This window comes from Neolamprologus brichardi, chromosome 1 (genome assembly GCF_056152115.1).
Source record: "Neolamprologus brichardi isolate AB-2024 chromosome 1, ASM5615211v1, whole genome shotgun sequence".
In the NCBI taxonomy this organism is placed as follows: domain Eukaryota; kingdom Metazoa; phylum Chordata; class Actinopteri; order Cichliformes; family Cichlidae; genus Neolamprologus; species Neolamprologus brichardi.
This window is the reverse complement of record NC_142104.1, coordinates 4714426-4858604: the sequence shown is the minus strand read 5'-3', so window position 1 is coordinate 4858604 and position 144179 is coordinate 4714426. Positions and strand designations below refer to the sequence as shown.

The 144179-nt window shown below is 38.3% G+C and overlaps 8 protein-coding genes across 13 annotated transcripts in view; 1 reads left to right on the top strand and 7 right to left on the bottom strand.

Moving 5' to 3' along the window:
* The window catches only part of LOC102784955 (adhesion G protein-coupled receptor G1-like), a 21274-nt gene extending 9314 nt beyond the window's left edge, over positions 1-11960 (bottom strand). The window contains exons 1-9 of one of the 5 annotated variants that reach the window (XM_087842741.1): positions 11852-11960; positions 11635-11769; positions 11501-11547; positions 11192-11313; positions 10704-10751; positions 2928-5055; positions 2558-2609; positions 834-921; positions 562-690 (exon numbers count right to left, since the gene is read on the bottom strand). In XM_087842741.1, the coding sequence (XP_087698867.1) occupies positions 562-690; positions 834-921; positions 2558-2609; positions 2928-2985 (327 nt within the window). In that variant the 5' untranslated portion in view covers positions 2986-5055; positions 10704-10751; positions 11192-11313; ... (1 more) ...; positions 11635-11769; positions 11852-11960. Of the gene's footprint in view, positions 1-561; positions 691-833; positions 922-2557; positions 2610-2927; positions 5056-5139; positions 5197-10703; positions 10752-11191; positions 11314-11444; positions 11548-11634; positions 11770-11851 lie in introns of those variants that run through there. The other 4 variants (XM_087842805.1, XM_087842933.1, XM_087842706.1 and 1 more) reach the window with 4 other exon arrangements.
* Positions 11961-21219: 9259 nt separating this feature from the next.
* On the bottom strand, positions 21220-35055 carry LOC102784673 (adhesion G protein-coupled receptor G1-like). 2 transcript variants are annotated; one of them, XM_087842618.1, is made up of 12 exons: positions 34362-35055; positions 34004-34058; positions 32853-32937; positions 32582-32710; positions 31848-31997; positions 31716-31770; positions 31545-31636; positions 30280-30398; positions 27315-27607; positions 22916-23009; positions 22492-22820; positions 21220-22405 (listed from the first exon to the last, which is right to left on the bottom strand). In XM_087842618.1, exons 1-12 carry the CDS (start codon positions 34417-34419, stop codon positions 22281-22283), a joined length of 1584 nt encoding a protein of 527 aa, XP_087698744.1. In that variant the 5' UTR covers positions 34420-35055; the 3' UTR covers positions 21220-22280. The 2 variants fall into 2 exon arrangements, with proteins under 2 accessions (XP_087698744.1, XP_087698790.1); XM_087842664.1 differs by having other exon boundaries at positions 27330-27607.
* Positions 35056-38221: 3166 nt separating this feature from the next.
* Positions 38222-51687, bottom strand: LOC118453690 (adhesion G protein-coupled receptor G2). The gene is made up of 12 exons (XM_087843827.1): positions 51636-51687; positions 49753-49971; positions 49476-49635; positions 48996-49146; positions 48374-48496; positions 48079-48204; positions 47611-47659; positions 44807-44913; positions 44518-44633; positions 44160-44428; positions 40371-40476; positions 38222-38696 (listed from the first exon to the last, which is right to left on the bottom strand). The coding sequence occupies exons 1-12, from the start codon at positions 51685-51687 to the stop codon at positions 38222-38224; spliced, it is 1953 nt and encodes a 650-aa protein (XP_087699953.1).
* A 5724-nt stretch (positions 51688-57411) lies between these two features.
* Positions 57412-76385, bottom strand: LOC148106276 (adhesion G protein-coupled receptor G1-like). Its single transcript, XM_087843834.1, has 14 exons — positions 76376-76385; positions 76096-76181; positions 74178-74253; positions 73850-73991; positions 73476-73592; positions 71753-71878; positions 71357-71402; positions 71147-71241; positions 61057-61178; positions 60469-60737; positions 58921-59017; positions 58483-58612; positions 58159-58315; positions 57412-57715 (listed from the first exon to the last, which is right to left on the bottom strand). Exons 2-14 carry the CDS (start codon positions 76178-76180, stop codon positions 57591-57593), a joined length of 1587 nt encoding a protein of 528 aa, XP_087699960.1. The 5' UTR covers position 76181; positions 76376-76385; the 3' UTR covers positions 57412-57590.
* Positions 76386-83668: 7283 nt separating this feature from the next.
* Positions 83669-100714, bottom strand: LOC102781107 (adhesion G protein-coupled receptor G2-like). Its single transcript, XM_087843830.1, has 16 exons — positions 100699-100714; positions 99808-99847; positions 93089-93210; positions 92120-92183; positions 91764-91905; positions 91251-91367; positions 90346-90465; positions 90120-90165; positions 89844-89938; positions 88015-88136; positions 87652-87920; positions 87485-87581; positions 86197-86326; positions 85669-85816; positions 84305-84376; positions 83669-83712 (listed from the first exon to the last, which is right to left on the bottom strand). The coding sequence occupies exons 1-16, from the start codon at positions 100712-100714 to the stop codon at positions 83669-83671; spliced, it is 1644 nt and encodes a 547-aa protein (XP_087699956.1).
* LOC148106275 (sterile alpha motif domain-containing protein 3-like) lies at positions 95050-98050 on the top strand. Its single transcript, XM_087843821.1, has 5 exons — positions 95050-95090; positions 96242-96334; positions 96425-96589; positions 96881-97087; positions 97321-98050. Exons 1-5 carry the CDS (start codon positions 95058-95060, stop codon positions 97513-97515), a joined length of 693 nt encoding a protein of 230 aa, XP_087699947.1. The 5' UTR covers positions 95050-95057; the 3' UTR covers positions 97516-98050.
* An 8391-nt stretch (positions 100715-109105) lies between the features above and the next one.
* Positions 109106-119748, bottom strand: LOC148106274 (adhesion G protein-coupled receptor G5-like). Its single transcript, XM_087843829.1, has 14 exons — positions 119675-119748; positions 118977-119110; positions 116116-116173; positions 115747-115891; positions 115450-115566; positions 113283-113408; positions 113089-113134; positions 112825-112919; positions 111825-111940; positions 111257-111522; positions 111080-111176; positions 110694-110823; positions 109359-109515; positions 109106-109234 (listed from the first exon to the last, which is right to left on the bottom strand). The coding sequence occupies exons 1-14, from the start codon at positions 119680-119682 to the stop codon at positions 109140-109142; spliced, it is 1590 nt and encodes a 529-aa protein (XP_087699955.1). The 5' UTR covers positions 119683-119748; the 3' UTR covers positions 109106-109139.
* An 8915-nt stretch (positions 119749-128663) lies between these two features.
* Positions 128664-141852, bottom strand: LOC118453689 (adhesion G protein-coupled receptor G2-like). Its single transcript, XM_087843814.1, has 14 exons — positions 141809-141852; positions 141264-141382; positions 135705-135780; positions 135393-135534; positions 134999-135124; positions 134326-134448; positions 134159-134204; positions 133725-133819; positions 131386-131504; positions 130781-131049; positions 130608-130704; positions 130206-130332; positions 129873-130029; positions 128664-129075 (listed from the first exon to the last, which is right to left on the bottom strand). The coding sequence occupies exons 1-14, from the start codon at positions 141814-141816 to the stop codon at positions 128981-128983; spliced, it is 1599 nt and encodes a 532-aa protein (XP_087699940.1). The 5' UTR covers positions 141817-141852; the 3' UTR covers positions 128664-128980.
* Between the last annotated feature and the right edge of the window lie 2327 nt (positions 141853-144179).

Sequence of the window (144179 nt, the reverse complement as noted above, 5' to 3'; positions counted from 1 at the left end):
GACCCCTGTGAAACATTCATAGTAGAGAGCTGAGCCATTAATGAAAATACAACCCAGAACACTTCTTCAGGTTCAATCTCAAAGAGATAGAGCTGTAAAGACAAATTTCATTGTTATGTTCAGGCCTGTGAAACAGGCTCTGTAAGATTTGTAGAATTATGTGTATGGACAAAACTAAATGCTCCAGAAGCTTTCGGATTCATGCTTGTGAAGCATGTTGTTGTGAGTTGGCTGTATGGCAGGCTTTTTATAGAACTGTAGTCAGAATGCATTACTGAAATAAAGGTTAACTTTGTTTGTAGACTGGTTGAGGAATTTGTAAGAAACTTTAATTTCAAATTAAATTAAAGCAAACACTTCTAATTGTGGCCCTCAGTGAAACGTAATTGGACATCTTATTAAAGGAGCAACTTTTAATCAGTTTTCATAATAAGCAACAGCTGAGTGTGAAGAGACTCTGCTGGAGGAATGCAAGACGCATCAGCATTAGAAAATGTTGAACCTCCTGTGGATAAATAATAATAATAAGGTTTGTTTTCTGTTGCCTTTAGCATTACCAACCTTAAAATAACTGCTGTTAATTACAGAGGCCACCACCAGGACATCCACCTTAGACACATGTCCTATGCTTTCTTGTAGAGCTGATGATGGGATGTGAACTCTATGTTCAAATGTAGGACTCACATCAACCTAAAAAGCATACAGGAAAACATAACTTTAAAAAAATGTGTTGGTTGTCAGTAATTAGAGTTCATTAATACAAAAATACAGAAATTCAGATCAAATGTAACTTTTTCACTTCTAAAAAGCACTTCAGCTCCAAATGACCTCACCTCTTGAAGCGAGTCTACTTTGAGTTGTTTGATGCCTCTCATGAAGCGGCCTCTTGGCTTGCAGGTCATAATTTTGTCCTCATAACAACTACCAACAGAAATGTAATATAGTTCAGATATATAAACATGCAAACAGGGATATAACTGAGGATAAAAAAGACAAACTAATGCAAACAGATGAGAAGTAAGATCAATTATTTCATAGTGGACCTTTCTCTGTTATTTGGTTACTTCATTTGTTTATGGCTATACATGTAAAGGAGAAAAAATGAAACTGCAAGAACTTGAGTTGAACAAAAATAAATTCTCTTGTACTGCTTTAATTTAAATTTCTGACAATAATTTAATAATAATGTTCATATTATTAAGTCTTTTGGCTTTTCAAAATGTGACACTGCTACCTTTGGCATCAACGATTATAAACTCCTGTTTTACATAAACATTTAGCCTTGAGCCCTCAGCGTAACATTTGAATGCACTGTCTAACCGGTTAGTTTTCAAAGTAAACAGGCTTATTTTAACCCAAACTAGTGACTAAACTACATTTTTTACCAACTAATCTTGATTCGTACATCTAAACATTACTAATACATAAGAACCTCACAGTTTGATAAACATAAATATATTTAAATGCCAAAAAAGCTATGTTAATTACATTTTGAAGACATTGGTACATAGAACATTTTTAAATACTATGATGTTGTCTTTCACAGGAAAACAACGTGAGACATTCAGACAAAGCTGCTGCCATGCCAGAGACCGCAGTGTTACTGCACTTGGTTCTTTGATGCATGAGCTGCAGAAATGATAAGACAAGGCACAAGTTGTGGTATTTTAACCCAGTCCACATTTCTTACTAAACCTAACTGAAAACTTTTAAGCTGCCTAAATCTATCCAAGCAGCTAACACAAGGCAAAAATAAAAATAAAAAACAATATAAAAAGTACAGTAAAAAAGACAAGTAGAGACAAAAGTCAACAGTGAGAGAAAGAGGACACAGAGGTTCGCAGTCTTATGATTTACGCCATCTCCAGCACTTCTGCCTACATCTGAGCTCTTTAAATCAAGAAATATGAGCATCAGCTAAAATGTTAGAATTGTCATCCAAATAATGTTTCATAATGAATCACGTCTGTATTAAGTTTAACAAACACCAGCTTACACAATACACTTAATAATACAAAATATGTTTACTCCAAAGTGTTACACTGTGTTCCTCTAGTTCAGGGGTGGGCAACTCCAGGCCTCAAGGGCCGGTGTCCTGCAGGTTTTAGATCTCACCTTGGGTCAACACACCTGAATCACATGATTAGTTCGTTACCAGCCTCTGGAGAACTTCAGGACACGTTGAGGAGCTAATTTAGCCATTTAAATCAGCTGTGTTGGTTCAAGGACACATCTAAAACCTGCAGGACGCCGGCCCTCGAGGCCTGGAGTTGCCCACCCCTGCTCTAGTTGATAGATCTGTGACTCATTTCTCCACTGTCCTCTCAGATAAGACTGGTCTTGCTCTCAGCATCAGTATCAGTGTGTGATTTATATGTTAAAGGGTGTATACTAACACTCTAACAAGTACTATTTGATGATGAAGCCATGTAAAAACACTGAAAAGCAGCCACTGTAGAGATGAAAACATTTTAGCCAGTATTGACAGCATTTATCTAACATTTAACTATATAATTTTCAAAAACAGGAATGTGATATGTACAGTAAGTTGAATTACCCTATCCATGATTCACTTTTTCGGCATTCATCAAGAACATTTTCACAGAAGTCTGTCAAAGTAAAACACACAGGAATGGAAAGATCAAAATTAGCATAATGAATATATTTAAACAAAACTGGAAGCTGATTAAACGTCTAAGTGGCATCTAACACCAGAGACACATGAGAGACAAGATGTTATTTTACAAGTATTTGATCAGCACTTGTGAAACTGGTTGACTTAAAGTCCTTACTAGCTATTGGTAACAAAGAAGCTGGGGTAATTTTACTTTTTCAAGGATTCATAACTTTGAGATATTTAGTGTGCTATTCACTTCACAAGTATACTTCTTTCAACATAAGAGTGATAACATGGTAGGTTTACTCACCACCAGCTCGGGACATAGAAAAACAGAGGGTTGTTGTGATAAAAAGTATAATCCACATTGCGTCTCACTCATCAACAGATATAGATTTGCTGTAAGAGGTCCACAGGGTGTTTTTCTGTCTGGTTGTGTTTGCTGAATGAGATCAAATGGGAGTTTCACATCTACATGTATCACATGCTTTAACAGACCTGTGGTTCACAGCTCAGATGAGGAAATGACTCACATCAGGCAGTTCACAATGATCAAATACTTTTAAGCTTCTGCTCTAAATTTTCACAGAAATATTAACTGAGAAGAGAGACTGGTACACTGTGTAGAAAAACAGTAGAGCCATTTAAGAGTCTGTCTGTGAAGACAGTTCTAATAATTTATGTATTTTAAAAAAATAATAACTTAGAAACAAATACAAATATTTGTGCTGTAACTGAATGGCTGACATTAGATGACGTGTAGAGGAGGACATTTCTAAATCATACAGTTTTCCTGTGTAGAAAACAAAAGGTCAAGTGACCATGGTCAAGAAATACTGATACTTACAGCTTGCTGAGGAAGTGAAACAGGAGCTTGCGCCACACCAGTTCTACAGGTTGCAGCACACAAAATAAGATGCAAATCTTTGAATATTAAATCTTTGAAGGTTACGGGTCTGCACTGCATATTATTTCTCTATTCTTACTGACGTATTTCTCTTTACATAGTATTTCATTTCTATTCAGAATAGTTAATGTTTTATTCTAAAAATGCAGTTAGTAGTGTTTTTTTAGGCTTACCTAAGTTTTGGATGCAAGAGATTTGTGTTATTCCAGGTTTATCATTTGAAGTAATGGTAGGAAAGAAAGTATTCTCTGCTTCTCTTTTTTGTGGGTTAACTGGTCCACGAGAAAATAAAGACATTCATAGTTTGTTCAAAATTGATGAACAATTTGTGATGAAAAATCAAAATATGATGACAACAATCCAGCCAAACCCAAGACACCTCATAGAAAAGATTAAAAAAATAGAAATAAAGATTTAAACGTGTAGAAGTTAAGAAAGTTGACAAATGTAAAACTGAGAACAGATTACTTTTGCAAGCTCCATTTCAAGTCTTAAATAAATGATGCATAAAATTCTGTAATATTAAAAACTGCATCACCGAGGAGCACACCAGGAAAGTTACATGTGCAGGATGATTTCATTACAACAGAGCTATTATGCTAGTTTCCATATCTATATTAATATTCTTTGAATGTTCAAGCTTAGCTTTGCAAAATTCACAGTTCAGTAAATTGTTTATCACATATGTGGTGAATAAATTACTCACATTGATGAGTTATCACTATGTGGTCGTATAAACATTCTTATCTATTTGACAGGGGTCACTGGACTGCAACTAAAGTACTTTTTGAATGTACATGTGGTACTTTTTCACTATATTTTGGCTGTTAATATCATGCTTTGTACTTCATAATAATAATGTTCATTATGTTCTTGGCAAAGGGAGGAATGACACCTCATTGGAGAAGGTGATTCATGACAACGTTTACTTTTTCCAAAATATCTCAAAGATCACGTAACAAGTTGTGGTTCTGAGTCATGATAGAAATATTCACACAGGCAGCATATAACCACATATTAAACAAATATGTAAGACTGCGTTCTTCCATTTGCGCAACATCTCTAAAGTTAGAAATATCCTGTCTCAGAGTGACGCTGAAAAACTAGTTCATGCATTTATTACTTCCAGGCTGGACTACTGCAATTCATTATTATCAGGATGTCCAAAAAACTCACTGAAAAGCCTTCAGCTAATCCAAAATGCTGCAGCAAGAGTACTGACAGGGACTAGAAAGAGAGAGCATGGACTAATTCTCTCAAAACACTTCTGCAGCAATACGCAACACCTTTGCTTTTTTTAAAAATATATATAATAGTTCTAAATCTTTTGAACTGTTTTTATATATTTTAAAATGGTTAATGGGAACAATAGGCTCACTCTCTAAACATTTGTAGTTTTTGGGTGGCTGTAGTTCAGGGGGTAGAGCAGGTCATCTGCCAATCAGAAGGGTGGAGATTTAATCCCTGGCTCCGACAGTCACCAAAGTGTCCTCCGGCATGATACTCAAGCCCAAGTTGCTCTTTGATGATGCTAGATAGAAAAAAAAAGTGTTTGTATGAATATGAATCTTAAAAATATGGTATTTAATCAGATTCTTACTCTGGGTGGCATTACCTTGGCCTCCAGTAACACTGTGAGGAACCTTGCAGTCATTTTTGACCAGCACATGTCCTTCAATACACATAATAACAAATATGTAAGACTGCTTTCTCCATTTGCGCAACATCTCTAAAATTAGAAATATCCTGTCTCAGAGTGAAAATCTAGTTCATGCATTTATTACTTCTAGGCTGGACTACTGTAATTCATTATTAGGACTCCCCTTTTCATGGAGTCCTAAAAACTCCCTGAAAAGCCTTCAGTTAATCCAAAATGCTGCAGCAAGAGTCCTGACAGGCATTTCCCTGAGGTGTCTTATCACTTCTATGCTGATGATATTCAGCTCTATTGCTCTTTTAAGCCGATGGAAGTCCATAAACTGTCCTCTTTAATTAAATGTTTAGCTTCCATTGAACAGTGGCTTGGTGACAACTACTTACAGTTGAACTCTGAGAAGTCAGAAACATTAATTATTGCCCCCGACAACCAGATATCTCTAATCAAACGGCATCTTGGTTCTCTTGGTTCATCTGTTCACCTGAGCCTCAGGTACCTTGGTGTGATCTTTAATTCTGCCATGTCCCTAGAACAACACTCTCGCCAGTTAATTAGGAACTGCCCTTTTCAGCTAAGAAACATCTCCAAACTGCGAACTTTGCTGTCTAAATCTGAGTTAGAAATGGTTATTCATGCTTTTATTTCATCTCACTTAGATTATTGTAACAGCCTTTTTCTTTGTTTGAGCAAAAGGAATCTTGACCGTCTCCAGTTAGTCCAGAGTGCTGCTGCAAGGCTTTTAACTAAGACATGAAAAAGAGAGCACATTACACCAGTGTTGCATTCATTACACTGGCTTCCAGTACTTTTCAGAATTCATTTTAAAATCTTGGTACTGACTTTTAAAGCTTTGAATTGTGATGCCCCTGCTTACATTTCTGATCTTTTAGAACCCCACGCTCCCTCTCGCAGCCTGAGATCTTCTAATCAAAGGCTGTTGGTAGTCCCATGAACACGTTTTAAGACTAGAGGTGATAGATCTTTTAGAGCGGTGGCCCCCAGGTTGTGGAATGCTCTCCCTCCATCATTACGTTGCCTTGATTGTATTTATTCTTTTAAAAAGCAGCTTAAGACTCATTTATTTAGATTGGCTTTTAATTAGATTTGTGCTGTGTGTTTTATTATTAATGTATTTTATGTATTTCTGTTTTATATTGCTGTGAAGCACTTTGTGGTTTTTATCCTGTGAAAAGTGCTATATAAATAAATTGATTTGATTTGATTTGACTTGACAGGGACTAGAAAGAGAGAGCATATTTCTCCTGTATTGGCTTCCCTTCATTGGCTTCCTGTTAAATCCAGAACTGAATTCAAAACCCTGCTCCTCACATACAAGGTCTTAAATAATTAGTCCCCATCTTATCTTAATGAGATCACTTTGCCTCCCATTCTACTTTTAAATACTCCAGGAACAACAAATAAGCCTGGAGTGTGAGAGAGCAGAGCCTTTCAGGCCCCTCTTCTATGGAACCAGCTTCCAGTTTGGATTCGGGAGACAGACACTATCTCTACTTTTAAGATTAGGCTTAAAACTTTCCTTTTTGCTAAAGCATATAGTTAGGTCTGGACCAGGTGACCCTGAATCCTCCCTTAGTTATGCTGCAATAGATGTAGGCTGCCGGGGGATTCCCATGATGCATTGAGTTTTTCCTTTCCAGTCACCTTTCTCACTCACTATGTGTTAACAGACCTCTCTGTATTGAATCGTATCTGTTATTAATCTCTGTCTCTCTTCCACAGCATGTCTTTATCCTGTCTTCCTTCTCTCACCCCAACCGGTCACAGCAGATGGCCCCGCCCCTCCCTGAGCCTGGTTCTGCCGGAGGTTTCTTCCTGTTAAAAGGGAGTTTTTCCTTCCCACTGTCGCCAAAGTGCTTGCTCATAGGGGGTCATATGATTGTTGGGTTTTTCTCTGTATCTATGAAGCGCCTTGAGGCGACTTTTGTTGTGATTTGGCGCTATATAAATAAAATTGAATTGAATTGAATTTAACCACGTGACATGACAGGCATTGAATCAGTTTGAGAGTTGTCCGCTGGAGACTGTGCTGCTATGGTTACATAAAAGAAAATGATCAGTTGTTGTTTTATTCAGGCCATCCGGGAGAATGGTGCGTCTGGCCCATTTTTACAGACCATTCGGTCCTTGTACAAATATAAAAATATAAATAATAGAGCTCAGTTCGTATCACTGGAAGTAAGTTAGACCTGTTTCCGGTGGGTGTTGGACTCCGCCAGGGTTGCCCTTTGTCATGATTCTGTTCATAGTTTTCACAGTTTTTTTATGAACAGAAAATCTTTTTATGAACAGGATATCTGCAGCGCCGCGAGCGGTAAGCAGAAACGAGGGGGTTTGCCATTCTTGTTAACAACAACAACCCTGCCCACATCTCAGTCAAAGAACGCATTTCCTGTCCTCACTTTGAACTGTGCACTGCTGGACTCAGGCTGTATTACTTGCCCAGGGAATTTACCCATGTAATGTTGGTGGCTGTTTACGTTCCTCCCTCTGCTAACTCCACAGCTGCATGCGACACTAAAAGGTGCTTTATAAATAAAATTTATTATTATGATTATGATGATGATGATGATGTTTATTATTGTTACTATCCACTCTATTATTACTACCCACTCTGATATAGTACCGGGCTGTGGTCGACTCCTTTGTCACGTAGTGTGAGCAGAATCATCCGCAGCTCAATGTGGCAAAGACCAAGGAATTGATTGTGGACTTTAGGAAAACCAGGAAAACCTTGACCCCTGTTTCAATCCAGGGGGTCAATATGGCCATTGTGGAGGGCTATGAATACCTCAGAGTATACATAGACAATAAATTGCACTTTAAAAAACACCACTCCACTTTATAGGAAGGACCAGAGTTGTCTCTATTTTCTGAGGTCCTTCAACATCTGTCTGACGATGCTCAGGATTTTCTATGAGTCTTTTGTGGTCAGTGCTATCCTCTATGCTGTTGCATGCTGGGGCAGCAGGTCAAGGGTTGCTGATGCCAACAGACTAAATAAACTGATCCGCAAAACCAGTAATGTTGCGGGGATGGAGCTGGACTCATTTAGGGTGGTGTCTGAGAGGTAGATATTGTCCAAGATAAGGACAAAGCTGGACATTACCTCCCACTCGCTCCATGATGTGCTGGCTAGTCACAGAGCACATTCAGTGAGAGACCGAGATTACCAAAAAGCACCACTGAACGGCACAGGACATCTTTCCTGGCCATGGCCATCTCCCTGTACCCCTCCTCCATCTAATACACTGTAAACACTGCAATAGTTACAACCTTTTGCACACGCTTTTTTCTACTTCAATTTGATATGCATGCATAAATATGATATTTATTTATAATCACCTCTGTTAAATGTTGATATTTTTAATCGAGTGATTTGTATATATTAGTGCTATTTCTTAAAGTTGTTAAATCTGTAACATTTTGTATTGTTTAAATAGTTTAATCTGTCACTGTTACTGCCTTGAAGCAAGTGTAACCAACATAATTTCCTTAGGGATTAATAAAGTACTCTGATTCTATTCTGATTGGTGGCCCAATGATTTTATCCTTGCTCTTTGCAGATGATGTGATTCTGTTGGCTTCATCATGTGACCTTCAGCTTGCACTGGAGCAGTTTGTGTTGTGTGTGAAAGTGGCAGAAATGAGAATTAGCACTTCCAATTCCAAGACCTACTGGGAGGACCACCAGGGCAGAGTTAAAGAGTTTTAGTAATCCTTCTATTAATAACTGAACTAAAAGAGACGGTTAAGCCGTTATCACCATTTAAAGAGACTCAGGTGTTGGTCAGTAAATGAAAAGTAAGTAAAAAAAGGATTAATCACCAAACACTCCTCCCCATCGAGCAGGAGCAACCAGTCACCACACACAGCTCAGTAGCTGCAAACACCAGCATGGCTCTCTGGAACTAGAGCTCACCTTTTTCTGGCCTTAAGCACTTCTAATTGCTGATGGGAGTCAGCTGAATAAAAAAGGTGGCAGGAGATATGGCCGGACACACGCACACAAGGGAAACTTCAGGAGGAGTTGCCCTTGTGTGGGTGTGGGCAGAAAATGGTAGATATGTTTGGTTACTTATTACTTAATATTATTATTACAGATTATTACAGATTAAATTATTATATTACATATTAAAAAAATAACAATCTATAACTACTTTTTCAATCTAGAATCACATTTTGAAAAATATTTTATTCATATAGATAAAGCTACACAGCAGCAGCTAAAATAATTATAAAGCCCTATGAAGCTACCATGTCCGTTGAGCAGAGGACGGCACTGCTGAAAATATAAGTATAAGTATAGTAGAGTATAAAAGAGTGTAGAGCTACCCCCGAATTTCCTGTGCTAGGGGACTTCCCATGATGCACAGAGCAATTCGGCGCTACTGCGTGCCACAAAATGTTGCCTTCTTCTCATAGTTTGTGCCCTCCTTATCTCTATGTGCTCTTCTTTTTTATCTTCTATTTCCCCTCACTTGGAACCACAAAAGCAGATGGCTTCTGTTGAAGATCTGTTCCTGTCTGTTTTCTTTATGCTGAGGTGCTGCTTACAGAGGGCCGCCATATTTTGGTTTTCCCTCCAAGGGTCTTTGCCTTACAATATAAGGTGTCGTGAAGCTTAATTGAATTGAAATCTGTCATATTACGTACTGTTCTGAATCAACGAGCCTAAAGTGAAAATGTGAAGTGGGGTAAAAAGCTCTATATTCCGTATTGGAAAGAAAGCCTTTTCATTTCATTTGATCACTTGAAGTTAGTATTTCAAATGCATAAAGACTAGGGAGTCTAAATTGAATCTAAGAATCTAACAATCAGCCATTAGAGGCACGAGCAAAACCAAAAGCACACAGAAAATATTGTGCACAAGGGATCACTCCAGAGAAACTCTGTTGTGGAGTTTCATAGAAGTTTATAAAAGTTTCACTTCCTCTCAGATACCATCAGATGACGTCTGCAGGCCCGTTTTACTAAAAAGTCAGTTCAGTCCAAACCAGTCAGAGTATTGGTTTTCATGTGTACAAACCATGAAAACTGATGTTTCCACTTAGCTGTCACGCAACATTCATGTTTCACAATCACCTGTAAAGTCATGATGTGTCATTACGGCCTCCTCAATCTTAGGGTGGCAATTTTTTTAAGCTGCTAGTGAGGTGCCTAATACTCATTGAGACAGCTGCTGAGAGGGTGTGTGGGCTCTGTGAAGCTGATTTGTGTTTCACTCTTAATTAGAACAGTGGGACCGACAACAATCACTGCACCCAAACCACTGAAGCAAGAGGTTACATTTGGTTTTAGTTCATGAAACCAACAAGAAACCTCAAACCTTATGACAGTTCCCAGAGCTGATCATTAAAGTGTCATTTTTAAGTGTGAAGGCTTAATAGTGTGAATTTCAATATTGTGATCAAAATGTTTCTGCTTGAGTCATCCTGGACTTAATGAAAAAGTAAAAGCCAGAAGAAAATACCTGAAAGTGTACACCTCACTGAGAAACTGACCTGCAGTGAAGCCGAATGGGATCTGACATGGCATTGGAAGTAAATGCTCTAAATGAGAAACGAGTGCAGGACATCTATAATTTCCATCTACAGCAACGTATCTAAGCCATAATACAACAACACATTAATAATTTGTTGTTAAATTGCTGAAAATCTTTGCCTTCTCGTATCTGAAAATAATGCAACCATAAGAATCATAGCTGTATTTTTTCAAAATTGATATAATATTAATAAGATTTCATTTAAAAGAAGAAATAAAACATCAAAAAATAAAATAATTGTTCATCAGTCAACAGTCAACACCTAATATAGGTCATGGATAATACATTTCTGCTGCAGTTGTTTAAACTGGTGTTCATCATTTTCTGAAGAGTCTTTGACTAATGAAACATTGCTTTCTGAGCCAAAGCCACACATTATTAAAGATTAATAATTCTTCTAGCATATTTCATCCTGTGCACACTTCATATAAGGATTTACCTACTAACCTTAAGGTGAGTTTAACACAGTGAATACGTAGATCCCAGGGAGTGAAACGTATGAAGTGCCGGCCAACCCCCAAGTTAACCCCAGCACACACCTTTGTTCAGACTCAATGCTGATCCAGCATCTGCTCATTATTAAAGACATAAAAAAATAAAGTGAGTTTCTTTAACGTAACAGCATGTATTTGTGCATAGTCAAACCACCATATTTAACCATATTGCATATTTAAAATCAAAACCACTGATAATTTTTTACATCTGTGCTTTTGAACTTGCCATTTTTGACATCCCCTAGTTTTAGAGTGTACTTGCCATAAACACCTGAGATCCTGCAAATTGTTGCAACCTATGTGGGAAAACTTGGACAAGGGAAAGAATTACCAGTTGAATCATTAGCTACCACAACCAAGATAAGATAAAATGTTAAAAAATGTTAGTGTAATAACCTTTATCACTTCTACCTCTTCTTAAAGTCAATAAAGAGTTCTTTTACTGATGGCATGAAGTTGGCTTTAATGTTAGTTGTAAGGTCTTGGGGTTGTTACAGCTTCACCTTGATCACATACTACGCCACCGTCGAACTAAAACATAACATAAAATTCAATGAAATAGTAAGACGAGTGAAATAAAGACATAAAATGATCTATATAACATACAACATACCTCGCTGGCTGATCCATGCTTTGAGGCAGAAATGAGCACTTTACAGATACTCTTAAGAAACAACTTTCTCTGAATTAAATTGGCTTCTCTTGCTTCAACTTGCCATGGGCGTGCATCTCCCTCAGGTGCACCAGTGGAACCAACATGCAGTACAATAGTTCCTACATGAGAATTTTCACAATAAATGACCTAATGGCATATAAAATATGCATAGTGCAAAACAAAATACATTAACTGAAAGTAAGGCAGTAAAAACCTTGCCAGTGTTTGTGTGTGTGTGTCTGTGTGCGTATAAAAGGTAAATGCTGGAATGTGGCTTGACTGCATTCCATTTATTTAAAAAGATATTGCTCTGAATGAAAAAAAAATACGAGCAAATAAAAAACAAACAAACAAACAAACAAACAAATATGAGTCTGCACCAGTAACCAATCTTGAGAATCTATACTTTTAACCCAGCGATGCTGGATTACCACAATTCTTTGTGTAATGGGCTGGTTAAGGACTGTTATAATGACTACAGCTGGTACAAAATGCTGATGCTCGATCTCTAAACTGTCAGACTTTGTCAAATTCTCACCAGACACTGGTTATACAGTTCAGTTGACTAGAAGCTGCATAGAGAAGGGAGAAGAAGTGATTTGCAGCAAAGTAGGACCAAAGAGGGCAAAAAATTGATAACATTCATTCATTCGTTACATTTCTGAACTTCAGGTTGACCAATTCAAAAAACAACCAATGAGAGCAGAGGATACTCTGGCTGCTGCAATTTTTTGTTAATTTTGCTTGTTTTTAAGGTATTTATACATAGTTATTCATCAGTTTTCATGGTTGCTTGATTCTTAGTTGTTCTTTATTGTCAAATGTTCTCTAATATTCTTTGGTTTCAGTTCCTGTTCTATGTATTAGGTGTTAGTTTTCTTGGATTTATTTGATTAGATGAGATAACTTAAACCTTTATTAATCCCTCGGGTGAGTTCCTCCAGGAAATCCAGTTTCCAGTAGCACAGCACCAACAGAAGTTGCATGTTACAGAGTTGGAATACCAAATAAAGGAAAATGAGCATAAATATATATAAACATATATAAATAAAATTATTTAATAGGAATGAATAGGATAAATAGTGTACTGGCAGATTTCTTTATTCATGTATTAATCACATATTTTAACCATATTACTTTAGTAATAGTAATGGTAATATCACTGCCAGAAGCAGTGACTGCAACACTGCATGTCATGGCACCTGAAGTTCTAATCCTCACACCACATTTTTACATAAGGAAACAATTTTTTGTGTGTCTGATTTATCAGGCTTTTGTGTTTTGGGTTTTTTTGTGTGTGTGAAGGAAACTGTGGTTTTACTGGCGGCTTGTTCGTTATGCAATCACATTGTATTGTTGAAAAATATGTATACAATGTGAAACATATACGGTGTTAAAATCAGTATCACTCTTTTCAAAGACAAGGAGAGTTGATCACATCATTTACAGCAGCACCTCTTGCATCTGTTGATCCAGGATGGACCTCCAGGATGGACCTCTAGTAACTTACACGGCACGCTTCCTTTCATGAAAGTTTACTTCTGCCTTCGAAAAATATAACATTGCAGGGCCTAAAATACAGATTTTGAAGCTTCAAAAAGAAGCATCCAAAATTCAGAATCAGGATTGTGATGAACATGTTTTGTCTGTTTGCGCTAAAACCAAGTTAAAAACATGAAGTTCTCTAAGCACACAAACCACATTTTCCTGCATGACTGTCTGGTGATTTAATTAATCTGTTGATTTTTAATAACTCAGTTAAACATGATTTGAAGCTGATACAATTTTGAAGTCTGAATTCAGAGACAAATGCACAGCAAGATGTTTGGTTGCTTGGTCACCACCAGTGTTGGTCAAGTTACTTGAAAAAAGTAATCAGTAATTAATTACTGATTACTACCCCAAAAAAGTAATCCCGTTACTTTACTGATTACTTATGTTCAAAAGTAATTAATTACTTAGTTACTTAGTTACTTTTTAAAAACATGATTTACAACCTGAATAGGCGATAAAGCGATAGATCTTTCAGCCCAATTCTACTTTTTCTACATAATCCATCATACAAAATGTAATCAAATGGAAAAGTCTCTTTTTAAAACTTGTTTTGTTAGTTTTAATCTTTTAACTTTATGCATGAAGCAAAATTTTAATTATATGCACCATTCTCTGACTGGAAGAAATTAGTTTAACATTTAAACCTATTTTCTGCACATTCCAGCACATAAGATATATATATATATATATATATATATATATATACACTCACTCTTTCAGATGCAAGTAAAACACAGCAGAAAATAAATAAAGTCAAAGACTAGCGGTCCTTTTGCTCTATTTTCACCTGTAAAGCAGGAGTAGGGTAGGCGGAGGGTTATCCTGGTGCAGGTGTGCAGCGGTCAGTGGAAGGATACGGCAGTTTCTCTGTGAGTTTCCCATTACGTCGTTGCGCACTCGGTGCTTGCTTGGAAGTTTAGGGGGTTTTTTTCGCTGTAAAAAGAAGTTTTCTTCCCACGCAGTGAACAGTGGACACTAATGTTTTTGTCACTTTTTACGGAATCAAACTCAAAGTAAGGTCAGTACGTCCACGCTTTAAACGCTGCACGCTCATACTCTCTCCTGCACTCGATATATGATCCATTGTTGATCTGCACACAGCTGTTGTCACAAACGTCGCACTCGCTTACGTCACTGTCATGAGACATTCTCGCAAGAAAATCACGGTTTTAGTAACGTAGTAACGCAGCGTTCCTACGGGAAAGTAACGGTAATCTAATTACCGTTTTTGCAATAGTAATCCCTTACTTTACTCGTTACTTGAAAAAAGTAATCGGATTACAGTAACGCGTTACAAGTAACGCGTTACTGCCGATCTCTGGTCACCACTTACTCAGTGGGTTCTGTGTTATGAAACTGTTGATGTCCTTGCCACCTGGTAGGAGAGAAGTGTAAGTGACTTCATTTTTTTTGTTGTTTTGAGGAGCTGCTAACAGTTAGTGTTACTCATCTCGTAAGGACACAACTGTAAGCATTGCAGCAATTACACCATAAGTTTACTCAACACCAACTTGTGACATAGACAGACAGATGATTTAGATGAGTAGAAGTGTAATCCACATCATGATTCACTCTTCCACAAATACCTCTATGCTGTAAGAAGGCCATTCAACATACTGCCCAACCTGGTTGAAGTGTGGTTAACCATCTGAGCTGAGAATTTCACACATTCTTAGCAGAGCTTTGGTTGAGAGGTCAGTGGAGTGATTCATGGCAATTTGTTTTCTACGATGTCATGAGGTTCATGAGTAATTTTAAGCTGCTGGTTTGGAGGCCAGGCTAGCTATGGGGAAAGAGTATATCTGGGTGATGGTGAGGAGGAAGCATCTTAAACAGAAGCCCCAGGTTCACCACCAACCTGTTCAAGTGTCTAACCACTTTTTCCCACTGGGTGACACACCCACCGGGGATCAAACTCTTGTAACAAGGCCATTCTGTTCTGAGACAAGGGTAAGGGTAAACATATTGAATCAGTGTTATACTTTGCCAAAACAATGTTGGACTCTGTAGCTTTCTGTGGTTCCCTTCCCAATCAGACCAGGAGTGACATGTTTAGCTGCATGTTCTCCTTATTGCTGTCTGTCTGAGTGGTGTCCAAAAAACAATGTGGGCTTCATAGATATTTGGGAAACTTTCTGGAGGAAACCTGGTCTTGTTAGGAGAGACGGCATCCATCCCGCTTTGGATGGAGAAGCTTTCATTTCTAGTAAACTGGCCAAAGTTATTAAACCAATCAAAATATGACTATCCAGAGTTGGGACCAAGAAGCAGAGTTGCAGTCTTACATGACTTAATAATTGGTCAAAAAATTGTTTTACTGTGCCTTACAGGAACCTGGTTACAGCTGGATGTTTTGTTAGTTTAAATGAATCAACACCCCCGAGTTATTCTAATCATCAGAAACGCCCCCTCGACACACCAGCCGAGGGGGTGGTGTGGCAGCAGTTTTCAGCACCAGCCTATTAATTAACCAAAGACCCAGACAGACTCATTTGAAAGCCTGATGCTTAGCCTTGTCCACTCTAGTTGCAAAAGTCAAAAAACAGTCTTATTTTTTTATCATCTATCGTCCACCTCGGCCTTACACAGAGTTTCTGTTTGATTTCTCAGACGTTTTATCTGATTTAGTGCTCAACTCAGATAAAACAATTATTGTGGGTGGTTTTAACATTCATGTAGATGCTAAAAATGACAGCCTCAACACAGCATTTAATCTGTTGTTAAACTCAATTCGCTTCTCTAAAAATGTAAAAGAACCCACCCACCACTTAATATAAAGCACCTTGAGGCGCTATTCTTGATTATTTATACAGTTATACTTAAATAAAAATGAAATAACAGTCACACAGAAACAAAAGTTAATTACTTGCAACTAAATAACTATTATTAGATGATGTTTTGAAGAAAAAGGAAGTAATCAAATGTCCCCGCTTTCCATATACGCAACAGATAAGAAGAAGTTAAGCCATAATTGTCAGGAACTGTTGAGAATAGGTTATCAAGGAAGTGAAACCTGAACCTGCATCTTATTATTTTTCTAAAAATGGCAACCAGAGTGTGCAGCAGTAGGTCAGAGGGCTCTCGAAACGTCTACCGCTCCACCATCGAGAGCGTTCTGACTTACTGCTGCACACTCCGTTTCAACTGCTGCACCGCGGAGGACATGAGGAAACTGCACATGGGTGGGCAATTGGCACCATACTAACTCCCCTCAGAGACATTTATACTGGCAGACTTCAGCAGAAAGCCAGCATCATCATCAAAGACCCCTCGCACCCTGGACACTTGCAAAATAAAATTCAATATTTAGTATTTACTGTAATTTATGCTTAGCTAGATTATTGCAATGGTGTTGTGTTTATTATGTTGCTCTCTTTTTTTGCTTGTTTTCTCTTTTTATTCTTCTCTCATCAGGTGATCCAGGTGATTTTTTTTGAGTGCCATTTCTCACTGTCCCTCTTCCCCTGTTTTTCTTTCGCTCCCTTTCTTTCTTTCTTTCTTTCTTTCTTTCGCTTTCTTTCTTTCTTTCTTTCTTTCTTTCTTTCTTTCTTTCTTTCTTTCTTTCGCTCCCTTCTTTCTTTCTTTCTTTCGCTCCCTTTCTTTCTTTCTTTCCTTCTTTCGCTCCCTTCTTTCTTTCTTTCTTTCTTTATTTCGCTCCCTTTCTTTCTTTCGCTCCCTTTCTTTCGCTCACTTTCTTTCTTTCTTTCTTTCTTTAGCTCCCTTCTTTCTTTCACTCCCTTTCTTTCTTTCTTTCGCTCCCTTCCTTCCTTTCTTTCTTTCTCTCCCTTTCTTTCTTTCTTTCGCTCCCTTCCTTCCTTTCTTTCTTTCGCTCCCTTTCTTCCTTCCTTCCTTTCTTTCGCTCCCTTCCTTCCTTCCTTCCTTTCTTTCGCTCCCTTTCTTCCTTCCTTTCTTTCTTTCGCTCCCTTTCTTTCTTTCTTTCTTTCTTTCGGTCCCTTTCTTTCTTTCTTTCTTTCTTTCTCTTTCTTTCTTTCTCTCCCTTTCTTTCTTTCTCTCTTTCGCTCCCTTTCTTTCTTTCGCTCCCTTTCTTCCTTCCTTCCTTCCTTCCTTTCTTTAGCTCCCTTTCTTCCTTTCTTTCTTTCGCTCCCTTTCTTCCTTTCGCTCCCTTTCTTCCTTTCGCTCCCTTCCTTCCTTTCTTTCTTTCGCTCCCTTTCTTCCTTCCTTTCTTTCTTTCACTCCCTTTCTTCCTTCCTTTCTTTCGCTCCCTTTCTTCCTTCCTTTCTTCCTTTCGCTCCCCTTCTTCCTTTCTTTCTTTCTTTCTTTCGCTCCCTTTCTTTCTTTCGCTCCCTTCCTTCCTTTCTTTCTTTCGCTCCCTTTCTTCCTTCCTTCCTTTCTTTCGCTCCCTTCCTTCCTTCCTTTCTTTCTTTAGCTCTCTTTCTTCCTTCCTTTCTTTCTTTAGCTCCCTTTCTTCCTTTCTATCTTTCGCTCCCTTCCTTCCTTTCTTTCTTTCACTCCCTTCCTTCCTTTCTTTCTTTCGCTCCCTTTCTTTCTTTCTTTCTTTCTTTCGCTCCCTTTCTTTCTTTCTTTCGCTCCCTTTCTTCCTTTCGCTCCCTTCCTTCCTTTCTTTCTTTAGCTCCCTTTCTTCCTTTCTATCTTTCGCTCCCTTCCTTCCTTTCTTTCTTTCACTCCCTTCCTTCCTTTCTTTCTTTCACTCCCTTTCTTTCTTTCTTTCTTTCTTTCGCTCCCTTTCTTTCTTTCTTTCTTTCGCTCCCTTTCTTCCTTTCGCTCCCTTTCTTCCTTTCGCTCCCTTCCTTCCTTTCTTTCTTTAGCTCCCTTTCTTCCTTTCTATCTTTCGCTCCCTTCCTTCCTTTCTTTCTTTCACTCCCTTCCTTCCTTTCTTTCTTTCGCTCCCTTTCTTTCTTTCTTTCTTTCTTTCTTTCGCTCCCTTTCTTTCTTTCTTTCGCTCCCTTTCTTCCTTTCGCTCCCTTTCTTCCTTTCGCTCCCTTCCTTCCTTTCTTTCTTTAGCTCCCTTTCTTCCTTTCTATCTTTCGCTCCCTTCCTTCCTTTCTTTCTTTCACTCCCTTCCTTCCTTTCTTTCTTTCGCTCCCTTTCTTTCTTTCTTTCTTTCTTTCTTTCGCTCCCTTTCTTCCTTTCTTTCTTTCGCTCCCTTCCTTCCTTTCTTTCTTTCGCTCCCTTTCTTTCTTTCTTTCTTTCTTTCTTTCGCTCCCTTCTTTCTTTCTTTCTTTCTTTCTTTCGCTCCCTTTCTTTCTTTCTTTCGCTCCCTTTCTTTCTTTCTTTCGCTCCCTTTCTTTCTTTCTTTCTTTCTTTCTTTCGCTCCCTTCTTTCTTTCGCTCACTTTCTTTCTTTCTTTCTTTCGCTCCCTTTCTTTCTTTCTTTTTCTTTTTCTTTCTTTCGCTCCCTTTCTTTCTTTCTTTCGCTCCCTTCCTTCCATTCTTTCTTTCGCTCCCTTTCTTCCTTCCTTTCTTTCGCGCCCTTCCTTCCCTCCTTTCTTTCTTTAGCTCCCTTTCTTTCTTTCTTTCTTTCTTTCTTTCGCTCCCTTTCTTCCTTTCGCTCCCTTTCTTTCTTTCGCTCCCTTCCTTCCTTCCTTTCTTTCGCTCCCTTTCTTCCTTCCTTTCTTTCTTTCGCTCCCTTTCTTTCTTTCTTTCTTTCGCTCCCTTCCTTCCTTTCTTTCGCTCCCTTTCTTCCTTTCGCTCCCTTTCTTCCTTTCTTTCTTTCGCTCCCTTCCTTCCTTTTTCTTTCGCTCCCTTTCTTCCTTCCTTTCTTTCGCTCCCTTTTTCTTCCTTTCTTTCTTTCGCTCCCTTTCTTCCTTCCTTTCTTTCGCTCCCTTTCTTCCTTCCTTTCTTTCTCTCCCTTTCTTTCTTTCTTTCTTTCTTTCGCTCCCTTTCTTTCTTTCTTTCGCTCCCTTCCTTTCTTTCTTTCTTTCTTTCGCTCCCTTTCTTTCTTTCTTTCTTTCTTTCGCTCCCTTTCTTTCTTTCTTTCGCTCCCTTTCTTTCTTTCTTCCTTTCGCTCCCTTTCTTTCTTTCTTTCGCTCCCTTTCTTTCTTTCTTCCTTTCGCTCCCTTTCTTTCTTTCTTTCGCTCCCTTTCTTTCTTTCTTTCTTTCTTTCTTTCTTTCGCTCCCTTTCTTTCTTTCTTTCGCTCCCTTTCTTTCTTTCCCTCTTTCTCTCTTTCTCATCCCCCAGTCATGTCTGTCCTGTCTGTAACAACTGAAAATAAAATAAAATAAATAAATAATAATAACCAAGGTCAATCAATTGGACCAATATGGCAAGGCTGCGATGATCCACTAGGTAAAGTAAATCCGTTTGGCATCTTTCTTGGCCTTCGGACAGTAATTCTGATGGCTAAAGAACCAAATGGGACAGGCAAAAAAAAGAAGAAGAAGAGAGATAAATCGTCTTATAGACAACACGGTCCATTGCGGGAAAGTCAGTGGAGTCCGTTCAGTCTTGTAAATACTGCGGAAAAATTCATGATTCAAATCTGAACTTTAAAAACTAGCATCTGTCATATTTAAGGAAACTTTCATTTCTACACTGATAAACACATGAGTATTCTATTTTATTATGCTCTTATTGAATGTGTTTTGTCCTTTCCCCTGGTATCAGAGCTCGGATACTTACAGCAGTGGCCAGAAGTTTACATACGCTCATCGCTGGCATGAAGTGATGAGCACACAATAACATGCATACAGAGTGACATGTCAAAGATCATATTCAAGAGACAACCAGCACATGTAAGATTTCATTTATAATACATGATGTGAATCATATTATGCCATTTCTAAAAGATTTGATGAAAGCCCACAATCAGTGTAGAAAAACATCTTAGAAGATGTGGACAGGGTTCTGCGTAAGAGAGACTCAGCAGGCTTCCTAGCAAACTGCTTCCTCTATTTCCATCTATAACCTGAAACGTGTTTCTTGGTATTTCCTGCGCCAAGTTTAAACAACATCACACACTGTTTGATCCAAACAGCATGTACTACATATTGATGTTGCACTACTCCTGACAGTTTCAGGAGCTAGGGGTGGGTGATAAACACCTTTATCAGCAGGAGACAGAAGTGCATCAGTGGCCATCCAGGTAAAAAGCAGATCATGGAGTCATGCATGAAATGCATGGGCAATTCATAAGAGTTCAGTATGGGGGCCCCACAGGGAACGGTTCCTCTTCACCATCTACACTGCAGACTTCTCCTACAACTCCACCCAGTGCTTCCTGCAGAAGTTCTCTGATGACTCTGCAATAGTCACCTCATCACTGATGGGGACGACAGGGAGTACAGACGACTGACCCAAGGCTTTGTGGACTGGTGCCAGCAGAACTACCTCCAGATCAACACCAGTAAAACCAAGCAGCTGGTGGTAGACTTCTGCAGGCACAAACATCCTCCACTGCAACCACTGAACATCCAAGGTACTGACATTGAGACTGTGGACAGCTACAGGTACCTTGGTGTTCATCTGAACAATAAACTGGACTGGACTCATAATTCAGACGCCCTATACAGGAAAGGGCAGAGCAGGCTGTACCTGCTGCGGAGGCTCAGGTCTTTTGGAGTGAAGGGCCGACTCCTGAAGACCTTCTATGACTCTGTGGTGGCCTCAGCCATCTTTTACAGTGTGGTCTGCTGAGGCAGCAGCATCTCTGCTGGGGACAGGAAGAGACTGAACAGGCTGATCCGAAGGGCCAGCTCTGTTCTAGGATGCCCTCTGGACCCAGTGGAGGTGGTGAGTGACAGGAGAATGGTGGCTAAGCTGTCATCCCTGTTGGACAACACCTCCCACCCCATGCAGGAGACTCTGACAGCACTGAGCAGCTCCTTCAGTGGCAGCTGCGGCACCCACGGTGTGGGACGGAGAGATTTCGCAGGGCTTTCCTCCCCACTGCTGTCAGACTCCACAACAAAGACTTCAACTAATCAAACACACACATCCACACATGGGCAATAGCAATAACACTGAGTACAATACTCTTTTCTGGCATCGTTGTATTATACTCAATTATATATAGCATTTGTATTCTATTTTATTCAATTGTATATGGTATTTTATTCTATTCTATTCTATTGTGTACAGTTGCGCACAGTATCTATTGATATCTTATTCCAGTGTTTTTCTTTTTTCTAATTTTCCATGTAACTTTCCACTGTCCACTGCTGTAACAAAACAAATTTCCCACGCGTGGGACTAATAAAGGTTATCTTATCTTATCTTATCTTCATGCATAGAAAAAGAGGAAGAGTGTCTCCTGTGGGTATTGCTGCCACCTGGTGGCACCTGGTTAGACTTCTTATGTCAGGTCATGATGATGGAGTTGAATATTAACAGTATCAGTATCTGGGAAGAATTGAGGAGATTAAATATAATGTATTTTAAAGTACTCTTAATGTATATAGATCATTTAGTGATTACTATAGTTGTTTTTTTCTTTTTACCTGAAAGGTGCTATAAATAATAACTTAATTATAAGTAGGTACAGCACTAGGAACGATTTATCAGAAAGACCTCAAAGGGTGATGCAATGTAAACTCAAAGAGCCACTCATTACAACCAGGTTATACAGAAGAGCATCTCTAAGTGCACAATACATCAAAACCTGAAGATGAAGACCCTACTGGTATTAGTCCTGGCAGCAAGTATAAAGAATTCAAAAATGGCACTCATTAACAATTTTAAATTGAGTGGTTCATCAGTAAATTATTGATGTTTGTTGTTGTTCATATCTCAAACAGGAAATCAAAAGAATCACTGTATTTTTATTTAAATTATTAGTTAATTATTGGTTATACTGAACTACATATCAATAGAAGCCCAACACCTAATATAGGTCATGGATAATGCATTAGTCTTTTCAGTTTCTGCTGTTGAAACTAGTAGTCATCATTTTCTGAGAGGAAGAGTCTCTGATTGATGAGTTATTTTCAGGTTGAGACTTTGACCAGGCCATCGCCACAGACCACAGGAAAATAAATACACCTGTGAAGAGAAAGACATAGTTTGTCAGTTATTATATTAGATGATCAAAGTCCAGTTAATCCTTGACATGATGATCACATACTAACCTTGAAGGGAGTTCAATACGGTGAATACGTAGATCCCAGGGAGTGAAACGTATGTAGTGCTGGCTAACCCCCAAGGTAACCCAAGCACACAGCTGAGGCCCAGCACTGTGACACAGTCCTTCCATAACCTCTTCTTTCTCTCTTTGTTTGTCTTCTTCCAGTCACTGCTGCTTCCAAAGCTTCTATCACCCCTTCTTAGCTCCAACATCTTAAACACCACCAGCCCCAGCATGCAGGCATTGAACACGACCACCAAGAAAGGAAAGGCCACAGTAGTGATGTAGCTGACTACGAGGAGCTTTTGTTCAGACTCGTTGCTTATCCAGCACCTGCTCATTAATAAAGACATAAGAAATGGATTTGCTTAGAAATAAAATCTCCTGGCTCACTCTAATATTAAGTGATACCAAAGATAGTTTCTTACATGTGTTGTGTTAAATTGCTGTTGCTGTATTTCAGAGTGTATTTGCCATAAACACGTGAAATCCCACAAACAGCTGCAACCAGTGTAGGAAAACCTGAAAACATGGAAGACAGAATTAATGTCAGCTGAATGTTCTTTAGGACAGCGTGAGGCATTATTATCACTGTTTCTCTGCTTCTCAATGCTGCTGCAGAGTCCAGACTGGTACATTAAACATGAACATGTTTAACCATCTTGGTTAAACTAACTAACTGCGTAAATGAAGGTTCATTGAAATGAGCTAATTTCTGAGTTTCAGACTGCTTACAGCAGGGGTGTCCAAACTCCGGCCCGCGGGCCCATTTTTAATTGGCCCGCAAGTAATTTTATAAATAGAATAGAAAATGGCCCACACTTCAACTTTTGCTGGAGTGTATTGCACTTCTTTTTTTTTTTTTTTTTTTTGCCTGTCCCATTTGGTTCTTTAGCCGTCAGAATTGTTGTCTGAAGACCAACAAGGAGACCCAATGGATTTATTTTGCCAAATGGATCATCATGGCATTGCCGTATTGGTCCATTTGATCGACCTTTGTTTTTATTATTTATTTTATTTTATTTTCAGTTGTTACAGACGGGACAGACATGAGTGAGGGATAGGAAAGGGAGAAAGAAAGAGGAAGGAAAAGAAAAACAGAAGGGGAGAGGGACAGTGAGAAAGGGGGGGAAAAAAAAAAATAAATCTCCGGGATCACCTGTTGAGAGAAAAAGAATAGAAAACAAGCAAAAAAAACAAAACAAAACAAAGCAACATACTATACACAACACCATCGCATTAATCTACCTAAGTGTAAACAGCAGTAAATACTAAATATTGAATGTTGTTGTGCAGCATGCAGGACAGACAGCGCACAATGTGCTTTGAAGTAGCAGCCAAGAAAGGTGTGATTTAAGTCTACAAACAGTGAACACCTGTGTGCACACCTGTGTGGATCGGCGCGCTTGTATTCAAATGGTTTCCCCATGTAATGGTCTGCAAGAGGATGTAGAGAGCCATAGCCCTGTCCCTCAGGGCATGAAGCAGGCATGGAGGAGATCCAGGCCCCAGACATCCAGAGGTCCCAGAGTGTATTGCACTTCTTAGTTTTAACACCAGGGGGAGCTGCTGTTGATCAAGGCAGTTGCTCCACCAAAAAGGACAATCACAGAAGTGATTTTTCTAACTTTTTTCTAACTTTCTAACACTAAAGTTAAGGTTATATGCCTAATTTCTATTAAGTGGCCCAGCCACTCCTATATTTTTATGCATGTGGCCCTCAGTGAAAAAAGTTTGGACACCCCTGGCTTACAGGGTTCATACGCCTTGTTCAGGGTCAAATTCAAACACTTTTTAAGCACCTTTAAGATCCCTTTTCAAGCTTTTCCAGCACATTTACCCCCCAAAGAATGCAAATTTCAGTTCGCATCACCTCAGTAAGACCATGTGAAAATTAAAACAAATCATCCAAGGTGAACTTAAACATCTTTGTTGTCCTTTTGTTAAGACATAGAAAAACGCACCAGACTGCAAAAGGAAATGGTCGCTTTAAATGTATATAGTGTATAAACTCAAAATGCACATTTTACTTAAGAATTAAGATGTGAAAATGTGATCAGTTCAACTTGTTAGATATTCATCTCCTATTGAAAAAAAAACTCCTATTGAAAAGTCTTCTCATCAGATATTGATGCTTCTTTCCTGTATGACACAAAAAATAGGAGACAGATGTTTGTTTGTTTTTTAAGTTAATTCCTAATAAAACTAACTGTAAGATGTTTAACTACATTGCTGTCTGTATTATTGCTGAAGTCCTAAATGATCACCTTTAAAGTGTTTGTGCTAATAACATCATGTACAGTCAGACATGCATGGAGAACAGCACTGACTGCGAGAGGCTTTGAATAGATCACATAGTTCAATTCAATATATAAGACTTTAAGAATGCACAAGCATCTACTTAAAATCTATTTATTTAATCTATCATCTATGATATTATTATGTATAATTCTAATGCATTGTGACGAGCTCAGACGAGGAGACAGAGGGATTGTTTGGTCTTGCTTCACACAGAGTTAGCCAGGGAGCACAGACGTTTATTAGCATTCAACAGGAAACACAACGCTGCTAACTCAACTGCTCGGCGTAGCTCTAGCATATCAACAACCACAAGAAAAAGGCGCTCTCTCCACCCAGAAACACACAGTCGCAGAGAGAGAGAGCATCACCTGTAACCATGGCAACATAACGCTGCCGCCTGGAACAACAGAACATAGCTGTCAAACCCCAAACAGCCCTGACCCGCTACAGTATTTTGTTCATCTCCGTTAAATAAACAGGCAGTCTTAAAGTATGAAATATTCATTTTTAAAAACACATATAAATGTATCTACTGTCTCAGTGGCTGAGACAGTAGATACAGGCCTCATTGTGGCCTCATTGTGAGCTTGAAGACATTTATAATGTTTAAGTAGTTTAATGTGTAGGTGCTGACGATAAACACATTGTGAATGAAAGCTGGGGAACTTTGGTAGCACAGAAACAAGTGGCTATTCTTTGTGACCATATGGATCGGTCCCTGATATTACCATTATTTCACCCAAAGGCACTAAGTTTATACTTAAAAAAGCTGCAGAAATACACAGAAATATAAACAGTACTTGGTGACAACTTTGCTTTTAGCCTTTACCCCTCTGAGGTCCAGGGTACAATTGGCCATTTTTGACTACTTTTTATTTGGTGTCTATATTTCACCTTTAAAAACTGTTTATCTTGCCAATCTGTTATTTTCTCATTTTGACAAACTGTATAAGCACAACTGATCTAAATTCAGACAAAATGTAAAATACGAGTTATACTTTTGACTGTAAAAACATGTTTAACAAATCATTTTCATGACTTGAAATGCAAATAGAAATTGTACATTTAAAAAAAATATGCACAAGTTTTGCAAACAACAAAGTTATATGGTACTATTTACACCCAAAAATGCAACCAAGGCTCAGACGTTTTTATATAACCATTTAAAACTACTTACAGAACAGTAAGGTGTTCTGCACCAAATAGGAAGGCACACAAATTCTTTATGCAACTCCAAAAAATAATTTGTATCCACTAAGACAGAGGAGAACAGCACAGGGATAAACCTGCAGGTCTGGCAGCAGGTGTGTCACTCCTGTTTTCCACCTGGAGACAGCGTTTACACTGCGATCTGCCTTTTGTGGCTTTTTTGCAGCAACTGTGACATTCTCTAGTAGAAGTGACACACAAAACAAAACAACGACTACACTACACACTAACTACACAAGATAACACACTAACTTGAGACTCCAAACATGGTAAACGTCACAAATCTCTCACGTATCAAAACTCGCTTTCTCTTTCTTTCGCTCACTTGCTCTCTCTCGCTGGTGTCACTCCTAAAACTTCCCCCTCTTCCTAAACAACCAAATGCCACATCTTGCCATGTCATTTTTTGATTGGTCGAAATGGTACATTTTTCCACCAATAGGGAAGGAGTATTTTTTCTTTTCCTTTTTTTCACTCCCAAGCTGAGAGTGTTTGCTAGTGCTGTCCGTAGAAAACGCCGTTTTTACAGTTTGTTCCCCTGCAAACACCACTGTTTTATTCAGAAAAAAACATTGTGTGTATTTTTTATCATACCTCTGGTTTTACATGGCCTATCAACACAATTTAAAAACTGGTGTATAGTTTGAAGTCGGCACTTTCGACCCAAATTGATATTTTGCTTTTACATTTTGCGACTCTTATTTCTCTATCTGATAAGAAAACTATTCAATCAGAAAGTTATTTGTGGTGAATGACATACAGCTACACTTTCAAGCACTTTTAAGCACCACATCTGAAATTCAAGCACTTTTCAAACCTTGAAAATACAATATTGAAATTCTATCATTTTCAAGGATTTCAAGCACCTGTACGAACCCTGTCCTTAAAATTTTGTGCCCCATGCTGACTGCACAGGTGATCTTACCAACAGCTGTTGATTCTAAACAACAGAATAAATCAGAATGACTAAAGCTGAACAATATACGATCGTCCATATCAGATCGTCTGTTTCACAGTATTATTATCTGAACTTAAAACACATCTCTCTAAGACAGCCTTTTCAATTAAGGCCTAATTTATAACAGTGCCATTTAATTACTTTTAAAATACATACAAGAAATTTCGTGATTCGTGATTTTTTTAAGTAGTTTTGTACCTATTTGCCCTAGTGTTTGGTCAGTGTCTATTGTGCTTAAATAGGTTATGCAAATAAAGCAAATTTACTTGACCTTAAACCCTTTATTGTGATGTAACACTTCTACACAATCCACTTTCATTTAAAGATTTGTGACAGTGTATTGCAGAGCAGCGTCCCACCTAAACGACACTCACCCCATCCAATCAGGCTGAGTTTGAGCAGGTACCTCCTCACGTAGATGTTAAAGACCCGGATGAGCAGAAGGTAGAGGTGGAAGCCCTCCAGAGCACTCCAGGTCAGGGTGGCCAGCAGGGACCAGTGTAAAACCAGACCCAGTACCAGGCAAGATGAGCCGTCCTCTTTTTCCTTCAGTTGGACCAGGAGGCTGGACAGCAGGAAGGTGAGATGGAGGCAGAACATCGCCACTGTTAGCTGCATGTGCAGACTTATGGATTTCTCAGGATGCCGCCGACTAAAACAGAAACAGAATTATTCTCTTGTAGCCAACTGTGGAGATAGTGGATATTATCTTGCCTTTTTAGATGTGAGATGATGGTAATAACTCCACACTAATGCAGCAGATAAAACTATATGTAAGAAAGGCCAAGAGGCTGTAGCCTCACATCTCTAATGGTCTCTTAACTAGATGTAGCCACAAAGTTCACTTAATACCACACTTTGAGTAGCAGTCGCCTCATTTGCATAATATAATGTTAGAAATTAAACAGAATATGGGTTGAACTGAAATGGTAAAATCAACAAATTCATTAAACAAACAAATTACAGAGACAAACATGACAAAATCACTCTCAGACAGATATATTAATGCACACAACATTTCTTTAATTAATTACTTTACAAATTTCATTCACAATCACATTTTTTTCAACTATTAATATTATTGAGTTTGTTTTCTTAATGTTCAGGGTTTTTTATGGCATTTCCAGGCCCTCGTAGCAGTGTTTCTTTGAGGCTACTTGACAGAAGATGTCTCTGGGGAAGTGGCTACATTTTGTTTATACCAGTATCAACATGTTGAAAAAAAATAGTTCCCAAAATGTAAGCAGCAACTGAGCTTTTGTGACGCAATCTCTGCAACCTCACACGCTCATCAGTCTTTGCAGAGACAACTGTTACAGGAAGAGGGATGTTTCTTTATACAGGGAACCCTGACAAAAGTTAGCAAATACATCTGTAGCAAAAGTTCGACCCTTTAATTCATAAACAGCACAGTAGGATCTCACAGTATTTGTGTCCTCAGAGGTTTTTGCCACAAACCAGACTCAGATATACTCTGTCAGAGTATTACAGGCTATTAGTAAGCTTGGTGATGCAGAGTATGAGTGCATTCTATTTTATTTTATGTAATTACATTGCTGTGGAGACACACAGTGGACATAGGAGAGTTAGTCTGAGTAAAGAGTTTCTTCTTTCCCTGCAGAGCTCTACAGATACCAGCTGTTTATGTAAATGGAAGCTTGTCTTTGCCTGAAGGGCCGCCATGCATCAGGTGTCATGCAAAGCTAGTTATCCCTGACAGAATTAGTTTCTCCCCCGTCGGGAGCGCAGGGGAAACAGATGCTGTCGGAGCTACCTTGGCACAACAGGTGTCAAAGCACTGACAGCAGCCTATTTGTTCATTTTTTAAATACTGCCACCGGAATGTTCAATCAACTTTCTTAATGCGACCGGCTCCCCTCTACCCTTTCACGCACCTTGTGAAAAAGTTTAGTGTGGAAGAAGTGGTGAAAAGGTGGAGCTGGAAAGCTGAGAGAAAACAATAAAAAAAAACTAAACATAAATGCAGCAAAATGTGTCAAAGTAACGGCATGTAAGCCGTCAGGGTTGCCTGACTGTCAACCAGCAACAAATAGTAACCAATCCTTACAGGTTGCTGGTGCTGCTGCTAACACCAGCTGTAGAGAAGTGAGGAAGCGATGAAGGAATGTGAAATGAAAAAATGTTTTTTTCATACTAGTTTATCTTTCTCAGAATCATTTTGTCATGTCACTAGAACAGGCTGAAACCATCTTGAAAATGGTGAATATTAGGACAGCTGCTGGCCCCGATGCCATCTATGCATGCACACTGCATTATTGTGCTCGTTAGCTCAGTGAGGATTTTTCTACATTCGTACAGAGATGTGTAGAGGGTGGAGACATAACCAGCATACAGAACAAATTAAATGTAACTGATGTGAAGTCATTTAGAAAAAAAACCATATTAATCACAATACTAAAAAAGATGCAAGAAAACTAAATGAGTCAAGATCAGCTGTATTTACACATCTTGTGATTTAAAAAAAATTGATGAGGTTGTGTCCTCGACTGATGACAGATTAGATCCACTGCTGTTTGCTTATAAAGTAAGCATTGATATAGATGATGATAAGCTCATTGTTCTAGATCATACAGCATATAAGCATCTTCTGCTTTTGATAAGGTGCAGCCCCATGTACTGATGGACTGACTGGCCTCTGAGATTATTTTACCTGATCAGATTTTAATGTTACATTTGAATTTTTTAACTGAGAAACTTGAATGGGATTTCTGTAAAATGTCCAACCCTCTCAAACCTATCAAACTCCAGCTCTCCTGAGGGCTGTGTTTTTTCTCCTCTGGTTTTTATCAGACAGCTCCTAGACTTGAAGTTTCCTGATAACACTGCACTGCTGCCTCCTCTTCAGACCTCACAGTCAGGTCTGGCTGATGCTTTGCCTGCATTTGTTAAATGTTTGGAATGACGATTTCCTTAAACTTAATGTGACTAAGAGTGGGTCATTAATCACTGATTTAGGGGAAGACAGCTGGAAGCCAAAGGCTAGCATGAGCATAAGCCAGGTATAGAAGTCCAAATTGTGCATACTTTGTTTAAGAAGCAGTTGGAAACAACCTGGTACTTCTTTAATTCCTTCATCAAACCGATACTCTTATGAAGTTTGTTCTTATTTTTTCATCTCTTATTATAACTGGTCTGCTTATGTTTGAGTGTGGGTGTTGTGGTCAGAGACCTTATCACTGAGCTGCTGTCACTAACGAACTGAATAGCTTTTATACAGTCTATTTTCTCCAGTTTCTCATTTGATCACAATTGGGAACTGAAAACTATAAAGTTTTAAATGTGAATAATATGACATCTACTCACTGTAGATAAATATAGATGAACAAACTGATCAATGCGAAGGGGGCGGAGAGTCCTGATCCAATGTAAGTGATGTAGTTTAGCTTGTCAGCATCAGCTTTTGTCACCGATATTCCTGGATTCTGCAACATAAAAAGATGAAGTTGTTGTTTTGAAATGTATTTTAAATAAGAAATTTGTTTTAGTAGTAGACCAAAATTTGTTAATTGATCAATCGCTAAATTTCCTGTCAGGGCTCTGTGTGCGGGCAGGCGGAGATGAGGATCCAAATGCAGGACTCGGAAAACAGAATGCAACTCAAAACCTCAGCTTTATTAAAAACAAAACATGAAGTGAAGACTGAACACTGAGACCAAAAACACACAGGCATAATCTGAGGGTACGACGCGACACCGAGCACGGGAAAACACAGGGCTTAAATACACAGGGTAGCAATGAGGGAATGGGCAACAGAAAGGAGACACAGCTGGGAGAGATCAGGGCTAACGAGACGGGGGGAACCAAGCTGCACACACTAACATAAGACAAAGACTTTCACAATAAAACAGGAAACATGAATTACTAAACAAGAACGCAGACTTGACACTGAGAGACAAAATAACATGGAATACATACATGGAACTCAAACAATACATGAAGCAGAATAAAACCAAAACCAAAATATAATAAACTCAAAATACTGGGTCCAACGGACCCAGAACCGTGACATTTCCATGTTAAGATGGCAAGATGTTTACATTTTGGTGCAATACATGGTTGGGAATGTATTGGTTGGTTCACCCTTCATCACAACTATATGAAGAGTTAATTATTTTATAAGTGATCCATGTGCTGGCAAAGCTTAAAATTAGAGTGACAGGTGTGCTGACCCATAGCCTTAAATTGTGACTGGTGGCTCCCTCTATCTTTTATATATATATTTTATATATACATCTATGTGTAACACAGTAGTTTGCTCATAGAATAGAATAGCCCTTTATTGTTATTGTACATGCACAACAAAAGTATGTGTACAGTGAACTTATAACTATAATTATAATTTAAATATCATAATTATCATCTTTGAGTGTATTGCTGACATTTCAGCTCTGGTCATTTGGTTGTGGAAAGACTGGAACTAAATACATGGCTATTTATACAGTATAAATTTGAGACAGCCTCTCAATTTAAATTGTTTATCAACATGTTTATCTAATTAAATATTAATTAGATAAACATGGTGTTTGCCAAAGGCTTTTATCATATGTAGGAAGAGATTTTCAGCTCACCACAAGCACAGCAAAGAAGCTCAGATGGTTGCAGCTGCAAATAAATTCATGCGCCATGTAATTTGTGTCACAGCCTTCATTGCTCCAGTAACCTATAAAGAAAACATTCGGAGTAACTGAGTCATTTTATTTAGAAACAAAAACACTGAAGGTTGACATCTCCAATAGTACCTGTTCCATCATTTGCTGATGTTTCCTTCCAAAATACACACGTTCCACTTTCAACCTGGAATCAAAATGAACGGTAAACAGGTTGTTACATTTTCTATTTCAGATGTTCGTCCAACACTTTTGTCTTTTTACCTCTTTGTTGTGTTTGAAGGTTAACGTGATGGGTTGTGAGAGATTCTCGACTGCACGGTTTCCTGCCCGCACACATATGACTGAGTCCCTAAATACTTTGCCATTTCTGCGGTGAATTTGTGGTATCCTACTTTTTTGGGGAGGACTCAGCTGAAAGAAGGACGGCACATAACAGTTATGTTAGGATGGGATTAATATGAAAAAATGTATCTCAAATCTCAAAAACTAATCTAGCCTTTAATCCTGGCAGAGGACTTGTAGTTAAATTTCAAGATATTTTTTTTAAATGTTGGTTAGTTGTAGCTACAGTTTGTACAGCCACAAGCGCAGTGTTATGAACAAAGTATTTGCATTTTGAAGTTTTCTTGTATATTTCTCGCACTTACATGTTTCAGACCATTAAACAAATTGTAATATTAGGTAAAGGTAGCCAAAGATTGTTGTTGTGAGTAGCCTTTTTATAGAACTGTAGTAAGAATGCATTACTTTTCTGAAATAAACATTTTAAAGTCTAATAAAGTTGTTTGTAGACTGGTTGAGGAATTTGTCATATAAGACAAACATTTTAGACTAAATTAAAGCAAACATTTCTCATTGTGGCCCTTAGTGAAAACAACTCTTTATTAAAGGAACAACTTTTAATCATTTTTCATAATAAGCAACAGCTGATTGTGAAGAGACTCTGCTCGTGGAAATATTTAAGTTTTTTTTCTGTTGCCTTTAGCGTTACAAACCTTAAAATAACTGCTGTTAATTACAGAGGCCACCACCAGGACATCCACCTTAGGCACATTTCCTGTGCTTCTCTGGAGAGCTGATGATGGGATGTGAACTCTATGTTCAAATGTAGGACTCACATCAACCTAAAAAGCATACACGAAAACATAACTTTAAAAAATGTGTTGGTTGTCAGTAATTAGAGTTCATTAATACAAAAATACAGAAATTCAGATCAAATGTAACTTTTTCACTTCTAAAAAGCACTTCAGCTCCAAATGACCTCACCTCTTGAAGCGAGTCTACTTTGAGTTGTTTGATGCGTCCCACGGAGCGGCCTGTTTGGCAGGTCATAATTCGATCCTCGTAACAACTACCAACAGATATTTAACACAGTTCAGATATATAAACATGCAAACAGGGATATAAGTGAGGATAAAAAAGACAAACTAATGCAAAGAGATGAGAAGTAAGATCAATTATTTCATAGTGGACCTTTCTCTGCTATTTGATTACTTCATTTGTTTATGGCTATACATTTAAGGGAGAAAAAATGAAACTGCAAGAACTTGAGATGAACAGAAATAGATTCTGTTGTATTTGGTTTAAGCTTCCTTCAGTGCTTTTCAATTTGCACAAAATAACACTGAGCTGTGAAAATCTGACAATAATTAAATAATAATGTCCATATTATCATAGTATCACATTCTACAGCTTTGTCAATTCCAAGCAACTAACAAAATCCAAAAAGAAAAATAAAAAGTACAGTAAATCAGCGGTCCCCAACCTTTTTTGCGCCACGGACCAGTTTATGCCCGACAATATTTTCATGGACCGGCCTTTAAGGTGTCGCGGATAAATACAACAAAATAAAACTAGTACTGGTACCGAAAAAAAAGAAGATTTATTCATAACACACGTGAAAAGACCCAGGAAAACCGAGTTAACGATAAAAACGATAACAAAATAACGCTGAAAACCAATAAAAACCGTGAAAACTATACATTTCACACCTGAACCTCAACTCTCGCGGCCCGGTACCAAACGACTCATGAACCGGTACCGGTCTGAGGCCCGTGGGTTGGGGACCGCTGCAGTAAATCATCCAAATAATGTTTCTAGATGAATCAAGTATGTAACAAGTTTAACAAACGCCAACATACACAATACACTTAAACAATAATACAAAATTATGGTTATTCCAAAGTGTTACACTGTGTTCTTGTTTGAAACAGCAGTATTTGTTACAATGAGTATATGTTAGAGGCTGTATACTAATACTCTAATGATTCTTATTTGATGATGAAGCCACGTAAAACCACTGAAAAGCAGCCGCTGTTGAAAACAATTAACAAGTACTGACAGCATTTATTCATTCATGTAGGACAATTTATTTTTCACAAACAGGAATGCGACATGTACAGTAGAAGCTGCATTACCCTATCCATGACGGGTCACTGTCTCGGCATTCTTTAAGAACATTTTCACAAATGTCTGTCAAAGTAAAACACACAGAAAAGGAAAGACCAAAATTAGCATAATGAATATATTTAAACAAGACTGGAAGCTGATAAAACGTCTAAGTGGCATCTAACACCAGAGACACATGAGAGACAAGATGTTCTTTTACAAGTATTTGATCAGCACTTGTGAAACTGGTTGACTTAGAGTCCTTACTAGCTCTTGGTAACAAAGAAGTGGGGTAATTTTACTTTTTCAAGGATTCATGACTTTGAGATTCACTTCACAAGTATACTCCTTTCAACATAAGAGTGATAACATGGTAGGTTTACTCACCAATAGCTCGGGACATAGAAAAACAGAGGGTTGTTGTGATAAAAAGTATAATCCACATTGCGTCTCACTCATCAACAGATATAGATTTGCTGTAAGAGGTCCACAGGGTGTTTTTCTGTCTGGTTGTGTTTGCTGAATGAGATCAAATGGGAGTTTCACATCTACATATATCACATGCTTTAACAGACCTGTGGTTCACAGCTCAGAAAAGGAAATGACTCATATCAGGCAATTTCTTTCGGTGCTATCACAATAATCAAGTACTTTTAAGTACTAAATTTTCACAGAAATATTAACTGTGTAGAAAAACAGTAGAGCCATTTAAGACTCCGTGAAGACAGTTCTAATATTTTATGTATTTTTAAAAGTGATAAAATAGAAACAGATAAAATTGTGTGCTGTAACTGAAGGACTGACATTAGATGATATCTAGAGTAGGACATTTCTAAAACATACAGTTTTCCTGTGTATGTAGAAGAAAACAAAAAGTCAAGTGACCGTGATCAAGAAGTGCTGATACTTACAGCTTGCTGAGGAAGTAAAACAGGAACTTGCGCCACACCAGTTCTACAGGTTGCAGCACACATAGTAAAATAAGATGCAAATCTTTGAAAATAAAGTCTTTGAAGGTAACTGCACTGCGGTATTTTTCTATTCTTCCTGACCTTTCTCTCTTTACATAGTCTATTTCATTTCTAATCAGAATAGCTCATATATTATTCCAAAAATTCCGTTAGTAGTGGTTCGTTTTAAACTTACCTTAGATCTAATGAGGTTTGGTGTGATTGACTTGTGGTATTACAGGTTTATCATTTTAAGTAGTGGCAAGGAAAGTTTTCTGTTCTTCCTCTGCTAGTGGGTAACCAGATCGACAAGAAGATGTGTCAGACACTTTCATAAAGACATGCATAAATTATTCAAAATTATATATCAGGTCTAAGAACTTCAACAGATGTCATAAAAAGTGTAGCACTCCACCCGTTATACTGAGTCTAAACCCTCTTACATCAGTTTAGACCCACTATTTTGGGTGTTGGATTAGTTATTGCATCAGATTCCACAATGGTTTTGGTATGGACAGGAATCAGGGAAACTAACCATAAACCCCTTGCCTGCAGGTTACACTTAAACACTAATGAAAGAATTGACCCCAGACAACTTAAGCACAAGAACAGAACATTTACTGTACTTTGGTGCAGCATAAAAATGTACAAAAACACACATTTTTATGAATTCAAATGATATCACAGTCACTTCAGCAAATGAAATAGATATTTTAAATTAAATAATATCTTATGAAATAATATTAAGCAACACAGAATCAGGTTATCACATCTTGGTGGTGTTGTGCCAAATTGTGATTGCTTGTCAAAAACTGACTTACGGTATTTGCCAAGAAGCGACTGCCTGTAGTTGCACTGCTAAAAAAAAACAAAACCAAAAAACCCACACTTGTTGGCCTATGCTATGTGAAACGTGTCAAATATATCCCTCATGAATGATATCAAGTCATCTTGAGCCACAAACAACATCAGTTTTTGGCAAAGTGACTTTTATACTTTTACTATCCAGTTAAAAAGTCTCATTGACATTAAAAAATGGCTTTTTAAGAGTAATCTGGCGAAGAGGACAACAGAAATTGCAACAAATATAGCAAGGGTTCTATAAAGATATGTTAAGTGGCCAAAAAGTACTGGACTGGTTATGTATGTACAGTAATATACATGCAGTCATAAAGATATAAAGTCATAACTGTTATTTTTTATTTTATATGCACAACCTCTTTGTAAATCCTGTTCACTAAAGTCCCTTGACCAATATAAGTAAAGACACTGCACATAAAAATGGAAACACAGTGGCTCTGTCGGTGGCTGCTCACCAGTCCACTGAATCCAGTTCTCGGCTGCTGAGGACACCGCGCTGTCTGTGCTACAGCGCGTCAGTCACTTTACAGCTCTCCGACGGTCCATATCAGGGTCCGTTGATCAGACGAGTTGTCGCGACCAACCTTTAACCTTACCAGTTGCAGTTGAAAACACCTTTCTACACTGTGGTGCGACTCTCGGAAATGTCACCTCACACTGTTAACGTCTGGTCACACACAAACAAAGCCAAGTATGTCGCACGTGTTGAACTGACACCCGTGTGTGTTTCTCCGCTACGTTCTCTCCTTCTCAGTCTCCGCTCAATGCTACCTTCACAGATCTCTAGAACATTTGAAGTTGCATAAGAGGGAATTATATTTTGTGATTCATATCATAGTTTTGTTGCTCTAATTAACTACATTTACCTTTGTGACGTATTAAAATGCATATTACATTTAGATTATATTTAGATCACATGGGTTTAACTGTGAATACCATATATTATTGTTGCATTTAAGTCCATGGGAATTTTGAGTACTTACTCCGGAATTCTCATCTCTTACCTTTGGCCCCTTTGGCCCCTTTGGCCAAACCTCAGAGAACTCTTACAACCCAGCGAAAATATATTAAAAAACAAAACAAAAAACCTGAGGTTGAGAAAAGAACTGAGGATTTAAACATGTAGAAGTTAAGAAAGTTGATTTCTCTGAAAAATGTCAAACTGAAAACAGACCACTGTTGCACCCTTTATTTGAAGTCTGGAATAAATGGTGCATTAAATGCTGTAATAATAAAAATTGAGTCTCTCTGGACCACACCAGAAAAGGAAAGAAAGTTAAATCTCCATAATGAGTTCATTGCAATGGATCTATTTTACTCTTTTTCCAGATCTTTTCCAGATGTTAATATTAGTTCACTAGCTCAGCTTTGCAAAATCCACAGTTCAGTAAATTGTTTATCATATACATGGTATTACATATCTGAATGAATTCTGAATAAATCAGTCAGACCGACTTATCACACTGATGACATCACTATATTATAAATCGGTCTTATAAAGAATTGTTATCTATTTAACAGGGGGTTGTCCAAAGGTCACTGGGCTATTGGTGCATGTGCTGAAATGAAAGCACAGTTAACCTAACATTAACCTGGATGGATACAGAGATATTTTTCACTAGCATATTACATTTTGAAGAAATGGTCTAATTCTTCAGTGTGTCGTGTGAGAAAGTCTGAAAAGGGCAAAGTTAATCATGTGTTCAGGTCCATAGAAACTTAATGACACTTCAGTGGGGTGGCTGTGGTTCATGTGGTAGAGCAGATCAGCTACTGATTGGAAGGTTGGCGGTTCGATCCTTGGCTTCCCCAGTCTGCGTGTCAAATATCCTTGGGCAAGATACTGACACCAAGTTGCCCTCTGATATGTTAATTGGAGTGTGAATGTAATTAGTTTGCACTTGAGTTTAGAAGTGCTTGGGTGAATGAGGCATGTTGTATAGAGTGCTTTATGTACTCCGGGAGAGTAGAAAAGTGCTATATAAGAATCAGTCCATTACCATATATCATGTACAACTTTATTCAGAAGCATACATCAGAATACTTTAATCTCTAAGGAAGTTATGTGGGTTATAGTTGCTCCAAGACACTAACAGTAACAGACTAAAGTAATTAAATATGTTACAGAGTTTTTAAAAAATTAAGAAAAGCTCTAATATATACAAATTGCTCAATTATACGTATCAACAATATTACAGAGGTAAAATATATATGATTGACTAAACCGAAAAAATAAATAAACAGAATATAAACAGAAAAAATATTAAATCATATAGACAATACAGACATACTATAAAGCAATAGTATTTAAAGTTTCAGTGTGTTTTTAAATCTAACATAACAGAAGATTACATGTAGAGCAGAAATGGTAGAGAGGAACTCTAATCATATTTGATTTCTGTAGTTCTCACAGGAGCTGAAGATGTTCGGTCCTCCTTAGCCCTCTTTCTCTGCTTCTTTGCTGACAGACAAATCCACAGGAAGATAAAGAAACCTTATCAAGAAAACCAGAGAAACAAATGAACAGATCAGACACAAAATGCTCCAATCACTTGCACACAAACACAAACCACTAAACTGACCTTGTGTGGAGTTGAGGATACAGAAAAGGTAGAGAATGGGGTAGTTGATATATCCAGAACCCAGGAAGGCCAGGCCCCAGGTGGTACCCATCAGGCAGGTAAGACCAAACAATGTTAGGCCACTCTTACAGGATGCGTTAAACCTCTCTCGTACTTCCCATAATTTCCCCTTAGCTGTGGCTCCTGTCTTTAAGGTAGTCTGTAACACTTGTTTCATCTTACATATGCTGGAGGCCACTGCCATGAGAATGCCAGTGTTAAAGACAAAAACAAGGATGAAATATACCAGGTTCATGGAGTAGAAGAAGGTGTCGTCAGTGATCCAGCAGCTGTAAAACAGGCAGAGCTGTCAAAGTACAGTTTCAAAATCTGTGGCTGCATAGTCTGCCTACAGTCCAGCATACAAAGAACAGAAACAGTATAATTTCATAATGATATGAAACTTGGTTGTTGGTACTTTATGGTTTCAACTAGGGATGCAACAATACCAATTTTTTCAAACCGATACGATACCGATACTTGGATCTGAGTACTTGCCGATACTGAGTACAAAAATCGATACTTCTACCACACACACACACACACACACACACACACACACACACACACACACACAAATGCAATGAATTGGAAGACAGGTTTTATTTTATTCTCTGCCGATAAAAAATAAAATCGTAATAAAAATGACCACAAAAAAAATTTCAAGTGAAAAATAAACACTTCTGTTAAATTATTGCGGAGTCTCCACATTGTAATTTAACAAAATATCACTGAACTATTGGGCACTGTCTCGAGCTTTCAGAATAATAAATAAACACTTCTGTTTGGAATAAAATAAATACAAATTAGGTTTGAGAATAAAATAAACTTTTAAATTATTGCAGAGTGTCCAATTTCATATCGCAGTTCAAGTATGCTGAGAAGCATCCTATGTTTTCCACGACCGGCATTGGCTGGTCATCCAGAGCGATAAAATCAGTCAGAGCCTCGGTTATTTTAACTGCCCGTGGATTTTCTCTTGACATTTTTCATCGCTTTTCCAAAACCTGAGTTAAAGTTGGCTGTTCCGGTCCGATACCCGATACCAGTATCGGTATCGGTGCATCCCTAGTTTCAACAGTACGCACTTCTTTGTATGACAGATCTTACTTTAATAGCCAGGAACATCCTGTAAAGAACATTTTTTCCAGTGCGTTTGAGATTTATTTAATTTATTTGCTATTCTGATTACAAACTACATAATGTTCAGCAGGTTTTTAAATATGTCTGTGTGGCATGAAAATTCTCACTGTGGCTACGTCTACACTAGCCTGGATAAATTTGAAAACGGGGTATACGTCTGTAAACGCTCCGCATCCACACTATCGCTTTCAGTCATTTTCACAGAGTTGTTCGTCCACATTAAAACGGGCAAAAACGCTTACGTTCTAGTCCTGCGCTTGCATGAAATGCAAGACAATTTGACCTGCCTCATTTCTGTCTGCCATTTATTTACTTTACGGCTCTTTAAAACGTCACAGCAAAAATATTTAGGAAAAGCGCCGAGTTTTTTCAATGGACTAACAATGAGGTGGAGTTGGTGCGAGTAACATAAAAGTACAAAGTTGCAAAAGCGAGTGAGAATTAAATAATTTGAAGAAAAGTTTTCTGGAGCACGTACAAACTGATATTAATCTTTAATAGGGCTGTCAAAATCGAGAGCAAACAAAACAACTGCTGTATGATGCCCTCCGCTATCTTAGTTTAATCGGTCACATGACTGTATTACATGACTAAAATGTGTCATCGTTTTCGAAAAGGCTCCGGGTTCGCTGTCTACACCGTCTCAGTGTGGATGGAAGGCCAAAACATTTTCAAATTAAAACGTATTCATGTGGACATGGCTTGTGTCACTGTGTAGCGGACAGGTTGCCCATGCAAACCCAATCATGGTTTTGGATTCCTATTGCTAAAGGAGTATAGTGCTAGTTTATAGTCTTGCCAAAAGCAGCTGGTTTACTTACATCGAACTAGTTTGGTTGGTGTCAGCCATGGTCACGTGTTTAACTCCATAAAACTGTTTGCAATCCATCACTCCTACAGAGACCGCCACAATTACAGCAGGAATACCTAAGAAGCACACAATAAGACACAGACACAGTTTAACACCAAGTTATTTACTATCCAAGAGGCACCCAGCATATGAAAGACTTCATTCATAAGTTTAGGGAAAACTGGCAGTCAAGTGAGTCTGAAGAAGTCAGACATATTTCTAAGAGATGTTGTTCAGTTTTAACAGTGTTCATTAATCATACAGTGAATGTAGAATGTAAGAAATCTCAAAAGGGGTGGCTACTAGGGCTGGGCGATATGGCCCAAAATTCATATCTTGATATTCTTTAAGCTGGGCATACACTGTGCGATTTTTTTCAGTCGCGTTATTCAGCTTCTGCTCAAACTGCACAATTGACTCGTGATAATTTTGTAAGACCACATGACAAGGCTCAGATGAGCTTGTCAAAGTTCTACAAATTGTGCCTCCATCGCTTGTGTCACACGCTGCACTGCCGTACTGCCCTGTCTTTTCACTTTCATTTCTGTTTTTGCGTGTGCGATGTGAGAGGCTGCGGTGACACCCTCACGACGGCCGACAGGATTTCAAACAGGTTTGATTTTCTTACGACCAAGCGATTGATGATCGGGAGCTGGTCGTGAGGTGTTAATCGCTTCTCGTTACCCCACCTATACTACACGATGCACAACACATGATGATGAAACCCACCGACTGATGAAACTCGGGCGATCACCAAAATGGTCGCGCGACTGAAAAATCGGCTCAAAATGAGCCAAATATCACCCCGTGTATGCCCAGCATTAGCTGGATGACGATATATCTCAATATTTTTTTAAAGCCATAAAGTAAGAACAAAAAGAGAGTTAGTCAAAGCTGTGCCAAATCTCACACAGGCACTTTTATCAAAATACAGCGCAGATGTACATGAACAAATTACTCAGAAATAAATTATCAGCATTTACTAAATAACAATGCTCCGTAAATAAAATGAAATAATGTTGGTTTTTTGCATAAAAAAAACCTCACAATTGTGCAGTCAAAATGAGCATAATAACAAAGAGACAGATTTCGCAGCTGCTCTGTTCCCGAAGTTCTACTGCGTGACTGACAGCCTTGAGTTTGAAATCCGCTTCATAACCATGTCTCTTAACAGGTGCCATTTGTGGTCCTTATACACACACAATACAGCAATATTACGATGAAGCACAGTACGTATCACTCTGCGAGGCTCCTGACTACGGTAGCCGTAATGCTCCGACAATTCCAGCAAGTGGTGCAGCTACATAGCTCAACAAAGTCGTACTAAAACATTTTTTGACAGATTTCTGAGTGCCGTGTACCACATAAAATCGGTCCGTGGTCAGTAAGCACAACCAGAATTCCTAAATAAGGCACACTGTCAATTTTTGAGAAAATGAAAGGATTTTAGTGTAAGCTTATAGTCTGAAAAATACAGTATACGAGTTTGGTAAGGTGGTTTGTTTCAGGGCAGGAGGCTGGGAGACTTTGCGGTCTACAGCACGCAGTTTCACACAGTCTTCATTTTGCACTTTATGGCGCTGTTGTAAATGGTGAAAATACTATTAGTCCTCCAGCCTTTAGTCGGGATTAGGGGTGGGTTTTGATTATCGATTTATTGATTAAAATCGATTCTAGCTTCGATAACGTGATATCGATTCATTAAAATGCTGAATCGAATTTTAAATATACATTTATTTTGCCCGAAATGCCTGAATCTCAGGTTAAACCTCCAAAAATTTCAACAACCACCAAACAGCTAAAACAGTAAAGACAGCAGGTGCAGGGATTCTGCACAAAGATGTAAACACAAAACACGGACCCACCGACTGATCAGAATCAGTGAGATGTCGCCTTTCTCACCCGACAGCACGGGCATGGACACGCCGTCGGGGCTGAAAGCCGAAAGCTTTGTGTTTACATCCTTTTTGCGCTCGATTCTGATGCTGCAGGTTTTATCTCTCTCCAAACAATATTGACTGAACCAGCAGCAAAAGAAGATCGCTTCACATTTCGCTTCACATAAACATTGTCGTGAATTCCCTCTGACTTTTGCTGTTTTGCTTCCACCATGATAAAAATCACACTTCCTGCAGAGCTCTCTCTCTCTCTCAGGAATAGTTTCCTGTCTAAAAATCTCTGTTTTCTGCATTATTTGCTTGCTTATTATGCACAAGTCTACCGCTGTTTACAGCGCTGTCTACCGCTGTTTATTTTTTTCCTTTTACTTACTTCTGAAAAGAAAGTATAATAAAATTATGCAAAATTGCAAAACACTTACCTGTGTCTCTAATAAAACCTCTGTAACTTTGCTGTGCTTCACTTCAGCAGCATCAGGTAATGTTCAGATGTTGATTAATGGTTTTCTTTTGTTTTTGATCTACAGAATATTTTTAAGGTCATCTCCTATAAAATCCCAGGCCAGGAAAATCTCCTTCATGTTTTTCTGTGTTTTATCCTCAGTTACTTCGACACAAAGGCATCTACTGTGATGCTTACACCTTTGATAAAGTCTGGCAAGTGTCAGCTTTCTTTTTATAGATATAAAAATATGGAAATGTACTGATACGTGATCAGTATTATAATATTTCTGACTGTCAGAGGCAAAATTTCCCAGATTTGGATAGAATCGAATGGTGGATTGAATCGATTCGGGACCTTGTGAATCGCAATTGAATCTATTCTAAAAATCAGTGACGATACCCAGCCCTAGTCGGGATGCTTTCCTGACACTCTCTGCAGAATACATTATTCTGCTGCTCATTTTAATAGTAATAATAATTAGTGCTGTCAGCGTTAACCTTGTTAAAATGACGTTAACGGCATAACTGCATTAATGTAGCAAATCTCCGTCAACGAGTTACCGCGGATTGCCCACGGATTAACCGCGGTTAGCTCGTTAATGCTCGTAAAGATTTGCCGCGTTAATGGAGTTATGGCATTAATGTCATTTAAACGAAATTAACGCTGACAGCACTAAAATAGTAATCTCCAAATGTTTTCTTTTTACTGACCAGCTCCTCTTTAATAGCTGCCATGTCCATCTTGTTGTTGCCTGCAGGTGAAGCGATGGAGGAGGGGAAGTTGTGTTGAAGATTATGTATTGGAATTTCAGGAGCAGGACCACGCCTCCAAACAAGCTCCTTATGGTTGTCATTTATATAGGTTTCTCCAGTTCTGCAAGCTATTCATCCTTGTTTACGTGCCTCACCCTACCTCCCTCCTTGTTCTCAGTTCTTTAACTTCCTCATTTCTATTTAGTGCATGGGGATCTGCCAGGCCTGGGAGCCATCGCCAGTCCCCCTCGAGGCCTTCCCCAAACCGAAGCTCAATTCATGTCAAAGTATTCACTTTTACCTACTAATATGTTGTCAAACCTAATATGAGGACGTGAGCCCAGCTAGTGAATTCAGTGAAATAGAGAGGCGAGTCAGAGCAAAAAGAAAGAGAGGCAAACTTGCGGCTCCACAAGTATAATTATAACGTAACATAGAATATATCGATATAAACAATATTGTCACATCTCATATCTCGTATAAAAATATATCGATATATTTAAAAACTTGATATATCACCCAGCCCTAGTGCCTTCCCATACTTTCACATTCAATAGTGATTGCAGCCATTGTCTACATGACCTCTGGTTCAGTAAAAGTTTCCTCATAAACCCTTTCCTCTTTTGTCATGTAGTAAATACCGTTGATAATTTTGCAATACTCACCCCAACCCGCAAGTGAAAGTTTCAGTAGGTAGTGTTTGTAGTAGGTGTTAAACACCTTGATCAGCATTAGATAGAGGTGAAGTCCCTCTATGGCCATCCAGGTGAAACTGCAGAGCAAGGAGAAATGCATGAACGCTGCAACAAACACACACACGCCCTCTTGGTCCAGTGTAGTTCCCCACTCAGTCAGCAGGAAGGATGAATTGAGCAGAAACAAGGCCCCACTCAGGGATACGTGAATAGATAGTGAGTAGTCCAGTTTGTGGTTACTGAGGAGGAGACAAATAAAAAAAACAATCAGATATGTGATCGCCACAGACAAGTACATTATTATGCATGCTAATTTTATGATACATACCGACTGAAAGCATACATCAAAAGAGACAAAGCAGTAAAGAAAGCTGACAGACCGCAGCCTATGTAACTGATGTATGACAATATTTTCCAGTGGACTCCTGCAATTTGACCTCTTATCTGCAAAAAATGATGAAGATTGTCTGTAGTTTACATATTTACTTTTACCAATATCTAAAAACAAGTGAGAAAATTAAGAAATAGGGAATTTTAGTACACCTATATTGAATAAAGATCATTTAGATCACTATAATTAGCTGATAAAAACCAGAAGTTCATCAGGAACAACTTACCAGAAGAACAGCAAACGGTGTAGTATGGTCACAATAGCACGCAATGTCCTGTTCATTTGATCGGTTGAAGCTTTGAGTCTCACATCCATCAGTTTTCCAGGGTGAGCCTAAAAAATAAGTAAAACTTTGTTCTTTGCACATAAACAATTTCATATTTTAAATGCTGCAGCACTTAAAATATGAAACTGTATACATCTGTGCCTTTTCGTTACTGCTTTCTTAACTTCACTTAAGCATATGCAACATTTTTAAAAGGCAGGAGGTAGAATGTGGGGCGAGCCACCAGTACATCACATTCCTAACTGAATATGCACATCCACAGATGTGCATCCACACATCCACATCTAGAGACGAAATACAATATAATACAACTTTATTTGTATAGTACATTTAAAACCAGAGATACACCAAAGTGCTTCACAAAATCCAGTAAAACAGTAGCAAAATACAAAAGCAGATAAGCTAGCAGGCGGGAGGCATTGATTAACCAAGCATACAAGCACGCAGATAAGCAAGTAAGACTTAAAGATAAAATCGATAAGATGATCTCAGTGTTCTACTGGGAATATACACGCTGAGGAAATCAATAAGGCAGCTAGGTGCAATATTATTTATGGTTTTATAGGCGAGCAGTAGGATTTTGAAATCAATGCGGTATTTAATTGGAAGCCAGTGGAAACCAGAGAGAATTGGGGTGATAGACTCAAGCCCACCTGTAGCAGTTAGAAGGCGAGCTGCTGCGTTTTGGGCAAGTTACAATGTATAGAGCAGGGCAGGACGGTGTGGTTGTAGTAGAAATGAGTGTACAAAGAGGCTAGAGTCCCGAATAGACCCCCCCCCTCCCTCCCCCCCAGGAAGAACATGCAGAAATAGGAAGCTCTCATCAAAAGTTTAGATTTGAGGTTACAACGACTGCATCAAAATACAGTTATGCTTGTCTCTGCAGCAATGTTGCACTGTGTCTATTACACTACATGTCCTAATTCACATACAGTGGGGCAAAAAAGTATTTAGTCAGCCACCGATTGTGCAAGTTCCCCCACTTAAAATGATGACAGAGGTCAGTAATTTGCACCAGAGGTACACTTCAACTGTGAGAGACAGAATGTGAAAAAAAAATCCATGAATTCACATGGTAGGATTTGTAAAGAATTTATTCGTAAATCAGGGGGGAAAATAAGTATTTGGTCACCTCAAACAAGGAAAATCCCTGGCTCTCACAGACCTGTAACGTCTTCTGTAAGAAGCTTTTCTGTCCCCCACTCGTTACCTGTATGAATGGCACCTGTTTGACCTCATCATCTGTATAAAAGACACCTGTCCACAGCCTCAACCAGTCAGACTCCAAACTCCGCCATGGCCAAGACCAAAGAGCTTTCGAAGGACACCAGGAAAAGAATTGTAGACCTGCACCAGACTGGGAAGAGTGAATCTACAATAGGCAAGCAGCTTGGTGTGAAAAAATCAACTGTGGGAGCAATCATCAGAAAATGGAAGACATACAAGACCACTGATAATCTCCCTCGATCTGGGGCTCCACGCAAGATCTCATCCCGTGGGGTCAAAATGATCGTGAGAACGGTGAGCAAAGATCCCAGAACCACACGGGGGGACCTGGTGAATGACCTGCAGAGAGCTGGGACCAAAGTAACAAAGGTCACCATCAGTAACACACTACAACGGCAGGGAATCAAATCCCGCAGTGCCAGACGTGTTCCGCTGCTAAAGCCAGTGCATGTCCAGGCCCGTCTGAAGTTTGCCAGAGAGCACATGGATGATACAGCAGAGGATTGGGAGAATGTCATGTGGTCAGATGAAACCAAAGTAGAACTTTTTGGTATAAACTCAACTCGTCGTGTTTGGAGGAAGAAGAATACTGAGTTGCATCCCAAGAACACCATACCTACTGTGAAGCATGGGGGTGGAAACATCATGCTATGGGGCTGTTTTTCTGCCAAGGGGACAGGACGACTGATCCGTGTTAAGGACAGAATGAATGGGGCCAAGTATCGTGAGATTTTGAGCCAAAACCTCCTTCCATCAGTGAGAACTTTGAAGATGAAACGAGGCTGGGTCTTCCAACATGACAATGATCCAAAACACACCGCCCGGGCAACAAAGGAGTGGCTCCGTAAGAAGCATTTGAAAGTCCTGGAGTGGCCTAGCCAGTCTCCAGACCTCAACCCCATAGAAAATCTGTGGCGGGAGTTGAAAGTCCGTGTTGCTCGGCGACAGCCCCAAAACATCACTGCTCTTGAGAAGATCTGCATGGAGGAATGGGCCAAAATACCAGCTACTGTGTGTGCAAACCTGGTAAAGACCTATAGTAAACGTTTGACCTCTGTTATTGCCAACAAAGGTTATGTTACAAAGTATTGAGTTGTATTTTTGTTATTGACCAAATACTTATTTTCCACCCTGATTTACGAATAAATTCTTTACAAATCCTACCATGTGAATTCATGGATTTTTTTTTTCACATTCTGTCTCTCACAGTTGAAGTGTACCTCTGGTGCAAATTACTGACCTCTGTCATCATTTTAAGTGGGGGAACTTGCACAATCGGTGGCTGACTAAATACTTTTTTGCCCCACTGTACAAAGATCCATTTACTTACATCAAACTACTGGAGTTTTAAAACACCATGTTTATAAAGCCAATATAGTGTAAATAAATCAAGCCAGTAGTTAAAGATTCCCCAAATTGTCAGTTAACAAATAATTAGGTAAAAAAATATTAATGTGTCCAATCTCATTACTTTGGTGTTCATCTTGAAGTAACCAATAAAACTGATATATACTTACCATTTTCATCAAATTCATCAAAATAGTGACAGACTAACTGTGAGTCACTCTGTAAAATTAGAACAAATGTTAATAATGCAAAGTCAAATAAGCTTCTTAAACAGAATAAAACTAGTAAAAGAAAACTTAGAATGATAAAAATCAAGTCACATATTTTTTCCCCTTTTTATGAGCCAGAACATTTAGTGTTGCACAATTTAGTGGTTCAGTGTATGATTAGGCAGCAGACACCGAGATTATCATACATAGTGATCTCAGTTGCTCTCTTAATCACAGGGAGTGACTGCAGCCGATGAAACTGCGTGTTTGATCTGACAGACTGTTGTGCTAGATGCCTTTACTGCCACAGCATCAAAGGGACTTTTGACATGTTGGACAAATATGCAAACCATTACACCGTGGAACCATAATCCGATTACAAATTTTCAATAACTACAAGAATAAACATTTCCGTAAAAACAGACTTACATCCAGTTGACCTTTGTCTGTTTTAACTCTAAAGGTCATCTTGATTGGAGAAGACAGATTTCTGAGGCGCTCTTCCCCCAGCACCTCTATCCTGAGAACCACTGATACAATCTTTTCCTGATCAAACTAACAAAGGAATGTACAGTAAGAGAGGAAATAAAGACCATTATTATATGGTATAAATACAAATGTTTTATGTACATAATTTGTTTTAAATGGGGATAATGCTCATGACTGAGAATATAAAAAAGTTCATCAAAACATATTGAAATAGTATAAAAGATATAGGATATACTTGGAAATGGCCGTGATACATGAAGCTGACCAAACCAATAATCCTCTTCTCCTCTGGGATGGTCTTTAGAGCATCGACAGGCAGCCAAATCTTAGGGATGAATGAATGATTCTCAGGGTGCAGCTAACAGTGGATGGGAAAAAAAGTCAATTTATATCTTTCTGCAGAACAATTTAAGGGTAGTTTTAATCAAACATAATAATAATGGATTAGATTTATATAGCGCTTTTCAAGGCACCCAAAGCGCGTTACAATGCCACTATTCATTCACTCTCACATTCATACACTAGTGAAAGCAAGCTACGGTTGTAGCCACAGCTGCCCTGGGGAAGACTGACAGAAGCGAGGCTGCCATATCACGCCATCGGCCCCTCTGGCCAACACCAGTAGGCGGTAGGGTAAAGTGTCTTGCCCAAGGACACAACGACCAGGACAGAGAGTCCGGGGATCGAACCGGCGACCTTCCGGTTACAGATACGCTTCCCAACCCCCTGAGCCACAGTCATCCCTGACATACAGTATTAGTAACTAGATCGAAGACAATACTTTTAAACAACTACTGTCATGCTAGCTGAGTCCATATTATTCCCTTGTGTTTTTCATCAACATCTGGCTTGTGTACCTGGGGAGCTTCTATTTCCACTGTGGAATTCACTGAGGCCTTGCTGATGTTGATCACATTCAGAGACAAGTACTGCTGGTTGTAGGTAGTGGACAATGCAACCTCAGTCTGGGTGTTATTTATGAGGGTATGGATGGCCTTTCTTTCTTCACTGCAGAAATAAAATCCACATGGTTGCAAATGAAAGAACATCTTCTGCAATCAGATTTATACATTTGCATTAAATGAACTAGCATTTGGCAACCACAAATGCTAGTGTGACGTGAAGGCACGAAAATTTGTGCCAAGGTGACCCGACTGTCATTAAGATGTCTCAGTCTGATCCAAATTGATGGATCAACCATCCTGTGAGCAATTTTGGTCACGGGGCTAAAGATTAACAGTACTAAAGGGAAAAAATAGAACAAAAGGAAAAAAGACAAATACATGTGCCTACTCAACAGCATGTGCAGGAGTGCCTGCTGCAGGACTCCTACTTACTTTATAAAGATCTGTTTGAGTTTTTGATTATTATTGAAGAGGTCCAAACACGAGTTTCTCATGTTGAAGAGTGTTATCAAGTTTTTCTGTTTATAATCCAGTGAATCAATCAGTCGCAAGATGGAACTGTTCAGGCATGGGTTCAGGTAGCAAGTGTGATCTGGAAAAGAGACACGAAAGAGATTAAGAAAAAGAGAGGACAAGTGGGAATGGCTATGAATCAGCAGTTCGGCAGAACAATTTCTATCCTAATCAGACTAGATTTCAGCGCACTTACATTTTCCCAGTTGATAAATTATTCCATTTTCAGGTGTTGTTTCAGGCTCAACATCCAAGCAGTAAGATGTACCATTGAACCATGCCTCTTCTCCAGGAATGCATAGAAAGACGCAGGAAGTCTGACAGTCCATCTGACAGTCCACCGTACTTTGATGTGCAGTGATGTTTGCATTAGTTCCATTAATTTCAGTGGTGTAAGTAGAAATGGTGAGGCACACTGTGCACAGACACAGAAGACAAAAAAAAAGATGTAACTCACATAAACTTACACATATTCAGTCAGGGTTAAGTTAAGAGCAACTATTCCAGAGAGACCAAGTAGTACACATATAGTGCTGTGAAAAAGTTTAAGCCCCCTCCCCGATTTCACAGTTTTTTTTTCATTTTTCAAGATTCAAAGTGTTTATTGTCACGTGTCCAAAGGGGGAAAAAGGCATTTCTCTGTGCAATGAATTTTTTTCTTTGCTGTCCGCCCTCAGATGCCGGTTAATATAGACAACAGAAATAGAACAGATAAAATACAAATAGTACAAAAGTACAGAAAAGGAGACAAAATATTAAAGTGTGAAACAGAGATGTGTGTGTATAGCTTAATATGTTGGCTTAATATGCAGCCTGATGTGCAAAAAATGATTATTACTGTTCAAAGATAGGTCAGCTGTTCAAGAGTCTGATGGCAGTGGGGAAGAAAGAGTTGTTGAGTATAGATGTTCTGGATATCACACTTCTGAACCTCCATCCCAATGGCAGACGTGTGAACAGTCCGTGTTGGGGGTGTGGGGGGTCGTTGGGGATGGAGGCAGCTCTCCTCTGGGCTCTGCGATGGTAAGTGCTCTGCAGTGACAGCAGTGATCTTCCAAGCAGTTGTTATCACTCTCTGCAGGTGTTTGCGGTCCATGGCAGTAGTGCTGCTGGACCATGCAGTGATGCAGCTTGTCAGTGTGCTCTCCACCATGCAGCTGTAGACCCTGCTGAGGATCTTGACCGACATACCAAATTTCCTCAGCCTCCTCAGGAAATACAGCCGCTGCTGAGCCTACTTGACCAGCTGTGTGGTGTTCAGTGTCCAGGTGAGGTCCTCAGAGATGTAGACGCCCAGGTACCTAAAGCTGCTCACCCTCTCCACTTCAAGGCCCCGGATAAACAACAGCTGGTGAGGCCAACAGCGGCTGGTGAGCGGCTGGTCACACCTAATGTGACCATATGTGAGAGGAGGCACATAGATTGATTTGTAAATAAGAGCATCACTTTTATGCTCAATTCTCCTGTTACCGCAACAGATTGATACAGCATCCACATCATTGCAGCTGGAGCCCCAATCTGCCTCTCAATCTCCCGCTCCAGTTTACTCATCAGTTCTGCAAAGAAAAAGGGCCAAAATTCCTCCACAGAGATGTGAAAAAACTGTTGCCAGTTAGAACAAATTTCCAGGCAAGTTATAGCAAAAACTATAAATAGAGCTTGATTGCAGTTCTTGCTCCCTCTAAATCTCCTGGAACTTTAATGTTTTACATACGGACAAGTAGTACCACATCACAGCAGCAGTCGCCACAAGGTGCTTTATATTGTAAGATTATAAAATAATAGAATTTTTCTGAATCATGTGTTACAAATGATCTTTGTGGTTGGTATAACGACTTCATGTAAACTGGAGGTCTTATACACGACAAGGCAGAAAAAATGGAAGAAAATATAAAATATGAGGTAAATTAAAAATATTCCACAGAAATAAGTGGTGAGAACCAGAATTTTAAATCCAATTTGTATTTGTGTTATTTTTTGAAGACTGCACAAAAATGTTAGATAAATAAATAAATACATAAATAAATAATAAATAAATATCAATTCCTATGAGTGAGCAAACAAAACAGACATTCATACCTTGGTCAGCCAGTGATTCGTGCAGCAGCAGCAAAAGAAGTACGGTCAACATTATTTATCCTGTGAATATGTGGAATAAATTTAAAACAAAATATAAAACAAAATGAATGCGTTTCAGAGAGTTTCAATCAGCTTTATTTAAAACCCATGTCAATAAACATTCATATATGAGGAAGGTAGTAGGAAGTAAGCTCGAATATGCATATTGGAAAGCATGTACTGATAACAATAATGCACTTGTCTGTCTTCAAGTCCTTTAAAAAACATACAAATGTTTACCTACCCTCAAGTTCTCTCTCATTTTAAGTATCCATTGACCATTTTGAGCATTTTCTGACCCTTTGCAAGTAATTTCTGAAGGTTGATGCCAATCACTGGGAAAATAATTGCTAAAGCCTCAGTCATACAGGTGTAGCCAAATGTCAATGATCTATTTCTTTCCCTCAAGACCAGCTATAGTGATGCTGTGAAAAGTGCAACGCAAACTAGAAATTGGGACCATTTGCCTTCATAGTAAAAGTTGCAGCTTTTGAAAGATTTTAGCTACTGTCCAAGGGTCAGTCTTCTCCATTCCTGGTTTGCATTGCAGTCAAGATTTAGTAATGCTTGACTAGTAGTTAGCAAGTGTTTGCCAAAATACATTACAAAACTAATAAAGATGTTTAGCATTTTTTCTAGCTAAAATTCACTTTTGAATGTGTGTCTTTTTTGCATTTGATACAAAGCACACAAAGAAATAAATAATGAGGAAATAAAGAAAGACTTACCTTAACATTCAGTCAACATCTCTGAGGTGAGCACGATGGACCAGACAGTCACCAGTAATCTGCCTGAGTGACTATGTGTTTAATGTTTAAGAGGCGCTTCTGTGTGGTCTTTGGGAGGTATTTGTTTTAGGCAAATGTTCTTTATGGGGGCAATAATATGACTGCAGTTCTAAAAACTATTTTCAGTGGAGTTTGGACTCTGACATCAGTCTGTTCTAAACTAGGTCTGTTAATAGGAATATTATGAAATATAACAAACAAGCAAAGCAAAAAAAAAAAAATCATTTTTTTTATTATTCATACTGACACTGTAGCTTTTATGAGTTAGCAATGCTTTAAGCATGTTCAGATGTACGAACTGGCACAGAAAAGTTCATATGTACAAAACATAAAATAACTAACACAATTTCTAATAATCTCAAAGCTGGATTATAAGGAAATATGCCGTAAATTCACAATGGTGTAATCAACATAACTATATCAAAATGTCTCAAAGCACTAAACCAGTGGAGGGTGAACTGCATTTAAAAGCAAGATCAGCTCTGTGTGCAATCGAAAAAGAGGACAGGTGACTTTAAGAGAAAAATATCAATAATCAATTATTGTCCTCTTGACAATCCAGTCAGACCTGGAATCTTCTAGATTCTCTTCAGTATGGCAACTTTTACTCTCAAAAGTTTAAATAGGATGTTGTCATCCTATTTAAACTTTATTTTGGAATGATAACCCCTTTACCACAAAGATTTATATAAACAAGAAAGTTTCAAATAAAGCAGCAGAACTGTCAAAATCTTCATACTATTACATTTATTTTCATCATTTAGAATCAGCTCCTGCCAGTTATGGTAAACTGCCGTGCATATAAAATCCAGAAATAAAACAAAATCGTTACTGTCAGATTTCAGCATTATGTTGCACATTTCACCAGCACACCTCTTGGTATTTTTCCAGTTGTGTTTAATCTAGTTGCTTTTACTACGTGTTTCACTGCTCGTCTGTTTAGCAGAGTTTTGGGACTTTCTCACTGACATCACAAACCACAGGAAGTTGAAGAAACCTGTGTGGCACAAAGAAGAGTGTGTTAGGATCAGAGTGAGTCCAGGAAGTGTGAGGAGTGTGCAATTAATTCAAATAAACTGATAAGGCAACTGTGTTAGGTTACTGTTCATTTATACACACGAAAAGTCCAAATCTACTGCATACAATGATGTATTTCGAAGTAATGTCTATGAAATGGATAGCATGTGCACTTTAACAAGTGGCCTTGTTGGAAAATTTTGTTCAGTTTCAAACAAACAAGCTTTATTCATCACATACACAATCATACAGAGAACAACATGCAATAATAATACTGATAATAATACATTTTTTTTGGAAGCGCCTTTCAAGACACCCAAGGACACTTTACAATAAAATAGAACACATAATAGAACAATGACAAAATGAAGAACAATAAAAACAAAAGCACAAGATAGAATAAACAAGCAATAGATTCACAGTGAATATGCAGATTTGAATATAGGAGTTTTAGGAGGGATTTCAAATGAGGGAGAGAATCAGTGTTTTTTATATCTGGGGGTAGAGAGTTCCACAGCCTGGGAGCAGAGCAGCTCAAAGCTCTGCTTTCCATGGTGGTGAGATGGGAAGAATTAAATGTTTTGTGTCCGAGTTGCAGACAGGCTGCAGATGTAGCTGCGCCATTCCAGGGCTTGGTTTTCAACATGGGTGGTCTAGCCAGGACCCTTACTGGATACTGGGTGGGACTCGATAAGCTAATCCTCATTATTCCCTTTGACAGAAACACACATAGCAGTAGACTGTACAGACCTTGCAGTGAGTTCAGGAAGCAGAAGAGGTAGAGGCCAGGAGTGGTCAGCTGTCCAAATGAGAAGAAAGCCAGGCTTCAGGTAAGGCCAAGCAGTGCGCCGACTCCCCACAGGCGACAAATACTTTTGATGACTTTGGTATGGATAATCTGCCCGAGCTGATTTACCAGAATGAAACATGGCACAGCAGGTTAAAAAAAACACAGATGACCACAAAATGTTTTCAAAATTGCTTAAAATTGTGTTCTCCAGATGCACTTGTTCATTTATAGAGTCTGATTTTAATAGAAATGTTTTAAGCTTTAAAAACATATTTTAAAATATTACCAGTAAATAACTTTCTTCAAAATATTTAAAATTAGGCAACCATTGCAATAACTTGGTTCACATTGGCAGGTCAGACTTGTTCCCGGTCCGTGTTGGACCCAGGGCTGTCATTTTAGCACCAATTCTGTTCATAATTTCTATGGACAGGCATAGCCAAGTGCTGGAAGGCTTTCACATGGGTGATCTCAGAATTTCATCTCTGCTTTTCACAGATAATATCGTTCTGTTGGCTTTATCGGGTGGTGGCCTCTAGCTTGCACTGGAGTGGTTCATAACCAAGTGTGAAGCAGTAGGAATGAGAATCAGTAGCTCCAAGTCTGAGTCAAATGTCATTGTAAAAAGAGAGCTGAGAGTAAAAGCAAAGCACTCAGTTTACTGGTCAAACTACATCCTTTCCCTCACCTACGGTCATGAGCTCTGGGTAGTGACTCAAAGAGATCACAGATTCAAATGGCAGAAATGAGCTTTCTAAGTTTTTTCTTAGGGTGGCTGGTCTCTCCCTTAGACATAGGGTGAGGAGCTTAGCCATTTGGGAGGGGCTCAGAGTAAAGCTGCTACTCCTCCACATGGAAAGGAGCCAGTTAAGGTGATAGGGGAATCTGACAGGATGCTTCCTGGGTGTTCCAGGCATGTCCCACCTGGAGGAGGTCCCGAGGCAGACCCATTTTAAATTGGAAAATGAGGAATAATGTTGTCAAGACCAGTTGGTCTGGGGTTTTCAAGGGACAGGCTGATATGGAGGATTTAGAAATGAAGTTATTTAAAGATTCTTTTGACAAATTTACCTCTTTTTTTTGTCCAACACAGAAAACACGTTTGACTGTCACTGCAAACATTAACATGTTAAAGAGAAACACAAAGGGGAAGAGTCCCATTGTAGTCACCATTTTCACCATTTGATTGGTTATAAAGCATCTAAAGAGAAAAGAAACAGATGATGATTTAATGTCTCACACTGAAAAGCCAGAAAGGCATTCTGTAACAGAAATGTAGGACATGCAGTGTATTTTAAACAAATTAGACACATTTTCCTCCCTGACATGCAAATACATAGAAATTTTGATGCACATGCAAATCACCTAATAAATGTGAAGTAAGGTTGGATTTTACATGCATGCAAATTTGTGTCTTACACTGCAGTTTCAGGGGAGATAGAGATGCAGCCATAAAACTCTGTGTCTATGATCACCACCAATGACACAAAGACTGCAGGAACACCTGAAACATACAAACTGATCAGTCAGACGAAGGTTTGCAGACTGGTGAAGACAACTTCCTGTTTGAAGTGCTCAGTGGATACTGATCAGTGGATACTGATCAGTGGATACTGATCAGTATCCACTGATCAGTGGATACTGATCAGTGGATACTGATCAGTGGATACTGATCAGTGGCCATCGCAATTTGCATATTAGTGATCAAGAAACTAACCTATCAGGTCCTGACTAACCACATTTTTTGCTTCTGTGGAATAGCTGAGGACATCGTTTCTGGTGTCATCTGCAAACTTAATGATGATGTTAAAACCACTGGTAGGTCTGCAGTCGTGGGTGAAGAGGGAGTAGAGGAAAGGGCTCATCACACAGCCTTGTGGTACACCGGTGTTCATTGTCATTGTAGATGAGCAGTGGTTATCCAGCCGGACATGTTGGGGGCAGTTGGTCAGGAAGTCCAGTAACCATTTGCACATGAGGGAACTGATGCCCAGGTCAGTCAGTTTCCTGATGAGTTGTGAGGGGAGGATTGTATTGAATGCTGAAGTCTAGAAACAGCATTCTGGCGTAGGTGTTGTTGTTGTCCAGGTGTGATAGGACAGAGTGCAGTGCAATGGAGACTGCATCCTCTGTGCTCCTGTTCTGACGGTATGCAAATTGGTGGGGGTCCAGGGTGGGGGGGGAGACAGGATTTGAAGTGTGCTAGGACTAGCAGCACTTTGTGATGATGGGGGTGAGGGCTACTGGGCGGTAGTCATATAGACACTTATTCCAGTGTTTATAAAAGCTTGACATATACCTTGTGTCACCATGTGTTATATCTTTCAAAGCTGTTACTGTTAAATATCTTGACTCACTCAAACAGCACATCAGTGAGTGCTTTTTCTTCAGCCACCCTTTTCATTCACTACGTGTTTATACACGTCTCTGCATTTAATCATTAGTTATTATGCTCATAGGGAGTCATATGATTGTTGGGCTTTTCTCTGTTTACTGTATTATTGTAGGAGCTTTATTTCTTGGCATCTGGTTACCGTAGGCTGAGTTTAATGTCCGGACAATTTTAAGTGTAAGTGATGCTTTTAGAGACCTGAATGTGGTTAAACCAACTCCCTATCATCAACTACACCAATGACCTGAGGCAGAAACACCAATGTGTACAGAAAGAGTATAGTTTAAACTTGGACTATCTTTTGATAAAAGCTATTTACTTTAGCCACTTACATAACTGTCATATTTAAATTTCAGCCTGTTAAAGAAGGTTCTGTCTTTATAGCTGCAGTTGGAATAAATGTTCAATAGTTCAAAACATCAGGCAGCATTATGACTGCATTCATAAACACAGATTTTAGTGAAATGTGAATGTATGCAACTCACAATGTGTGCAAATAGAGGTTCAAATATACATGATTTTATTGAAAGGATTCATATATTTTATCTTATATATGTGATAAGAAGATATAGGAAAGATATTTCAAATATCACATGAAATAGGATATAAGTATACAGCAAAACACAACAGTGATGGTGTAATCTGCATGACAATATCAAAATTACTCAGGCTACTGAAACCAATGGCAGTTGGTTCACACACAAAATGAATGAAGATGCATCATATCAGCATTTATAACCTTCACTCCCAGAAGTGCCCTATTTTACACTGGATGTATAGTCTGTTATAATCACAAAGCATCAAACATAACATTTAAATAGTGCCTTTAAAAATTTCACAAATATCACATTCATTTAAATCATTTAAAAATCGGTCGCTGTAAACAACCTAAAGCAGAAATAATAATATCAGACAAAAATTCCAACAACTCAGTTCTTGAGCTGTTCGTTTTTGTCAAGCTTTCTGTTGGGGGAAGTTGCTTCACTGCTTATCTTAGGGGCGGAGCTTTTACCCTTTCTCAGTGACTTCACAAACCACAGGAAGATGAAGAACCCTGCACAGCATACAGGGGAGAAACGGTGAAATAGGTTTAGGCTGTGTACAAGAAGTACAAATCCTGCAAACGAAATTCAACTCTTTCAGACATTCCTGTTTCATACAGAGTATATAACAGTAATGTCAAAAATCTGCTCCAAGTATAAGGATGTATATTAATATTATGCATCACTCATTCAATCCCAACACTGTAACATTCCCAAACTGGCCTATATTAACTGTTTATGAGCATAAACAGGTTTCATAAACCTAAAATAAGACCCCAACATATGATTTTGTAAAAAATACCATATATAGCATAAACAGCAGCCAAATGGCTGTTGTTTAATGCATTGTTACCCTGGCGCTGCATATGCATGTAAAAAATGCCAGCTTCAGCACTCACAGTGACCGAAGTCGTTAAAGAAGTGAGATAAATGAATAGGAGCAAACTATACTGACCTTGCAGGGAGTTCAGAGCACAGAAGAGGTAGAGGGCAACAGTGGTCAGGTAACCAAATGAGAAGAAAACCAGGCCCCAGGTAATCCCGAGCAGAACGCTGACACCCAGCAGGGAGCAAATTGCTTTCCTGACCTGTTTATGGTGAAGCTGTCCAAACTAATTTGTCAAATACACAATGACATAAGACACAGCAGGTTATTGACAATCTGAAGCTAACAAAGGCCTTGAATTGTGTATGAACAAAAGTTATTCTTAAGTGTCTAATTATTGGAATTATCAATGGTTAATGTTCATTTAAAAAAGATTGCAAGAATAACTCATACCTCTTTGTTATACCCAACATTCAAAACACGCTTGACTGTCACCATAAACATGGTCATGTTAAAGAGGAACACCATGGTGAACAGTCCAGTAGTAGTGACCGCCTTCACTATTTCATTAGATATATAGCATCTACAAAGAAAGGAAACAGACAGTGATTTCATCTTACCCCTTTATATTTTTGTTGAGTGTATAAAGATGACTCAGTGCCTCAGCATTGCTTAATATTTTTTTCCACTTGTTAATTTATAGTTATAGTTTATTTATTTATATAGCACATTAGCACATTTAATTACAACAGGAGCGTTGACCAAAGTGCTGTACGAGACAATTTAAAACATTGAAATATATATTGAATCTCTAATACACATCCAAAACAGTTAATAAGTCAACATTAATTATAATTCCTAATTTTTCACCCTTTAAAAGGTTTTCCTTACATTTCAGTGTCATCATGGTTTGACCTGTCTAGAAGGACATGGCCATAAAAGCCTCTGTCTATGATCACCACCACTGACACAATCACTGCAGGAACACCTGAAACACAACAATCGATTAGTCACTCTGAAGTTTGCTGACTAATAACCAGTGATGCGAATAATGGCATCACAAGTAACGGCGTTACTAACGGCGCTACAGCTTTCAGCAGCTGTGCGCGCTCCGGCGGATGGCAATCACAATCACTTTTTGGCACAACACCTGGAGCTAAGGGGGCAAACTTTCACATGAGTGCTGCTGTTTGACTAAGGAGGAATAAAGTAATCATGGTAAGCCAATCATATAACCACTTCAAGATGACAAAGCAACAAGGTGATATATACCAGGTGTGTTGATAGGCCACGTAAAACCAGAGTCATGATAATCAATATATACGCGGCGTTTTTTCCTCAATAGTTCCGTCACGTTTACTGTCTAAGGACAGCGCTAGCAAGCACTCTCTGCTTATGACCAAAAAATAAAACAGAAAACAGCCCGTTCGTGTTTGTGGAAAAATGCACCATGTTGACCAATCAAAAATGATATGGCAACATGACACTTGGTTGTTTAGGAAGAGGGGGAAGTTTTAGGAGTGACCGTGCGAAAGAGCGAGAGAGAAACAGCAGAAAAAGAGAGAGAGCGAGTTTTGAGATGTGAGAGATTTGTGACGTTTAGCGTGTTTGGAGTGTGTAGTTAATGTGTTGTCTTGTGTAGTTAGTGTGTAGTGTTGTGGATAGTTTTGTGTTGTGTGTCAGAACAATGAGGCGACTGCTGTCTCCAGGTAGAAACAGGAGTGATACACCTGCTGCTGTCAGGCCTGCAGGTATCAGGCTGTGATGTTCTCCTTGATAGTGGAGAGAAATTATTTTTTGGAGTGGCACAAATAATTTGCGGCATCTTATTGAATGCAGAACAGCTGATTGTTATGTCCACAGTTTGAAATGTTTTTTTTTTTTTTAAAAAAGAGGGTAAAAGGTAAATTGCAGCAGATAACTTTGCTGTTGGCAAAACTTGTGCATAGGTTTTAAAATTGATCATTTATATTTGCATTTAAAGTTCTGAAATATGATTCATTAAACATGTTTGTGGTTGCTGCAGTAAAAAATATAACTTTCTACTCAGATTTTATGTTTTTTTTGTCTGATTTTAGATCAATTGTGTTAATACAGTATGTCAAAATGAAAACATAACTGTAAATTCAGACGTGAGGTTGTGCTGAAAAGAATGATACCAGACAAAGTAAAGTAAATAGTTTTTAAAGGTCAAATGTGGAGGTAAAATCAAAAGTGGTTAAAAATGGCCAATTATACCCCAGAGGGTAAAACATTTTTTTAAAGTGACTTAATAGTTACTTTTCATGTAATTAATTACTTTTAGGATCTTGTAACTCAGTAACTGAGTCAGTTACATTTTTGAAGAAGTAACTAGTAACTGTAATTAATTACTTTTTCAAAGTAACTTGCCCAACACTGCTAATAACCACCGCTTCCTGTTTGAAGGATTCCACTTACCCCATCCCACCACACTGAGTTTGAGAATGTATCTGCTGACTGTAATGTTGAAGATTTTGACTAAGAGAAGGTAGAGGTGGAACCCCTCCAAGGCCATCCAGGTGAAAGTGGCCAACAGGGAGTAGTGAAGGGCAAGAGCCATGTAGAAACAGAGCCAATTGGAGGGGTGTGCTGCCACTGCCTGACTGGGCAGGAAGTGCAGGTTGAGGAGGATCAAGGCGATGACGAGATTGATGTGGATGTTCATAGAAAGATCTTCTCTGAGTGTCCTGTTGGACAGAGAAGAAGGGATTTGTTGTAAATAACTTTCTATCGGTCATATCTTTATCTTTAAATTAAAATTTTACAAAAGAATGAAAAACGATGACCTTTGCAAAACACAGATGGTGGGGAAAAAATTGACAAAAAAGGGAAAAAAAATGGGAAGGAGCAAAAAAAGAAACACATTGGTGCACAAATGTGCCAGAAAATAGAAGTAAATATATAGTAAATAATAATAAATACAAGGTGGAATTTACTCATTTCAGATCCTGAAAAGGGAAAAAATAATTAGAGTCTGGAAAATACAACCAGAGAAGAATAAATTACCTCTTTGTGATGAAAAGTAAAACGGTGATGACCAGGGCAACAAGAGAAAAGCTAGAGCCAATCATTGTAATGTATGATAGTATTCCCATGTCTTTGTTTGAAACATCAGACGAAGCAGGAACCTGTAGAGAAATACATATTCATGTTATCTTGTCACATTATTAGCAGGACGGATATTTTATAAGTTTTATAAGTTTTACTTATCCTGTATATACAAGATATACAAATCCTCAACTTCATGGTCCATTTTTTTAAGATGACATTTAACAGTTTTTAATTCACCAGATGTTTACCTTTACTATCTCTAACTTGTGCTGTTTCTATTTGTTATACATTAGTATTTTTTTTTAATGTAGTTAATAGGTGCTGTTGTAACAATAGGCATTTAAAATTGAATACGTACTGGCACATTAAATCGGTTTCACCTCTGCTAGTTTTAACACAACACTGCTAATTTTACATTAATGTATCAGTAATAATAACCTCACAGTAAGTATACTATAAATAATTTAACTTTTAATTCTTTAAAATGAAACTTTTGGGGGTAAATACTTTGCATGGAACTTTACAATTACTCTGTTTTTTCTGTCTCTGTTTTTTTGTGCCATTTCTGCCATCTAGTGGTAGAAGTATTTTGTGGACGTTAATTACAGTCTTATGCTTAACAAGAGAGGATTTGTGTACTGTATAATGGTGTATTTCTATTAGAGATGGCACCATACCCGTTTTTCATGTCTGATACCGATACCAATATCATAAATTTGGATATCTGCCAATACCGATATGAATCCGATATAGTGTGTTTTTTAATCAATAAAAAACAATTTTTTAATATCTTGCTGCTTTTTGTATAAGTTCATACTCAAGTTAAAAAAACACTAAAGCTATTCTGTTATACCTGTATGCAAAAAATGCACTGCACCCAAAATATTTCATAGTTCAGCAACACTGATCAATCTAATAAACTTAAACCTACTCCATCCTTCCTATTCTGGTATTTTAAAGAATAAGCAACCTAACTAATAGGGCTCTAAAACTCCCAGCAAAAAATTTTTTTTTTTAAATTGATGGGACAAAAAATCTGTGTTTTGACTAGAGACCGGCCCACCATTATAGGAAAAATCATAAAGCCTTTGAATGAAAGCAAACACTGTTGTAACAGTGATGTACACTGTTTTCATGATATATATGTATCAATCTATCAATCATTTGTTGTAAGATTCAGATAATTATTTTTTAAAAGCGAGACATTTTAAATGAGAACAAGAAAGAAAAGTATTTCTTTGTGCCCCCCCTTTCCCTGTTAATGCCCTACCTGGCCCCCCTGGCAAAACTCTGCTAGACCCACAGTTACCAACTGTCAGCTACTTAGAAAAGGATGCTGGTGTTATTTGTCTCTCAGAAACAGTTCATAACTTCCCTTCAACTCATTCATGTCACCTAAAAGGTAAACCTGTTTCTCCATCACCTGTTCAGCTCTGATGATTCAGTAAGGACATCTGCTGGTTTCATCTTCATGTTTCTCTCTCACCACATATCCAAACCAATATCATGACCAGCAGCTTTTACAGCTGTGGCTCCAGCAAACATCAGCTGATACTAGAAATTAATATTAAATAAATTCTAACAAGAGCTGATCAAGCTTAAACGTGCTGCTGTTGTTTAACGCGACTGTTAGGTTTTGTATTGTTGATTGTCATTTATGCTTAGAAATATCTACTTATATATGCTTAGAGGTGTATAATCAATTGTGTAGTGATAGGATGTGTGATCTTTAGCAGGCTGCAAAGGCTTGGTGTGCATTCCAGAGTGTTCTGGAATCCACACCTACATCCTGGGAGCATGGGAAGAGGTCGTACTTTGTTTTATTGTTTTATGGTAGGATAAACGTGGCTATATCTGTTTTAGGCTAAGTGCCTTTTGTTTAGGTGGACTGCTGGACTTTCCAGACCAGTAGGTTTAGGGAAGTCTTTATGGGGTCACGCTCTGACCCCACACACACACACACACACAATCCTTTGTTCACATGTATACCTATGTAAGATGTTATATGTTAATGACCCTATGCATATTCATGTAACCACAATAAAAGGAGTGCTATGGGGAACCTGGCTGAGAGTCTGATGGAGGTCAAGTGGTGGAACGACACTTGGCTCCAGGCAGGTCTCCCTCATGCATGAGTAACATGAAGAACTTTGCCTACTTCGTGTCTTGCTTTGCTGTGTAATTATATTGTCTTCAATGTTCCAGCGAATAGGTTTAAGCTACAAACCTATCATTAATTGGTCCTTCGAGAGCCGGAGCCCTGGAGTCGACATTCACCGAGGGGAGAAGAGACACGCTGAAAGACTGACGTCAGCCAGGAAGTTCCTGTAGTAAAGTCCCGAGACGTGAGAAATTGTCATCGGGCAGGTGGATTGGCTGTCTGTCTTTTCTCCTCGATGAATGACGATCGGCGGAATTTGAGGCTACATTACACGCTAAGCAACGCCGAGTAAGTTGAGAGAGCGACTCTATAACCGCAGAACTGGGTTAGTGTCCCGAAAAAAGAGGTTTTGGTAAAATCGCCCAAGGGCCCAAGCGTCCGGTGAGTGTCCGGTTTTGAAATCGCCCTGGGTTTGTGTCCCGAGCGTCCCTTCATTGGGTTTTGTCGCGCGACTGGGTTAGGGTCCCGAAAGACTGGGTTAGTGTCCCGAGCGGTCCGGTGCGAGTCCGGAGTAGGCCTATTTTGTGTTGTTGTTGTTGTTGTTGTGTTTGAGTGTGTTTGTGTGAGTGAGTGTGGAGCAGAACACGTGGTCTGTGACACCGGCTGTTGTTGTTATCATGGGTTCCTAAGCAACCAAGAGTGCGTCAGAGGGTGACAGACATTTATGCTGGACTTTGGCAGCGCAAAGTATTTAAATAAAAGAGAGCGACGGCTCCTTAGCTGCGCTGGTTCACGCGAGCAAGGTCGCGCGGGTTTCACGCGGACCTGAGCCATGCGGTTAATCGCAGGCTTATAAATGGAAGAGATTCAAATGTTAGAAGTTTTCAGAAAACACACCAGCCTTGAAGAGCGTGTGGAGAAGGCCAGCCCACATCAGCAGCACTTAAGATATGCTCTGGTGAATGGCTTTCCCCCACCCCTTGCTGACACAAAATGTTTATTCTTTAGCTTGCCCTGATCGACAACAGCCTGTGCTCCAGACCATAGATAGTACAATGACATATGAGATGAAGTAAAATAGGTAAATATTTAAACTAATGATGTGCATAGAGGCATTTGACCTGTGTGAAAGACTGTCGTCTTATTATGAGCCATTGTTGAGATATAGAGCACACCTGTGAAAACAACTATTCTGCTGAACCCTGTATGAAGCAGCTGAAAATTACATGATGGAGAAGCTGAATTGAATATGAAAGTGCAAGTCTTTGCCACTGTGGGGCAAAGCACGCAACCACTGTGTGAGGTTGCGTTGTGGTCTCTTCTGAGCTGATGATCAAGCTACACATTATCAGATCAGGAGCTGGCTGAGAACTCTTCAAAGAGAGGGAAACAGAACTATGATAACTGTGATAACTGGAGTGTGCAGAGTTTCCGTGAGCAGTTTTCCTGCATCTTGACTCATGTGTGTAGCGTGTTCATAGCATCAGCATCATGTTTTTGTTTATTCGTTTTGTTAGGTTGAAAATAATTAAATAAACTTGTGATCATATTTATGGATCACCATGGCACATGCCATTGGCCAAATGATTTATTTATGCAGATGAAAAAAGTGAGTGTGAATGTGTCTGACGTCACAGTGTTTTTGTGCGCTGTGTAAAAGTAATTGCCTCTGATTGTGAGAGCGGTGATTCTGCAGGTCACCAGCTATTGTAAAGGAAAAAAAAAAGGAGTAAAAAAGAGACAAAATTTATATTGTAGATGAAAAATAATCATAGGAAAAAGGTTTTGTGTTGATCAGCCAAGAACAACTACAATCTCATTTTCTGTTTAAAGGATTGTTCACAAAAACAGAGAGAGAGAGATGTGTGTTGATTAAGCAGTGATAATAATAATGAACATGTCTTGGTTTGTCACGTTCAGGTGACAAGCAGACCTGAATCAATTTTCCACATGCAGCGGTCGGAAGAAAGTTATAGTTTAACATCATTAGAAACATTCAGGCCAAGTTTCTGGCTAACTTATTTACAGCACCATGTGTCCCTCAACCTCACAAGCGAGCTCTCACTCCTCCCTGAAGACAAGGAATGCAGCTCCAAAGAGCAATAACATGGCAGATAAAGAGACAGCAGCAAAGTCCTGAGCAAAGAGTCCCAGCAAGCAGCAGCAGTGTGGACAAACGGCATCAGAGAAGAAGAGCAAATCCATCATCCTGCCTGATTGGATGAATAGCACTGTGTTTCCAACAAGCTGCAACTTCACTGTGCATGTGACAAGAACATTTGAGGAGACTGTTGGAGTTTGACATTTGCCACCTTTGGAGTAAAATGGCAAGAAGAGACAGTGAAACACAGGACAAAGCTGAAGGAGAACTGCCGGCTGTTGGACTGTTGAAGTGGGAGAGGACAACAGAGTGAGAAGAGTGGTGAGAACACAGAGGAATTTTGTTGTTTAATCTGGGAAATCAAAATTTGGGTTAGCAAACCTGGGGAAAAGAAAACTGACTGCTTAAGTTGGAAAATTGTGAAGGAGTCTGCAAACACTGCAAAAAGAAACATACAAAATCACACACACAAGCAGAACATGCATTAACCCTACTAACACAAACACAAGAGAACTCATGAAGATTAGACAACATCTTAAGCATGTGAGTCTGTTTACCATCTTGTCCAAGTCACCTCGTGTGATGCAAAGACCAGTGGACTCATAGCACATTAGTTAAGAAATGATCAAATTATAGCAGAAAAATGTGTAGGAAAGGCAGCTTTAAGAACATGCTCTGCTGGATATGCAGCTCCACAGACATTGATTAAACCTGCCTAATAACACAAACACACATGCAATGAAGATCAGCTTGTTGTCTCTCATCAGTGTTAAAATAGTGTTAATTTAACAGACACTTGTTATCAAATGCTGAATTTATCCTATGCTGACAATTGACTCTCTAGGTTTCAGGACAACAGTTTAACCTTTGTGGGAAAAAAAAGATTCTGGTTTGACCACCCAGTGATCAGACAATAAATTTAGTTGTTAATATAGTGAATTGGGAGATGCTTCCTGCTTGATTGATGCAGAACAAATAATTTACTGTATGAGGGAAATTCTATTTTTGTGATAACATTTTGAACATGCATTTCTGTTGTCCTGTCATCTTAGTGGGTTAATAGCTGATATGCAAATTAGTTGATCGTTCTTAGATTGAGGAAAGGTGACTGAATCTTAGCACGAGTGAATGGGATGTGTTGGAGTTTGTTGTGTGTTGAGTGGAGACTCTAAAATACTGAGTTTCCTGTTTTGATGTGCGAGTGAATCCTGTACCTAGATACACAACTCTGAATACGTCAGAACAACCTTCTTTTGTGAAGTGCATGACAACATGTCACATGTTTTATGATGACGGGAAAAAAGGAAAACTGAATAAAATGGGTGTGTGTGGCCTAAATGAGTGAGAAGCACCGACTAGGGGATTAAACTTATAGCTAATAACATATTAGGGTTATGTTGTGTGTTGTGCAGCTGATGGCTGGTTTGGAGTTAATCTAGCTGATGATTTTTCTTTTGTTGTGAAGTTGAGCCTGCCAATTAGTATGATGGTATGATAAACCATGCTAATGGTATGATTTACCCTCCTGAGATGAGGAGCTTGTGTCATGACGTAACAAGGCCTTTTTACTTTGATACTTTCACCGTGCACTGAAAGTTTTGTTCGATAATCTCTGTTTGAGCAGATCTGCACGATTAGAACAGAAAGCGCTGTACGACACGTCGTCGAGAAAATTGAGCTTCTCCACATTAAAATGGGCTCGGGAGAAAGTCACTTATCTGGGACAATTAGAGAGTAATTTCCTGTCCAAAAAGGATTCAGCGAGGTAATCCGATCTAAAGTTCTCCTTTTTCTTTTTGAAATGACGTCATTTTGCTGAGAGTGGAAACGTAATGCGACGATCGATTCCACTATTAGCAAAGAAAGAAAGAATGCATGCATGAATGAATGAGTGAAAGAGAAAAAAAAACTGACTGGTAAAAGCTAACGAGACTTGACCACTACTCAAGGTTAACCTCCACCTAGACAGGACAAAGGGGTGGATGAATCTATGTGTGTTTCTTTTTACAGGAGCAGAAAGATGACAGCAACATTCGAGGTTGCGTGATGGTTTAACCTTTTAAATGCCATTTTCTGTGTCTGTGCATCTACCAGGGGTGTTATTCACTACCTTGTGTTGCTCACAGAGTAAACTGTGAGAAAGAGTGTATAAACCTGCGCAGCGCTAACATTTGCATTTTCTTTTCTACAGCATTACAGTTCTTCATGTGAGTTGATCATGTGATTTATACCAGGACAGCTGGTTGATGTTTTTTCCTACTATAGGATTTCTGGGTTTATGTGTGAAGAAAACTGTGTTTACAGGTTATGTGATGCTGTTACACTGTGTTTTTGGGAAAATGTGAAGGTTACTTTGATGATGTGAATAACATGTGAGAAATTTCCTGTGTTGAAAACTAGTGTCACTTCTTTCCACAGCTATGGATGGTTAACTTTATGGTCCTTTTATAGCACCTCTGGAACCGGTCGACCTGCGTCTGACCACCGGGATGGTCAATGTGTATTGCTAATGTTTGTTTTTCTAAGAGTACATGTAGGGGATTCGGCAGAAGCGGACAAGTGACATAAGAAAAACAAATAAGTTTTTTGAGCTCCTAGTGATACATGAGTGGAGTGACTTTGCTTAAGGGAAGTCACCGATTACATTAATGTTAACTGAGCACATGGGATGATCCATGTCTGAGGCAAATTATGGTAATAATTGTAGTTTACTGATTTGAGAAAACCTGCACATGACACTTGTCTTGCTGATGTTGAATGCTTTATTACTCTTATGATATAATTGTTTATAAGTGTGAAGTTTGATTTCACTTCCAGATCTTGTTTTCCAGGCCATGATGGTGTGTATGCAGGCTCCTGGCAGAGCCAGGTGTTAAGCAAACTTAATATGCAAAACACACTAACATCTTTTATTGCAGGGTTACGGAGCTACTCCGGAGGAGATGCCCTGATGTTGCCTGGGACGTGATCTAGTTAACCTTTTTCTTTAAGACAGGAATCTAGGTTTGATGAGTTGACTCATGGGAGTATCCATGCGTCAAGAGGAGGGGTCCAGGATTAACATGAAACAATGTTTTCTATTATTGTTGCAGTGATTTGTGTGATTAACAGTTCATTTACAGGTATTAAACCTATGCAAGTGTTGCATTCAGGTTCAGATGAGGCTTTGATGGCCTATAAGTGAAGTTCACTGAACTAAAAAATGTGGTTTGATGATTGTTGATGCTCTCCAAATAGAGGTTTTTCCTCCTAGCAAGGAAATACAGGTGCAGCAGTCAGAGTATTGCTGGAAGGAATCTCCAGAGGCCCAGTGAGAAACAAGAACCATTCCGGGCATGGCTGACAGTCCAGGCAGTGGTTGAGGTCAAAGGTCGAGCTGTTTGGGGCCCATCATGAGATCAGACTTTGGAGCCACAGCAAGGACCACGAAGCTGTGTTGGAATGAGAACTGTGCCAAGGGGGCTTTCCAGAGGCCAACAGAGGAGATTGTGGACAACAGACGGGCACCTGAAGGATGAGGGGAGCGTGCCAAGCTCCATCAACAGCGCAGAGGGAGTCCAAGGATGGCATCATGATTCTGTGAAAAGCACATGAACCAGAAGCTATGGTGGTGATGACAGCAGTTTCCTATGAACATCACCTAATGCTGTGCCACTGTACTGTGCATACGATGACACTCTGAAGACTGCAGGGATCTTAACAGCAGTAAGATAACTGGACCCAGCACCCTTTCCACAGAGGGGTTTATCTGCAGAGCATGGACAATGGAGGAGTCATAAGTATCCCCCTCGCAGGACGAAGGCCTGAAGTGAGGTGATGGGGGTTGATAGAGGCCATGAACTAGAGTGCTGACAAGGCCTGCAGCTTTGGAGATAGTTGAGACCCATGTTGACAAACAACAAAGCTAACTGGTATGTTTGAATGTCTATTCTACATACATTTGGACTCTGGTCCTATGGACAGTGATGGAAACAACTGGAAGAGACATTCATGACGCCCTGCAGAACTTAAACCACTCTGCAGAGAGACATGTAATTTGCACGCCAAGAGGAGCACCACCAAGCTGAGATGTTGTTGAAAATGTTACTTTCTTATTTTAAGAATTTGCTTATTTGCTCGTAGGATGCAGTCTGCCATTGGATGAGATCAATGAGGAATGGGATAACTGCTAATACATTTGTTAAACTGTGTACTTTTACAGTAATTTAGGGTGATTGACATATGCTGTGTATAAAAATGTTTGCATTTACACTGTCAGACATGAGGTGATCATAACTGGGAACTTTTCTAGCATAAAGGTCAAAAAGGGGGGAATGTTAGGTTTTGTATTGTTGATTGTCATTTATGCTTAGAAATATCTACTTATATATGCTTAGAGGTGTATAATCAATTGTGTAGTGATAGGATGTGTGATCTTTAGCAGGCTGCAAAGGCTTGGTGTGCATTCCAGAGTGTTCTGGAATCCACACCTACATCCTGGGAGCATGGGAAGAGGTCGTACTTTGTTTTATTGTTTTATGGTAGGATAAACGTGGCTATATCTGTTTTAGGCTAAGTGCCTTTTGTTTAGGTGGACTGCTGGACTTTCCAGACCAGTAGGTTTAGGGAAGTCTTTATGGGGTCACGCTCTGACCCCACACACACACACACACACAATCCTTTGTTCACATGTATACCTATGTAAGATGTTATATGTTAATGACCCTATGCATATTCATGTAACCACAATAAAAGGAGTGCTATGGGGAACCTGGCTGAGAGTCTGATGGAGGTCAAGTGGTGGAACGACACTTGGCTCCAGGCAGGTCTCCCTCATGCATGAGTAACATGAAGAACTTTGCCTACTTCGTGTCTTGCTTTGCTGTGTAATTATATTGTCTTCAATGTTCCAGCGAATAGGTTTAAGCTACAAACCTATCAGCGACATCCGCTGGTTTCTTCTTTCGGGCGCAAAGTGGGCGATAAACAAACACGAGAGAAAAGCCAATCAGCTGATCATTGATCAGTTTCATGATTGAAGTAGAAACAGGAGGGAGGGAGAGAGAATGAGAGAAGAAGAGGCAGCTGTGCAGCAAAGACACAGAATAAATTCAGCTTTGTGTCTTTTTCATGAAGTCCAGGACAAACTGTGCTCCTTTTCAGCTCAGTAACATCATAGCATGTCGCCCAGCTGTATAGAATTTCATCGTCCTAGTACTGAGGACGAAAGAGTCAGCATAACGAAAATAAACTTGCCTTAAACTTGGTTTATATCTGACCCAGATAGACTGCAGGTCATACCTTCTTACCTGAAGTTCAGCTCACCTGACACTCAGACCGACGGCCGCCTCGGCTCTCTCTTTCTCCTGCGTCCCCTTTCCCTCATCCACCTGCTGCCTCACCCACTTGCTAATATTACTGAATCTGTGGAAGCTCCGCGATAGCCGCCACACGTAGTAACGAATAACGACCCTATCTAAATCCCAGTAACGATTAACGCGTTCCTGATTTTGGCATAATAACTAGTTACTGTGCTCGTTACAACAATAATAACGTAGTTACTGTAACACTTTACTTAATAACACGTTAGTCCCAACACTGTTTATAAAGAACACAGGGCTGAATTTAGCAATAGATCTCAAACATGACACTACACATACTACATCCAGAAATGGATCTGCCACCTTTAGAGCAAATTGGATGGAAAATTTTATAGAAACCCAAGATGCAGATGGCAAATGAAGAGATGGATTAACTTCTTTGTGCAATTTTATGAGTGTATTTTGTTGAAGAAAGGTTCCTTAGTTCTCAAGATATGGCATGACATTTTGTATACTGAAACACAAACAAACAAACAATCCTACCATGAGCACACCGAAGTATGTGAAATGGTTACAGGAACATGTGACATTACTCTGATCATGTGTCCAAATGGTGTCGCATCCATCTGTACTAAAATCTGAAGTCAAAGTCAAAGAGATGATTGAGATGCTGCCACATTTCAATTACATCAGCTCATTCAGAAATCTATAATGGTGAGTGAAGCCACAGAAATGTCATGCTTGGTTACTCACTGTTTGTTGAAAAATTTAAGAAATGACAGGAGGGTCTCTGGGTTTGCTAAGACAAAAAGAAACAAACAAACACACAAACAAAATGTATGTTTATATCTGGTTAATATTATACATCTATATATTTCTACTTATGTTTACTGATAAAATCTACAGTTCTACTTTTACATGTAACTAAATATTAACTATATTAAATATTATTACTATATATATATATATATATATATATATATATATATATATATATATATATATATATATATATATATATATTTAATAATAAATTTTTACAGTAATCTTTCATACATCAAAATACACAGTTATTTTGTGTTGTGTTAAATAATAATGATATAAAACTATTGAGAAAAATAGTGGAATAAACAATTAAATTGTAATTACATTTATATCCTTGTTAAATTTCATGGTGATGTTGACAGGTTGCTTAAGTCCCAATATGTTCTTGCCCTTCACACTCAGGATTATCATTCTTCTATCATAAACTTCAAATAAGGGTCCAGGATCACTCTACAATGCAAAACTTTGGTCAGTTGGTTTGACTGTTTCTCCAATACAATTTATGTAATATTTCTCACTATCCTGACTGTCTGAAAGGGAAAAAAGCAACCCAGTGAGACAGTTAATGTGCAGTGAAAGTCATTTACATCTTAGTAAAAACATTATTTCCTGATGTACCTACCTGGTTATCTCTAAATCTGTATTATTTACATTTTTGATTTACATTTTGCAAATGGCAAACTACTCACAGAACACTGTGGTTGAGTACCCCTTCCTCTTTCTAAAACATTTTGGTCTGCATAATATATGAACATGGTGACCAACTTTTACTGTTCTGAACATTTTATCTTATTTTTTTAAGAATCAATCCATGCACTTTTAGCTTTTTAACTCAATTAAATTCAATTTTTTTCATATAGCGCCAAATCACAACAACATTCACCTCAAGGCGCTTTATATTGTACAGTAGACCGTACGATAATAGATACAGAGAAAAACCCAACAATCATATGACCCCCTATGAGCAAGCACTTTGGTGACAGTGGGAAGGAAAACTCCCTTTTAACAGGAAGAAACCTCTGGCAGAACCAGGCTCAGGGAGGGGCGGGGCTAATAATCGGCTACGTACCACAGGCCTTCAAGGTGGCTGTAGTTAAACCTTTACTTAAAAAAAACATCCCTAGCTGTCTTAGATAATTATAGGCCAATCTCCAACCTTCCTTTCATATCAAAAATCCTTGAAAGAGTAGTTGTCAAACAGCTAACAGATCATCTGCAGAGGAATGGTTTATTTGAAGGGTTTCAGTCAGGTTTCAGAGTTCATCACAGCACAGAAACAGCTTTAATGAAGGTTACAAATGATCTTCTTATGGCCTCTGACAGTGGACTCATCTCTGTGCTTGTCCTGCTAGACCTCAGTGCAGCGTTCGATACTGTTGACCATAATATCGAATAGTAAGATGTTCTGGCTTTGCGGAGGGCTTTCTTACAACAAACTATTTCTCCAGGCTACATGATGATCCTCTAAATTTGTGACACACCATTTCCTCTCCAGCTTACAAGCTAGCTGCTTTAGGCAACGCGTTTGAGAATTATACCACGGAGTCAGGTACTTCTGATTTGAGGCCTTAGTTTTCACAGGAGCTACACTATCCAGAGTCGTGAGGAGGTAAAATTATTAACAAGATAATTAACCAATTATTCATTGAAAAAAAAATACAGTGGAACCCCGATTTACAAATACCCCATTTTACAAAAAATTCAATTTACGAAGGCACTGAACAGCAATATTTTTGCCCGTGTTACGGCAAAATGCCCTTGTAACGAAATCCACTGGCTCTGATTGACTGAGCCTACAGTGCCCACAATGCCTTCCAAATCATGTGACAACCCCTTGGCTTTCGTAATTGCGCTTCGCTGTTCCACTTGAGCGACGTATTGTTGTTCTAGTTAGCTTTTAGCCTATAGCCTATCATTCAGCATCGCCTCACTCAAAAGGCACGATATATATATATATACACACATATATGTGTGTGTGTGTGTTTGTGTGTGTGTGTGTGTATGTGTTTCACCTCTCATTCGAGAACCTAGTAGTGTAGTTTCTGACCTTGTTTGTTTCAGGGAGCTTAAGGTTGGAGAACACAATCATGTTCTCTGGTCCAAGGTTCAGTTCTTCCGGGAGTTCAACACTGACTGTCACATTGGGGACATTCTTCAAGTCTGCCTATTATATTGTAACAAACAGAAAGAGAAGCTTTATGTCTGTTTTAGATATTTTTAAAAAATATTTGTGACAAATACGAGGAAATAATACTTGTTTGTGGTGAAAAGCTGAACGCTAAGGCATAGCTGTACATAATTTAGAGCTATTTTATTTAGATGTTGCTGAGATATTTCTGCAAAGACCACAGTGGTGATGTTGATATTACTGGAAATCTGGAAGTAAGTATAAAAGCAAATGAGATTTTGATTTTTTCTTACTTGTTTGTCACTGGCATAAAGTGTAACGCTTTTGAGGGGAGCAGTTGGTATAAGCAGGAGAGCCACAATATTTCCAAATGATATTGATATAGTCGCATTTACATTTATGTTCTCAAGATTCTTTTCTATGTTCTCCAAGCCCCTTGTGGAAAAAGACAAAAAAAATGATCATGTGCCATTTTGATTTATACTCTTTCATTAATTCCATAACATAGAGTAACTTAGCTTTAAATCAGAATTGAATCACATTTCTTTGCAGCTTTTTTCAAATTACTTAAGAATTAATAAGAAAAGGAATCTTTTCTGTGAAAAGACTGAAAATATTTACTTGATAGTGTTTGCATTGCCTCCAGTTCCTGAAAGGTTGACTTTATTATTCACACATTTGTCAGAATCAGGGCTCGCTGTAGAGTAAAATGAAATAAAAAATATTAAGACCCCTTTTAACAAGTTAAGAACCACATAAGTCCCCAGAATATTCCAAAGTTCAGCTCAAAGGGCTGCTTACAAGCATTTTGTTTTACACTTTTTAATATTTCACATGCATTCATACTCCATGGAACAACTTGGGGTTTAGTCTCATTCCCAACAATACTTGGGCTTGCAGATCGAGTGTCTGCACCCAACAGTCACTGTGCTGGGATACCTGTCAGCGGAACCAGACACATCACTAACTCCAGCTGCTAGAGCTGGCAAAATCAATCTTGCAAAGACTATGCACTGGATAGCTTTGGAAAATGTTAAGTAGAAGAGAAATTTCAGACATTTAATTATATTTTCATAATTTTTACATTTTTTCCTACTGATTAGGATGCCCCCCATAGCCATTAATGCTACACTAAAGTAAATAACTTATAGAGTTAAATTTCTCTGGTTTTCACTGGTCCACATAAGATCAAAGCAGCTCTTTTGCGCTGGCTGTATATTTGAGCCCTGGAGATGTGCTCTTTCAGTCAGTGTTGCCAACTCCTCAGTAAGGAAAATCGCTATTGGCTGTCCTAAAAGTCGCTAGAAGTCGTTAAATGACGTCATCACCTAATTTGCATAATTGGTCATGCTAATGTAATTGTAATCTATGTTGTTGGAGAGAGAAATAACATCGTGGAAGAGACATAAAGTGAGTAAAAAGCGTCCTAAATGCATTTAGAGTTTATTTAGAACTACAAATTAAATTTCTTTTAGCAATTATTGTTTTTTTTAATGCCACAATTCCAACCCTGCTCCTTAATCCGGGCTTGGACCGGCAAAAGTGACCCGAAATAGGCACTCTGGTGGAGTTACTTTGTGTGTGTGTGTGTTTATAAGTAGTTTTAAACCTGATCCACAAAACAGCATAACAGTAAAAGAGTAAAAGAAGAACTGACTGCGTTACAGCACCCGCTGCTTGTTGTACAAGTGATATGCGCTTTCACGTCTTTTTTTAGCGACTTTTTTTTTAGAAAAAAGTCGCTAGGAGGTCTGAAAACTCGCTAAATATAGCGACAAATTAGCTAAGTTGGCAACACTGCTTTCAGTATCTGTAGCTTTTAATGCAAGTGAGCTGCAGCAACCCACTTACTTTAAGAAGGGCAGTCTTACTTAGACATGAACAATAAAGTCTGTTAAATTTCTTGATAAATTATCACAGGTGAGAAATATCTGATTTTGCTAAAGCAGCTCCAAGGATGAGGGTCTGCTATGCATTGAGTATAGTTGAGGGTGGGGAGTCTTGCAACGTTATGGAACGTATGAGTTCTGTAGACTATTTTGATGCCTTTGCAGTATTTATAGCACCTTGATCTGTTAACATTTTTAACAAGCATAAAATTTCTACCCTGTGGGAAATCTTTCATTGTTCATATTCAAAACCAACCCCATATAAACGGGTAATAAACACGCTGGTTGATAGAGTGGATGGCCTACTTTGTTTATCATAAGCAAGAAATAGACAGTCCTGCTTAAGTACTAGCAGGGGGAGATACTATATTTAAAGGCATCAAGTCACTAGTGAGCAAGAAAGGCATGAGGCTCATTCCTTGCTCCTTCTATACCAGAAATATTTACACTGGATGGCTAAGATGTATTTACATGTTACATGTAAATACATCTAAAAGAGACATGTTAGCAATGTTAGCAATGTTTATTTTTGCCATGATTATTTTCATGTTGACTTGAAATAGAATATCACCCTCTTAAACAGGTGGACCAGTGCGGCTATTACATGTTTTGCTGTGATATAAGTTAAAAATGTATATTATCTCACTTACCATTTACAGAAATTTCTGTAAAGTTGTGAGAGAAAATGTCAAGATACACAAAAAACACCAGACAAAATAAGATCCACCACTTCATCCTGTAGGGTTAAGAAGATTTATTTAGATTAAAAAATAAACAAGTAAACAAAAACCTCTCTGCTTTACATTCAAATTATATACGTCTTTAAAACAATTCATGAGACATAATAATGAAATGGGTTAAGTTATTTACATTAACATTATTCGTGCATGTATGTATATGTGTGTATCATTAAAAAAAAGCATAGCCTACCTTTTGTCTGTTGCTGAGATGCTGTACAAATGATTTCATCTGAAAAGAATACAGGAAGCCACAACAGCAAAAAAACAAAAACAAATGAGTAAGCATATTCAGCTGTAATGTTTGCATTTACAGCTTATTTTGAGGTTGGCATGACAATATGTAAATGACACTGTCAAAAAGAAAGAGGCAGTGTCAACTGTCAAAAGGCTACAGTATCTGAATTTACACTCTTCTGTGCCACTAAGTCTGTAGTAAAAATATGTGGACATTAAAAGTGTTAAACTAAATACAGGAAAATGCACATATACTCTGTCCATATATTCAGCACAAAGTTATGGTTTTCGAAGTCAGTTTATCCTGAATCTGAGTTTTTAATTTTCTTTTTCAATATTGTAGGTCAATAGAAACTGTGTGGGGAATAAAACAGCTGAAAAGTACATAGCTTTGACTTCCACAATAAAGTAAATTATATGCTTTTGAGCTGGACTGTTATCCATATGCACACACAATAGCAGCCCCTCTCGCTCAGTTTTTCCATTCGCGCTAGCTCGCATTTTGTTGCTTGCGCTCTCAACATTTCTGCCCGTGCACATTTAACTCTTTCTGTACACCGTTATATTTGTGCCATAAAACCAGCCAATCACAGACTTGGATGCAAAAAATCTATTGTCTGTTTTGGTCTCCAATCAGCTTGAAATGACGAAAAGCAATATCCCAGAATGCATTTCTTCCAAAACTCAAACGAGACAGTGGTGGAGGAACACAGAGTGTTGGGTTTGAAATATTACTCTTTCTGGATCACAAAATAAACTTTTAAGATATTTTCATGCGAGAATGGTGCGGTGTAAACTTCAAATATCTGCTTGATTTATCATATCACATATTTGTAAAAGCGCTCTAACATTTTCGGAGATGCCTGTTACCCACTAGCTGACCGGGTTGTCAAGGCGCAGCTCCTAGCACATTGTTTTCAAACCCCCCATGGTCTTCCACTACTCAAGTTAAACATATAATATATAAGTCACTTAGATCAGCAGTCCCCAACATTTTTTGCGTCACGGAATGGCTTAATGTCAGACAATATTTTCAAGGACCAGCCTTAACATTTCGCAGATAAATACAACAAAATAAAATGACACGACCAAAACAAAAACTGTGGTATTGTGTAAATATAATAATCAATGCAAATTCACTGTGTAAATGTCTAACTTTATTAGCAGTGTCCTTCTGAAATGTGCCAACAACATTGAGAGTAACATCCTCTCTGCCCCTTAATGCTCTTTGGTCGATATGGTAACGCAAAAGTATTTATTTCAAAATAAGACACACAACACAAAACAAATGTAAAGTAAATGAAAATATATAATTCACCATACGCTAAATCAATGAGAGCCCTGTGCTTGTTTCTCTGCAACGAATGTAATGATGGATAATGAGGGACAATGACACCCGAAGTGTGCTGTAATATCCCCTGATGTAAAATGTTCTGTTCTTATTTAAACAGCTGACTCTGAATTAAATCGAACATAAAAAATATTTAAATTCAGGAGGAAACCTTTTCATAATATGACGGGTGAAATTCAAAACAGACTTACAGCTCTCCAAGACTTCAGAATTAAATTAAACGGTCCAGGTACAAACAAAACATTACCATTTAGAAGTTATCTAAGTGACTTATATATCGTGTTTAACCCAAGTAGCGAAAGAAACGAGAAGGGGTTTTAAAACAATGTGCCGGGAGTCCGCGCCTTCACCACCCAATCAGCCAGGGCTGGACTGGGACAAAAAATCAGCCGACTACACCACCAGGTATTACAGGAAAAACCTTAAAGCCTTTGAACTAAAACCAACGCTGTTGTCACAGTTATGTACACTGTCTTGTTGGTATATATGTATGATTTGTATCACCTTCATGTTTCCCTCTCACCAGATATCCAAACCGATATCATGGCCAGCAGCTTTTACAGCTGTGGCTCCAGCAAACATCAGCTCATACTAGAAAGTAATTTTAAATATATTCTAACAACAGCTGATCAAGCTTAAACTTCCACTGGTTTCCTCTTTCTGGCGCAAAGAGAGACGGGACTTTCAGCAGAAAAGCTGATCAGCTGATCATTGATCAGTTTCATGATTGAAGTAGCAACAGGAGAGGGAGGGGGAGAGAATGAGAAAAAAGGCAGCTGTGCAGCAAAAACACAGAATAACTCCAGCTTTGTGTCCTTTTTTCATTCTAGCTGAAGTACGGGACAAATCGTTTCCTTTACACCTCAATGCAGATGTATTGTAATTGGTCCAGCTCAGAGTTGATCATGACCAATTGGCTAATCCACCAACTTTCATTGTATAAACCATTACAAAAACAAACAAACAAGCATAAAAATGAAAAATCACCATCAGCCCACCGGTCAAATGCCTGGTATACCTAATGGCCAGTCCAGCTATGCGGTCAGCTGGTGGGTAACAGGCATCTCCGAAAACGTTAGAGCACTTTTGCAAATATGTGATGTCTTGATGAATCGAGCAGATATTTGAAGTTTACACAGCACCATTCTCGCATGAAAATATCTTAAAAGTTTATTTTGTGACCCAGAAAGAGTAATATTTCAAACTCTGCCACTTTGTGTTTTGTACTGAGTTTTGGACAAAATGCATTCTGGGATATTGCTTTTTGTCATTTTGAGCTGATTGGAGACCAAAACAGACAATCAGACAATCAAGTCTGTGATTGGCTGGTTTTATGGCACAAATATAATGGTGTACCGAAAGAGTTGAACGCGCACGGGCAGAAATGTTGAGAGCACGAGCAACACATTGCGAGCGAGCGCAAATGCAAAAACTGAGCGAGAGGTGCTGCTATTGTGTGTGTGTGGATAATAGCAAACACTGAAATACATTTTTTTGCACGCAGCAATGAATTTTGTTCACTCAAATTTAGCTTTGTTTCACTCAAAATAAATTTCTCCTCAAAATACAACACTTGCACCTCAATTCTTTTTTTTTACCTGCGCTCAGAATAGTAGCACAAAAATAACGCCATATGTCGCTAGATGCCTTATTGTAACCATGGTTTTAGGGTGGACACAAAGAAGATAAGAGGATATAAGAACAATTTACAGTGCTGTTTCAGTATGGAATTATTTCTACATGAAAGCTTCGCATGAGAAAAAACATTTTATTAGGGCGGCTTGTTGAATTTACATTTTTCATGGAGAAAACATCATGCAAATGTGAGTGGCTGCTTTGCATATGCTGCTGCAGTTTCATGTGTGTGGGTACTTGAATGTCCTGAGTTGAACCCTGCTCATTTGAATCAACTGATCTTTGTCAGAAGTGGAGAATGAAGGCACCAGTGGTCCCCGTGGTAATTGGAGGAGTTGGGGCAGTGACCGCAATCTTGGTGACCGTTACCAGCACATCCCAGGAACGGCATCTGAGATCTATATGCAGAACAGTGCTCTGGTAGAGGACCTGAGCTAACTACTGCATTATATATACATGACACACACACACACACACACACACACACACACACACACACACACACACACACACACACACACACACACACACACACGTGTATGATACAATAATACAGTAGCATCAAAATTGAATGTTTCATAGTTCAGTGATGTGTGCAGTAACAGTACAACAAAGTTCACAACTCAATATTGCTTTAAAACAACATTATAATTGAATATGGGCTGTATGGTGGGGAGTCCAAAGTATTTAAACCCTAGTGGGTGGTATCCTTAAAAGCTGGATGTGGAGAGTCCCCTCTTTTCACAACTTAGCTCATGTGAAACATGATTATTAGCGGGTCAATGATTCCCTTAAAGGAACTGTAGATAGCTCTTGGATGTGAGGTGAATATCCGAGAATCATCTTCAAGAATCGTCTTCAAGATTCACCTCGCAGTTTTATCACTACATACATCTACTTTCAGTACTAGTAGTAGTATTTATAGTTCCTTTGAGCAATCACTTCCTTCAAACCATCAACATGCCCATTATACCTGATTCCTACAAGACTCCCCCAAAAAGTCCTAGACTATACTCACTGTTTGAAGGCACTATTGGCCTTCAAACAAATAGTAATTAAATCATTACTTAAAAAGTCATCACTTTACCCAGCTTCTGTGGTACAGACACCCGCCTAAATTTACGATTACGTTTAAACTTTCCTTTTGGATAAAGCATATACAGTTGTATGGCAAAGTGTTTGCCCACCTGATTTACTTTTTTTTGTATGTTTGTAACAGTTAAATGTTTCAGATCATTAAACAAAATTTTAATATTATTCAAAGATAATACAAGTAAATACATAATGCAGTTTCTAAATGATAGTTTTTATTATTAAGGGGAAATTAATCCAGACCTACATTGCCCTGTGAAAAAAAAGTGGTTTCCTCTTAAACCCACTAACTGGTTGGGCCACCTTTAGCAGTAAAAACTGTAAACAAGTACTTGCAATAACTGGTAATGAGTCTTTTACAGTGCTGTTGAGGAATTATGGCCCACTGATTTTTGCAGAATTGTTGTGATTCAGCCACAGTGGTAGCTTAACCTCCATGAGGTCTCTGGATGTTAAAATCAAACTAGTTACCAGTCATCAGTTACACCAGCAAAGTGACACAGGAGCACAGATGTATAGAGAAGTACAGTTTGACTTGGAGTTAGGAATGGGGATTGAGAACTGGTTCTTGTAGAGAACTGGTTCCCAGAAGTTCAGTTCCTTGGAGTCAATAGCCTGCTTTCCTATCGATTCCACTTGCACTTGCACAACAATCATCTGATTTCGGCTGAGTTTGTGTGCTGGAGGAGGAAAATGCTTGCTCAGTTTGCAGCGTGAATATTGACAATACTTTTACTTTTATTGTACAAAAGCGAGAGTGTAATGGTAAAGTGAAGACTACATCCAGGACAGAAACAACTGCATTATACTGATAACTGAACTTTGGCTCTTTGCGAGCATGTGCACAGCCAGAGTGCTAACTCTAAGCTAGCCAAGAACACAGAGTTATGTTAAGGCTGAGTAAATGCCGGTCCCAGCTCAGCAGCCAGACTCTGAACTTCTAACAGCTAAGAAAAACAATGATGAGCAGTCAGGCTGCAACCTCCATTTCTACCTGTTCATATTTCAACACAGAATCGCTGTGTGCTGTCAGATTTGTGTTTATACCTAAATAATAAGAGAAAGATCATATCTGACTTCATTAAGATGGGATTTGTATTGGTGTGTGGGACTGTAGCCTGTAGGTTTATATTATTAACTGATAATTATGAGACAGTGTGTTTCAGATCAGAGTTACAAACCAAATAATTCCGTAAGATAAGATAATATAATATAAACCTTATCCCATAAGTGGCAAATTTGCTTGATAACGTACTGCATTACTTTTTAGAAAGGTTTTCTGTGTTATATGTGTAATATATTACTTGTTACTTTTGAGCAATGACCCCAACACTGATCACAACAGATGGTAAATACCTCCAACTTTTACAAACATTTGACCACTCAGCATGTAATTAATTTGCACAAATGTGTCTTTGATATGTTGCTTAGAGATGGTGGTGACTCTCAAATCAGAGTCAATGAGAACCCAATGAGACTTATTGATAGCAATAATGGAATTGCTACAATCATCTCAATTACCATCCCTACTTGAAAAGCTTTTTTAAAAGTCAGGCTTTTTCATTTACCACTTGTAAAATCAGTATTCATATGTCAGTCTTTTAAAGTTTTGTCTTTATAGTTGCAGCTGGAAATAGTATCTTTACATGTAAAATAGTTTAAAACATCAGCAAGCAATATAATGACTGCAATCATAAATAAAAATTTCAGTGAAATGTTGTAAATCAGGTATGTCAACTCAAATATACTCACACAAAGATGCCATGATGCAAAAATAGAATGAAGCTGCACAATTTCCAGTTTTTATTGTTTATATTGACATGATAGCCTCTGGTAAACTCAGATACAGATACATGCTTAGATAAGCAAAATGGTACTGAAATTATTCTCAAATGCATTTTATATATGTAAGAAGTAGGGATGGGTACCGGTATCATGGCACCGGTTCTGACATAAACGGTAGTAACCAGACCGAAAAGCAGCGCACATTTCGGTGCTTTCTTTTCCTGAGATGTCATACACTTTGGATTCCAGCCAATCATTTTACCTTTCAAGCGTAGTAGGCGGGTCCAGGTACGTACGTTCTTTTAGAGCAGAGCTACAGATTAAAAACGCCCAAGGCGAAGCGGTCAAAGTCTGGCTGTACTTCAAAGCAAAAGATGCAAACTCAGCAGCCTGCAACAAGTGCTTTAATGTAATACTATGCAAAGGAGGTAACACCTCGAATCTGATGAAACACCTGGCGACGTATAGCATTTTGTTAAAAGCCGAGAAATGCGCCGTATTTGATAGCTTGCTGCGAGACCTCACACCGAGCACATCTACTGCGCGTTGGTTCCCTGTTATCGGACCCGGAGTTAGCAACATCCTCCAAGAACCCGAAGAGGAGAGTCCTGGCCCCTAGCCCTGCCAGTGTAGCAGAAATGATGAGGATGATGATGCAGCAGCAGCCGTTCTTCTCTGCGTGAGTAGCTTAATGTTGTTCGTGTGTAATTTACGTTGAGTAGGCTAACCCCGTTATTACATTAATGCATGTAAGGTGAACTAGCAAACATCATCATAGCTACATGCGGCTGTCTTCTTGTTTGATGGCAGATACTCCCTTTACCCTGGCCAAAAAGGCTAAAATGACCAAAGGAAAAGTGGGAAACAGCTAAACATGAGAGGTTTTTGGACAAAGTTGGTGTCCCCCCCCATTGTTTAAGCACTGCTTCCAGCCAAGAGTGATACCATAAATCCCCTATAGCTGCAGAAAAGGATAACATTGTTATCTTTTTACAAAAAACAGCTAAACATGAGAGGTTTTTGGACAAAGTTTGTGTTCTCCATTCTTTAAGCACTGATTTGAGCACCGTTTAAGCACCGGCACCGTTTCAAAAGCACCGGTTTGGTACTGGTATCAGATAAAACCTAAACGATACCCATCCCTAGTAAGAAGACACACCTGAAGATATATTTAAAAACTTCACATAAAATATGATAAAAATGTGCAGTAATTATCTAGATAACAATACCAGAATATCAGAATTACAAATGTCAGAGCTCTACACAACTAAAACTAAGATCAGATCCTTATGCATTGTATAAAAGTAGAATAGATGACTTGACAGAAAATGAACCAGGACCAATCTGGACAGAAAGATCAGGTCAGATCAGGATTTTCTGCAGAAATTATTCTCTCAGTTTCACCATTTCACAACTTTCACAGAATTGCCCTTCATAGAAGAAAAGAAACTTGAATAAACATCTTATCTAAACATAATATCTTGGAAAGATAAATCCCTCATCCCATTTCATTACACATGGTACATGGTTATACATGCAGACAATCTAAAGCCAAAATTATAATGTGAAATTAGGGAGTTCCCTGACTTTTATGCTGATGATATTCAGCTCTACTGCTCTTCTGAGCAGTAGAGCTGAACAGTTTATGGAAGTCCATAAACTGTCCTTTTAAAAACTGACTTTTAAAGCTTTGAATCATGACGCTCCTGTCTATATTTCTGATCTCTTAGAACCTCACACTCCCTTTTGCAGCCTGAGATCGTCTAATCAAAGGTTGTTGGTAGTTCCCCAAACACGTTTTAAAACCAGAGGTGATAGATCTTTTAGAGCGGTAGCCCCCAGGTTGTGGAATTCTCTCTCTCTGGGATTTTATTTATTCTTTTAAACATCATCTTAAGACTCACTTATTTAGATTAGCTTTTAATTAGATTTGTACTGTATGTATAAATCAATAAAGTAAAGTAAAGTAAATTCCATGAACACACTTCTCGAACTCTTGTTATTTGCTGTTGATCATCTTATTGGAGGAAGTTGCTTCAGCTGATTTTTTAAGCCTTCTTAATGAACATACAAACCACAGGAAGATGAAAAAACCTACAAGGCAAACAGAAGAGAGAGCAAGAGAGCGAGTAAAATAGAGGTTTGGACAGTGAGCAAGAAATACAAATCATGCAATAAACCTGATATTTCAACAGTGTCAGAAAACAAAAACAAACAAACAAAACACACCCCAACAGAAACAGTTGTATTGAAATCTGCTAAAAAATAGAACCATCTATTTGATAGTACAGTGGCTTGCAAAAGTATTCGGCCCCCTTGAACTTTCCCACATTTTCTCACATTACAGCCACAAACATGAATCAATTTTATTGGAATTCCACGTGAAAGACCAACACAAAGTGGTGTACACGTGAGAAGTGGAATGAAAATCATACATGATTCCAAACATTTTTGGTCTTTCACGTGGAATTCCAATAAAATTGATTCATGTTTGTGGCTGTAATGTGACAAAATGTGGAAAGGTTCAAGGGGGCCGAATACTTTTGCAAGCCACTGTAAATAATACTAACATTAAGACTAACAAGTGTGACTTTTCTTTAGTGTCTGTAAAATCATTTTTAACCCTTTCATGCATGAATTATGACTCTCAATCAGTTTTTTCATTTATCTTTAGGCATGAAAATGATTTTTGTCATTTTTTTAAACATGTAATTTTGTCTTTTTTAACATGGCAGGGTATGGAGTGACATGACACATCAGTGTCCAGTGTAGTGGTTAATGTGCAAGTAAACCATCAACAATGACACCAATACAAGAAAACAGCCTTCAAATAGCTGTCCACTGTAGTCACTACTATGCATGAAAGGGTTAAATACGCATTTTCTGGTTATTTCAACTTTTATTTCAACCATCTTTGTTCTCAGCCACATATCTAATTTAGATTCACTGGGGGACTGGATTTTATCTGGGCTTTGACAGGTAGGGTATGCCCCGAACTGCTTGCCAGTCCATCACAGGACTAATATAAAAGTCTTTTTATAATGTCATACAGTATTCTTGCAAAAGACCCCACATACCCAACTGATGTGACCACAAGGGAACCCTAACCCATATTTTGGGAGTCACTAGTGGTTATTTCATATTAAAGCCACCAAATCTGAAAAAAGTTTAGATCTGATCCTGTAGAATCGGCTGATTTTAATAAAGTCCTGCATAAATACGTTTGGCCTTTTAAAAACTGCGATGAATTAAGTTTACATTCATTTCACTTGTTAAAATCCACAATTATTTTCTGTTATTTTGGTTAGATTTAGTAGTCATTTTTGATTGAACACACACAAACACACACACAGAAGAACTAAATGAATGAAACATAATATACAGACCTTGCAGTGAGTTCAGGAAACAGAAAAGGTAGAGGGAAATGTTGGTCAGGTTACTGAACGAGAAGAAGACCAGGCCCCAGGTAATGCCGAGCAGAGCGCAGACACCCAGCAGGGGAAAAATTGCTTGCTTGGCGTTTTTGTGGCGAAGCTGCCCAAAAACAAAATGACACATGACACAGCAGATTAGAGACAAAATCTGAAACTAACAGAGGCCTTCACATGTGTTTTAAAGGTAATGACAGGAATTCTTCAGTATTTTTTTTTTGTTGTTGTTATTTATTTTTTATAGACACTGTAATGGAAATTAGGTTTTAGGTACTGAAATATTACTGGAATGTAAAAAGTTTATTTAAAAATCCACATTGAACCATTTCTCATGCAAAGAAATGAAAATTATCTCATTGTCAACTAATTGTTCATTGTTGGCGGGCTTATCAAAGGATACAATTTTGTGGAAGGATTTGGAAATTACTATAAGTATCAAAGGTTGAAGTTTATTTAAAAAAGGATTACAAGAATAACTCATACCTCTTTGTTATAACCAACATTCAAAACACGTTTGACTGTCACCATAAACATGATCATGTTAAAGAGGAACACCATGGTGAACAGTCCAGTAGTAGTGACCGCCTTCACTGTTTCATTAGCTATATAGCATCTACAAAGAAAGAAAACAGACGGTGATTTCATCTTACACAGTTAAACATATATATATATATATATATATATATATATATATATATATATTTTAGGGGTGCAACGATGCTCGTATCGATATTGAACCGTTCGATACAGTGCTTTCGGTTCGGTACGCATATGTATCGAACAATACAAAATTGAAATTTTTTTTATCAACTTTTCTTCTGACGATGCTGTCTGTGTTGAGAGCTCAGTGGATCTGCGTTCGACTACTCCGCCTGGGCTGCACTGTTGAGCGCAGATCCACTAAGCGCAGCACAATCTAGCAAGACAGAAGCTAAGCTCTCGTTGCAACATATCAAATTGAACCTCCCCCACCCTCATTCAGATCTGGCGTTTGGAACTATTTTGGTCTTTATGTGAAGTATGACCCTGAAGGTAAGCGAGTCATGGACAAAAGTAAAACAGTATGTCGGATGTGCCACGCAATGCTCAATTACATGGGTGGGAACTAGTGCGTTAGCGCAGTTAGCTCGTTAACGTGCTGGCCGTCCAGCCCCACACACGGGGCGATCCGCGGTAGCTCGTTAACAGAAATTTGCCGTGTTGTGGCGTTAACGTCATTTCAGATTAACGCTGACAGCACTAGTGGGAACACAACGAATATGACTGCACATTTACTCCGACATCATCCTAGTGCAAAGACAAGTGGAAGCAGCCAAAAACAACAAGCACGCATGCTACAAACTTTACCCGAGTCATTTAGACAGCCGTTAGCACATGATTCTCCTTATGGGGACCTGATATGTTTAATATGCTGCTGAGAATATAGCCCAGAAGAAGCGTATAGTATAGCTTTTATTTTGGAAAGAGCCATTTCTCTGTAATAAACTCTCTTTTCCAAAGATGAGTGATTTCTCGATCAGATAGATTTATTATTTTATCCCTTTGTTGTTCCAGCAACATTAAATTTAAAAACTGTACTTTTGACTTAAAATATATATTTATAATTTTAATAAATGACAAATTAAAAAAGCATGAACATTTTTTTGTATCGAAAAAATATCAAACCGAACCGTGAATTTTGTGTATCGTTGCACCCCTAAAATATATATATATATATATATATATATACACAGAGAGATTAATGACTCGGTGTAATAAGTATTTTCCTTACATTTTCATGTCATCATAGTTTAACCTGTCTAGAGGGACATGGCCATAAAAGCCTCTGTCTATGATCACCACCACTGACACAATGACTGCAGGAACACCTGAAACACAAGAATTGATTAGTCACGCACAAGTTTGCTGACTGCTTCCTGTTTGAAGGATTCCACTTACCCCATCCCACCACACTGAGTTTGAGAATGTATCTGCTGACTGTAATGTTGAAGATTTTGACTAAGAGAAGGTAGAGGTGGAACCCCTCCAAGGCCATCCAGGTGAAAGTGGCCAACAGGGAGTAGTGAAGGGCGAGAGCCATGTAGAAACAGAGCCAAGTGGAGGGGTGTGTTGCCACTGCCTGACTGGGCAGGAAGTGCAGGTTGAGGAGGATCAAGGCGATGACGAGATTGATGTGGATGTTCATAGAGACATCTTTTCTGAGCGTCCTGTTGGACAGAGAAGAAGGGATCTGTTGTAAATGACAACTTTCTTTGTCATATCTTGATGGGGAAAAAAACAAAAACAAAAACCACAAATTACCTGTTTGTGATGAAGAGTAAAACGGTAATGATCAGAGAAAAGAGAGACACGCTACAGCCAATCACAGAAACGTATGCTAATATCTCAATTTCTTCTTTTGAGACGTGCGCAGAAGGAGATGTCTGTGGAGCAAATACACTTTCACATTAACTGTTCACATTATTAGTGGCACAAAATTGAGGTTTTTAGATATTTTAAGTTTAGTGATTCTATATTTACTAGGTGGACAAATCCTAAAAATGTGGGGGTTATTTATTTAAGATAATTGTTTTTAAATGTGTTCATTTTACAAAATGTTTAAGTTTAGCCTTTTTCACTTTAACAACAATATTTCAGACCTAACTGCTTTTGTTACAATTGGCAAGTTAACTGGCATATTAAATCACCTCTGCTGTTTTTAACAGAAAGCTAATTAAATGTTACTGTATCCGTTATAATAAACTCACAACTTTTATTCCAGTAGCTGGTGTGTAGGGGTCATTAGCTTGTTGCCTGACCCAAGCTTTAGCTGTCAGACAGATTGCCTCACATTTGACACGGGAATGCATAGGTACACCGTGAATGAATGAGCTGACTGCATTCACGGTGTACCTATGCATTCATGCATAGGTACACCGTGAATGCAGTCAGCTCATTTGATTATTTTTGCGATTAGTCGACTAATCAGATCATGCATCCATTGGACATAAAACGTACAGCTTACTGCACCAGCATGCATTTGCTCTTATATAACTATCATTCGCTTACAGCTTTAAGTGTTTAAGGTATGTGCTAACTAAAAAAGACAAAATGATAGTTTATTAAATTTCAATGAAATTTGCAGATTGTTTCGGTGGAGTTTAATAAATTCAGCCGTCTGGTCCTTGCTATCTAAAATATAACGGGACACTGGAGTATATTCTCGAGCATCTCACACTTCTGATAATCAGCTGTCTGCTTGAAGTTTATTCAGCTGTGTAAAAACTATAACTTTAATCTCAGCCAAACCGATTTACTCAGGAACAAATAAAATACTAAAAAAAAAGCAAGACAATAACATTTTTAAGTTATCTAAGTGACTTATATATGTTTAACCTGAGAAGCGAAAGACAGCGGTGGGTTTGAAAAGTGTTTGCAGGGAGTCCGGTGTTCTCACTGGCGCCAGTGAGCCTTGAACCCCGCTTAGCTATCGAGCTAGTGGGTAACAGACGTCTCCGAAAACGCTTTTGAAAATATGTGGTGTCTTGATAAACTGAGCAGATATTTGAGGTTTACACAGCTACATTCCTGCCTGAAAATATGTTAAACGTTTATTTTGTGACCCAGAAAGAATAATACCAGTAATATTCAAACTAACTAGCTGCTGCTATTGTTGGAAACTGACCAGGGAAGCGCTATGAATTCTGGGACATATCTTCTTCTTCTTCGGGGTTTAACGGCAGCTGGCATCCTTGTACATGCAGTGCTGCCATCTTCTGTTTCGGTCCGTTATTACACTCTTAAATCCTACTACTTATTCCTGCGTCTTTTGGGATCTTACAAAGCTTCAAACGACGCGACGACTATTAAATCAGTCGTCGACGATTTTGATAGTCGACGTAATCGTGACTAGTCGACTAATCGTGGCAGCCCTAACCCTGGCAAACCTTCATAGCAAGCAATACTTGTTTAGTGTTTTCCTAAACTTTTAGATTTAACAAGCCTAACTGAGGCATGACAAAACTGTGATGTAATTCTTTTTAAAACTCTGCTTTTTATTTATTTCTTTAAAAGATTTCTTAAATTACTGGCACAATTTTATGCCTTTTTTTGTTCATTATTCTTTGTATAATAAAAAAGAATAAATCTACCATGAGAATGCCGAAGTATGTGAAATGGTTACAGGAACAGGTGACATCACTCTGACCATCAGTCCACCGAGTGAGACAGCCATCCGTACTGAAATCTGGTAAGTGAAACAAAAACAACTATTATCCATGAGATGCTGTCACCTCTTAATTATATCAGTTCACTCAGAAATCTGTAATGTTGAGTGAAACTAGAAACCCAGATGACTACAAATTTAAAACAGACATAGTTATGCTACATATTACTTTTTATGAGAGACATCATGCTTGATTACTCACTGTTTGTTGAAAAATTAAAGAACTGACAGGAGGGTTTCTGGGTTTTCTATGGCAAAAATAAACAGACATATAATAAATAACTATTTTATATCTGTTTAGTGTTATGCGTCTATATTTTTTTATTAACTTTTATTAATAATAATAATTTACACAGACTTCCATAATATTCAGGATTATATATCTATATGCAAGAGTGGAACAAATGATGAAATGAAATTATAATTACATTTATATCCTTAAAGTTTATGGTGATGTTGACAGGATCCTGAAGACCTGATATTGGCTTGCCTGCACTCAGGATAACCAGTCTTTGATCATATGCATCATATAACACTCCCGCATCAGTCTAGAATGCAACACATACATCAGTTCATTTGAAAGTTTGTTCATAATGATTTTATGTAAGATGTTTATACAATTCCAACTGTGCAAAAGGGGAAAGCAACTCAGAGATAATGTCACACTGTTTTGAATCTGTCATTTACATCTTAGTAAAAACAAGAGGTTTTTCTTTTCCCGTGTACTACTACTCTACTCCCTAAATTCAAATTTTTCTAAATTTGTATTGCTTTACATTTTGATTTACATAATACCAAAAGATCAGCTTCTTGTGCACCACTGTGTTTGAGTAACTCTTCCTCTTTTTTCAAAACATAATTCAGCCTGCATGATGTGTAACACAACCCTTAACCCATTTACTTATTTTCCTTTGTAATAATAATAAAGTAAATTATGTACAAAAATACTGAAAAGAATTCTGAATGACTGTGAACTTTCACTAATTTAAGTCGATGACGTTTGTCCTCCAATGGCTAAAAAGGCAGCGAATGATATACAATCAATCACAAAAACAATGTATGTGAATTTGCAGTTGGAGTTACGTGCAGAAATAAACTATAAACACTACAACAGTAAAAGATAAATCAGGTTTAAAAATGGTACCTGCTCACAAATCAAATAACAAAATAGCTCCCCAATACCCAGTCGGATCAAGTATCCATGCGATTCATTGGAACAAGCTTGATTTAGAACTCAAAACATATTTCATATTGACTGTGAGAAAATTGTGGAGAATTTTATACACAACAGAAGAAGCAAAAGTATTTTACATAAGTCCATATGCTGCCCTACCCTGTTTGTTTCAGGCAACTTAAACAAGGAGAACACAATCTTGTCCTGTGGTCCAATATCCAGAGTGCTTGGTAGCTGAACGTGCACTTTGCTCTTGGGGACCTGACTCAATCCTACCTTTATCATTCCCAAAAACAGAGGGAGAAATATTGCACGTGAATACATGAAATAGTATGATAGAACTGTCATAGCTACTGCACAATTAATGGTATTTAAAAGGCTTTTTGAAGTATTAATAGCAAGGAAATTTAGAAATGGAAATTTGTTCAGTGATGTAATAATTGATAAGAAAATAATATGACCTGCAAATTGTGCTCAAGGCAATGTCAATCAAAGCAGTAATCAGTAAAAGTCATCATCTGAGATCAAAGTGTCTGTACACATTGTTTAAATATCTTCTAACAGTTGTTGAGATATTTCAGCCCAAGCCAAAGAAATGTTTGGACGTGATTAGTATTGCTCCCAAAAAGTGAAAACAGCAGTGTCAATCCTTTCTGTCTTTTGGGTTTTTACCTCATTGTCACTGGCATAAATTTCAAGGCCTGTAAAGGTACCATTGGGTTTGAAGAGGAGAGCCACAAAATTGCCTGAAGATATATTTACGACTCCTTTTACTGGAGTTTCTTCTAGAATTTTTTCTAGGGTCTGCAAGGCTCTGGTGGAAAAGGACAAGAATATTTTATCACAAGTATTATATTAGTTTACACCCTGTCATCGATTCAATAACACAAAATATTCTTAATATTACCAAATTCTTCATGTTTAATGTAAAGTGTTTTACAAATTGCACTCAGACACAAATGTTCAAACACCAAATTTTGACAAACTGAAAAAAAAAATCATGTATTTAGGGTGAATAAAATGCTTACTCAGCAGGGTTTGTTTGGGTTGAACCTTCCAGGATGTTTGTTGTATACCTCATACAGCAGCTGGCTGTAAAGTAATTAAAGGAAACAATATGAATTACCTTTTTATGGGGGTATTACATTTCAGCTCAAAATAGACATTATTCATTCTATCATGAATTTTCAGTCCATTTACTTCTTTGTGCAAAAGAAGTAAATGGACTGGTTCTGGTTCTTCTCACCTAATGGAATAGTCCAGAGGTGAGTGGACTATTTAAGCAGGTGAACGCAGGTGTTCAGGAAGGAAGGACCAGGTCAGTGTAGCTGTATGCAGTTTGACCTTAATTTCCGTTGATTTAAGTTTAGTTATGTTTATTTGAACTGAGTTAATTATAGAGTTGAGATTTTTTTAAATTTATTTTTTGTAAATATGGTTTGGTCACAAAATGGTGAATAAATCACTTGCTACACTGGACAGCATCTTACTCCTGCACTTCTTTGGCCGCTTAAGTCAAGTTCTACCACATATAGTGGCAGCAGCAGTGGGTTTCCAGGCCAATTAATAAGTGGAGAAGGTGTCTACCCAAGCAAAGAGACGGCTTGTTCCAGAATGTGAAGCAGGTGATTTACAAGATGGCAGCGACCAACAAGGGGCAGTAAGTGGCTATATTGATGGACAAGAGAATGTGGCTGAATTGTCCAAACGTTTGCGCTCTGATGCAACAGCAGGCTGAACTCGATGCTAAACTGGAGCAAGAGCACAACCACCAGGAGGATAGATGGAGGCAAATCCGGCATCAGTTTGCCCAGGTTCAACAGCAGGTGCAGCAGGGCAACCAATAGCGTCAGTTGCTTGAAGTTCAAGCATCTACATCTGCTTCTTCAAGAGGACCTACTCCAGAACCATCTCCCAGCACACAAGAATCAAATAAGCTTCTGTCTCTTCTCAGTTTACTTAAGATAAAGTTAAGAGAAATTCATTAAACCACTTACAGAATGTTTCATTACAAACTGAACTGCAATAATTGCCACAGGAAGCTCCTGATACACAGCTCCAGGAGAAACTTCCATGAGATACAAAAGACAACATCCACCAAAGCATGCAACATGTTATCCTGGGGAAATGGAGAGAATCAGTTTAGAACAACAACAACAAAACACCACTTATTCATTTATAGTTACATGTTTTTTTTTATCAATGTGAATAGGCCTTGTGATAAACTTCATCATCATCAGTCCAATGTGAAGAGCATCTGTTTATATAACTATCACCCCAATTTCAATTATAGCTGGGCCACTGTGTTAAATGTAAATGTAAACAAAATGCAATGATTTGTATTATAAATATACATTTGATTATAAATATGAACCCATATTTTATTCACAATAGAACACACACAAAACATCTAACATTTTTAAGCTCAGAACATTTTAAGAAAAAAAAATAAGGTAATTTTGAGTTTGATGGCAGGAACCCTTCTCAAATAGTTGGGACAGGCTTGGGTGCACGGTGCAAGATGCTAGAATGCCATAAATTGGCATGCATAGTATACAGCAGTGGTTCCCAAACTTTTTTTGCTGGGCCCCCCTTGTTTTACAAGAAAAATGTTCGCGCCCCCCCTCGCGCGCGCGCGCACGCAAGAACACATCCTCCAACCACACACACCCATATTTTGCTCCATTGCGGTTTATTTCACACCTCAAACATTTAGTAAACAATTAAGCAAATACAAGTAATATGCAGGTAGCAAGAAAATAAACTAATAAAGTCTTTTATGCTACGTCGGCACCTACATTTTTAAAAACGCAGCTGTTTCGTCCACACATAAACGGCGTTTCGAATCACCGAGAATGGAGATTTTTTAAAACTCCTTTTTTGCGCTTATGTGTGGGCGAGGAATATAGAGTTCGTCATGCAACGTCAAAGGTAAGTGCCTTTTTTCACGTCACGCTGTGCGCACGTTATTGTTTACATGAGATGAATTGCAGAATGGCAGATAGAGACGAAATACTGTTAATCTGACTGTCTGCAGGTTTTACATGCTTACATACACTCTCAGAAATAGAGGTACGAGAGAAGAACATTTTTGTACCTATAGGTACATTATTTTTAAATGTTCCCTTAAAAGTACAATACTGGTCTTTAAAAGTCCAGAAATGCCCCTTTAAAGGTTCGATTTGATATAAAGTACAAATCTGTACCATTTTGACCTGTACTGCAGTGACAGTGGCAGAATGTGGTAATGGGTCAGCATGGGAAAATCTGGATGGGCCTGGTTAATTGTAAAATTCATATGAGATGTGAGTGTGCTCATAAAAGCTACATGGTATAATCAAATCTGTTGGTCCTCTCTCTGTAAATTATCCTATGATGCAAAGAATATCTGTAACCTACCTTTGTGTAAGTTATGTTAAATTATATTAAAAAAAACCCACACACACACAATGACATGCAGGCACAACCAAATGATGTTAAAAAAAACTGGTCCATTTCCATTTCATTAAGTTCCAGTTATAATTTTTAATGTTTTAAATCTTGGTTGTAGCCTTCAAAAACGTGAAATCATTTTACTGTTATGTTTGGCCATTTACTTTTTCGCTTTTACTACATCCTAGAATTGTTCATTAATTGTGAGGTTTTTATGGAATTTGCAACATCAAGTTAAACCGAGGTTCTTTGGAAGTTAAAATGTCAAGCAGATTTTTATGTTACGGTAACTACATTTTGTAAGTTACAAATATAGTTCGCCAAGACAGCATAACGGTTTCTAAACAACTGCGCATTAATACCACAATGTTGTATTTTCATGTGTCAAGTTCGCAATGCGCATTAATCCCAAAGGCTGAAAAACCATTAGCGATAAGTGCTCCGCCTCCGCGCCGACTAGCGTTGACGCAGAAAATGACTCTCAGGGGTTATCGACGGAGGAGCCCCTCAAAAAGTTGACGGAAGAAGGCATTGATGTGTCAGACGACGAGGCGCAAAGGTTTTGAGGTAAGTCGGGTGTGATTTTGTGTTTTTATAAAAATTACAACGTGTAATTTTACAGTGGAGTTAGCAAAAGTCCGAAGAGCTAGATTTAAAATGGGTGAAAGCTAGCAGTTAGCTAAGTTTTAAACAAAGAAAGGTACAAATGTGGACTATTTAGACTGTTGGTGGAATGTTCAACGTCTGTCTGCCCGCCGTATTCGAGTGTTTTATCAATAAATAGTGACTAACCGTGTACAACAATGTAAAAAAATCAATAATTTCTCAAAACATGCTAGTATGTAAATATAGCTATTAACAAAATCGTTTTCTAAGCCAAATATATTGCATCTAACTTGTTTCCCGCTCAAAGGGATTTTAAACAATGGAAGGTACACATTTGTACCATTCCACCTACTTAGTGGGATTTTCGAATATGAGAGCTGTAAGCTCTGCACAGGGACAGTGTCTGCAAACACCTGTGATGCCAGCTAGCTGCTCGATCAGGGATCGATTTATAATTTCAAATAAACAAAATCAAGGAGGCAAATTGTGGGCAGCAAAAACAGACAAGATAGCCTAGGATTCTATTCTCCCGCAGAGTCGCTTGGATCTCAAAGAACCAGTCCAGAAAGAACAGAAGTACCGAAACAAAATAATTGGGACTCTTTATGAAATGCTGTCACAGTACACAATGTAAGGGTTCCTTTCTGAATAATTACATTAATTTCTTAATATTAATATTGCTGTTGTACGAGAGGCAGAGAACAAATGGTTAGCCCATCTGCCTCCCAATCTGGAGACCAGCGTTCGAGTCTGGCGTGACACATGGTTCCAATGAACTGGCAATAGTGGTAAAACCATACATCCTGTGTCTCCAGACCTTGTCTGGACTATGATATCCAAAGTGTTCATTTTCGAATTTGCTCAAGAGTAAATTAATAATTCAGGACTGCAGTCAATTAATTAATGAAGTTTGGGAGAGGTGTGGCTGTTTGTCCATGCCCATTTTTTCTAAAATTAAAATCAACTTTAGCTACATTGATTTGACATTGGTCTATAACATACTATTTACAGTAATAACAATATGATTAGAAGAATTGAAGAACATAAAAGCCCCCAGGAAAGGATAAGAGTAATCAGTGTGCTGTGGGTTGTTTTTCTTATGTTTGAAACAGGTACCCAACCCACTCAGACTACATCCAGGTCATCAAAGCCCATCAAAGATTGTGAAGTATCCTTTCTTAAGAGATGTACACGGAAATGGTTATGTGAGTACCTCTCCTTTTTTGTTTCTTTTATAGATTATATTAATATAAAGTAAGCATAATTAACTACTTATATACATTTGAAACAACTAGGACACCTGGCACGGCCAACTCAAGAGAAAGTTCAAAGCAGAACGGGCTCCCCTAATCAGCAACGAAGAAGTGAACCGGGTTAAAGAAAAGTTTGGACGCACGCAGAAACATCGGACCACAGAGGAATCCAGCAGCTCCTATCTGAAGAGACTGAAGCCCTCTCTCGTAAGTCCTCACACCCTCAGCCTCTAAGAGCTAAGGTAACATATGTAGTCTTATTATGTTCACTGTAAAGCTAAAAGTAAACATTAATTGAAAGAAACATGTTAACAGATAACATTAACATAGAAAAAGGAACTTCACAGTTGATTTAACAAAAGTCTGCTCAACTTGCAATTCCTATTCAACATTATTGCATTTTTTTCCAAAGCATTTGGTGTACAAATTACTGCATTTCGAGTAACATTAACTTATCAGATTTTACTTATGATAATACTGATATCTGCTTTGACAAAGGATTCGTGCTTTGTGGGGGAAGATGCAGCCTTCATTGATGCTCATATCAAGGTGCTAAATGATCAGCACAAGAAGCTACATCCTGACACAGCACTGGTGAAAGACCGCATGACAAAAACCTTTGCATGGAGACGTCGAGAGGTAGCTGAAGGAATGTGTACTGTGGACCTATTAAAGAGATATCCATTCCTGGGGACATCTGCAGGGGTAAGAATTGTTAAGATGATTGGGGAAACAGCTAATGATTTTTTTGTCTCTAAATCTGATTATTTTTTTCTGTACTAACTGATTAATCAATCTGTTCATTATCTTTAGAATTTTTGTTCAAGGGTTAAAGCACTTTACATTTATCTCCAGTCTGTGTCTTTAAACATGTCAAAAGTTTAAATCCTCAATGTAAAATGTCATTCTTTTGTCTATTCTGCTCTTTTCATTTCCAGTTGTGTGATGAGGTTGATTTAATGCATCCCTGCCAAGACAACACCTGTCGCCGCTTTAGCGAAAACTTCACTGCTGTTCTTCAAAATGTTCTTCAAATGACCAAGGATTTGCCACTGAAGAAGGTCTACATGGAGGCAAGAGAGAATGCACTGGCTGAAGACATTACAGGTGCTAATTTGACCTCATACAAATAGTAAATTTTGTGACAATTCATTTGCTGTCAGTGCTGGGAGTTTTCTTCAGATAGGTTGCTTGTTGACTTTGAACATTCACTCAGCACAAGTGTCAGTGTGCCATTTTCATCTCTGCCAGGTGACTTACAGAATGCTCTGGAAATGAACAAAAGTTTTACAGATGTGCATTTTCAGGATAAAGTGCTTCAGCGTCTGTCTGCTATATCTGTCAGCAGTGTCAAATATGAACTTGAGGATGTTTTTGTAGTTGGCCATGTGCACACTGAAGCCATACCTATATTCTTTAAAATCAAGTATATTTTGAATGTTGATACTTGTTGGGTATTGTGTGGGAAACTGGTACTTCCTTGCACTTTATGAATGTCATTTCCATGCTTACCAAGTGGCAGTTGACAATGACTGGATCCTGTTCAATCCAGGAAATGAATTAGACTTTCAAGCTCTAGACACCTATTTAGTTTATGATAGGCTGTTTGTGTCCTTGAGGTATTCTGTGTGACGTGATTGCAAGCACATTTTCCACTTTGTCTATATATATGGCATATATGTATATATATATATATTCTGGCTTGATGAAGTAGAGCAAAACATTTGTGTGCACAGTTTTTTTTTTAAGTACATGCCATCTCTGTGATCCGTCAAAACATTGTGTTCAGGTGTTTAATGTCTTTTTGTGATTGTTTACTTTTTTTAAATGAATGTATTTTTCTTGACATGTCCTATGGCAATATACGAATGTAATCAAGGATGTATTCCTGTGGTTGTTTAAATGCTTTGATGTGATTCTTTTATCGAAAATAAATGGTTAAATAACCAAATATTTTGGACTATTGGGGGTACATTTTTGTCTCTTTAGGTACGAAATAGGTTGTCGCTGGGGGGGTACCCTCATAGGTACCCTATTGTACCCTTTTCAAGGGAACATTTCTGTACTATAGTTTGAAGGTACATTTATGTCTTAGGAAAGTACATGATTGTACTTCAGATGGTACAACTTCATAAGGTACAAAAATGTACCAAGCCTAAAGGGTACAGAAATGTCCCACAAAAAGGAACACCCCCAGCGACAAGCATTTGTACCCTTTTTGGTACACTTTGGTACCCCTATTTCTGAGAGTGTATACATGCAGTTACTGTCCCTCCATTTAGAAAGGCAGAGGCATCACGGTGTAATTATTTTACATGTAGTTGTTTTTTTTCCTGTGTAATAATATTCAACATTGCTATCAATACATTTTTCAAAAAATCCCTCTGCAAAATGGGTTCAAAAACGTAAACAACTGTGGGATACTGTTTGTCCGTGATTTGAACCGGGGGAACAAATCGTGGCAGGATCAGCCTGATATTATTTGTATCCCACTGTAACTTTACTGTATAAAGAGCTAACATCTCCAAAATGTCAGGAGTAGTCATTACAACAAGTGTTTGTGAACTACAAATCAAGAATGTGGGATCCTGTTTGTCCGTGATTTAAACAGCCCAGCGCTGCTCCCGACAAAGGGAAAACCAATCCTGCAGGGAGACCTACCTCTGCACTTGTGCAGGTGAAATCAAAGGGAAGATATGCTTCACCATATTTTCTAGTCTTTGGCTTAGAATGAAGTTGGTTTGGAAACATATTCAGCGATGCTTCATCTCCTGCTTTGCGTTTGTGTGGGCGCCCCGTGCTAGCAGTGTCCAAGCCTTGTTTTTTTGTTTTTTTTTTCCCTTTTCATGCCGCGCCCCCCCTGCAATGGCTCTGCGCCCCCCCTAGGGGGCGGGCCCCACACTTTGGGAATGTCTGGTATACAGGAACATCTGTGCCGAGCATGACCTGAAGGCCCCAGGGTCAAAATGGGACGAGCTTCCCGAGTGTGGTTAAGAATGACCAAGCTATGATCCTATATATAAGATGTTATTGTTTATATTGACAATTTGATGCAATTGCCTTCTGACATCAAACAGGCAGAGAATTGGCGTGTTATCCTTATTTGTAATCCTTATTTAAATGAAAAATGTTTTGGATGTGGAATACTCATCCAATGGAATGGAATATATGAAAATAACAATAGCAACAACTACAATAATCATAATGATAATGATTATTATATTCATAGAAAAATATGTTTAGAATAAACATGCATGTAGAAACCCCCACAATCTTACTGGCATGTACCTTTGCAAAAATTATCAATAGGCAACTTTTAGTCCTGATATTCATATTTATTTTGTGTTCTTAAACTAGCATTAAACAGATTAAATACTTAATAAATAAAGCATCTCTAACATAAAGAGAACAAAAATGAAGCATACCCTTGCATGATGCTAGATGCCCTTGTAGAATTCATTTCCCCTGAAAAGTTAATGGAACACGAATTATGTAACAATTGGAAAAAAAGAAAATGAGTAAACCTGCTGTCTTTGACAATGTTTTTGGTAAATTTATAAAAAAATGACATCATAATGTCTGTTTTCAGCTACACAAAAACTTGCCTCCTATTAATGTCAGAAAGGTTTCCAAGAACACATAGTAAAGGTAAATTTCTTGTGCCTTTGTTTAGATTCCATATATATCTTATTTTATGTCACTTTGACCTTTGATTGTACTTCAGATTATTTAGATACTTTTTGCATTTAAGAAATGCTTTCTTTCAGTTCAATTCAATTTTATTTGTACAGCACCAATGGCTTTGCAAATTATACCAGAGCTCACTGTCTCATTAATGGCTTATTTACATCATGGACCTCTGCTCTCTAAAACTGGCCTAGATGTTACACTGTCTGTGAAGCTGGATATCAGAAGTAAGTGCTAAAAGTTTACTTTTTAAGGAATATGTGTAGCGCCATTGTCTTTCAGTATGGTGTCTTGTGGTGGTTGTGCCTAACAAACTTCCATTACATTATGTTAGATCTAGAACCTAGACACAGAAGAGACAAGTCAGAGGAAAATAAGGACGCTAAAACTAAAAATGAGTCTAAGGAGATCATATTTGGGATGCAACAATGAGTTTTATGTTAAAAAACCGAGGATGCACTGTCCTCTTCCTCACTAAAAAAGGCATCAATAAGTAAACCAGTTACACATAAACTAGTACTGGACACATAAAAACACATACGACGAAATACTCTAATTCAATACACTAAAGGACAATACACAAAGCTAAAAGAGCTCTCTAATATAAGGAGAACAACATGATAGCCTACCCTTTTTGGATCTCATTGTAGAAATGATTTCACCTGAAAACAATCCTGACAGCAGGAAAAATACAAATGAGTAAACCTGCTCCGCTTGGAGAGATTCCTGCCAAGTTCATAAAATCACATGTAAACTACCTGAAACAAGAGGCGGAACTATCAACATATATCTATCGCTACTACTCTCTATTTTCAGGTTGGGCTTGTCCCTTGTCATTCGCCAGCTCTGTTTGAGCTGTTAGAGTTTTTTAAACACCAGACAACCTTCCTGATGCAACCCCAAAGAGAATCTGTGTTGCAAAACAGAAAAAAAAAATATAGAAAGAAATAAGAGTTGAAAAACATGGACACCTAACAGCTCCCCTAAACAAAGCCAAAACATCTCTATCGCCTGCTGCTCTCTGGCTGCCGGTAACGTGCAATACTGATTTCTATTCCGATCTGATAGCAAGTAAAATTCAGGATGGCATTGATGATACAGTATACTATAATGTATACCTTTTGTTATGAATAAAAGACATCAGACTTCTTGTTCTGATTAATTAGAAAGAATTATTATGCAAGAAATAAAAAAAACTATGAAAAGTAAGTACCTACATTTTCAAATCAATCATTCAATTAACAATAAAAAATGAGTGTGACTGATTGAAAATCATAAAACAACTGAGAAACATTTTATTAATACAGGTTATATTGATCTATCTTATGTATGAAATATTATAAGTTGTAGCTTACAGCTACTGCATATATTTTAATGATACCCAACCTACGTAATGCTCTTTAAATGCTCTACGCTACATCTTTACCTGACTAAATCTAGTCCAACTGAATCCATGTGATGGCAGGGACACACATATGACCCCCAAGCTAAACTAATACAGCTATGTACTGTAGCATGTATTTAATTACTAATTTCATAACCATATTTGTGAATATAAATTTGAACAAATGGGATTCTGTAATATTTATCATACGAGGAAGTCCCTGTTGTTTAAATGTCAACAGAACGTCAACACTTTCCAAATTCAGCTACACGTGTGCTTCCAGCTCCACATTTTCTCCCGCTGCACCTGGAAGCACACGAGAGCTGTGACGCATTTATACAGCTGTATTTTACATATCACCGTGACAGGTTTGTCAAGTAGCTTCTGTCAATCGTTCCGATGAACCCGATAATATAACTACTTTTCACTGTTTTTCCGTTAATGTTAAAGTATAAATGTACCCTAAATTATTAAAATGTGAATATTTTAAAATGAGAATCAATTCTAGAGAATAAATATCTGGTATTGGAGGAATCAATATTCCAGTATTTATCTGCACACCATTATCCCACAGACTGAAAGTTGATGTATCCTTTGACCTACAGACCAGAGCGAGGATATTGGTGTGGAGTTGTGGAAGCAGTGGGGAGTGTAGCTGCTTCGTGTGAGCTTGTGGGCCTCAGCCGCAGTAAAGCTAGCTGCTGGTAGTGACAGGATGGGCCTGTGGGCCCCTGGAAGTGCCCCCTCGTGGTTGTGGTTGTGTTCTTTGTTGTTGCGACCTTTTTTCTTTTTCTAGTGTTATTGGAAGAACGTACGGTGGCCCCTAGAGACAAAGCACGTACAAACTCCAAAACACTTGCAAACTCCAAAACACTTGCAAACTCCAAAACACTTGCAAACTCCAAAACACTTGCAAACTCCAAAACACATGCAAACTCCAAAACACTTGCAAACTCCAAAACACTTGCAAACTCCAAAACACTTGCAAACTCCAAAACACATGCAAACCCCAAAGCACATGCAAATTCCAAAACACAACGGAAGTGCTCCAGGACGCTAGGGGCAGTGTTGAGCTCAATTTGCAAAATAAACGGCAAGTTTGTCTGTATGGGACGGTCTAGTCTCCGTCGCGCTTCCCAGGTTGCCTAGCAACCATGATACTAACCGCTGGAAACATGTCATACAACTTTGTTTGACAGAAATGAAGGAAAACATATTTTGTTCATTTGTTTGTTTCTACAAGAGCTTTGTGTGATTTGATAAGTATCTGAGGCTGAGACCACAGGACAGTAAAACATGATTTTTGGGCTTCATTTCTGTACTGAACAGTCATTTAAGATTAGTTAGTAAATAACAATTAGCTAATGTTGTTCATGAGACTAAAGTCATATCACTTTGGTAATGTAACTATAATATGGCCAATATTATAGTTATTATTTTAATCATTATGAGCTATTACAGCAGTGAACAACTCTGTGTCAAATACTGAGCCTCAGTACAGATTCAAGTTGCAGTTATTTATATGTCTTATCACCTTAAATCTTCACTCAAAGACAAGTATATTTGACAGTGCATATATAGGTGTATCATATATAAGAGACAAATGTTGTTCCTTCAGTATGTTGGCATTACTAAATTTGGCTCATTGCTTACATATATTTATAAAAAGAAAATGTACAAGCTGTGATAACTGTTTCTGATAAAATGAAGAGTAGACTGATATATTGAATATTCCTTTATTGGGTGAGAAAATCAGACCATGTCATAACTGCTTTAAGTCATACAGAATAGATATCAGAGCCTTACACAGGCTGACTTCTGCTAAATGGGTCAAACTGGGCAGAAAGTATACAAACACATAACATCCTTATAGAATATGATGTAACACTATAGATCAACTTACCTCAGAATATATAAAGCATATAAACAATTACAGCAATATGATGCAACAAACACAGCAGTGCTACTAATCCAAAATACTCAAAGCTTCATAGCACTGAAACAAACATTTATTTTTAGGTCCATTCTGCTGCTGATACATACTTTAGGTTTCTGAATATTAAACTTGTTTCTTCCTTTCATAGTGTGTAACTTGAAGGCCCTGAGTACTTTCTCCCACACTGAAAACACTGGAATGATAACATTATTTGAACATTACCTAATAAGACTGATTCAGGACAGACAGTTAGTTATGTTAAACTTTCCTAGCAGTCCTTCACAAACAGGGAACAGTCTGTCTATTCTCTCCATCTGTCAGCTGCTGCTGGCTCTTCCTCCTCCTCTTCCTCACACACTGCTGAGTCCTGGTGGATCATCAGGGGTGCAAAGCCTCACAGATGATATGCAGCAGTGGGTCCCTCAGTCTGTCCTCACTCTGGACACTTGCAGTTGTCACACATGGAAATCAAATGTGTGATAAGCTGCAGGATTCAAACACACGTGTAACTTATAAATACATGTTTATACTTTTATTCCACAATCAGAGAGAAAGAAAAAGAGAGAGAGTGCAGGACAGACAGACAGGTGATAGTCTCAGGTGTATACACTGCTACAAAACAGCACAAAAGAAGGAGGATTGTGTTATTACGAAACGAGAAGAGTTCCCAGATGGTACAGTGGACACATGTGTGACTGCTGTGATTAAAGCATCTTTCTTTCAGCTTAACGAGTGAACCGTCAGCTCGTTCAAACACACGTTAAAGTCCGTTTGGCTAGACACCACCGAACAAAGGCAGCAATATAACAAAGCTAACATTAACAGTGCAGTGAATCCTGCTTGTGCTGTGATATTCAGGACTGCAAACCGAGCAGCATCACTGACTTTCAGCTTGTTGTGTTTGTGGATATATGATTGACTTTAATTATCCATAAAATCATCACATTCTCTGTAAGATTAAAGTCAACTATTGAACGGCGTATATTTTGAAGTAAAGGCTTTAAAACCAAGTTAGTACAAACATCGCTAATGTCACATAACTTTCCCGACATGTGGCCAACAGTAATGTTTTAATGTTCTTCATTATAAAAAACATTTGCGCATAAATAAGTGACATAATATTCAGTACTTACTTCTGAAAGTTTACTCTTCAGCGGCTCCGCTTCCGCCGTTATTTTCGGCAAAATTATCCACACCACAGCCGCTATGAAATCTGGGATATGTTGGGCCATGAAGGCTACACCGACCCATCCTTAAAATTCAGGGAAATTAAGGACGCATTTGAGGGCCGCCTTTGAATTGGGACAGCCTTCGTCATGTCGCTGTGACGTAATCGGCCTTAAAATGCGGCCTTTAAGGCTGCAGACCCCAAATCCGGTCATTGGTACTTCCTGGCTTGTGTAGTTACTAGGTAACAAAAGCTCAACACTGCCCCTAGCGTCCTGGAGCACTTCCGTTGTGTTTTGGAATTTGCATGTGCTTTGGAGTTTGCATGTGTTTTGGAGTTTGCATGTGTTTTGGAGTTTGCATGTGTTTTGGAGTTTGCAAGTGTTTTGGAGTTTGCAAGTGTTTTGGACTTTGCAAGCGTTTTGGACTTTGCAAGCGTTTTGGACTTTGCAAGCGTTTTGGAGTTTGCAAGTGTTTTGGAGTTTGTACGTGCTTTGTCTCTAGGGGCCACCGTAAGAACGGCCTTGCCGGCTCTTCTAGTTAAGATTATCTATAATAAAAAACTATTTTATTTACTAAACACCTCTGTCTGTTTTCCTTTCCTTCTGTTTTGGACCCATTTGTTACCAGTCCCCACACACACCCCTAGACCTTTATCGAGGGGAACACATGTAAATGCATTTTATCCAGCTCCTTCCAATTTAACAAAATGAACAAGACTACCTGAATAGCAGCAACCTCAACATGGTCTTTATCTTTAGACACATCCTCCTCTTCTGTGACCAAAGCCTCCATGGCTGTTTACATCTGCTGCTCATTTTGTAAAACTCTATATCAGGGGTCTCGAACTCCAGGCCTCGAGGGCTGCTGTCCTGCAGGTTTTAGATGTGTCCTTGATCCAACACAGCAGATTTAAATGGCTAAGTTACCTCCTCAACATGTCTTGAAGTTCTCCAGAGGCCTGTTAATGAACTAATCATTTGATTCAGGTGTGTTGACCCAGGGTGAGATCTAAAACCTGCAGGACACCGGCCCTCGAGGCCTGGAGTTCGAGACCCCTGCTCTATATGGTTTGCTCCTTTCCTGGTGAGTTTCCACTAAATGTAGGTGGAGTTTGCCCACACAAGGGGGAAAGGGTCCCATCAAAAGTCAAAACAACCCTATTTTTGCAAGAGGTCAATAGGGAGTGTGTGTTTTTTTGTTTGTTTGTGGTGAAATATGTCTCACATTAGCTTTTGACACATCTGAACCCTTCAACCTGCACTTTTATTTAACTCTTAAAGTGGGTCAATTTGACCTGCAACATAACAGCAGTGCTAAGGTCAGATTAATTAACTAAATCACCTAACAGTGCAACTCTCCTGTGTCACAAACCATGCCTTTGCTGTTTATGGAGGTGAAATCTCTTCACACATGATTCCACTTACAATCTATGATACCGGATACAGTTATTCTGTGGTTCAGGAAGTAAAGCAGGTCACCTACTAATCTGTAGACTGATGGTTTGATCCCTGTCTCCTCCAGTCTGCATACCAAATATCCTTGGGCAAGATACTAATACCAAGTTGCTCTCTGACCCATCGATCAGATTATGAATGTGTTTCGATGTTAGACAGAAACACTTAGGTTTTTGGTTAAATCTTTTGGTCATGTTCTTTATTCCTAGCTCTCTGAGTGTCTTCTCTGTGTACCGTTCCTTTGTTTCTCCGGTCTGTCATGTTTTCATGTTGTTTCTCTCTGGTCTCAGAATCAAGCCCACGTGTCTGAGTCTCTCTCTCTGTGTTAGTTCCTGTTTTACTGCAAACATTCGTGTTGCTCACAATAAATCAATTTATAAAGTTAAACATAAACCAACACCAACCTGCCAGAGGGTCTGCAGATGGAAATTAGTCCAAGGCTATAATCTGGCATATTTACATTTGTTAAAATGTTCATTAATATGTATTGCCCCTCTTTCTAAAAATAAAGAAAGAAAGAGAAAAGGCTGCTGTGTTTATTGTTATAACCACACAGGTAGTCTCACAATAAATGTAAATGTTGTAATTTGATTATTTTAATAAACCATGTAACTTGGATGGATTCGATGCTGGCGTGACCAAAGTGCACACGTCTGCTGTTGCTCACAGTGGTCCAAAGGACCACTCAGGGAGTTTGTGTGTTCGCTCAGACACATGAAAAATTAGAAGGAACATTGCTCTTCATAATATTATAACACTCCTATTTTGTTTCTTTTGTGTGCACCAATGATAGCTGGTGACTTGCAGTACCATCTTCTCCCACTAGTTGGAGACAATTCCCCTCTCACACACACACTGTCTCCTCTCCTTTTCTTTAGTTTTCATTGCTTTATTTCCTATTTTTCATTGTTTTTACACCATTGTTTTTAAAAAAATTCACCCACACATCAACCTATTAACTCACTTCTCAAACATCTCTTTTTCTTTCTCTCCAACTGCTTTTCTAACTTTCAACTGGTTCATGCTGAACCCTTTCCCACAAAACCCTTCCCTGCCATCTAACACAACATACTTTTACCCACATTTCTTGACATACAGTCCCTTGAACGCCCGCCGGCTTACTGGATCAAGCTTCCCTTTACATTCAGAGCATCCTCTGCAATGGCCTTCTTCCATTCCCGGCAGAAAAGTGCTAAAATACCGTCATTTAACGCATTGCGATACGCAGAAATGATTATCAACAGTGGACTCGAACCACCATTCCCTGTGATGGCCCAGAACCAAACACAGGCCTGGGGACTCGAACCCGAGGATTTTTCCTACGGAGACTCAAACTCTGGAGTCGGGAAGCACTCCACTGCGGCCAGACAAAAAGTCTCCAGGACTGTACATAAGTTAGCTACAGCCCACCCATCTGCAGGAGTCCCCTCAGAGTCGAATGTCTCGGTGGTGGCTAAAACACACAGTCTAGAGGCTCCTCCATTTCCTTACTTCAACAGCCGGAAGGACAAAGGTACCTTTTCCCTCAGGGGTGATGAGCCCATCCCGAGAACCGTTGTTCAGCAACCACATGGACCATCCTGTTCGTGATGCCATCTTGTTGTGGAAGTTTTCCATTCAATAATGCTTGCAGACAAATGGTGAGCGTAGCTAACATCCTTTTATCAAAAAAGAACGAAAACCCAAGATTGGTGAGAGAAGGCATCGCGGGGCAAACAACTGGCAAAGTCTCTACTGAACCTGGCACAGCCCTGGGTTTAAATACCTTCTACAGAAATCATCTGAATAATGTATTTAAATATTATTCAAACTTCTATATCATATTTACTTGATTACACTTTTGATTCCAGTGTTGTATTGGTCTTCACAATCTACAGCAAAAATAATAATGAGATATAGGATATTGTTTTCTTTTACACATGGGGGTGTAATTACTCTTGTAAATCGTGAATGTTATTGGGACAACCTGTAAAAATAAAGGTTAAATATATAGAAGTAGTAATGTCAATAAAACATTAATTCATTAATTACAATTTACTCTAGAAGCGTACCTGCTGCCTAGAAGCAGCAGGTACGCCACCTGTTGAAACTGGAATGTGTTTTGAACCTTGAAGATCCTCATTGTTTCCCTTCAGTTCAGCTTATAGTGAGTGAGTTTATTTTACGTCTGGTGCAGTTTACTTTGGTATTTTTGCCTTTTGTTTTTGTTGCCCTTTTCACCAGCATTAAAGCCATTGTTCTGTGTTGCAGAGTCGTGTGTTTTGGATCCACACCTCTGCCTGCCGCACACTTACACCCTTGACAAACATGTTACATAAACAATTTTAATTTTCTTTTATTGATGATATTAATGTCACAGCATTTAGTGAATTAACAATGCTCGTTCAGATGTACAAAGGACACTACAAAGGACTAAACCAGTACCAGGTCAGGTACTTTCCAAAGCCAAATCACATCAGTAGGCAATGCAGAAGGTGTATTTTTCTTGACCTCAGTGGAAAATTTCATCATATCAAGGAAAGGTTTATAATAATAATTAGGATAAGAAAATTGATAATCCTGCCGACACTTATTCTAGACTCCTTCACAACGTTGCGCAGGGTGTCTGATATGTTCCCACTGCAAAATGTGCATATATTTTGCAGTGGCATATATTGGTTTACTCCAATGCTCTTATTGTGGTAATTCGTATGAATGAGAACAACCAGTAAAAAATCATCACTTCATGACTAAGGAACATATGGAATCAGTTAGTGTACAATAAATTCCTGAATCTTCCAATTTGTGACAGCTGAGAAAAGAAACCCTACACTGATGTATATTTATACATGTAGCCTATTAACAGTATTACTAATGTAAATCACATTATATAGAACCTTGATTAATATCACTTATGTAAGCTTATATTCGTCCTGCAAGGCAAAAACTTTACAACTTTCTTACAACAGCATGATGTTCATTGTTGACCTGAGTGTTTTGATTTGTTTCGATTCATTCTTTTGGCTTTAAATCATACATATGACATATTATTAATAATGAAAACACATGTTAGTAGGAACATCTTACAATATTACATATAAACTACACAAACATGGGAGCTTCTTGATGAGTTGGTAGTTGTTCAAACTACTTGCCCGTGGTAGCCGTTTCACTGGTTGTCATAGCACGGGGATTTTTAGTCTTTCTCAGTGACATCGCAAACCACAGGAATATAAAAAAACCTGCATCACACAAAGGAGAGAAAGTAGTAAAGACTGTGCCTGGTTACAGTTCGTTCATACACTTTACAAACATTCATGGAAAAACTGAAAGCAAGTATTTCATCTTTCAGCAGGTTATGCAGACCTTGCAATGAGTTCAGGATGCAGAAGAGGTAGAGGCCAGGAGTGGTCAGATAGCCAAAAGAGAAGAAGACCAGGCCCCAGGTAATGCCGAGCAGAGTGATGACTCCCAGCAGGGTACAAATATCTTTCTTGGCACGGTCACGGTTGCGCTGTCCAAACTGATTTGCCAAGCATAAAATGAAACATCACATTGTAGAACATCATGAGAACTTGAAATCTGTTTTATAACTCGTTGTCACTATTCTTATCTCATCAGTGAAAGCATGTCTCTTATTCAGCTTATGTGAAATTGTGCTCTTGAAGCTAACATGACTTTTAAATGTGTTTGAAAAGTAACCACTAAAACTGCCTCCTGTCTAGTGAATGAGATCACATCTCTTTTTTCAGTTTGTGTATTATCTTTAGACTCTTTCATTCGCTCATACAGCATGCTAAATGGAAGTTGATAACATACAAGCAAGCACTTTGACACAAGGAAGAGGTATCTCGCACACAGTAAATAAAAAACAGTACAATTATACAAATACTGGACGATTCCAGTGCTACCCATCAGCCTCCTGGTAGATACACCTATGGTATAAAGTTGTAAATCCTAGGTGATTTTTAGAAAGGCTGAGCTCTGACATTGAGGTCAGTGTCACCAGGTTTTGAACTTGTCCAAGACTTTTAGTAGCTACACCTACAGTGCCCATTTCAAAACCCAATGTTGCCCCATTGTTGAATTTTGGCATTCACAAACTTGGGTGTCCATGCCATCCACCTGTCTGGCTATGTGCCCAACAGGGTGATGTCAGTACCCCATCAGCCTTTTATGGCTAAGGAGTAAAAAACGAATTTAGGCACAAGATAGGCAGTGGCCATTACACTGGAAGGTATCCTTTGAGGCAAATATTCTCAGTGAGAAGCAGGGAAAAAACAAATTCCAAACTGTTCCAAAAAAGTCAAACATGGGAAAATCAACACTAAACACTAGGAAAACAACATGTGTGATTAGCTGACACATTAAACACAGGTTACACTAATCAGGCAATATTACTAAGGACAGAAAATCAATAAGAATACACAAGGATGAGCATTTACACTCAGGAATAGTTCATACCTAACCCATTACACAATTTAGAAATGTACTAGAAGATGGATAAATGTTTATCAGAAAAACTCAATGACTAGTAACCCACTTTCACTTTATTTACCTTTAAAATAAAGATGCTACTGAATGTTTAACACGTGTTCCTTGTGGCCTTTTCAAGGGGATTGCCGATGAGAAAAATGTGGACATTCATAAACTTTTCAAGATTTAAAGATGCATTATAAAGATTTAAAGATGAACCCATACCTCTTTGACACGGCGGAGCATCAAAATATGCCAGAGTGTTGTCACAAATAGGATCACGTTAAAGAGGAACACCAAGCCGAACAGCGCAACTGTAGTCACCACCTTCACCGTGTTATCAGTTATATAACATCTACAAAGAAAGTGATTACAGTTCATATTTTAATCTCTCACCTGCCCAGGTGATTTAGAGTCACATAGTAAGAGTGCATGTAGGTGGAACTACTGAGATTCAGAGTCAGATTGTGAGATTACATGTTAGCTTAAATAGGATTGTGTGCCTTTCCCCTTTTGAGCTTTTATTGTTTAAATAAATCAGAAACTCCAATGCACATACAAAACAGTTTAATTATGTCGAGGTGTTACATGCAATCACATTTGTTCCTTACATTACAGTGCTGTTGGAGTTATAGTTGTCCACAGCAGCAGGACCATAAAAACGTCTGTCTATGCTCACCACCACTGACACAATGATCGCAGGAACTCCTGAAACACAAGAACCGAGCAGTCACTTAAAAGTTATATGACTGATAATAACAGCTTCCTGCTTAAATGGCTCCACTCACCCCATCCCACCACACTGAGTTTGAGCAGGTATCTCTTGATATAGATGTTGAAGACTTTGACTAAGAGAAGGTAGAGGTGGAATCCTTCCACAGCCATCCAGCTGAAAGTGGTCAGCAGGGAGTAGTGAAGGACAAGAGCCATGTATAAACAGACTCCAGTGGAGGACACTGCCACTGTGGAACTTAGCAGGAAGTGCAGGTTGAGGATGATGAGAGAAATCGCAAGGTTGATGTGGACCTTCATAGAAACATCTAGTCTGAGTGTTCTGTTAGACAATGGAGACAGAGTAAGTGGCAAATTTAGTGGTCATGTCATTGAAGAAAGCCATATCAAGAAGAAGGATGGGATGGCTGACAGAATTACTAACATAATAAAACAGAAAGAATTGCATTTGTTGCGAAAAGAATGTATTTCCTTTTATTAAAGTAATGAATAAAGATGTAAATTCACAAAAACAAACAAGACAGAAAGAAATGAGCAGAGGTTTAGTGAGAAGAGCCTGATACTAAATATGTGAGATGGGAGATGACTGACGAATGTTGAAAGAATATCATCAAAAAAAGTTACCTATTTGTGATGAACAGCAAAACTGCAATGGAAAGGGCGAAAAGAGAGACACTACAACCAATTTGGGAAATATACGTCAATATTATTGTGTCCTTTTCTGAGACATGTGGAGAAACCTGTGGAGAAAATACATATTTACATAAGGTTATTAATGTTTTTGTTGATTTACCTCCTTTCCCTGTTAATGCCCTACCTGCCCCCCTGGCTAAACTTTGCTAGACCCGCCCCTGCACAGTTACAGCCGTCAGCTACGTAGAAAAGGATCCTGGTGTAGAAAGTAATATTAAATAAATTCTAACAACAGCTTATCAAGCGTAAACGTGCTGCTGTTGTTCAGCCGCTGGTTTCCTCTTTTTCATGCAAATTGGGCCAAAAACAAACAAGAGAGACGGACTCGCGACAGAAAAGCCGATCAGCCGATCATTGATCAGTTTCTTGATTGAAGCAGCAACAGGAGAGGGAGGGAGAGAGAGAGGCAGTCGCTCCATATATCGGCTGTTAAGCTTAAGGTGGGAATGCTTTACAAACATTCAGAGATGAACTTAAACACTTGCTTTACTTCTCTCGGGGATAACTTTCTAGGAGATGAAATGCCGGTTTGGTAGCGAGGCTCCAAATGCTCAACCAGACCGCCGACAGGTCTCGCACGCCACAGCTGCTCTATCACGTGAGGCATACTGCTCCGACGTGCTAAGGTTATGAGCTGAGTTACGCCATGTCGTAAGTTTTTAGGAGTGCTTTTGTAATATTTAATGGATCGGATCGGATTACATTTTTTATTCCGCTCTGATATCCGATCGAGAAATTTAGGTCAGTATCGGATCGATACGTAATATCAGATCGGTCCATCTCAAGTAGATAGTATTTTTTTTTTTTTAAATGATTGTTTTTTTTTTTTGCTATGATCAGACATAAATAAATAAATGAATGGCTCTTGTATTAATATTTGTTTTTGTATATCCTGAATTCCTCTTTATATAATGCACGAGTCCAGTCTTACCAGGAGTACACCAAAGTACGTGAGATGGTCACAGGAACAGGTGACATTACTCTGGTTACGTGTCCAAAGTGTTTTACAGCCATCCTCACTATACTCTGGTAAGCAAAACAAAGAGATTCTTTATGGATAAGATGCCACCATTGAATTATAGTTCAACTTTTAGGTCCCTATTGAAACCATAAACCTCAATCATTCCTATTCATAAAATAACATATTTGTGCCACATGTTACTATTCATCACAAATGTGATTACTGGTTACTCACTTCCTGTTGCCAAATTTAAGAACTGACAGGAGAGAGTCTGGTTTTCCTGTAACACAATTATACTGCATGTTATGTTATGCATAACATATATATATGATATATATTTAGTCACATACACAATGCATTCCATGTTATTTAATACTATAATATGTAAAGTATGAATGGAATAAATGATGAAATGAAGTTGCACTTACATTTATATTTTTGGTAACCTGCATGGTTATGTTGACACGTTCACGTAGTCCTGATATACTTTTCTTTTGTACCAACAGGCCAACTAGTTTTAGATTATATAGGTCACGTGCCACTTCAGACATTTTCTAAAATACAAGACACATTGATATTAATGGGAAAGTTTAAAACATGCATCATGTAAGATTTTTTCACTATTCTGAAGGGCTTTTACAGTATCCAAAGGAAAAAGACCCCCAGTGATGGTTATTTCTTACCGGTGTACTTAAATTCCTACAAGTTTATTTAAATTTATATTGATTTACATTTGGTGTATTGTTGTAAACAGTAACTGCAGAAGAACATTCACTTTGCACATCTGGCATATTCCTCTAGCATATTGGCGTGAATGGCCAAAGAGCATAGTGACCAATTTTTGTTTTTCTAAAACAATAAAAAATATATGTATGTGTTTCTAGTGTCTTTTATTCAAAGCTTATGTGTATTTGTGGTTATTGGCAGAACTGCGCAGACATAAAAAACTGAGGCCTGGTATTCATGTGAATAATGGAATTAATGGCAGCAACAAACTGATTTCAAGCCAAAGTGCTATTTAGAGGCAATATTTCTTTAATCTTGTTGGGATACAACAAACAAAACTAACCAACCATGGTAGTTAAATAATACAGTGTAAATATTAGACAGAATTAGTATAGATCAGTGGTCGGCAAACCACGGCTCCACAGCCTTTTTCGTCCTTATACTGTGGCTCCGCATGGCTTTAGAAAATAAATTATAATAATTTAATTAAAGTTTAATTTATTTGCAATTGTTCTTTTTTTAAATTGTAGTTCTAAATTGGAAGATTAGTGTGATCTTGAAATATTAAAATAAAATTATTAACTCGTGTTTGAAACATGGAATGCCATCCTCGACACATAAACATGAAGAAATATGCATTCAGATTCATGCCGATCTTCGGATACACATATGTATGTGAACTGCTATTTTCCACTATGAACTATGTTAAAAACAAACACCGCTCATGCCTTACACATGACAGCTTACAGTCCTGCGTTGATGAAAGTGACTTTGTTTGTTAGGTGAGCCCAACTAAAGGAAAAACTACTAAAGAAGGATATTCCACATTATTAAACAGATCACCATTTTCAAGCAATATGGGAAAGAAAAAGGATCTGTCTGCTGCTGATAAGCGTGAAATAGTTAAATGCCTTGGACATGTAATGAAAACCTTAGATATTTCATGGAAACTAAAGCGTGATCACCATAATGTTAGGAGATTTGTGGCTGAGTCAGAGCGCACACGGGTTTGTGCAGATATAGGCACAACGAGGAAGGTTTCTGCCAGACAAATACATCAGATTAAGACAGCACCTGCGGAAAGGCCATTACAAAGCAGCAAACAGATATTTGAAGCCGCTTGTGTCTCTGGAACCCCACGAACCTCAAGGTGTAGGATCCTCCAGAGACTTGCAGTTGTGCATAAACCTTCTATTTGGCCACCCCTAACCAATGCTCACAAGCAGAAACGGCTGCAGTGGACCGAGAAGTATATAAAGACTAATCTTTAAATAGTCTTGTTCCCTGATGAGTGCCGTGCAACCCTGGATGGTCCAGGTGGATGGTTGGTGGACGGCCACCATGTCCCAACAAGACTGCAACGTCAGCAAGGAGGTGATGGAGTCATGTTTTGGGCCCAAATGACGGGGAGAGAGCTGGTTGACCCCTTTAATTAAGGTCCCTGAAGGTGTGAAAATGACCTCTGCGAAGGATGTGGAGTTTCTGACTGACCACTTTCTTCTATGGTAGGAAATGAACTGTGCTTTCCACTACAAAGTCATCTTCATCTTGCGTAAAAGGGTTAAGGGTTGCCAACCGCTGGTATAGATGCTCTTAAAATGGAATGGAATGATTCTTATATAGTGCTTTTCTACTCTCCCGGAGTTTTCAAAGCCCTCTATACAACATGCCACATTCACCCCATTCACACAACAAAGGTCTTCTATGCTTCTAAGTACTTACTAACTACCATTGACACACATTCATCGAAACACCGACCTTCCAATCAGTAGTTGACCTGAGCTACAGCCACCCAATTTTAACACATCTTAAACAACAGCTATTCACATCATTTTCTATACATTTATATAACCAAGTGTAATGTCTTACCCTGTTAGTTTCAGGAAATGTAAACACGAAAAACACAATCTTGTTGTTTGGTCCAGCACCCAGTTCTGCTGGTAGTTGAACACTCACTGTGCTGTTGGGTAGAGGAGCTACGTCCGCCTATATCATCAGAAACAGAGCGAAACACTGTATGTAAATATTTTGCATCACTTGAGTGATGCAAATACTTTTGGTAATGTAGTGAATTTCAGTCAAGACAGAAAAATGAAAAAATGCCAGCGAGTGATGTAGTTTGACTTCATGTTTGCCACTAAGAATATTTTCTTTCTTTTTTCGTACCTTCGTGTCATTGGCATACATTTCAATGTGTTCAGAGGCATTTGGCTGGTACACGAGGACCACTAAATTGCAGAAAGGATTTGCGATCAATGTGGGTCCATTTGATTCTGTGTTGTTAAGAACCTCTTCCATCTTTTTTAAGTACCTTAGAGAAAAACGGACAAGATAATATGAATCATTTTGATTTATAACTATTCAGTGATTTCATGTCATAGAACGTGTTGTTCTTGAATATGATTTAAATCTCAACTCTACTAATTCTTTATACTTTACTCTCACATAAATGTTAGATCTAAGAGGTTTTTTTAAAACTCAGAAACAGAAAGGAACATAGACAAAAAAATAAATCATAAAAATGTAAATGTTTACGTGATGGTGTCCTCAGGGCCCCTTGAAAAGTTGCATGTATTCGTCAAACAGACTTCAGCTGTTAAGGAAAAAAAGGATACATATCATATACCCTCATATATATGAGAGTACTTTTTAGAGTTCCTTTTCTATGCTTAAGTGCTTTCTATATAACAGTCACACACTTTCATATGCCAATCAATTCACCGGAAAGCAAATCAGGATTAGCATCTGGCCCAGCAACATGGAGGCAGGAATCAAACTACCAACCTTCCAACTAGCACATGATCTGCTCTACCTCCTGAGCTATAGCCACTTCAACAGAGTTCAAGGGCACTTGATTCAGGTTTTTTTTTCTTTGTTTTTGAAACAGGCTTTTTAGTGTTGTAGCTAATGTACAGTCCGTGCTGTTTTCACTTCTGTTCTAGACTGTATATGCATCTGTAGCTTTATATTCAACAGCATGCTGCTGTTTACCTTGCATTTACAAAGAGTTCAGAGAGTAACAGACAGAAACAGTCCATGTGAGCGGCAGATACTCATTTCATTACATCACATCCATACAACTGACTTTTGTTATAGTAATGACTGACAAGAATCATTGGACCTTATATCCTGAAAATTATCAATACTAGTCTGTTAACCTTGCTACCAAGGCCAGGTTATGGTCTGTTAGGTCTGTTATGTCAAATTTTAGACCTAAGCTCTCCAAGCTTCCCTTTTTAAGCAAGATCTTGGAGAGGATTGTACATACCCAGCTGTTGGATTACTTGAATGACTCGCAACTGTCTGAAATCTTCCGATCTGGTTTTAAGCCCTTTCACAGTACGGAGACAGCTCTTGTTAAAGTTATGAATGACATTCTTTTTGCTACTGATCGTGGTAAATATGCTGTGCTTGTGTTATTGGACATAACAGCTGCATTTGACACAGTGGACCCCGACCTGCTGATCTCCCGCTTACACCACTGTGTGAGAATTTCATGGATTAAATCATATCTTTCCAAAAGGAGTTTTTGTGTTAAGCTGGGGCTGGCCGCTTCCTCTGTGGCCCCTCTGCTTTGGGTTGTGCCCCAGGGATCTATCTTTGAGCCATTATTTTTCTCGCAGTATTTACTCCCTCTTGGTGCGATTTTTCGTAAACACGGAGTGTCATTTCATTTGTATGCCGATGACTGTCAGCTTTATTTGCCTTTTAGTCATTTGGATACCTCCCCATGTCAGTCACTGCTTGACTGTCTTAGCGATATTAAATTATGGATGGGAAATAATTTTCTGAATTTTAATGATCGCTAAACGGAAGCAATTTTATATGGCCTGCATCGCTCTACTGATTCTCCAGATGTTGATTTTGGTGATTTGACCTCCCATCTGAAAAGTTCAATCACTAATCTTGGTGTTAAACTTGATTCTGCGCTTACTTTTGAAGGTCATGTAAATGGGGTGGTAAAATCAGCTTTTTATCACCTCAGACGCCTATCAAAGGTTAAGCCTTTCCTTTCCAAACCCAATTTGGAAACTCTTATTCATGCTTTTATCACCTCACGTCTGGACTATTGTAATTACCTAGGGGTTGGGTCGGACACCTTGTCACGCCTGCAGTTAGTGCAAAATGCGGCGGCACGATTTTTAACCGGTAGTAGGAAATTCGATCACATCACTCCGGTTCTGGCTTCCTTGCATTGGCTTCCCATTGAATTTAGGGTTCGTTTTAAAGTCCTTTTATTGGTTTTTAAATCTTTAAATGGTTTGGCTCCTGTCTACTTATCTGATTTCCTGAAACCACATGTTCTTCATCGCTCGCTCCATTCAGCTGAGCGGCTGTTGCTGTCAGTCCCTAAGTCGTGGCTGAAATGCAGAGGAGACCAAGCGTTTTCAATCGCGGCTCCAATGCTCTGGAATAACCTTCCCCTCCATATTAGACAAGCGTCTATTTTTTAATGATTCTATGGTATTTTTAATTTGGTAGTTGTTTTGATCTGTGTTGTTCAGCACTTTGGTCTGCCTGGTGTGTTCTTAAAGTGCTATACAAATAAATAATGATGATGATGATGATGATGAAGAATGGTGATCTCAACAGTTAGTTAAAGGGTTAATGTCGTTATTGTGTGGTATTTGAATTGTTATCATATACTCTTTCTATTGCCTGTCAAGATTTTTTTTTAAAAAGACATTACTAGGAATCCGGCTGTACTTGGGTTATATTAGAATGTAGAAATTGACAATGTAGAATTATAAAAATGTATTAGAATGTGAGCACAAAAGGTCGGAGTTAAAGATTCAGCATACCTTAGCTGAATTCACATTGGCTCTATAATTATGCCCCACTTGGGGCAGGAACTCGTCCCTGACCCGGAGTGGGCGGAAAAGGGTGCATGTTTACAGTATATAAGGCCTCTTGTTTTCAGTCTTTCAGACAATAGCTGAGCATTTCGCATATTTTGCTTGGAGGTGAAACTGTTAATTGCTTTGATTTTTGCATTTTGTGATTCTCTTGTTTTTTGTTTAGATTTTTTTGTTAGTTATTTTTTTCCACTTCAGTTTTTTTCTCATTATTTCTTGATTTTGTATCTGTTTAGCTCCATTAGTATGCTGGTTAGAATTTACAGACCATGATTCATTGTGTTTTGATTATTTTTGCTAGTCACAATAAGTGTCTGGTATGTTTTTGCCTGTACTTCCTTTTCATCTTTGAGGAGGTCATTCATATTTTAAGATATTTTAATGGTGAGTTTACATGTATTGCAGCAGTTTGACAGTTTCAGAGAATTTATAGGCTAGCATTTAGACATGCTTTATGCCAAAAAACAACAGTATTAAAGTAAGGGGATGTTCCTATAATGTTAGTAATAGGAATTTCAATAAATACATGGAAATACTTACTCATGCTAGTCTTTTTACGTGCGTCACAAAAAGAACTAGAGTTTCCACAGATAGACGTTTGTGATGCACAGTTTACAGAGACCATGTCATGAGACACACAAGACACCAGCCACCAAAGTATCCCCCACTTAATCCTGTGAAATTGAGAAAATTAATCTATTAAAAAAAGTCTCTGCTTAACAAAAAAAGGATGTTTGTCATGAAAGCAATTTACAAGCCAAAAGGAGGTCTAGGATGAAGACAAGACAAAAGATTGTGTTGTCTCTCATTTCAAGCTGACAGTGTTTATAGCTTTCATATAAGGTGACCCCATATACTTAAGTGGACATTTATTATTGTAATTATGATAACAAATGACAACTGTGGGTTTCCTTTTTTCAACCAAAAGCCAGTGGCTGCAGATGAGGTCTTATTACATAGCAGTGCATAAAACAATCTGACAAAACCACATGGTGTTAATGATCCATCTCATTCCATTTCATGCGGAACATTAGTGATAGACAGATAGATTTTAGCAATGGTGAATCTAAGTCTTTAAAAGAGACACAGCAAAGAGCAAACACTCATCTACAGCTTTATGTATTCGCACAAAACAATTTTGTGTGCTTAGTTAAATAGCTAATATATATTTTGCAGTCCCGATATTGATAATGAAGCTAAATAGCTTTTTATGCAAAGAGAACCAGATCATATCCTACCTTTGCATGTTGCTGGGTCTCTTAAATAATATTATTTGTACTTCTGAAATGAATAGAGAACACAGGTGATATGATGGTAGGAAAAAAGCAAATGAGTTAAACATGCTGAAAGTGAGCAGGGTAATGGGAAAAGAAATAAGATGTAAATTACTGTCTGAGAGAGAAAGAGGAAGTATTAACAGACAGGAGAGTAACATATTCCTTCTGTTGGCACTGATCCTAAACTAAATACAGGCTGATAGCAAAGAACTGAAACTGCATGTGCTGTAAATTCTGTTTCCACACATTCAGCAACAGGTTGTGTTTTTTAGAAGTTAGTTTATCTCAAATTTGAAAGCAATTCACTGGTCACATGTTAGATCGTCACTGTGTAGCCCTTGTTTTTGTACAGTTGTTGAAATAAGCCAATAAGAGAACAAGTTAAATAAAGATATATTCAATCTGGAAGAAAAAGAAGCTGAAACAAGTTCTCTGCAAAACATCAGAATCTTAATCCAAGTTTGATTGAGGGAAAAGGGCCCTCAGTTTGCACACTGGCTTGGCTTTCTGCATCTACAAAATGCCAGAATCAACCTGACAGAGATGATATCAAACATCTTGTAGAAATGCACAAGGTTATTATCGTTAACGAAAACTAACGAAATAACAAAAACTAGAAGTGAAATTTTTTTTTCATTAATGGAAATAAAAATAAAAACAAGACTTTGCAAAAAAAGGAAAACTAACAAAAACTGTAATGGGTGTTCACAAAACTAACTAAAATTAACTGAATTCTGAGCGAAAATGTGTTTAGTTTGGGGAGATCATGGCTCAAGGCAGTTCGTTTTGTAATTGGAAGGTTGCCGGTTCGAGCCCCGGCTCCGACAGTCTCGGTCGTTGTGTCCTTGGGCAAGACACTTCACCCGTTGCCTACTGGTGGTGGTCGGAGGGCCTGGTGGCGCCAGTGTCTGGCAGCCTCGCCTCTGTCAGTGCGCCCCAGGGCAGCTGTGGGTACAATGTAGCTTGCCATCACCTGTGTGTGAATGTGTGTGTGAATGACTGAATGTAGTGTAAAGCGCTTTGGGGTCCTTAGGGACTAAGTAAAGCGCTATACAAATACAGGCCATTTACCATTTTAGTTTTCATTGATGTGTGTGTGTCTAGGGTGAAAATGAAGTGTAGTTCCCAGGTTTTTTTCATGCTGTGTCTCATTATGCCAGCAGGTGGCAGTACGTTAGTCGAGTCGTCTGTGTTGCTGCTCCGTCCCACATAGAATCATGTCAGCAAAAGTTGGGAAAAATCGCTAGAGTCCAATTTGGGATTACTTTGAATATGATTGTGTTTTAGATAAAGCAAGTGTCTTGTAGTGGAAAGAGACAAATTATGCAGGACATTTCTAAAGGGAAAAAAATCCCATAAACCTTTAAGTGCACTTGAAAAGCTCGCACAAGAAGGCTAACATAGCTTACCTCGAGAAGGTAAGGGAGCATGCCCAACTCTCATCCCCAGAAACAGAAGCTAACCCCAGGCAAGGCAGCGTGATGCATTCCAAGACAACTCCACAAAAAACATTAATGCAGTGCTTCCAACAGCGACCCGATGGCTGCTGGTTGGTCAATTCGCAGGAACATCACAAGCGAGAGGAAGCGTTGGTGAATATGTTTATTGAGACTGGGATATCTACACAACTGTGTGAGTCAATTGTCTTCTAAAAGTTTAGCAATTCACTTAAACCAAAATTACAAACACCCGGTGCTACAAGAGTTAATAGTCTCATTGGGGCAAAGTAATAACTTTTATAGTTGCCTGGTATCAATAGTTGTTCATCTGCCCTAATGTTTTATTTTTTTAAAGAACCCATAGGTTCCCCATAGGTGGGAATGTAAGTTGTCTGTCTCTGTGTATTAGCCCTGCGACAGACTGGTGACCCTTCCAGGGTGCAGTATGGTAGCTGGAATAGCAACATACCCAAGGATAAGCAGAAGAGTATGACTGATATGATGAAACTGGGATTTTGTTACACTTAATTATTGCAAACACGACTAAAACTATAACTGATACTAATCGAAACTAAACTGAAACTAAGGCTTCTCAAAAAAGCCAAAATTCCAACAATCAGATAACAAAATTCCCTTTTAACAGGAAGAAACCTCCAGCAGAAACAGGCTGGCTCAGAGGAGAGAGAGTGAAAGTTTAGTCTGTGTACAGGAAATACAGTGAGCATGCAAATCATGCAAATGAAATTACGTGACAGTGGATTATTGTTTCTAGCGCAACTGTTAAGAGGAGAGGCGGGCTACACCAGATTCAGGGGACAGTGGTCCAGCCTGGTGTCCAACTACCAGTTAACCTCTCATTTAGTTTAGCTGGTGCAAGGCCTGAACACCATGAGCCTGTAAAGAAATGACCAAAGGTACAGACCTTGTTTTGGGTTGCTTCCTTGTCAGGAACTTTACACAGATTTAGATGAGAAGATAGTTTTCAATCTATGATGTGTAGAGGCCTACAATACAAAGCAGGATTTGGGTTTCTCCTCATAACTTCAGGGTTAACCCTGAGTTCCTAGTATAACGAAGGTGATTCACTTATGGTTTGGAAAAAGACACCAGGACTTCTTACCAGGGTACATTGCCATGGTAACGTCATCTGCCTTATGCAGGTGATGTTACCATGGGTCTCCAGCTGTCTCTGTGCGTCCTGTGGCTTCATGCATGAAGGTTAAGTGGCAATTTTTCCCAGCCTCTCACTGTATAACTACAGGGAGGATGGATGAATGAAGATGGTCATTATTTAAATTCAGTTTTATTTATATATGTCATATTATATGTATATCCCAAAAGGTTGATTCTGTTCTTCTAGACACAGCGTTTTCAGTGGGAGAAAGAAACGTTTCACCACTCAGGTTTCTCCAACCTTATTTGTATATGTTATGTTTAGACATGCTTTATATTGTAAGGTTAAGAATCTACAATAATGCAGAGAAAACACCAAGTATGGTAAATGGCCTGTATTTGTATAGCGCTTTACTAGTCCCTAAGGACCCCAAAGCGCTTTACACAACCAGTCATCCACCCATTCACACACACTCACGGCAAGCTACATTGTAGCCACAGCCACCCTGGGGCACCCTGACAGAGGCAAGGCTGCCGGACACTGGCGCCACGGGCCCTCTGAGACTGTCCAAGCCAGGGCTCAAACCGGCAACCTTCCAATTACACGGCGAACTCCCAACTCTTGAGCCACAATCGCCCGTCTCAAGTATCAAACAGCCCCTGTAAGCAAGCACTAGACAACAGTGGGAAGGAAAAACTAGAAAGCGGAAAAAGATTAATTGCACCATGTTGAAGCCCCCAGCAGCCTTGGCCTATTGCAGTGTAACTAAAGGAGGATTCAGAATCACCTGATTCAGCCTTAACTATATGCTTTAGCAAAAAGGAAAGTTCTAGGCTAATCTTAAAAGTAGAGAAGGTGTCTGTCTCCTGAATCCAAACTTGAGGCTCATTCTACAGAAGGGGGACCTGAAACCTGAAGGCCTCTCATTCAACATTTAAATACTCAACCACAAATAAGCCTGCAGTCTGAGAGCAAAGTGTTCTAATGGGGTGATACGGTATTATTAGGTCTTTAAGATAAGGTGTGATCTGATTATTCAAGACTGTGAAGAGAACAATTCAATTCAATTCTGGATTTAACAGGGACCCAATGGAGAGCAGCCAATAAGAGGAAACTCTTTTTTCAGTCTCTGTCAGTAGTCTTGGTGTAGTATGTCAATATCTACTGATTTGAAAATAAAAAATAGAAAATCCGTGATTTTCTTCCATATCACCCATTCCTGGTTACAGATTGTAATACTTATACAACTGACTGGGCATTCTCAGTTGCACCTCCAAAACTTTAGATTTGTCTCTCTCTTCAGATTCATCTTCATCTATCTCACTTTAATCAAATCAACTTAAACTGACTGAAATACCTCACGCTTCTTTAGCTTCAGACTGGTTTAACTTACTGTGTCATTTTCCTCTTCTTCTTCTTGAGATAAGGTTCGGAAGTAAATTTATATAATATTTAGTTTACAGAAATGTCTTCGCAGTGTTTACAGAGCTAACTGTAAACCCCCACCTTTGTTGGAAGCAGAAAAACAGAGCCAAGGTCATGACTCAGGCTCACTGAGAGAGAGAAAGAATGTGGATGTTTAGGTTTTATGACTAGGTGGAGGGGGGGCAGAAGCTATAAGAATCTGAGGAACGCTGAGACACCCTCCCGCGCTTATCTCCACTCCGGATGGTTTATGCTCATAAAGTGTTGAGTATGGAATAAAAGATTGTTGATTGAGCATTTATACACCATTTATATACAGTATTGTCCTTCCTTCAGCCCAAAGATCAAAACAATTGGGATGTTTTAACAATTTGGTGCTGCGTGACCCGGATCTTTGGTGTGCTGAGGAAGGCCGATTTGGCCTGTGGTGAGATCGTGAGGCGAGGCGAGCAGAGGTCCAAATATAAAAAGGTAAGCACAGCCTGTTGTATTAAAAATACCAAATGTTCATATTGGAAATTCTAAATTAATCTGTTCGCTGAGTTACACGTATTTTCACATTAACTTGTCGGTGTCTGGTTATGGGCACGAGATACTAACGTCATAAGTTGAGGCTGAATTCCAGTGTCATAGGAACTGGCTCTAGCAAGATACTAAAAACATTCTACGCTGAGACTAGAGTTGCAGCCCACGTTACCTTCCACATTTAACTTTGTCTATGACTGGCTTTTGTGGCAAGAAACTGTAAGTTGAGCTCAGAGGTTTCTGTGTGTGTTTCTGCGTGTGAGACGCGCTCTCTGTGTGTTTCATTGTGTGAAATAGGAACATGGTGACAGTGACGGTTAATGTGTGAATTGAAGGGCACTAGAGCGAAGACACATTTTAGGAGGTTGACACCTAGTGGACCTGTGGAAATTAATTTTGTTCATAGTGTGGCAACCCCCCTGTCTGTGGACGCACAGGCCGGTCCAGCAGCCTCTGGTTAGCCGATGTGGCGACTTGTGGATGTTTACAGAGCTAACGATTTGCACATTTGCATTTGCATTTAGCGTTTGCATGTTTTTCAGATTTCCGTATTCTTTTCCATATTCTACATTCACATGAGAGGTCAGAACAAAGTGTTGTAAGTGGAGGTGCTGAGTGTGGGAAGAGTAAAGTTGCTGCCACAAAACTTTTCTGTCTCCATCTTGCTATTTTATTTTTAAGAGAAAACCATTATTATTAGAGGTAGTTGCTACAAACTGATACAACATCAGTGGCAGTTTTCTGTTTATCCCTAAACAAAACAAAATCTGCATGTGGAACCATCCATTATAATATTGTGCATTAGCCTCTGTCATGTTCTTTCCTCATAGAATGATTTCCATACTCTGTAGACAGAGGAGCCTGCTTTTAGCAAAATTCCACTGCATAAACATGTTTTGCAATTCTAATAGTTCCTGATAAATTTCTTATACTTTTTCCTTGACAAGCATTGCTTGTAGTGAACTATAAACAGTAAACATTCACAAATTATGAACGTCAGATTTTTTTTCCCATTCTTATGTTATATATGATGTAGTTTTTTATGACATGTTTTTCTCTCATTCATCTATTCTGAATTATGTTTGCAATATATCATATATCTACAATATATTCACATCCACAAGATGGATTCAGATATATGTAGCACACACACACACACACACACACACACAGCACTTGCTTAGTTTGCAATATTATTTACATACAACTGAGCTGAACACTAAGACAAACATTTTTCAGACCTTGCAAAGAGTTCAGGATGCTGAAAATTTATAGGTCAGGAGCTGTCAGGTAGCCAAAAGCGAAGACGATCAGACCCCAGGTAATGCCAAGCAGAGTGATGACCCCCAGTTAGGGAACGATTCAAACGATTCGATTCTTTATCTATTTTCTTATCGATTCTTTTTAAAAAAGGAGAACACTAAGGTCGAATAGCTTAGAACTTTGTTTTATGTCTTCTCTTTGAACAAGATAGAAATTTAGGAGTAACATGGCCTTACAAACCCAACAGTGAGATCTTAAGAGATCCAGTCTACGGCTCTTCAATGGGGTGTCACAGGGTCCCCAGGAAAAAAAATTGTAAATGTAAAATAATAAAATAAATATAGCAATAACAAAGTATAACATAAATTATTCTGTAGCAGTTACACAGGAATATCCAGTAATGTCCCTGCCTACAATTAAATACATTCACTTACCAAAAGTGGGGGGCATCTGCTGTGGCAAATGGGTGCAAGCCTTTGACCACAAACTTAGTCACTGCTCGGTGACATTCGTCTATCCTGGCCTGAAAGGAGACGCTACCGGTAGACTGCAGCGAGAACTGCCAGCATCTGAGCCAGACTCTGTCTGTCTCATCATGGTCATCTAAATGCACAGTAATGGCAGGTTTTGTAATAAGGCAGATCGCGCTTACATAATATGCACTGTTAGTTGATTATTTACCTGCCGCATTAACGGGAGAGGACGTGCAAACGTTACCGCTGCTGCTGGGTTGAGATTCACGAGTCCGGAGCGGAATTAAAAACACAACATTCATTTAAGGTCATCGTGTGTTTTGTGAGCAAATGTTTGCATTATCCGTAGTGTTTGCAAAAATGGCAAACAATTCCAAGGAATTGAAACAGTGGGAACCGGTTCTCAACAAGAACCGGGTTTTGATACCCATCCCTACCCCCAGTGGGGTAAAAATGTCTTTCTTGGCTCCGTACATAAACAGATTTGTCAAACAGAAAATGCCACAGCAGATTACAACATGAAACTAACAGACATTAAATTGTGTTTCAAGAGTGACTGCTAAAACTGCCATTCAAGGAAAATATTGTTGTCTGCACATCACAATACATCAATAGTGTCACATTTTTTATCGGTTCTTTTTAACTTGCTGCTTGATGCTCTTGGTACTTTTTGTTTTGACAGATTCGACAACCTATCACCAAGTGTGTGTATCCTGGAAGATGTGGTCAATAATAAAAATGAGCAAATAGGGGTATACTAATGGAGAAAATGTTACATATAACTATACTTTTCAATACATAAGGATGACAACATTAGCATGTACCATGTAATTGTCATCTCAAGGATGATCACAAAACAGAGAACAACCTAGAACAACCCACCTGAACACTACCTTAGTCACCATCTGAGCCTCGTGACAGGCATCTAGCATCTACAAAGAAATAGAGGGGATGATGACTGATGATATAATCCCTCACACTGAAACAATGAAAAATGAATTCTTAATAGAAAATGTTAATTATGCATGTGACTCATGCATGCGTGCATGCACCATCCTTATTTAAACATGCAAAGATCCAGAAACTCTGATGTAAATGCAAAACAGTAAACAGGTATACGATTTACATGCTTGCAAATGTATTCCTTGCATGTGCTTAGTTTATACTTCCCCTGTGGTGTCATCATGTGTCAGCTGTTTCCTCATGTGTTTCCACTTGCTATGATCACCTCTTGTGTATATTTATTCTGTCTGTTTTCGCTCTGTCATCGTCAGGTCGTCTGTACACAACATAGTTGTCTCAGTCTTTGTCATAGTTATCACAGGATTTCATAGTTGTCATAGTTTTCATAATTATCTCTTTTTCATGTTTTTCATAGTTTTCTTAATTTACATGTTTATCTCCTGCCACCAGCCAAATAAATGCTCACCTTCTGTTTCGCAATCCAGCTCGGTCTCCTGCTAAAAGACTATCACTAAACTTGAGTTTAATGTAAAAGCAGGACAGAGGACATAAATATGCACCCCAGAGTGATGGAAAGTGGGTTAATCCTCAATTCTATCTTAATAAGAATACACAAGACCAGGAAGCATGGGAGGCAAACTTCACTGCCAGCAGAGAGTTCCCACAGCACCTCCACTGGACCAGTGGGATTGCTTGAAGCATCAAGACTCGATTGTATATAAAATGCCCTGTACCAACAGACAAGAAATACTGTGGTTCAAACCAAAGCCTGTGCAGGTTAATGTCTACACAGGGCCAAGACAGACACACATCCACAATTTTTGAAATTCTGCCATTTGTTTAAAATTCATCAAGAAATGGCAGAATCAGAAGGTTGGACAGCCACTACGGACTCACATATAAAAGTATATTAGAAAACTGTTTAGATACAGAGAGAATGAAAATATTGGCATGATATCAAAAGTAGGTAAAAAATAAAAAAATGTCATAATTAATTTCGGTCAGGATATTGGTGATGTGACTCTTGGGACTGCACCCAAAATGTACCTTTTGAAAGGTTCTCCAATAAATTATCTTAAAGTTCAAATAGCTAGCGTACATATTTGTTTGTTTATACTAACTAATGGTATTACAGGCATTAAAAGGGTGCAGTTTTTATACTAAAACTGTGATATATCCCATGTTGATGCTCAAAGTTGTTTAGACAAAAAGGATGTGAGGGAATGAAACAAGATTTTGGCTTTAGATGGCTACAATTCTAAATTTTACTAGTTTATGAAAGGAAAATTCTGTCTGGCTACATCACATTACAAAGGTATTCTACAAATAAATAAAAATCAGCTGATTTTAAGGAATCAAGTTGGAACTGTTTTTAGATCTGATTGATTTAACGTTACTTCTGTTAGTAATAAACTAAGTAAAACAGAATTGTTTTATTAACAGCAAAACAAGCACACAGTAACAGCATTATGCTTTTAATATTGGGAACACAGGTATACAAGAATATATGTTCGGATACAAATTTATAATGTACATATATATATATATATATATATATATATATAAGATAAGACTTTATTGATCCCATGGTGGCAAAATTTTTGCTTTATCGGGTACAGATAGCTGAAGGAAAATACAAAAAATACAAATAAAATAGAAACAAATATAAAATAAGTAAGATAATACACTATATACAACGGTAGCATACACAGAATGTGACTATGGATATGGTTGTTGGAAATATGGGAGACATAAATTATAAACCATATAGTTATAAGCTATATAGAAAAGCTTATAATGCAAAGGGAACACATCCTCTAAGTTGCTCTTAGGAGAGATTAATTCCTCACCACAAAGATTTTAGGTATTTCATCAATAAAGTTTCAAACATAACATTAATATTCACACTCGCTCACCTGCCTTGTATAAATAAACTGTTGTATGTGCTGTTGTATAAATAAACATCATGATTTAAAGAGGACATAATCATGTTGTCACTGTATTACAATATGAATTATACCGACACACACAGACTCTTATTAAGTTGTTGCTACTAGTGTTTAAACTAGCCGTTAGTGCTGCGTGTTTCACTGCTCATCTTAGTAGCCGAGGTTTTAGCCTTTCTCAGTGACATCACAAACCAAAGGAAGATGAAGAAACCTGCAGTCACAAAGGAGAGAGAGATGTACAGGTTTAGATGGGAAACAGATGAGTTCATTAAAATCATGCATCTGTGTCAAATTTAACTCTAGTGAGATTTCCTTTTTAATGTTATGTAAAATGTAATAAAAAAAAATCTTATACTACTATTTCCTCCTAAATGGTATCTATAATGAAAATGGATTTTTGTATTAAGCAGCAGAGTTGAGTATGTGTGTCCACCCATAAAAAAACACCAAACAAAGTGGGCATCCAAAGAAGAGGACACCACAAAAAGACTGTTTCCTCTCCCTGTCAGCACTTGGGACCCGCAGACAGCCTTCCACAGATCCAAGTCAAGTTTTGCAGGACAATATGGCTGACAAAACTCTACCCAGGCAATCCTGAATAGGCTGCAAACAGTCAATCTCCAGACTCACAGGGCTTAACATGACTGAACTTCACAGTCAGGCCTGTTTAAGCTGGTGTCAGCAACATGTGCACTGGATCCTGAACATGCAGAGGAACGTTATGTTCAGCAATGTCTCCTGATTTTGCCTAAGGCATGGCATGAAAATGTGGAGCAAACACAGCGAATGATGTGCTGATTGCTGCACCATGGGTGACAACGTTTGGTGGAATCACTGTGATGCTGCGAGGCAGCAGCTCAATTACTAGAAAAGCAAGCCTTGTCATCAGTTTCATCCGTGTCAAGGAACAGAGATATTGAGAGCTGGCCAGAACCCACATACTCAACTGTGTGTGTATGTGTGTGTGTGTGTGTGTGTGAGAGAGAGAGAGAGAGAGAGTTTACAGACCTTGCAGTGAGTTCAAGATGCAGAAGAGGTAGAGGGCAGGAGTGGTCAGGGGACCGAATGAAAAAAGGACCAGGCCCCAGGTAATGCCGAGCAGAGTCATGACTCCAGCCAGGGTACAAATATCTTTCTTTGCTTTGTCAAGGTTATTCTGCCCAAACTGATTTGCCAAATATAAAATGACATAGCAGGTTACACACAATCTTAAATTTGACTTGAGACCTTAAATTATCATTTAAAAAAACAACAAACACTTCATTGCTAATTTACGGTTTCCAATGAATACACTGATGGATTACTACTTATATATATATTTTTTTAAGACTAGAGAATTACCTCTCTGGTGTGGTGGAGAATAAAAACTTGTCTGACTGTCACCCCAAACATGATTACATTAAAGAGGAACACCAAGCTGAACAGTACCACTGTAGTCCACTTTACCTTGTCATTGGTTATATAACATCTAAAAAGAAAGAACAGATCTTGTTTTAACTCTAAAATTGAAAAATCAACAATGTGTTCTGTAAAAGACACATTAATGCAGGTAGTGCAGTTAAAGCATCACCAGAGCTAAAAAGGAAATAATGTTTCAATTTTAGCAAATTAGATGCTTGGTGAAAAGGAGCTTTCTGCTTCTCCAACATGCATGTTTACAGAAACTCTGATTGGAAAACAGTTAATAAGCAAATGTGAAAATGTGAATCATTATTCTTGATTTTACATGCTGGCAAATCTTACATTGCAGTACGGGAGGAGTTAGATGCGTCCAGAGGGGCAAGGCCATAAAACGTTCTGTCTATGATCACCACCACTGACACAATCATGGCAGGGACACCTTGATCAAAATTAATTAATTAATATCTACACCCAGATTGATAATGACAGCTCCCTCCCTAATTGATTCCACTCACCCCATCCCACCACGCTGAGTTTGAGCAGGTATTTCTTGACATAGATGTTGAAGACTTTGACCAGGAGAAGATATAAGTGGAAACCTTCCAAGGCCATCCAGCTGAAAGTGGCCAGCAGGGAATAATGAAGTAAAAGAGCCATGTATAAGCAAAGTCCAGAGGGAGACCCTGCTGCCACTGCCTGACTGGGCAGGAAGTGCAGGTTGAGGAGCATCAGGGCAATTACAAGGTTGATGTGGACCTTCATAGAGACATCTTGTCTGAGTTTCCTGTCACACAGAGAATTGATCTGTGATAAGTAACATACTGTATCACAACTGGAGGAATGGTAGACCATAACAAGAGAAGAAAGAAATGATGAAGATTTATTTATAGAGTAACAATAGCATTTGCTGTAAGAAGATCAGTGAATGCCAGTGAATGGAGGAAGATTTCAGTACGTTTTAAGGCAACTGGAAGATAAAAACAGGCTAGTCATATGTCAAAGGAATGGGGATGTTTGAGAAAAGGGGACAACAGCCGAGGCAAATCAGATTACAGGAGGTACTAAAAATGTGAAAGAGGAAGGACTGATGAAGATGGGAAGAATATGAATTTTTTTTTACCTGTTTGTAATAAAGAGCAAAATGGCTATGAGCAAAGTAAAAAGGGAAATACTACAGCCAATCACAGTAATGCGTGTTAAAATCTCTTGGTCTTTCTTTGTGATGGAAGGATCAGGTACCTGTGGAGAAAACACGTGATTATATCATCTTTCACTATTTGTATTATAACAATTAGTCAGAAGCCTTTTCACCTTCTGCTCAATGACAGGTCAACAGACCAACAGGTACAACATGTTGGAAGCAAATACTTGTCTTACTTATTATTTTTTTACACTGCAAATGTAACTTTATTTAACCTGCTAAGCTATTATGTATGCTTTCTTATTTCTGATGGTACAAGTCCCTTGAAGAAAATGGGGGCAGGGCTAAAAAGAAAGTTAAAAGAACAGCTGAATACATCTGAAAAATAAAATAAAGCATTAACTAAATATGCTTTATACAATCATAACAAGCATAACATAACAACAGACAATAACATGCAATGAAATACACAGAATTAAGGTAGGCAAAGTGTAGGTAGTCAAGCACGAGCAACCAATACAACATTGCTGCAATACAGGAAAGGCATACAATAACAGACAGCACTGTTACAGTTTGGCGCTGTTTTCAAGGATGGCAGGATAGTAATTTGAATGAAAACACGTTAAGCAGAGCAGGTGAAGGTAGAATTCTGTACAAGAAATCTTTTTACTTTGGTGTCTTCTAGTGGCACCATCAAGAATGACACCAAACTGAAAAGAAGGAAAAGAAGAAAATGCACAACAAATGTATCTACAATTATAACAAATTATATTTGTTATTTTATTTGTATGCATAATTTTGACACTCAGTGAATGTGTAGGTTAAACGGTGTATTTATTATATAGAAGAGCCGTAACATGGCAAAAATGTTGTTTTTCCTTTGCATGCAGAGAGCAAAGTGAACCGTCCTTGTTTGTGCGCACAAACTTGGCCAAATAAATGACTCTAAATGATAAATGATTCTGATTTTGCAACAAAATTATAACAACATATTTTCATTACCACATGAACTACATAGATATTCACTAATTAAAAATACATTAAACTGCAGATTTTATATGCTGGCAAATGTGATTTTATGAAAGGAGAAAGATAGGAAATAGAGAATCAAAAGGCTGTATACCAAACCCCATGCATGTGGCATCAGAGCGCATCAAACACTTAAAAAACAAAACAAAAAAACAGAAACACTATGGAAGCAGAATTTATTGGATCATATGACTAATGAAATAAGTAAAGTGAAGTTCTGGCTGGATAAAAACAAATTATCATTAAATTTGAATAAAATTAAAATTATGTTATTTGGAAATAGTACTGGTGTTGATATTGAAAGAGTCAGTGAAAATTAATCACTGGGGAAAATAATGGATGAAAGACTTAAAAAGCATTACATTCACTTTGTACTCTTCAAAAAAAGTAGTTTGAATCATCCACAATGCAGCTTATGGGGATCATACAAACTCACTATTTTTGCAATAATATTCAGAGTATGTTTTTTTGGAAAGAAGTTATAATTTAAGGGGTTTTTGTAACTTCAATATAGGGAAGGTATGTACTGCAAGAAAAAGCTTTTTGTTTCTGTGCATGGAGTGAAACTGTAGAACAGTTTGAATATGGAATTAAAGCAATGACCAAAGATAAAACAGTTCAAAAAGATTAATAAAGATATGATCTTCTTGAACTATAAAGAAAGGGAAAATGTTGAAATTAAGTGAATGTCTCTATTTAGAGATTTTTTTTATAGAAAAGAGATTTGAAAGAGATTTGCTAACATATAAAAGATGCTTTTTCTTTTTTTTCCTTCTTTAGTTGTACTAACTCAATGAATGCAAAGTAACCTGTGTATTAGTTACTATAACTATTACTTCTAAAGACCTCACATGCAAGCAGTCAGTTGCTCTGTGTGCGCACGTATGTGTGTGTGTGTGTGTGGTAGCGTGCATGGCTACCAAATGTAGCTGTGCAATTTTGTGGCTTGTGGTCTCAACCTTTCATCACGAAGGGTTAAAGGATACTGAAGATCTAAATAAGATATTGTAAAAAGTTATCTTTCTGAGAAGCTGTGTGACTTTTAAACCCATTAGTATGACTAAACTTTGCAGTGTATTTTTAGCTTGCGTTCTCTTTCCTAACACCACTTGAAAAGCCTGTTTGAAGGCAGAATTAAGGTAAAGTGAGTAATGGTCTGGCATGTCCTTGTGAAGCTGCAAAGTTTGAGGCAGTTCAGATAAGTGTTTGCTGATAAGTGTTTGTTGATAGAAGTGAAGAACAATGGACAAACAATGGCCTCTTTACATAATAAATGAGCCCAGTCTTACTATGAGGATACCAAAGTATGTGAGGTGGTTGCAGGAACAGGTGATGTTAGTCTGACCAGGTGTCCAGTGTGTGACGCAGCCATCCTCACTAAAAGCTGGTAAGCAAACCAAACAGATCCATTACGCAAAAGATCACATTTCTGAACATCAGCTCAGTTAGGTGGCCAGGAGTGAAAACACAAACCACAATGAGTCTAACTTATGAAAATATTGTTGCGCTAATCTGCTCAAAAAAGATTAAAGGAACACTTTGGAAACATTAGATTTTCAGGGGGGAATAAATCGTGATGGATATCTATAATCAAGTGGAATGGGTAATGTGTCCCATAAGATTAACTGACTTGTTGCTGTACTCTGATTAAAACGTGTTCCGTTATTTAATGTTTGAGCAGTGTACATTACTGTTCATGACAGATGTGATACTCGTTACTTACAGTATGTTGAATAATTAAAGAACTGACACGAGGGTTTTTGAGTTTCCTATGACACAAACATATTTCATGTTTGTACAAAATGTAGAGCATATTATATGTGTCAACTAATTATGCAATTAAATTACAGAAGGTAAGACTGAAATAAATGTTCAAAAAAGCATAGTTACGTCGATATCCTTGGTAAACTCCATCGTGATGTTGATGCGCTCCTGCAGACCTGATATGTTCTTGTCCTGCACACTCAGACCAACCAGTCTTTGATCATATACTTCATGTGGTCTTTCAACGCTCTACAATAAAATGCAAATTTGTCAGCTGGTTTAACAGTTTTACTAATTTTACATTTTATGTGTTAATAAAATAATGTCACTTTGCTAAAAAGTACAAATCCCCCACTAGACAAATAATTCAAGCATCCAGCAAATTCAGAAGCTGATTGGGTTTAATTTTATTGGCTGTTGGGTGTAGCTGGTGACAGTAAGCTTGATAGGCTTGTTAAGCTGGGATTTTAAAATCTGATTGTTTTTTCTGTATGCCATGTGTATACACCCCTTCATGTAAATTTAAAAGGACATGTAAATTTGATTAAAACACCTTTATAATGATGTGAAAATAAACAGGAGTACATTTCCTAACAAGTGGTAAACAAAAAAAATATATAACCTGACAAAGAAAAAGAAAAAAAAATAAACAAATGTTATTTTATTAGACTAAAACAAGCAAAACCCACAAGCTCCATGAGCAGTAGTTTAAATTTAATGTGTAAATACAAAGATCGTATTGTTCTATAGCTCACCACATCCTTTTTCTACATGTTTTTAAATAAGAAGTGTAGTTTACCTTGGCCTTATTTGTTTCAGGCCATTTAAACATGCAGAACACAATCTTGTTATTCGGTCCAGCACTCAGTTCTCTTGGCAGCTGGACAATGACTTTACTGTTGAGAAGAGGCACATCTGGTGTTACCTGTATCAGCATCAACATGCCAAGAATAGAAAAATATTTAGTTTAGATTACGTTCACTAAAATTACCTCGAACAGAACAACATTAGATTGAATACAGTGGATCAGATCTTAAATAAGCCGGTCGTCATCAATGCCTGACTCACGCTCAACATTGGATCTAAATATCAGCTCTGTACATCACTACTTGGAAGGTATTTCTGACTACATGTGGAGTCTGACTACAAACTACTGTTCAATAAGATCGTGTGAATATTTTTTATTTTTTTACCTTTGTGTCATTGGCATAAATTTCAAGGCCTCCGAAGGGACCACTGGGTTTGTGCAGAAGAGCGACAAAAGTCTTTACATACAATTGCATGCTCCCATTCACCTCTGTTTCCTCTAGAACCTTCTCTAGAGTCCGAATGTCTCTTGGGGAGTAGAATGCAAAAATATTAACACAATATTAACGATTTACATCCTTTTATTAATGTAGAAAACAGTCAAGTGTTTAATTCCCCCAAAAATACCCCCCCCCCCCCCCACACACACACACACACACACACAATGTATTATAAATAATTCAAATGTTAATGTTTACTTCAAAGTGTCCTTGAGGTTTCCCGTTTTCAAAACATGATCTGTATAATTCATACAACACTCGGTCTGCTTAGGACCTGTAGACAAAATGTAAGAACACACATTGAACCCTTGTACAGTTTAAAGCACCCCACATGTCCACAGAATGTATGAAGGTTTAATCTCAAAACACCTATTATACAATTTCAGATTTCTTTATGAAGACATTTATTGGGAAAAAGAGATGTAAGAGGAAGGCATTAGAGGTTTATTTTTAAATCCTATTTTACCATGTTAGAATAATAACTGTTTAAAACAAGTTGTAATATATAAAACCTGAATTCCAGAAGAGTTGGAATCTTTGTTAAATTTGGTAAAAAAAATAAATAAATGAAAACCAAAAGACTTTCAAATGAAATCAAACCTGATGTTTGCTACAGTTCAGCAAAAAAAATGTCATGATGCAGCAAATGGCTGAAAAAGCATGAAAGATGAAAAGGTTGAGAGAACATTTAGCAAGTAATTAAGTTAACTGATATCAGGTCTTTAATATAATTGGCTATAAAAGAGATGTCTTAGAGAGTCAGTCTATCAGAAGTAAAAATGGGCTGAGGCTCCCTAATCTGTGGAGGAGTGTGTCAAAATATCGTACAATACTTCAAATGTTCCTCAACATCAAATTGCAAAGGGTTTGCAAATTTCATCATCTTCAGTGCATAACATAATCAAAAGATTCAGAGAAACTGAAGATGTCTCTGTGCATAAAGGACGAGGCTGAAAATGTTTATTAATCACTCACCGGCATGATTGTGTCACTGACATTACTTAATGGACCAAGGAATATTTCCAGGAACCACTGTCGATTAACACAGTCCAATCTGCCATCTGCAGATGCCAACTATCATGCAACAAAGAAGCTACATTTAAACATGTTTGAGAAGCGACGTCATGTCCTGTGGGCCAACACTCATTTGAAATTGATTGTCTCAAAGTGGGAAAGTGTTCAGTTCAATCCAATTTTATTTATACAGCGCCAAAGTACAAAGAGAGTTGCCACAAGGCACTTTATATTGTAGGTAGGCCCGACAATGATACAAATAGAGTGAAACCCAACTGTCATATCACCCCTATTAGCAATTAACAGTCGGAAGGAAAAACTCCCTTTTAACAGGAAGAAACCTCCAGGAGAACCAGGTTCAGAGAGAGGCGGCTATCTGCTGTGACCGGTTGGGCTGAGAGAAGGAAGACAGGATAAAAGACATGCTGTGGAAGAGCCAGAGATTAATAGCATGTATGATTCAACACAGAGAGGTCTATTAACACATAGTGAGTGAGAAAGGTGACTGAAGAAGAAATACTCGGTGCATCATGGGAATCTCCCAGCAGCTACACCTATTACAGCATAACTATGGGAAGATTCAGGGTCACCTGATCCAGCCCTAACTATATGCTTGAGCAAAAAGGAAAGTTTTAAGCCTAATCTAAGAGAAAGTTTCTGTTTCTTGAATCCAAACTGGAAACTGGTTCCATAAAAGCGGGAACTGAAAACTGAAGGCTCTGCCTCCCATTCTATTTTTAAATACTCTAGGAACAGCAAGTAAGCCTGCAGTGCGAGAGCAAAGTGCTCTAAGATGGGGACTGATTATTCAAGACCTTGTATGTGAGGAACAGCATTTTGAATTCAATTATGGATTGAAATCCAAATTAAATCCCTGGATTTAACAGGGAATTTAACAGCCAATGAAGGGAAGCCAATGTATGAGAAATCTGCTCTCTCTGCCTAGTCCTTGTCAGTACTCTTGCTGCAGCATTTTGGATTAACTAATGGCTTTTCAGGGGTTTTTAGGACATCCTGATAATAATGAATTATAGTAGTCCAGGCTAGAAGTAATAAATTCATGAACTACCCCAAAAGGATTGTTCTGTTTATCTGGATGTTTTCCGTGGGAGAAGTGTTTCATCAATCATCCAAGTGACTTCTTTAGTCTTAGCTGACTGCAAGTTTCTCCAAACTGCGTACATTTGCACAGTGATTGAAACGAGCCCACTGAATGAACAATGGGCTGTGTGGTCAGTTCCTTCGTCAATAATATGCAAATTGTCATGGCCTTTGATCAAAGGTCATGACAAGTTCCATATTTTCAGGGAGTTTTTAGGACATTCTGATAATATTGAATTACAGTAGTCCAGCCTAGAAGTGATAAGTACACGAACTAGTTTTTCAGTGTCACTCTGAGACAGGATATTTCTAATTTTAGAGATAATGCACAGAAGGAAGAATGCAGTCCTACATATTGGGTAGATACTATATTTTCAAGGCAGACTACAATAACCTCAGTGTTATCCGAATTTAGAAGGAGAAAGTTAGCTCTTAGGTCTTTTTGTGTTTAACCCTTTAAGACCTACCATAGAACCAAGTCCACCAGAGCTTATATTATATTTTTACATGCTGTGGAGCCATTTTTGGGAGCATTTCAAGTTGCTATACATCAATACAACCATTATAGCCCAGAATTTAATAATATGTATGCATTAAGTGCATAGTAATTATATAAATAGCAAAAAAGTGCAATAAACTACAAAAAAAATTGAAAATCGTTTTTGTTTTTTTAACATATATTTCTAGTTAGAGAAATTTAAGAGGCTTATCCCTCAAAACTGTAAATACAAAAAAGTTGCACAAAATAGTTTCCCACCACAGGAAATTAATTTTGAGTGTCTTCATAGTTTTATTTTTGAAATACACCAATTTTTATATACTGCAGGAAAAACGAAAATAAATATTATACTGCAAATTTGCAAAAAAGCAGCATATGCATCAAAATAAACTATTTCCAGCAGTGCAATATGAGTCCTAAGCATCCCAGAAACGACACAGAAAGTCATAAAGTCAAACGTAACTTTTAAAAACACCAGTATAGGCTCATGAGGCTATATGGTAAAAAAAACTACATTTCCGCGAAAATGACGTCACTTCCGGTTTCGGGCAGGTAATGGCGGACATGCAAAAGTTCGCGCTGACATCTATTTCAAAGTAGGAAGTGTTATGAACAGCTGATCGGATCGGCAAAGCGTGTTTCTGGAATATTATGTTTTTGTTGTTGCAAGTGCTTTTTATGCAGTTTTTGCAAAGCTATATGTGGAAGGAAACTGTGACTTAGGAAAAGCTGATGGCATAAGATGTAAGTACAACTCCTCCGGTTTCATATGCAAAAAAAATTATTGCGCTAGCTCACGTGGTTGCAGAGCTACCGGGATTTAAAAATAGTTATGCAAAACAGAGCGTGCCCGCTCCGACCGGTTTTAAAGGGTTAAGACATTCCTGCAGTTTAACTAATTGGTGTGTGTTCTTTGGCTTCATGGATCATAGACAAAGTTGAGTGTCATCTGCATAGCAGTGTAAATGTATACTATGTCTTCTGATGATGCTGCCTAAGGGAAGCATGTACAATGTAAACTGAATTGGTCCTAGCACTGAACCCTGTGGAACTCCATAATTAACCTCAGTGTGTGAAGAAGATTCTCCATTTACATGAACAAATTGGAGTCTATTAAATAGATATGATACAAAAACCACTGCAAAGCAGTACCTGTAATACCTAGAGCATGCTCTAAATGGTCTAATAGGATATTATGGTCTGCAGTATCGAACACCACAGGATCTCCTCCATACCTGCTTCATGCCCTGGAAGACGGGGCTGTGGCCCCCCCACACCCTCTAGCAGATCATTACATAAAGGAACCTTTTAAATACAAGCATGCTCATGCTCACAGGTGTACACACGGGTGCTCACACACACAAACTACACCCTTTTTGGCTCCTACCTCAAAGCACACTGTGCGCTGTCGATCTCATGTGCTGCACAATAATATTAAATATTTAGTATTTACTGTTATATTCACATAGATGTTGTTTATTGTATTGCTCTCTTTTTCTTTGCTTGTTTTCTCTTTTTTCTTTCTCAACAGGTAATCCAGGTGATTGATATATGTATTTTTTGTCTGTTTTGTTGTTTTTTGTTTTTTGCCCTTTATCAGTGTTCCTCCTCCCTGCTGTTTTTCTTTCCCTCTTTTTCCCCCCAGTCAAGTCTGTCCTGTGTTAAGCAAGTGAAAATAAAATAAAATAAACAATAAAAGGTGAATCTAATAGACCAATACGGCAAGGCTGGGATGGTCCATTTGGTAAAGTAAATCCATTGGGCAGCTTTCTTTACCTTTAGACAATAATTCTGATGGCAAAAGAACCAGGCGGGGGGAAAAAAAAGTATCGAACACCACACTGAGGTCTGGGAGGATAACCACAGAGATGAGTCCACTGTCAGAGGCCATAAGAAGATCATTTGTAACCTTCACTAAAGCTGTTTCTGTGCTGTGATGAGCTCTGAAAACTGACTGAAACTCTTCAAATAACCTATTCCTCTGCAGATGATCTGTTAGCTGTTTGACAACTACTCTTTCAAGAATTTCTGATATGAAAGGAAGGTTGGAGGTATACTTAGTTAAGACTGCTGGTCTTATTATGGTGTTGAACAAATGTGTTAAGTCTGGGCAACTTGCATGTTTTGGAAAACATATAAAGGTATATATAAAGCTTTAGACCCTCTCCTGTTCAGGTTAGCAGTGGAGCCACTGGCTGTCTGTTTTCATTGGGTGGCGGGAGTGGATGGCATCACCAGAAATTGTATTACCATTGTCAATAGACTTCTAATCTGGACACTGGAACTGTATTCTGCTATGTTCCTTTTTCTATGAAAAAAATCCTAATAAAAAGATTTATAAAACAAAGGATTTCATATCATCAGGACATTGCAAAACTGCATAATGCTGCTATTACAACAGCACGGCTTTGTCAGAGAAGACTCCGGGTACTGAATGGCCTCTCCTGCAGTCCAGATCTTTCACCTATACAGAACATTTGCTGCCTCATTAAATGAAAACAATGTCAAAGATGACCACAAACTCTTCAGCAGGCAAGAATGAGACCAAATTCAAACACCAAAACTACAGAAACTCAGAACCTCCATTCCCAGAGGTCTTCAAACTGCTTTGAAAAGAAGACCATGGTAAACATGCACCTGTAGCAAGCATCAATTTTGAAATGAGCTAATTTTGTGCTTAAAATGGTAAAAATTTCTCAGTTTAAGCATCTTTTATGTTATTTATGTTCTGTGGTAAATAAAATATTTGCTCATGTGACTTGAAAGTCTTTCATCAGTATTAATGTTTTTCAAATTTAAAGGATGTCGTAGTGTCTACAGTAGTTGCAGACAGTACACTGAGGATAGGATGTGTTCGTCTAAAGTGTAGTAACATAATTTAATGTAATTTAAAGGGATGTGACATTTTAGGGCTTTGGTAGAATATAGTGTGGACAGACTCTTTATATAGTATAAAAGAAAGAAACACATGTAGCTAAAATTGACAGAAAACAAGCTGAGTTTACTTTATTCAAACTCATAAAAGGCAAAAAGAAAAAGTGAATAAGCCTTGTTTCTTAGGTTAGAATCTAAATTGTCTGGCTGTCTGGCTGTTCCAGTAATAAAGTCATTCTTTTGTTACAGTAGTTAATATAACAACTTACTTATTGGAGCTGATATATTGCATGCAGTCCTACAGGAATACAGTTCCGGCGGAGACTTCTGATAAAGCATGCAATAAGACACAAAAGGCATCAACCACCAGAATATCCAGCTCTTCTTCCTGTGAAGAGACTCATTTAGAATGGAAAAAAAAGGCAATGCTTTTCAGTCAAAGTTCTTTTCTGATTAAAATATCTTAATTTTTTAGATTAGCGCAAAATTTATTTTGTTGCTATTATGCTGAAGGTAGATCATCATCACCCTGAAGACTCATCATCACAACAATGCAAAATATGTTTTCTACATAAAGATTTTGAGTTTTAGAGACTGTACCAAGTTATAAAAAAACACAGGTATAGAAATAAAACGAATTCAACTTCTACTCCTCCTATTTCTACTACCAATAATCCTAAGAAATACACTGAAAGAAAATCACAAATTAAAAAAAGTATAAAGTCGAATGACTCTAATAACACTAACAACCCTTGTTATTTGCATCAACACAGAAAGTACAATGTATTTTAAAGTGAACCAAAGCATAGCCTACCTTTCCATGTTGCTGTGGAACTAAGTTAATAAACACAGAGCAAAGCAGAAGTGACAGCGCGGGGGTGGGGGGGTTTGAATTTGAAGAGCTGCAAAGGAAGTTGATGAAACAAATGTAAATGCTATTCTGAGTAAGTAAAAAAGAGGAAGTATCAACTGGCAAAAAATACATTTCTTATCTTCCTTGTCACTACTCAGTATGCATCAAATACAGGATGACATCATTGAAATATTATACTTTACTCTGTTCACATGTTCAGCACTTGCTTTGAGGGAAAAAAAGTAGCTTTAGTACTACTAAAGCTACTTTTTTTCCCTCAAAGCAAGTCATTGATCAATATCAGGAAAATTGGATTATGACTATGGACAGCAGAACACAGTACTACATTAAGTTTTGTGTGTATAAAATTGAAAATAAAACTGATTCTGATTTTGAGAAACAAAATTACGATGAACACAAATTTCCAGTTTATGCACAATGTGATTTTCCTCCAGTTGTTACAAGTCAAAAGTTAAAGCCCGTGGGAAAACAGTTATACAGTGGGGCAAAAAAGTATTTAGTCAGCCACCGATTGTGCAAGTTCCCCCACTTAAAATGATGACAGAGGTCAGTAATTTGCACCAGAGGTACACTTCAACTGTGAGAGACAGAATGTGAAAAAAAAATCCATGAATTCACATGGTAGGATTTGTAAAGAATTTATTCGTAAATCAGGGTGGAAAATAAGTATTTGGTCACCTCAAACAAGGAAAATCCCTGGCTCTCACAGACCTGTAACGTCTTCTGTAAGAAGCTTTTCTGTCCCCCACTCGTTACCTGTATGAATACCTGTATTTTCTTTTACTGTAAATTCCTAAGTTAATTTGTAAATTTTGTAGTAAATTGTAAATACTGTAAAACTTTTTTCTGTCATTTAATGGTTGGGCATTGTACAGCTACAAGCATTTCACCCCCATGTCATACTGTGTATGGTTGTGTGTGTGTGACAAATAAAATTTGAATTTGAAAATTTGAATTTACAGTGAGAAGAGGACACATCAACAATTGACAATGAGTAATTAATATTAAAATCTGTAACATAATGTATTGTTTGTAGTTTAGTCTGTTACTGTTACTATTTTTACCATTTCTTCTTGGAGCAACTGTAACCCACCTAATTTCCTTTGGGATTAATAAAGTATTCTGATTCTGATTGTTTCAGGATGACCTGCCATTATCCAACGACACATCTGCTTACCTGTATCTTTTGCTCGTTTCTCATCCTCTTCTTTTCTCTTTTTTCTAAACTGAAGACATGATGGCTTTGAACTTTTCTTGTCCATCTTGGTTTTAATTTTGCACTCCAGTATGAACACCCATTCCCCAACTCGAGAATCACCACAACATGACCTAATAGACCTACACCTTAGTTCACAGATTCACTTTGTCTAGGGTTTATTTCTGGGATTTTGCACAACCCAGGACTCAAATCATGAATACATAATGGACTTGGATTTACAACATTATGAATGAAATGTGTTCTATTTGGAAGCAGCCGGCCCCTCCCCTTTCGACGGGTTGTGTGTGAGACTTTAAATCATCAAACTATAAAATATAAATTTTAAATTGTTATTGATCCCTTTACCCCGAGTCCTAAATTGTATTTTCTTACTCTTCTTATATTTATTGTTTGTTTACTTGCACTGCTGTAACTGGAGCCTCGTCGTCTCGTCTCTCTATATACTGGACTGTATGTAGCGGAGATGACAATAAAGTTTACTTTGACTTCAGCAGCGAGCAGGCTCACCGAGGGTTCTCGCGCTCACTTTTTGCGAAAAAAACATTGGTGCAAATTATAAATCTGTATCATAATCTCTGTTGTTTTCGTGTTTGTTGGTTTATTTTTATTTTGTTTTATTTTGCGAGTTGGTTATTAGACGCTGCTCCAGCCAGCCAGAGAATCCCCTGCCGCTCCGCCCTCTCCTCCCTGTGCCTCAAGCAGCAGGCGCACCTTGCAAACGGAGGGCGCCCTTACTCCCAAGCAAATGGGCGATAGAAAACCGATTGGTGCCTGTGCCATCCCCAGTATGTGCTGGCGTGACGTCGGGGCAGCATGAGTACGAGCAATTTTTTTTTTTTTTTTTTTGGCAATGCCCGTGATGCCGCCCCCCACCATGATGCCACCCCGGACTACCGCCCGTGTCGCCCGTATCAAAAACCGCTACTGTTTGTCACACAGATATAATATAAGCTCAGCATTTAGCTTATATTAGCATTTAGCGGGTCTTAACCATAGGGTGCTTAGTTTATGTAAAAATGTAGTTTGTTGTTGTTTTGGTTTAAATTGTTTTATGTGTGTATTGCATGAGTGTACACTTGTATATAGTTAAAC

What these genes read in the sequence shown, in the direction of transcription:
- LOC148106275 (XM_087843821.1), top strand. Translation starts at nt 95,058, where the DNA reads ATGTGTCAGACGACGAGGCGCAAAGGTTTTGAG. An exon ending in CGAGGCGCAAAGGTTTTGAG is followed by an intron (nt 95,091 to 96,241) that starts GTAAGTCGGGTG and finishes TGTTTGAAACAG; the next exon opens with GTACCCAACCCACTCAGACT. An exon ending in TCCTGGGGACATCTGCAGGG is followed by an intron (nt 97,088 to 97,320) that starts GTAAGAATTGTT and finishes TTTCATTTCCAG; the next exon opens with TTGTGTGATGAGGTTGATTT.
- LOC102781107 (XM_087843830.1), bottom strand. An exon ending in TTACTCTTCATCACAAACAG is followed by an intron (nt 87,921 to 88,014) that starts GTAATTTGTGGT and finishes TCTGTCCAACAG; the next exon opens with GACGCTCAGAAAAGATGTCT. An exon ending in AGCTGAAGCAACTTCCTCCA is followed by an intron (nt 83,713 to 84,304) that starts ATAAGATGATCA and finishes TCTTCTATGAAG; the next exon opens with GGCAATTCTGTGAAAGTTGT.
- LOC118453689 (XM_087843814.1), bottom strand. An exon ending in TTTATGCCAATGACACAAAG is followed by an intron (nt 135,125 to 135,392) that starts GTAAAAAAATAA and finishes ATGCTGATACAG; the next exon opens with GTAACACCAGATGTGCCTCT. An exon ending in CTGAAACAAATAAGGCCAAG is followed by an intron (nt 134,449 to 134,998) that starts GTAAACTACACT and finishes ATTTTATTGTAG; the next exon opens with AGCGTTGAAAGACCACATGA.
- LOC102784673 (XM_087842618.1), bottom strand. Translation starts at nt 34,419, where the DNA reads ATGTGGATTATACTTTTTATCACAACAACCCTCTGTTTTTCTATGTCC. An exon ending in ATGGGGTGAGTGTCGTTTAG is followed by an intron (nt 23,010 to 27,314) that starts GTGGGACGCTGC and finishes CCATGTTTTCAG; the next exon opens with GTTTTCCTACACTGGTTGCA. An exon ending in CGTATTGAACTCCCTTCAAG is followed by an intron (nt 22,406 to 22,491) that starts GTTAGTATGTGA and finishes TTCTCTTCACAG; the next exon opens with GTGTATTTATTTTCCTGTGG.
- LOC148106276 (XM_087843834.1), bottom strand. Translation starts at nt 76,180, where the DNA reads ATGAAGTGGTGGATCTTATTTTGTCTGGTGTTTTTTGTGTATCTTGAC. An exon ending in AATTTAACAAGGATATAAAT is followed by an intron (nt 71,403 to 71,752) that starts GTAATTACAATT and finishes TTTTTGTCTTAG; the next exon opens with CAAACCCAGAGACCCTCCTG. An exon ending in TTACTTTTCATCACAAAGAG is followed by an intron (nt 60,738 to 61,056) that starts GTAATTTATTCT and finishes TCTGTCCAACAG; the next exon opens with GACACTCAGAGAAGATCTTT.
- LOC118453690 (XM_087843827.1), bottom strand. Translation starts at nt 51,687, where the DNA reads ATGTTGACCGTACTTCTTTTGCTGCTGCTGCACGAATCACTGGCTGAC. An exon ending in AATTTATCAACTGGGAAAAT is followed by an intron (nt 49,636 to 49,752) that starts GTAAGTGCGCTG and finishes TCTCTTTTCCAG; the next exon opens with ATCACACTTGCTACCTGAAC. An exon ending in CAGACAAAGGTCAACTGGAT is followed by an intron (nt 47,660 to 48,078) that starts GTAAGTCTGTTT and finishes CTAATTTTACAG; the next exon opens with AGTGACTCACAGTTAGTCTG.
- LOC148106274 (XM_087843829.1), bottom strand. An exon ending in GGCCCTGAGGACACCATCAC is followed by an intron (nt 115,892 to 116,115) that starts GTAAACATTTAC and finishes TTTTTCTCTAAG; the next exon opens with GTACTTAAAAAAGATGGAAG. An exon ending in CATCCTGAACTCATTGCAAG is followed by an intron (nt 109,235 to 109,358) that starts GTCTGCATAACC and finishes TGTGTGATGCAG; the next exon opens with GTTTTTTTATATTCCTGTGG.